Source organism: Oncorhynchus tshawytscha, linkage group LG33 (genome assembly GCF_018296145.1).
Source record: "Oncorhynchus tshawytscha isolate Ot180627B linkage group LG33, Otsh_v2.0, whole genome shotgun sequence".
Classification (NCBI taxonomy): Eukaryota; Metazoa; Chordata; class Actinopteri; order Salmoniformes; family Salmonidae; genus Oncorhynchus; species Oncorhynchus tshawytscha.
Genome location: NC_056461.1, coordinates 9,033,789 through 9,177,967, shown reverse-complemented (window position 1 = coordinate 9,177,967; position 144,179 = coordinate 9,033,789). Strand labels below are relative to the sequence as shown.

General features: G+C 43.1%; 2 protein-coding genes and 2 long non-coding RNA genes across 7 annotated transcripts; 3 read left to right on the top strand and 1 right to left on the bottom strand.

Moving 5' to 3' along the window:
- The first annotated feature begins 12,731 nt into the window (after window positions 1-12,731).
- Window positions 12,732-23,069, top strand: LOC112230851. 2 transcript variants are annotated; one of them, XR_002950380.2, is made up of 4 exons: window positions 12,732-13,165; window positions 18,903-18,997; window positions 19,396-19,486; window positions 20,860-23,069. It is a non-coding gene; the product is annotated as an uncharacterized LOC112230851 (long non-coding RNA). The 2 variants fall into 2 exon arrangements; XR_002950379.2 differs by lacking the exon at window positions 12,732-13,165 and adding an exon at window positions 15,911-16,710.
- A 557-nt stretch (window positions 23,070-23,626) lies between these two features.
- On the top strand, window positions 23,627-31,916 carry LOC121841627. The gene is made up of 3 exons (XR_006080643.1): window positions 23,627-25,773; window positions 30,147-30,272; window positions 31,875-31,916. It is a non-coding gene; the product is annotated as an uncharacterized LOC121841627 (long non-coding RNA).
- Window positions 31,917-54,945: 23,029 nt separating this feature from the next.
- On the top strand, window positions 54,946-98,743 carry LOC112230850 (multiple C2 and transmembrane domain-containing protein 1). 3 transcript variants are annotated; one of them, XM_042311166.1, is made up of 21 exons: window positions 54,946-55,653; window positions 82,715-82,829; window positions 83,046-83,188; window positions 83,270-83,349; window positions 84,869-84,995; window positions 87,787-87,825; window positions 89,982-90,146; window positions 90,215-90,345; window positions 91,425-91,611; window positions 91,921-92,014; window positions 92,127-92,229; window positions 94,361-94,463; window positions 94,664-94,765; window positions 94,873-94,947; window positions 95,029-95,148; window positions 95,233-95,343; window positions 96,926-96,979; window positions 97,126-97,235; window positions 97,338-97,447; window positions 97,634-97,731; window positions 98,141-98,743. In XM_042311166.1, exons 1-21 carry the CDS (start codon window positions 55,135-55,137, stop codon window positions 98,210-98,212), a joined length of 2,658 nt encoding a protein of 885 aa, XP_042167100.1. In that variant the 5' UTR covers window positions 54,946-55,134; the 3' UTR covers window positions 98,213-98,743. The 3 variants fall into 3 exon arrangements, with proteins under 3 accessions (XP_042167100.1, XP_024252956.2, XP_042167101.1); XM_042311167.1 differs by lacking the exon at window positions 54,946-55,653 and adding an exon at window positions 81,617-81,716; XM_024397188.2 differs by lacking the exon at window positions 87,787-87,825.
- A 10,028-nt stretch (window positions 98,744-108,771) lies between these two features.
- On the bottom strand, window positions 108,772-114,307 carry LOC112231491 (toll-like receptor 8). The gene is made up of 2 exons (XM_042311711.1): window positions 114,303-114,307; window positions 108,772-112,071 (listed from the first exon to the last, which is right to left on the bottom strand). The coding sequence occupies exons 1-2, from the start codon at window positions 114,305-114,307 to the stop codon at window positions 108,978-108,980; spliced, it is 3,099 nt and encodes a 1,032-aa protein (XP_042167645.1). The 3' UTR covers window positions 108,772-108,977.
- Between the last annotated feature and the right edge of the window lie 29,872 nt (window positions 114,308-144,179).

The window sequence follows — 144,179 nt, the reverse complement described above, 5'->3', positions numbered from 1 at the left end:
AGCAAAAACTAAAGTAGGAAGCACCAGTGACTCAGTCAATATAAAAGGCATTCAGTTGAAGCAGATGCTAAGCTACAGGACTGTTTTCGTAGCACAGACTGGAAAATGTTCCGGGATTCTTCCGATGGCATTGAGGAGTACACCACATCAGTCACTGGCTTCATCAATAAGTGCAACGATGACGTCGTCCCCAACCAGAAGCCATGGATTACAGGCAACAACCGCACTGAGCTAAAGGGTAGAGCTGCCGCTTTCAAGGAGCGGGACTCTAACCCAGAAGTTTACAAGAAATCCTGCTATGCCCTCTGATGAACCATCAAACAGGCAAAGCATCAAGACAGGACTAAGATTGAATTGTACTACACTGGCTCTGATGCTTGTCGGATGTGGCAGGGTTACAAACTATTACAGACTACAAAGGGAAGCACAGCAGCGAGCTGCCCAGTGACACAAGCCTACCAGATGAGCTAAATTACTTCTATGCTCACTTCGAGGCAAGTAACACTGAAACATGCATGAGAGCATCGGCTGTTCCGGACAACCGTGTGATCACGCTCTCTGTAACCGATGAGAGTAAGACCTTTAAAAAGGTCAACCAGGACATGTACTCCGAGCATGTGCTGACCAACTGGCAAGTGTCTTCACTGACATTTTCAACCTCTCCCTGTCTGAGTCTGTAATACCAACATGTTTCAAGCAGAACACCATAGTCCCTGTGCCCAAGAACACTAAGGTAACCTGCATAATTGACTACTGACCCATAGCACTCACGTCTGTAGCCATGAAATGCTTTGAAAGGCTGGTCATGGCTCACATCAACACCATTATCCCAGAATTCCTAGACCCACTCCAATTTGCATACCGCAGCAACAGATCCACAGATGATGCAATCTCTGTTGCACTCCACACTGCCCTTTCACAACTGGACAAAAGGAACACCTATGTGAGAATGCTATTCATTGACTACAGCTCAGCATTCAACACCAGAGTGCCCTCAAAGCTCATCACTAAGCTAAGGACTCTGGGACTAAAGGTAGGTAACATGGGTAGGTAACAACACATCCGTCACGCTGATCCTCAACACGGGGATCCTCAGGGGTGTATGCTCAGGCCCCTCCTGTACTCCCTGTTCACTCATGACTGCATGGTCAGGCACGACTCCAACACCATCATTAAGTTTGCTGATCACCGACAACGATGAGACAGCAAATAGGGAGGTCAGAGACCTGGCCGTGTGGTTCCAGGACAACAACCTCTCCCTCAACGTAATCAAGACAAAGGAGATGATTGTGGACGACAGGAATATGAGGACCGAGCAGGCCCCCATTCTCATCCATGTGGCTGTAGTCGAGCAGGTTGAGAGCTTCAAGTTCTTTGGTGTCCACATCACAAACACACTCGTGGTCCAAGCATATCAAGACAGTCGTGAAGAGGGCACGACAATACCCATTCCCCATCAGGAGACTGAAAAGATTTGGCATGGGTCCTCAGATCCTCAAAAGTTCTACAGCAGGAGAATGGTTGGTTGCATCACTGCCTGGTATGGCAACTGCTCGGCCTCTGACCACAAGGCACTACAGAAGGTAGTGCGAATGGCCCATCACTGGGGCCAAGCTTCCTTTCATCCAGGACCTCTATACCAGGCGATGTCAGAGGAAGGCCCTAAAAATTGTCAAAGACTCCAGTCACCCTAGTCATAAACTGTTCTCTCTGTTACCACATGGCAAGCGGTATCGGAGCACCAAGTCTAGGTCTGAAAGAATTCTCGACAGCTTCTACCCCCAAGCCATACAACTCTTGAATAGCTAATCAAATGGCAACCCAGGAAATGTTCATTGCCCACCCCCGTTTCACACTGCTGCTATACTCTGTTTATTATCTATGCATGGTCACTAACTCTACCGACATGTACACATTACTTCAATTACCTCAACTAATTGGTGCCCACGCACCTTGACTCTGTACTGGTAACCCCTGTTTATAGCTTCGCTATTGATATTTTTTAAATATTTGTATTCGGAGCATGTGACAAATTTGATTTGATTTGTACAAGGATTGGCAGCTATCCACCATTTCTTGAGTACCCGGTCTGAGACTGAGATGCCTCCCACAGAATTGATTGTTTCACTGACTAAATGGACATACATTTGCAAAAAAAAGTATGGGGAAACTCTAGGCTAATGACTTCTCCAAAAGCTAATTGGAGTCAGGAGTCAGCTAACCTGGAGTCCAATTAATGAGATGAGATTATGCACATGAAGCGTTGCCTGCTGTGAGCCTCAAACAAAAGAGATCTCAGAAGACCTAAGATTAAGAATTGTTGACTTGCATAAAGCTGGAAAGGTTTTCCAAAAACCCTCTAAAAGCCTTTATCTTCATCAGTCCACGGTAAGACAAACTGTTGCTACTTTCCCTAGGAGTGGCTGTCCTGCAAAGATGACTGCAAGAGCACAGCGCATAATGCTCAATGAGGTTAAGAAGAATCCTAGAGTGTCAGCTAAAGACTTACAAAAATCTCTGGATCATGCTAACATCTCTGACGAGTTTACGATACGTAAAACACTAAACAAGAATGGTGTTCATGGGAGGACACCACGGAAGAAGCACTGCTGTCCAAAATAAACATTGTTGCACGTCTGAAGTTCGCAAAAGAGCACCTGGATGTTCCACAGCGCTACTGGCAAAATATTCTGTGGACAGATGAAACTAAAGTTGTGTTGTTTGGAAGGAACACACAACACTATGTGTAGAAAAAAAAGGCACAGCACACCAACATCAAATTTTAGTGGTCACATACACATGGTTAGCATGGTTAGCAGTTAATGCGCGTGTAGCGAAATGCTTGTGCTTCTAGTTCCGACCATGCAGTGATATCTAACAAGTAATTGAACAATTTCACAACCACCTTATTTCTACACACAAGTGTAAAGGAATGAATAAGAATATGTTCATATGAATATATGGATGAGCGATGGCCGAACGCATAGGCAAGATGCAGCAGATGGTATAGAGTACAGTATATACATATGAGATGAGTAATGTATGGTATGCAAACATTATATAAAGTGGCATTGTTTAAAGTGACAAAGTGATACATTTCTTACATCCAATTTTTAATTGTTAAAGTGGCTAGAGATTTGAGTCAGTATGTTGGCAGCAGCCACTCAATGTTAGTGATGGCTGTTCAACAGTTCGATGGCCTTGAGATAGAAGCTGTTTTTCAGTCTCTCGGTCCCAGCATTGATGCACCTGTACTGACCTCGCCTTCTGGATGATTGTGGGGTGAACAGGCAGTGGCTCGGGTGGTTGTTGTCCTTGATAAACTTTTTGGCCTTCCTGTGACAACGGGTGGTGTAGGTGTCCTGGAGGTCAGGTAGTTTGCCCCCGGTGATGCGTTGTGCAGACATCACTACCCTCTGGAGAGCCGTGGGAGGAGCAGTTGCCGTACCAGGTGGTGATACAAGTTTGTGAGTGTTTTTGGTGACAAGCCAAATTTCTTCAGCCTTCTGAGGTTGAAGAGGCACTGTTGCGCCTTCTTCACTGCGCTGTCTGTGTGGGTGGACCATGTCAGTTTGTCCGTGATGTGTACGCCGAGGAACTTACAACTTTCCACCTTCTCCACTACTGTCCCATCGGTGTGGATAGGGGGGTGCTCCCTCTACTGTTTCCTGAAGTCCACAATCACATCCTTTGTTTTGTTGACATTGAGTGTGAGGTTATTTTCCTGACACCACACTCCGAGGGCCCTCACCTCCTCCCTGTAGGCCGTCTCGTCGTTGTTGGTAATCAAGCCTACCACTGAAGTGCCGTCTGCAAACTTGATGATTGAGTTGGAGGCGTGCGTGGCCACGCAGTCATGGGTGAACAGGGAGTACAGGAGAGGGCTGAGAACACACCCTTGTGGGGCCCAAGTGTTTAGGATCATGTTGTTTCCTACCATCACCACCAGGGTTGCGGTCCGTCAGAAAGTCCAGGACCCAGTTGCACAGGGCTGGGTCGAGACCCAGGGTCTCGAGCTTAATGATGAGTTTGGAGGGTACTATGGTGTTAAATGCTGAGCTGTAGTCGATGAACAGCATTCTTACATAGGTATTCCTCTTGTCCAGATGGGTTAGGGCAGTGTGATTGTGATTGTGTCGTCTGTGGACCTATTGGGGCGGTAAGCAAATTGGAGTGGGTCTAGGGTGTCAGGTAGGGTGGAGGTGATATGATCCTTGACTAGTCTCTCAAAGCACTTCATGATGACGGAAGTGAGTGCTATGGGGCGATAGTCATTTAGCTCAGTTACCGTAGCTTTCTTGGGGACAGGAACAACGGTGGCCCTCATGAAGCATGTGGGGCCAGCAGACTGAGATAGGGATTGATTGAATATGTTTGAGGATGCGGCTAGGGATGCCGTCTGGGCCGGAAGCCTTGCGAGACATCAATCAAAACCACATCCCAACTGTAAAAAATAGTGGATGGAGCATCATTGTTTGGGGCTGCTTTGCTGACTCAGGGCCTGGACAGCTTGCTATCAATGACAGAAAAATGAATTCCCATGTTTATCAAGACATTTTGCAGGAGAATATAAGGCTATCTGTCCACCAATTGAAGCTCAACAGAAGTTGGGTGATGCAACAGGACAACAACCCAAAACACAGAAGTAAATCAACAACAGAATGGCTTCAACAGAAGAAAATACGCCTTCTGGAGTGGCCCATTCAGATTCCTGACCTCAACCCGATTGAGATGCTGTGGCATGACCTCGAGAGCGGTTCACACCAGACATCCCAAGAATATTGCTGAACTGAAACAGTTTTGTAAAGAGGAATGGTCCAAAATTCCTCCTGACTGTTGTGCAGGTCTGATATGCAACTAAAGAAAACATTTGTTTGAGGTTATTGCTGCCAAAGGAGGGTCAACCAGTTATTAAATCCAAAGATTCACATACTTTTCCCACCCTGCACTGTGAATGTTTACACGGTGTGTTCAATGAACACATGAAAACGTATAATTGTTTGTGTGTTATTAGTTTTAGCAGACTGTGTTTGTCTATTGTTGTGACTATTTTTTGACCAATTTAGAAATCCATGTCATTCCAAAGGGTTCGCATACTTTTTCTTGCCACTGTCACGCTCGCTATCCTCAAACTCCCGGTCATACTTTGACCAAGGCGCAGCGTGCATGTAGTTCCACATCTTTTAATGAAAGTGAAACACACCACGAAAAAAAATGACCAAAAGCATGGCTACCTAAGTCAAAATCAAATCAAGGCAGAACAGTTGAAACTCAAAGTGCTGCAGCAGCAAACAGCAAGCAATGCAGGTGGACTGGGGACAGCAAAAAGGAAGTCATCATGTCAGGTAGTCCTGGGTCATGGTCCTAACAGGCTGGCCAGGTCCTCCGAGAGAAAGAGAGAATTAGAGAACGCACACTTAGATTCACACAGGACACCGAATAGGACAGGAGAGGTACTCCAGATATAACAAACTGACCCTAGCCCCCCGACACATTAACTACTGCAGCATAAATACTGGAGGCTGAGACGGGAGCGGTCAGGAGACACTGTGGCCCCTCCGAGAACACCCCCAGACAGGGCCAAACAGGAAGGATATAACCCCACCCACTTTGCCAAAGCACAGCCCCCACACCACTAGAGGGATATCTCCAACCACCAACTTACCATCCTGAGACAAGGCTGAGTATAGCCCACAAAGATCTCCGCCATGGCACAACCCAAGGGGGGGCGCCAACCCAGACAGGACGACCACATCAGTGAATCAACCCACTCAGGTGACGCACCCCTTCCAGGGACGGCATGAGAGAGCCCCAGTAAGCCAGTGACTCAGCCCCTGTAATAGGGTTAGAGGCAGAGAATCCCAGTGGGACGAGGGGAACCGGCCAGGCAGAGACAGCAAGGGCGGTTCGTTGCTCCAGAGCCTTTCCGTTCACCTTCCCACTCCTGAGCCAGACTACACTCAATCATATGACCCACTGAAGAGAGAAGTCTTCAGTAAGGACTTAAAGGTTGAGACCGAGTTTGCGTCTCTGACATGGGTAGGCAGACCGTTCCATAAAAATGGAGCTATAGGAGAAAGCCCTGCCTCCAGCTGTTTGCTTAGGAATTCTAGGGACAATTAGGAGGCCTGCGTCTTGTGACCGTAGCGTACGTGTAGGTATGTACGGCAGGACCAAATCAGAGAGATAGGTAGGAGCAAGCCCATGTAATGCTTTGTAGGTTAGCAGTAAAACCTTGAAATCAACCCTTGCCTTGACAGGAAGCCAGTGTAGGGAGGCTAGCACTGGAGTAATATGATCAAATTTTTTGGTTCTAGTCAGGATTCTAGCAGCCGTATTTAGCACCAACTGAAGTTTATTTAGTGCTTTATCCGGGTAGCCGGAAAGTAGAGCATTGCAGTAGTCTAACCTAGAAGTGACAAAAGCATGGATGAATTTTTCTGCATCATTTTTGGACAGAAAGTTTCTGATTTTTGCAATGTTACGTAGATGGAAAAAGATGTCCTTGAAATGGTCTTGATATGTTCTTCAAAAGAGAGATCAGGGTCCAGAGTAACGCCGAGGTCCTTCACAGTTTTATTTGAGACGACTGTACAACCATTAAGATTAATTGTCAGATTCAACAGAAGATCTCTTTGTTTCTTGGGACCTAGAACAAGCATCTCTGTTTTGTCCGAGTTTAAAAGTAGAAAGTTTGCAGCCATCCACTTCCTTATGTCTGAAACACATGCTTCTAGCAAGGGCAATTTTGGGGCTTCACCATATTTCATTGAAATGTACAGCTGTGTGTCATCCGCATAGCAGTGAAAGTTAACATTATGTTTTCGAATAACATCCCCAAGAGGTAAAATATATAGTGAAAACAATAGTGGTCCCAAAACGGAACCTTGAGGAACACCGAAATTTACAGTTGATTTGTCAGAGGACAAACCATTCACAGAGACAAACTGATATCTTTCCGACAGATAAGATCTAAACCAGGCCAGAACTTGTCCGTGTAGACCAATTTGGGTTTCTAATCTCTCCAAAAGAATGTGGTGATCAATGGTATCAAAAGCAGCACTAAGGTCTAGGAGCACGAGGACAGATGCAGAGCCTCGGTCCGATGCCATTAAAATGTCATTTACCACCTTCACAAGTGCCGTCTCAGTGCTATGATGGGGTCTAAAACCAGACTGAAGCATTTCGTATACATTGTTTGTCTTCAGGAAGGCAGTAAGTTGCTGCGCAACAGCCTTTTCTAAAATTTTTGAGAGGAATGGAAGATTCGATATAGGCCTATAGCTTTTTATATTTTCTGGGTCAAGGTTTGGCTTTTTCAAGAGAGGCTTTATTACTGCCACTTTTAGTGAGTTTGGTACACATCCGGTGGATAGAGAGCCGTTTATTATGTTCAACATAGGAGGGCCAAGCATAGGAAGCAGCTCTTTCAGTAGTTTAGTTGGAATAGGGTCCAGTATGCAGCTTGAAGGTTTAGAGGCCATGATTATTTTCATCATTGTGTCAAGAGATATAGTACTAAAACACTTGAAAACACGCGTCTCTCTTGATCCTAGGTCCTGGGAGAGTTGTGCAGACTCAGGACAACTGAGCTTTGAAGGAATACGCAGATTTAAAGAGGAGTCCGTAATTTGTTTTCTAATAATCATAATATTTTCCTCAAAGAAGTTCATGAATTTATCACTGCTAAAGTGAAATTCATCCTCTCTTTGGGAATGCTGCTTTTTAGTTAGCTTTGCGACAGTATCAAAAAGGAATTTCGGATGGTTCTCAATCAGTAAGTATGGTTCTCAATCAGAGACAACGACAGACAGCTGTCCCTGATTGAGTACCATACCCGGCCAAAAACAAAGAAATACAAAAACATAGAAAAAAGAACATAGAATGCCCACCCTAGTCACACCCTGGCCTAATCAAAATAGAGAATAAAAAGCCTCTCTGTGGCCAGGGCGTGACAGCCACTGTATCAGCCACTGTACAGGACAGCCACTGTACAGGACTGCGTTTTTAAACAAGTAAAAGAATGTGTCATGGGAGCTTGCTATAGCCCTTCATATGCTGGTTTGTACTTAGGTAAATGGGAAAATGACTTAATTTTGGATCCTTCTAAAAACAAGTTATTTGACCGGATTATATGGTGGGGACACTATAATGATGTTTTCCTGTTCTGGTCCGGCTCAGAAGATGAACTTATTTCCTTCCACCAATACCTTAACAGCATTAACCCTAACATCAATCTAACTATGGAGTACAGCAAGGATAACATTCATTTTTTTGGACCTTGACATCAATCTTTAGGAAGCCTACAGATGGGAATACCATTCTGAGGGCAGACAGCTTCCACCCCAAAAGGCTAAAAGAGAACATTCCAAATGGCAAATTCCAAAGAGTTTGTGATCAGGAAACAGACGACAGTGTCAAATCTGCTGAATTGGGGAATCACTTCTTGAATCGAGGTTACAGAGCTCAGGTCCTGAAAGATGCAGGTATAAGGGCCGGAAGACTTGTGATGCACCCAGAGAGAGTGTACATTGTTACAAAATACAACACTGGGCCTCCTGAGTGGCACAGCGGTCTAAGGTACTGCATTACAGTGCTAGAGGCATCAATACAGACCCGGGTTAGATCCCGGGCTGTATCACAACCGGACGTGATTGGGAGTCACATAGGGCGGCGTACAATTGGCCCAGCATCGTCAGGTTTGGGGGAGGGTTTGGCCGCGGGGGCTTACCTTGGCATATTGCGCTCTAGCGACTCCTGGGCGCCTGCAGGCTGACCCCGATCGTCAGGTATTGTATTTGTATTTATTATGGATCCCCATTAGCTGCCGCAAGACAGCAGCTACTCTTCCTGGGGTCCAACAAAATTAAGGCAGTTTATAACATTTACAATACATTCACAGATTTCCCAACACACTGTGTGCCCTCAGGCCCCTACTCCACCACTACCACATATCTACAGTACTAAATCCATGTGTGTATAGTGCGTATGTTATTGTGTGTGTGTGTATGCATGTGTCTGTGCCTGTTTGTGTTGCTTCACAGTCCCCACTGTTCCATAAGGTGTTTTGATCTGGGAGTTTTTAATCTAATTTTACTGATTGCATCAGTAACTTGATGTGGAATATAGTTCCACGTAGTCATGGCTCTATGTAGTACTGTGCACCTCCCATAGTCTGTTCTGAACTTAGGGACCGTGAAGAGACCTCTTGTGGCATGTCCTGGGTGTCCGAGCTGTGTGCCAGTTGTTTAGACAGGTAGCTCGGTGCATTCAACATGTCAATACCTGTCATAAATACAAGTAGTGATGAAGTCAATTTCTCTTACACTTTGAGCCAGGAGAGATTGACATGCATATGATTTAATATTCGCTCTCTGTGTACATCCAAGGGCCAGGCATGCGCCCTGTTCTGAGCCAATTCCAATTGCAAGTGTCCTTTTTTGTGGCACCTGACTACACGACTGAACAGCATTCAAGATGCGACAAAACTATCGCCTGTAGGATCTGCCTTGTTGATAGTGTTGTTAAGAAGGCAGAGCAGTGCTTTATATGGACTTCTCCCCGTCTTAGCTACTATTGTATCAAGATGAACAGAGTTTCCTGACACGTTGGTGCGGCTGGCTTCCGGGTGAAACAGGGGGATTAAGAAGTGCAGAAATGACTCGATCTTCACCTCCCGAGCCCGTTGGGGAGTTGCAGCGATGAGACAAGATCGAAATTGGGGGGGAAAAAGGCTGTAAAATACCCCAAAAATATTTTTAAAATGAATACAGCACTACATCCGGCGCAGACAGAGATGGCCGCCTCGCTTCGCGTTCTTAGGAAACTATGCAGTATTTCGTTTTTTTAAAATTTATTACTTCTTACACTGTTACTCCAGGAAATCTTAAGTCTTATTATATTCAGTCGGGAAGAACTATTGAATATAATATTATGACCAGGAATATGACTTTCCTGAAGCGGATCCTTCGTTGGGTCCACCACCCAGGACAATGGATCGGATCCCAGCAGGCGACCCAAAATGGTAACATGGCTCACTTGGGATACTTTATCAGAGTCGGTTTCTGGTTTCTCCACGCATCGCGTCGACAGAAACAAACATCTCTCTGATAAGAAGAAGGGCAGGGTGTATGCCTTATGATTAACGAGTCGTGGTGTGATCATATCATCATACAGGAACTCAAATCCTTTTGTTCACCTGACCTAGAATTCCTTACAATCAAATGCCGACCACATTATCTACCAAGAGAATTCTCTTCAATTATAATCACAGTTGTGTATATCTCCCCCAAGCAGACACCTCGACGGCCCTGAAAGAACTTGATTTGACTCTATGTAAACTGGAAACCACATATTCTGAAGCTGCATTTATTGTAGCTGGGGATTTTAACAAGGCTAATCTGAAAACAAGTCTCCCTAAATTTGATCAGCATATCGAATGCGCAACCCGGGCTGGCAAAATTCTGGATCATTGTTACTCTAACTTCCACGACGCATACAAAGCCCTCCCTCGCCCTCCTTTCGGCAAATCTGATTACGACTCCATTTTGTTGCTCCCAGGCTATAGACAGAAACTAAAACAGGAAGCGCCCGTGCTCAGGTCTGTTCAACGCTGGTCTGACCAATCTGATTCAACGCTTCAAGATTGCTTTGATCACGTGGACTGGCATATGTTCCAGATTGCGTCGGACAACAACATTGATGTATACACTGATTAGGTGAGCGAGTTTATTAGCAAGTGCATCGGTGATGTTGTACCCTTGGCAACTATTAAAACCTTCCCCAAACAGAAACTGTGGATTGATGGCTGCATTCGCGCGAAACTGAAAGCGCAAACCACTGCTTTTAATCAGGGCAAGGAGACCGGAAACATGACTGAATACAAACGGTGTAGCTATTCCCTCCGCAAGGCAATCAAACAAGCTAAGCGTCAGTATAGAGACAAAGTAGAGTCACAATTCAATGGCTCAGACATGAGAGGTATGTGTCAGGGTCTTACAGTCAATCACTACAAAAAAGAAAAATACAAAAAGAAAACCAGCCCCGTCGCGGACCCCGATGTCTTGCTCTCAGACAAACTAAACCATTTCTTTGCTTGCTTTGAGTACAATACAGTGCCACCCACTACCAAAACCTGAGGGTTCTCCTTCACCACAGCCAATGTGAGTAAAACATTTAAACGTGTTTACCCTCGCAAGGTTGCCGGCCCAGACTGCATCCCTAGCCGTGTCCTCAGAGCATGCGCAGACCAGCTGGCTGGTGTGTTTACGGACATATTCAATCCCTATCCCAGTCTGCTGTTCCCACATGCTTCAAGAGGGCCACCGTTGCTCCTGTTCCCAAGAAAGCTATGGTAACTGAGCTAAACGACTATCGCCCCATAGCACTCACTTCTGTCATCTTGAAGTGCTTTGAAAGACTAGTCAAGGATCATATCACCTCCACCCTACCTGACACCCTAGACCCACTCCAATTTGCTTACCGCCCCAATAGGTCCACAGATGACGCAATTGCAATCACACTGCCCTAACCCACCCCCACAAGGGTGTGTTCTCAGCCCTCTCCTGTACTCCCTGTTCACCCATGAGTGTGTGGCCATGCTCGCCTCCAACTCAATCATCAAGTTTGCAGATGACACTACAGTGGTAGGCTTGATTACCAACAACGATGAGGCGGCCTACAGGGAGGAGGTGAGGGCCCTCGGAGTGTGGTGTCAGGAAAATAACCTCTCACCCAATGTCAACAAAACAAAGGAGATGATTGTGGACTTCAGGAAACAGCAGAGGGAGCACCCCCCTATCCACATCAACAGGACAGTAGTGGAGACGGTGGAAAGTTTTAAGTTCCTCGGCGTACCATCACGGACAAACTGACATGGTCCCCCCACACAGACAACGTGGTGAAGAAGGCACCACAGCACCTCTTCAACCTCAGGAGGCTGAAGAAATTCGGCTTGTCACCAAAAACACTCACACTTTTACAGATGCACAATTGAGAGCATCCTGTCGGGCTGTATCACCGCCTGGTACCGCAACTGCTCCGCCCACAACCGTAAGGCTCTCCAGAGGGTAATGAGGTCTGCTCCGCCCACAACCGTAAGGCTCTCCAGAGGGTAGTGAGGTCTGCACAACGCATCACCGGGGGCAAGCTACCTGCCCTCCAGGACACCTACACCACCCGATGTCACAGGAAGGCCAACAAGTTTATCAAGGACAACAACCACCCGAGCCACTGCCTGTTTACCCCACAATCATCCAGAAGGCGAGGTCAGTACAGGTGCATCAATGCTGGGACCAAGAGACTGAAAAACAGCTTCTATCTCAAGGCCATCAGACTGTTAAACAGCCACCACTAACATTGAGTGGCTGAGGCCAACATACTGACTCAAATCTCTACCCACTTTAACAATTAAAAATGTGATGTAATAAATGTATCACTAGTCACTTTAAAACAATGCCACTTTATATCATGTTTACATACCCTACATTACTCATCTCATATGTATATACTGTACTCTATACCATCTACTGCATCTTGCCTATGCCGTTCGGCCATCGTTCATCCATATATTTATATGTACATATTCTTATTCATTCCTTTACACTTGTGTGTATAAGGTAGTTGTTGTGAAATTGTTCGATTCCTTGTTAGATATTACTGCATGGTCGGAATTAGAAGCGCAAGCATTTCGCTACACTTTTCGCTAAACCATGTGTATGTGACAAATAAAATTGTATTTGATTTGAAGAAGAGAACATTTGAAAAAACACTGAAAATATTTGGGGAATCATTCAATGTGATACGCTACTACGCCAAGTCTTTCCTGAGCCACCAGTCATAAGCTTTAAGAGATGTCCTACCCTAAATGACAAATTAGTCCACAGCTATCTTCCTGGTGACTCTAAAAAAAACTTGGCAAGACCACAAACCCAGGGGCTAGTTTAAATGCAACCAGAAATATTGCACAGAAAAAGTGTTTTGCTGAAACAGCTTCTCAAATGGTCAAGCATTTCAATAACTGCAAAACCACTCATGTCATCTACAGATTGGAATGTCCACAGTGTAAGACGTTCTACGTTGGATGGACAAAGAGACACCGTCATGACTGCTTAGCAGAACATAAGTACGCCACACAGACAGGAAATGAAGACTACCCCATGGCAAGGTACTACAAGTCCTTACACCATGGCGACCCTGCCTCCCTACAAGCTGTGGGTATCGATCATGTTCCGGGCCTCAATTAGAAAAGGGGATCATCTTAAAAAATATATTTAAACAGCTAAACCAAAGAGAACGTTTTTTGATTTACAAACTACAGGCCACTAAATACCCTGGTTTAAATGAAGATATGGATTTACAAACTACAGGCCACTAAATACCCTGGTTTAAATGAAGATATGGATTTACAAACTACAGGCCACTAAATACCCTGGTTTAAATGAAGATATGGATTTACAGACTACAGGCCACTAAATACCCTGGTTTAAATGAAGATATGGACTTCTCACCTTTCCTGTAGGGTCGTGAGAGGTCCCTTTGCTGTCATCTAGTGGACATTTTGCTCTATTGCCCTCAGCTATGTTTAGACTGTTGTGGTCCATGTTTGCTGTGTTCTCGTGTACTATAAAATAGATGGCTCTCCTATGCTTAACACTTTGCCCAGTCATATTCTAGATTAGAACTACCTATCAAGGGGTTCTGATGCTTCTAGTCAAGATTGGAATTTTTGATAATATATCTACAGTATTTCACTTTTCAATGTGTATAGTATTGCTTACTTGGTGTTGTCTAATTAATTCTGTAACCAATCCCTCATCAAATCAGGGTTGATTGGAAAAAGCTGTTCAAAAGAGGACATTGTATTATCGTACATTTGTACTTCCTGACGAAGGCCATTCAGCCGAAACACTACACACCTGATTCAAATGATCAAAGCTTGATGGTTAGTTGATTAATTTAATCGGCAGTGTAGTGACAGGGCAAAAACAAAAACGTGCACCCCTTGGGGTCCCGAGGACAGAGTTTGGGGAACCCTGGGTTTAGGGTTAGAATTAGGGTTAGAATAAGTATCAGGGTTTTGGGGTTAAGGTTCAGAGTTAGGTTTAGGTTCAGGGAAAATAGGATTTTGAATGGAAATCAATTATTTTGTCCCCACAAGAATAGTAAAACAAACGTGTGTGTGTGTGAGTGTGAGAGATGGAGAGACAGTGTGTCGGACTGTTAGAGAGAGTGAGAGAGACAGTGTGTCGGACTGTTAGAGAGAGTGAGAGAGACAGTGTGTCGGACTGTTAGAGAGAGACAGTGTGTCGGACTGTTAGAGAGAGTGAGAGAGACAGTGTGTCGGACTGTTAGAGAGAGTGAGAGAGACAGTGTGTCGGACTGTTAGAGAGAGTGACAGAGACTGAGTTCTATGTAGCTTATCGGTACAGTTCTAAGGCAAAGTCCCTTTGATGTTATTGTTGAAAACATTTATATCCGTTCCCAGGGGAGAGTACGGGCATTTCTGAGAGGCCAACTCTGAGTACCTGTCAAAACACTTCCTTTCTGTGTCACAACTAGAACAACAATAATGGCCTAACCTACATTCACTAGGTCTCAAAGAGCTTTTCATTGTAAGCACCATTGTGTCGCCACAAACACAGTGTGTTAAATGCTCTCTCTCTCTCTCTCTCAGCTCTCTCTCAGCTCTTCCATAGTAAAGATCTAAAGCCCCATCTACTGTAGCCTACCTGTCAAATAGTATCCAGAGCCATTCACCGTCTTGTTTAGGAGTGGTATTAGACTGCCAATCTTCGGCCGTAACCATTAACTACATACAGTTCTGAGAGATGAACCACTATACCACTTAGCTAATCTATGAATGGCGAGACTAATCAAGTCCAAAAAATGTTGGGTAGTGGGATACCATGACATAAATATACTGGCAAGTTCAATGTGTTAGTAGCCGACTAACGTTACAGTAGGTAGCTAACAGACCCGGTACACACTGTAATGATATGCTGTTCGTAAGGACAGTGTAGCTAACAGACCCGGTACACACTGTAATGATATGCTGTTCGTAAGGACAGTGTAGCTAACAGACCCGGTACACACTGTAATGATATGCTGTTCGTAAGGACAGTGTAGCTAACAGACCCAGTACACACTGTAATGATATGCTGTTCGTAAGGACAGTGTAGCTAACAGACCTGGTACACACTGTAATGATATGCTGTTCGTAAGGACAGTGTAGCTAACAGACCCAGTACACACTGTAATGATATGCTGTTCGTAAGGACAGTGTAGCTAACAGACCCGGTACACACTGTAATGATATGCTGTTCGTAAGGACAGTGTAGCTAACAGACCCAGTACACACTGTAATGATATGCTGTTCGTAAGGACAGTGTAGCTAACAGAGTACACACTGTAATGATATGCTGTTCGTAAGGACAGTGTAGCTAACAGACCCGGTACACACTGTAATGATATGCTGTTCTAAGGACAGTTAGCTACAGGACAGTGATATGCTAGGACAGTGTAGCTAGACCCGGTACACACTGTAATGATATGCTGTTCGTAAGGACAGTGTAGCTAACAGACCCAGTACACACTGTAATGATATGCTGTTGTAAGGACAGTGTAGCTAACAGACCCAGTACACACTGTAATGATATGCTGTTCGTAAGGACAGTGTAGCTAACAGACCCGGACACTAATGATATGCTGTTCGTAAGGACAGTGTAGCTAACAGACCCAGTACACACTGTAATGATATGCTGTTCGTAAGGACAGTGTAGCTAACAGACCCAGTACACACTGTAATGATATGCTGTTCGTAAGGACAGTGTAGCTAACAGACCCAGTACACACTGTAATGATATGCTGTTCGTAAGGACAGTGTAGCTAACAGACCCGGTATATGCTGTTCGTAAGGACAGTGTAGCTAACAGACCCAGTACACACTGTAATGATATGCTGTTCGTAAGGACAGTGTAGCTAACAGACCCGGTACACACTGTAATGATATGCTGTTCGTAAGGACAGTGTAGCTAACAGACCCAGTACACACTGTAATGATATGCTGTTCGTAAGGACAGTGTAGCTAACAAATTGTCAACCAACATAACGTGTAACATATTTGAAAAGTCATGACTTTATTACATTGCTCAACATTTGTTAACATTTGTCATAATTAGTTAAAGCGACGCATTTGTATCTGCTCTCGTCGGACTTCAGCTGCATATTTTCCACAATTTTATTCAAATCTGAAAACTTTGAAGCCACGCCCCTTTTCGGAAGAATTGCATTATGGGCCCTGAAAGCACGGAAATAGTGTCCACTGCATGCATACTTCGTATTTTGGCAAATGTAGTACGACATCCGGGAACTTTAAGCATCAGGGAAAATATTCCATTCCAATACTAACTATATCCATACTATGACTAATAAGCACACTACATACTCAATTTATGTCACAAATAGTACGGTTAGTGCGGTCAGTGTGAGTATTCGAACACCAGCTAGAGACTGTGAGATCTGGTAGGTTTCGGCAGCCAAGATAACAAGCAACACCAGGCACAAGAGCCGCGTGCTCAGATCAGGCACCACATTACTCGCCAATCAATCGAGAACTGAGCCCCGAGTGACCGCTATAACCGTTTTATAACGGGCCTGTCGCCCCCATATGACTGCGGCCTGTCTGTGTTACGAGAGAAGTGTTGTTGAAATGTAAGTATCTACTCGCATAAGTCATGTCTTCATCAGGCTACAATCGAAATGTGATTTCCACATCTGGAAAAATATATTCAATAAGCGTTCTCTTCAATATGGGAAAGAGAGGAATATTTCGTCCTCTATCGCATCTTTGAAGAAAGTGTTAGCTGTTATGGTTCGGCCCTGTTATGAATGATCACATTACGCCTGCATGGTGCCACTTATCCTTTCTGGTATCTTATCACAGCAGCAGGCGGAAGCAGCAGCCAATTGGGGCACTAAAGAAAAAAAGCAAAGGCCATTTCCCCCCCGTGACCCCAATTAGGACGCTGGGAACCACAGCATTGTCTTATTTTATCAGACACACACACACACAGAGCTGTGCATAGATCAGAGACAGGTGTATCTATAGGTGTCTCTATCTTCGTGTGGGTAGCTGTCTATTTACAAGCTGCTGTCTGTGAAGGTGCTCACTGCTCATTTTACAGCTCCCTCGTCTAGGGTTGGCCAACCTCCAAGCTCCCAGAGAAAGCTGGGTGTGCAGGATTTGAGGGCATTTTTTTACACGTCAAATTGGCCACGATAATTTTGAATGGTCGTTAGCTGTCGTCATAGCAACCCCCTGTTAATGTGATTGTCTTTCGGCACTGCCAGAGGAGATACAGCAGCTTGAAATGGCTGGGCTTTCGCTCTTCCAACCTCTCCCTTTCTATCCTTTCTTTTTCTCTCGGTCTCTCTTATTCTCTCACTATCCTCCCTCTCAGTTTCTCCTTATCCTCCCACTCTCTGTTCCCCATCCCCCCGCCCACCTCCGACTCTCCTCCAGGCCTAGCTCCCCCGCTGCTCTCCTAGGGAGTTGCTACTAATTCTAGACGCTTACCTACTGTTCAATACTGTAGACGTGGCGCAGCACTCACTCACACTCCTCCACTCTGTCTAAAATAACTCTCTCTCTCTCTGTCCCCCCCTCTCTCCTTTTTTTTCACACAACATTTTCACACAGGTTCTTTTAGCAGGATTACAGGAGGCCCCCTCCTATCTTCTCCTGCTTAGCTCTGTGTTGTTTGAATGCAGCCAAGCTATTTAGCTATTTATTATTACCCCTCGGCCACATGATGCAGGCACTAGCTGTTCTGGACGACTGTGTGATCTCGCTCTCCGTAGCCGATGCGAGGAAGACCTTTAAACGTCCACCTGGACAAAATGAATACCTATGTCAGAATGCTGTTCATTGACTACAGCTCAGCGTTCAACACCAGAGTGCCCTCCAAGCTCATCACTAAGCTAAGGACCCTTGGACTGAACACCTCCCTCTGCAACTGGATACTGGACTATCTGACGGACCACCCCCCAGGTGATGAGGGTAGGCAACAACACATCCACCATGCTGACCATCAACATAGGGGCCCCTCAAGCCACACAGTTGTGAAGAAGGCACGGCGATGCCTCATGCCCCTCAGGAGGCTGAAAGGATTTGGAATGGGCCCTCAAAGTTCTACAGCTGCACCATTGAGAACAGCTTGACTGGCTACATCATCGCTTCGTACGGCACCTGCAAGGCACCCGAGGAAGAGGAAGGCCCAAAAATTGGTAAACCACCCAAGCCATAGACTGTTCTCCCTGCTACCGCATGGCAAGCGGTACCGGTGCACCAAGTCTGGAACCAATAGGACCCTGAACAAAAGCCATAATAGTGTTCAAACAAGACGACTAAATCAAATGGCAACCCGGACTACCTGCATTGACCCTTTTCTGCCCTAACTCTCTATGCACACACACACACACACACTACTTTCCCCCACATACATAACATGCGCACACATGCATACTGACGCCACACACACACACATACACACACACACACACGCCATATAAGCTGCTGCTACTGTCTATTATCTATCCTGTTGCCTAGTCACTTTACCCCTACCTCTATATGCATAGCTACCTCAATTATCTGATGCCCCTGCACCTCGACTCAGTGCTGGTAATCCCTGTATGTAGCCATGTTATTTTTATTCCTCATTGTTATTAATTATTCACTGTGTATTTATTCCTCGTGTCACCATTTCAATTTTTATTTTATTTTTCATCTATTTGTTTTACTTTGCATTGTTGGAAGAGGATCCGTTAACAAGCATTTCACTATTAGTCTACACCTGTTTCAGAAGCGTGCGACAAATAAAATGAGATTTTATTTGATGACGCAGGCCTTTATGCAACTCAGGAGTCAGAAGTACAGATGGTTTCGCAGAGATCAATGTATGCTCCGATCTGGGGTCCTATTGTAGCGGAGAGCAGTCACGTACGTATGCACACACACACACACACATGCCCACACACAAGCAAGTACACACGTACACACGCACACCCACATACATGCACGCACACACAAACACAGACACAGCGAGAGCAGGGCATCTAGTCTTTGTTCTGGAAGATTCCACAGTAGATGAGCTAATGAAGCTGATTGCTGTATTTCCTACAGTCCTGACAGCAGGAATCACTAATTCCCTCCTTCAGCTCTCCTCCTCCCCTCCTCCCCCAGCTCAACCCTCCAGCACAGTGTCAGTGTTAGTAGGGCATACCCAGAATTCCTCTAATGTTTTATTAAATCAGAGCAGTGAGGGGAGAGAGACATGCCTTCAGGACTTGTAATGCAACAGGTTGACCTGCTTCTAACTATGTGTGTGTTTCCTCCAGGAGAAGGAGTATTTGGGTTTTGCCACCCTCCCCAACCAGGTCCACAGGAAGTCAGTGAAGAAGGGGTTTGACTTTACCCTCATGATGTTAGGTAAGAGATGCATAATCACACTTACGCAGTGTATGTGCTGATTGATGCTGCTGACTGATGCTTTTGTGTGTATGTGTGTGTTGTCTGGTTTGGGAAGTCTACTACAGCCTGTTCCACACAGACCTACACAAGTAAAGGAAACTAGTCAACGCTGAGGGTGAGGTGTTACTGTTCCTCTCAGAGCATATCACCAGCCAGGTCACCCATGATACAAGTCAGTATTCCACGTCCATCCATGTCTGAGGACGACGGGAGATGATGTGAAAACCGGCCACTAGGGGCAACAGTGAGCGCCGTTACCTTCAAGTAGGTTTCGGTTTTGCTAGGGCATGGTGGACAGGGATGGCAGACGGCAATACGCATCATCCTCTGATTCCAAAAGGTGTAAGTTCAAATCAAACAATAGAAAGTTGATTTAGATTTCTTAAATCAAGCCTATTCCAAACCTTCCCCCACATCTCAACCATATGGACTTCATTCCTAAACTTTCAACTTGAACATTAAACACATCTAAATTTGACATTTGGAACAACTTCGAAATGTGACATTTCAGAAGCATCGATGAACGAACTTCTAATTCTGAAGCGAGCCTGTGAGAGCTGGTAGCGTATCACACAGTGGAGATCACACAGTGGAGATCACACAGTGGAGATCACACAGTGGAGATCACACACTCTCGCTATCTCTCTCGTCTCTGTCTTTCCCTCATTCCAGAGTGTATCAGTCATTCCAGAGTGTATGAATTGTTAATTACAGTTAATGACATTCAAATGATAATTAAATGTATGTGCTAATTATATAATAGCAGGGTTGGGGAGTAACTGATTACATGTAATCTGATAGAAAACAAAAATGAACTGTACGTTACCAGCAAATCAGATTGTAATCAGAATACAGATACTTTTGAAAAAGTAGATGATTACTTCTGGGATTACTTAAAAATTCTGAAAGGATGTTGTGAAAAAATACATTGACATTCAATTCAGCATTAAAAAACAGGTGAAGCTGAAGTTTGTTCCACCTATCATTTGCCCCTGAGAAACATGTTTGATTGCCCCTCTGTCTTTTTGGAGTATATTTTAAAGGGAAAGCAATCTAAAAGTAACTGAAAGTAATCAGGTTCTGTTACTGAGTTTGGGTAATCCACAAACTTACATTATGGATGACAATTTTGTTCAGGTAACAAGTAACTGTAATAGATTACATTTAAAAAGTAACCTAACCAACCCTGTATGATAGTGGTTTGCATTGATATAATGCTATAGACTGATGCATACTGGACACACATACATTGTGTTGAAATAGTTTTTTCTTTCCTATTTCACTCTCAATCCCTCTCTCTCTTTCTTCCTTCCCTCTTTCTCTCTCTGTAGTTGAGGAGGATGCAGGAGATGCTTCAGAAGATGCAACATGAGCAGGTCCTGTGAGCGCTGATCCTTTACCTTTCACCCCAGAGCTTCTACCTCGCTCCTCTCACCTAATGATGTGTGGGAGGAGTATCACAGGGTCAATCACATGCTGGCCAATCACACACTGCCACCTGACCACTGCCTCTAAATCGTAAACATTCATTGGAGTTCTATACAGTACAGTTCTGTTTGAACTTTCTGTAATTGTTACTCCCTCTTCTGAATATGTTCATGTCTCCGATCACTAACAGAGAAACTGGACACGTGGTAAAACCAACACTAAACACTCTCCAAACCGTGGACATTATAGGTCGGCCACACCCTACATTGGAGTTTGACTTTTAAACAGGGTCAAGCATTTTGTCAATGTTTTGTTGGTGTTGTGAAAAACCAAGAAACGGCGTTCTGTTGGATACCGTTAGAAGCCAAGACTGGAGCCAAGCTTTGTAGCGCTGTAGTGGATTTGCACCTTAGATTGCAGTTGATGTCCGAGCCACTTTTTGTGTATTCAAGGGAAGTTATTTAGTACTTAATAAGGCTGTTTATGATTATGGTTGAATATGTATTTTGCATTCTACCTGATCACACAGAATGTTGGCCAGATGAATTTATTCTGTTTCTAACATTGTGTTCCATGTTATTCATTTTAATCGATGGCATCTTTGCATGAGTAAAAGTGAGCATGTGAAATTGTGAGTGTAAGTGTGTGTGTGTTTATAGTTGTGTGTGTGGGAGAAATAGAGAGATTTTGTCTCTGTCAGAAACATAGACCACAGTGCCATTTCCTGTCCGACAGAAGTTATGAAACGAACCAAAGTTTTAAGCGAGACTAAATATGCAATTTCCTTTTAGTCCATTGACAGACTGAGGCTTTCTAAAGCACCACTTCTGTCTATGAGGGCTCTCTTACGGAACCGGGGCAAAGTGTTACAGCACAATCAATACTCTGACAGTCTACTTTAGATTTACATTAGATGAAGAATCATTAGATCAAACTCAAATGAAAAACTATATAGGACCAGAACCCATCCACTTGACAAGATTGCATTACACCCTTTAAGTGTGTGTGTGTGTGTGTGTGTGTGTGTGTGTGCCTGTGTGTCAGTGGTGGTGAGGTTTAGCCTGTATGTTGGTCCATCCCATTGTTGTACGCTACATAGATGAGTAGATATGTCAGCATGATCAAGGTTGTGTCCACACAGACACAGTGATGTCTCACACTGGTGCTCGTCACAAAATAAAAGCCCACCGCTGTACCTTTGATGCTCACTAATATTACTGTGTGTTATTGGGTGTGTGGCTTAGCATCGGACAGTGTTTTACCCCTGATACATGGCTGTGCCGTGTGAAACCTCAACAAATAGTCTCATCGTAGGTTACTGTACACTGTGAAAATGCAGTCCAGTCTGTTTTGTTCAGTGCTGGTTAATCTACTACGTCATCATAACACATCGTTTGGGACCTGCCATCTATTCGTACGCAGTCCCTCTGGATGAACTTGCTCATAGACACTCATCTAAGGTCAGCTTTATGTTTCCCCCCTCTAATGGGGTTAGGATTTGGTGAAGGTAAACTGACTCTAGATCTGTGCCTAAGGACAACTGCTTTGCCTGTCTGTGAGGATGAGACGAGGCCTGTCGTCCCCTATCACAGGTAAAAACGTGATTCACGTATGGTTGATTATGAGCCAAAACAGTAGGGAGAAAGGCAACCTGTCTAGTTATTCTAGGGTTGGTATTCAGGGAGAAAATGTCCTTGTTCACTCTTCTGTTATAGGTCCTGTGTATGGAATCTATTTTTCCCACTGTTCTTTCAGGCTAACGCAGACCAAGACACTGGGACCTACACAGATTTACTGAAACCAAATCTTTTGGATTTTTATAACAAAACTCTGAGAAAAATGGAGGAAAAGTCTGAATCCAACTATGAAAGAGGTGAGTCCCTCAGTTACTTTCTCATTTAGCATACATGTACAACCGATTTAGTACACCAGTACAGCACCCTTACCCATTGAGATGTATATACAATAAGTTCTGCAATACATACATTTTGTATAAGTCCTGTTGCTACTGTAAGGTTCTGTATTTATTTTCTTAGTCAACCTTGTGTTCTGTTTCGTTGTGTTCTTGAACGTAGCCCTGCCTTTCATTTTTGTTAATTGATTTCACCTGTGTTCGTTTCTCACCTGGTCTCATCAGCTCCTTGTTTAGTTCAGTTCATTCTGTTTGTGCCTTTGTGAGGTATTGTTCGTTTTGACTCTACTAAGCCTGTTCCTAGCTCATTTGTGAGAACCAGTTATAGCTTCCAGTCCTAGTTTTGATTCACCTCCCTGTTTGCCTACCTGTGTTTGACCACTGCCTTTGACCACAATTCGAGATAAACACCTGCCGCGCACTGCGCATGAATCCAGACCTTTTTCTCTCTGAGTATTCATTACAGCTACAGGGCCGTTACTGTTTTACAATGTGTTAATCAGATTGAACTCCATGGAAGGCATTGGTTTTAAAGGAGAATACAATGTTTTGTCAGGTTCTGACCTTATACCAAAATAATTGTCTTTGTGTTAGTATGGTCAGGGCGTGAGTTTGGTGGGTAGTCTATGTTCGTTTTTCTATGTTGTGTTTTGAGTTTGGCCTGGTATGGTTCTCAATCAGAGGCAGGTGTCGTTAGTTGTCTCTGAGAATCATACTTAGGTAGCCCTTTTCTCACCTGTGTTTGGTGGGTGTTTATTTTCTGTTCTGTGTTTGTATTTCACCGTTCAGGACTGTTTACGTTTCGTTCTCGTGTTTTGTTGTTTTTGTTCGAGTCTTCGTTTCCATTAAAAGAGAATATGAATACTTACCACGCTGCACCTTGGGCCTCCTCTCTTTCTCCCAATGACGAACGTTACATGTTTTGAAGTTTGGTTGGTTGCCATGTTTACTAATGACATTAGAAAGTAATTGAAAACAACAACAAAAAAATGTTCTCCCTTGCATACACTTCTCCGCTCTCATTCCCTCATCATTTTCTCTCGCCCTTCATCCTCCTTCACCTTCTTTCTCCCCCTCTACCTCTCCATCACCCTCCCTCTCTTGTCTTTCTCTACCCTTTTCCTCCTCCACTCACTTTCTATCTCTCAGAGCTGAGAGTGCTGATTGTGTGGGGCCACAAATGTCTGTGAGGCACTCTGTTGGAAACACAATCCTGGGTAGAGAGGCCTTTCAAGCTGGGGGAATCACTGCCCAGTGTGAGAAGAGAGGTGGAGGAGTGAGAGGGAAGAAGCTCACTCTGGTCAAAGCTCCTGGCTGGTTGGAGGAAATATTGTTTAGGTGACAAACCAGATTTGGTTAATTGAGAGAACTTATAAGCAGTACATCTCTTTGCCACCCTGGACCCCATGCTTTCATACTTGTGGTTGAGGCTGAGTGTCGGTTAACAGAAGCAAGCAGGAAATCAGTAGAGGAACACCTGGAGCTTCTCAGTGAGAGAGTCTGGGGTTACACTATTGTGCTGTTCGCCTATGGGGAAGGTCTGGGAGACACAACAACCATTGAGCAGCACATTAAGAATGAAGGGAAGGCACTCCAGTGGCTCATTGAGAGATGTGGGAGCAGGTACTATGTCTTTGACAGTAAAGGTAAAGCCACTGGCACTGAGGTCACAGAGCTGCTGGAGAAGATAGAGGAGATGGTGGCAGGGAACAATGGGAGCCACTTTTGGAGTTGAGGGTGCAGTGTTGCTGAACATTGAGGAGAAGGGAAGGGGAGTGGTGGAGAGATCGGAAGAAAGACGTCTGAAAACGCAGAAGGAAAGGAAGAAACTAAATGCGCTTCTGAATGGTTGGTATATCTACTCAGGAGTGAATCACAAATGTTAATAAATAAATGGTCAGAAGAGACAACATGAACCACTTAAATATGATAAATATGCTCCAAGCAACAATTCCACCTGCATATACCCATTTATTATTCCTCCACAAAACTGGGGTGGGTCTTTGTTGGGAGAAGTGCTGCTGGAAATGCCATCTTGAACACTTAAGTTTTGAGGTTGGAAGGAGAAGTGTAAAATCTACACAACAGTCGGCTAAGGTTGGGGGGAGGCAAGTCACTGTCGTGGACACACCCGGATGGTGGAAATTCTTTCCGGCCGAGTTCACTTCTCCCTTGGTGAAATCAGAAATCCTGAAGGGTGTTTCTCTTTGTTGTCCGTTTCCCAATGCTGTCCTCCTGATGATTCCTGTAGACACAGCGTTTACTGAGGAACAGAGGAAGGTGACACAGGACAACATGAAGCTGCTAGGAGAGGGAGACTGGAGACACACTATAGTGGTCTTTACCTGGGGGGCATGTCTGGGAGACACAACTATTGAGCAGCACATTGAGAGTGAAGGGAAGGCCCTGCATTGGCTTATAGAGAAATGTGGGAACAGGTATCATGTCTTTGACAGTAAGGGTAAAGACTCAGACGCTCAGGTCAAAGAGCTGCTGGTGAAGATAGAGGAGATGGTGGCAGGGAAACATTTATTTTGCCTGAGCACTGAGATCCATAAACCAGTGGAGACAGGGATCATTCCACGGGCAGATGATGAAGCCACTGAGAAGATTTCACAACTTCTCAATCAGGAATGAGATCGGAGAAACTGGGAGATTTTGGAAATAGCAAAGACATCAACTCCACCAATTCTAAAGGGAAATAGGAGTATGCCTGAACCTTATGGAACTGACTGTGAGTAATCACTTTTCTCTCTCTCTTTACCCCAGCATGCTTTGTTCGAAGTTCTTCATTGTTATTGTTTTTCCTGAACAGTCAGTGGAGACAAGCCACCCCTGGAGAGCTCTGGACTGGGAGAGGGACAAATCCCAATGGAAGATCCGAGGGAGGATCAAGGTGTTAGCAGTAAGCAAACAGTCTTCTTATACCAGAATATACATCCTTTCCTCAATTCCACCCTCCTCGCACTGTCTCCATTCAATGTAACCTTGTGCTTCTGTACCATAGAGATAGATAGAGGACTCATCTTTGTATCTGTGCCATTATAATGTCTGTGACAGCATGGGCAGCTTCATTGAGGCTATATCCATTTTAAATTAGTCCATTTTCTTCTTCACGATTGCCCGATACCTACTGATGACCTGGTTGGGCTCGCTCCAATCGAGTCATCAGGAGGGATCTGTTACGGCTTTCTTCCGTCGAAGGAGAGTCGGACCAAAATGCAGCGTGGTTAGTTCGATACATGTTTAATGAAAGAATAAACACGATCAATACAAAACAACAAACGGAAAATGTGAAAACCTAATACAGCCTGTCTGGTGACAACTAACACAGAGACAGGAACAATCACCCACAAAACCCACAGTGAAACTCAGGCTACCTAAATATGGTTCCCAATCAGAGACAATGAGAATCACCTGACTCTGATTGAGAACAGCCTCAGGCAGCCATAGACTATGCTAGACACCCCTACTCGGCCACAATCCCAATACCTACTAAAACCCCAATAAAAAAACACAACACAAAATAAACCCATGTCACACCCTGGCCTGACCAAATAAATAGAAAACACGAAATACTAAGACCAGGGCGTGACAGAACCCCCCCCAAGGTGCGGACTCCCGGCCGCACACTAAAACCCATAGGGGAGGGTCCGGGTGGGCGTCTGTCCACGGTGGCGGCTCCGGCTCGGGACGTGGACCCCACTCCAACCAAGTCTTAGTCCCCCTGTAACGCCTCCTTTGATTGGTGACCCTCGCCGCCGACCTTGGCCTAATAACCCTCACCAAGGACCCCACTGGACTGAGGTGGAAGCTCGGGACTGAGGTGGAAGCTCGGGACTGAGGTGGAAGCTCGGGACTGAGGTGGAAGCTCGGGACTGAGGTGGAAGCTCGGGACTGAGGTGGAAGCTCGGGACTGAGGTGGAAGCTCGGGACTGAGGTGGAAGCTCGGGACTGAGAGGAAGCTCAGGCAGGTAGTTGGATCTGGCAGATCCTGGCTGACTGGCGGATCTGGAAGAGTCTGGTTGACTGGCAGGTCTGGAAGAGTCTGGCTGACTGGCAGATCCGGAAGAGTCTGGCTGACTGGCAGATCCGGAAGAGTCCGGCTGACTGGCAGATCCGGAAGAGTCGGCTGACTGGCAGATCCGGAAGAGTCTGGCTGACTGGCAGATCCCGGAAGAGTCCGGCTGACTGGCAGATCCGGAAGAGTCTGGCTGACTGGCAGATCCGGAAGAGTCTGGCTGACTGGCAGATCCGGAAGAGTCTGGCTGACTGGCAGATCCGGAAGAGTCTGGCTGACTGGCAGATCCGGAAGAGTCTGGCTGACTGGCAGATCCGGAAGAGTCTGGCTGACTGGCAGATCCGGAAGAGTCTGGCTGACTGGCAGATCCGGAAGAGTCTGGCTGACTGGCAGATCCGGAAGAGTCTGGCTGACTGGCAGATCCGGAAGAGTCTGGCTGACTGGCAGATCCGGAAGAGTCTGGCTGACTGGCAGATCCGGAAGAGTCTGGCTGACTGGCAGATCCTCCGGAAGAGTCTGGCTGACTGGCAGATCCGGAAGAGTCTGGCTGACTGGCAGATCCGGAAGAGTCTGGCTGACTGGCAGCTCCGGAAGAGTCTGGCTGACTGGCTGCTCCGGAAGAGTCTGGCTGACTGGCTGCTCCGGAAGAGTCTGGCTGACTGGCTGCTCCGGAAGAGTCTGGCTGACTGGCTGCTCCGGAAGAGTCTGGCTGACTGGCTGCTCCGGAAGAGTCTGGCTGACTGGCTGCTCCGGAAGAGTCTGGCTGACTGGCTGCTCCGGAAGAGTCTGGCTGACTGGCTGCTCCGGAAGAGTCTGGCTGACTGGCTGCTCCGGAAGAGTCTGGCTGACTGGCTGCTCCCGGAAGAGTCTGGCTGACTGGCTGCTCCGGAAGAGTCTGGCTGACTGGCTGCTCCGGAAGAGTCTGGCTGACTGGCTGATCCTCCGGAAGAGTCTGGCTGACTGGCTGCTCCGGAAGAGTCTGGCTGGCTGACTGGCTGCTCCGGAAGAGTCTGGCTGGCTGACTGGCTGCTCCGGAAGAGTCTGGCTGGCTGACTGGCTGCTCCGGAAGAGTCTGGCTGGCTGACTGGCTGCTCCGGAAGAGTCTGGCTGGCTGACTGGCTGCTCCGGAAGAGTCTGGCTGGCTGACTGGCTGCTCCCGGAAGAGTCTGGCTGGCTGACTGGCTGCTCCGGAAGAGTCTGGCTGGCTGACTGGCTGCTCCGGAAGAGTCTGGCTGACTGACTGGCTGCTCCGGAAGAGTCTGGCTGACTGACTGGCTGCACCGGAAGAGTCTGGCTGACTGACTGGCTGCTCCGGAAGAGTCTGGCTGACTGACTGGCTGCTCCGGAAGAGTCTGGCTGACTGACTGGCTGCTCCGGAAGAGTCTGGCTGACTGACTGGCTGCTCCGGAAGAGTCTGGCGGCTGACTGGCTGCTCCATGCAGGCTGGCAGCTCTGGCTGCTCCATGCAGGCTGGCAGCTCTGGCTGCTCCATGCAGGCTGGCAGCTCTGGCTGCGCTGAACAGGCAGGAGACTCCGGCTGCGCTGAACAGGCAGGAGACTCCGGCTGCGCTGAACAGGCAGGAGACTCCGGCAGCGCTGTAGAGGAGGAAGGCTCCGGCAGCGCTGAACATGCGGGAGACTCCGGCAGCGCAGGAGAGGAGGAAAGCTCTGGCTGCGCTGAACAGGCGGGAGGCTCTGGCAGCGCTGGAGAGGAGGAAGGCTCTGATAGCGCTAAACAGGCGGGAGACTCCGACAGCGCTGGAGAGGAGAAAGGCTCTGACAGTGCTAAACAGGCGAGGCGCACTGAAGGCCTGGTGCGTGGTGCTGTAACTGGTGGTACTGGACCGAGGACAAGCACAGGAAGCCTGGTGCGGGGAGCTGCCACCGGAGGACTGGTGTGTGAAGGTGGCACAGGATGGACCGGACCGTGAAGGTGTACTGGAGAGCCTGAGAGCAGGGCTGGCACAGGACGTGCAAGGCTAGGTAGGTACACAGGAGGCCTAGTGCGTGAGGCTGGCACAATTTTCACCAGCCGACTAACACGCACCTCAGGACGAGTATGGAGCGCTGACCCAGGTGCCATCAAATCCCCGACTCGCTCCGTCGGACGAATATCGTACCTAAAGCACCAAACTAGCAACTCCCTCATTCCTCTCTCCTCCAATTTCCCCATTAACTCCTTCACAGTCTCTGCTTCGCTCACCTCTAACACCGGCTCTGGTTCTGGTCTCCTCCTTGGCTCCTCACTATAAACAGGGAGAGTTGGCTCAGGTCTGACTCCTGACTCTGCCACTCTCTCCCTGAGCCCCCCAATAAATTTTGGGGCTGACTCTCGGTCTTCCGTCCGCGCCGCCATGCCTCCATTTTCCGATAACCTGCACTGCTCCAGCGAATCCCAGGTGGGCTCCGGCACTTTCTCTGGGTCGACAGCCCACCTGTCTATTTCCTCCCAAGTAGTGTAGTCCCGATATTGTTGCTCCTGCTGCCGCTGTTGCTTCTCCTCATACCAGCGCCTCTCAGCTCTCGCCGCCTCCAGTTCTTCTGGCGATATTCTCCAGGCTGATCCCAGGGTCCTTCTCCGAACAATTCATCCTCCCATGTCCATTCCTCTCTTTGTTGCTTCTGCTGTCGCTGCCTGTCACCACGCTGCTTGGTCCAGTTGCGGTGGGTGATTCTGTTACGGCTTTCTTCCATCGAAGGAGAGTCGGACCAAAATGCAGCGTGGTTAGTTCGATACATGTTTAATGAAAGAATAAACACGATCAATACAAAACAACAAATGGAAAATGTGAAAACCTAATACAGCCTGTCTGGTGACAACTAACACAGAGACAGGAACAATCACCCACAAAACCCATAGTGAAACCCAGGCTACCTAAATATGGTTCCCAATCAGAGACAATGAGAATCACCTGACTCTGATTGAGAACCGCCTCAGGCAGCCATAGACTATGCTAGACACCTCTACTCGGCCACAATCCCAATACCTACTAAAACCCCAATAAAAAAACACAACACAAAATAAACCCATGTCACACCCTGGCCTGACCAAATAAATAGAAAACACAAAATACTAAGACCAGGGCGTGACAGGATCAGCCAATGAAGTAGGAAGTCCCACCCAGTTGACTACCTTAAAATGGTGGAAGCCCTCAATGGTGCTTGGCATGCTGCCCATGTTAATACAGACTTTTGGCCACTAGAGGCCTCTATCTTTCTCTATGATCTGTTCTTAAGTCTTTTTTTGCTTTGCATAGCAGGCGGTCAACAATTAGAAAGATTGCAGTCGATAGATCTGGAGGTGAGAGCACAGTGGAAGGAACTGCTGGAGAAGGAGTGGAGTCGGAGAGAGATAGCCAGTCAGCTGAATCTGCCATCTCATGGTGAGTGACTGGTAACTTTGGATAATCTGCATCGGTTTTAAATTCACCGAAATGTTTCTGTCACAGAAATCTGTTCTCTAGCTACAGCCTCTCTATGGCTCTCTGATGCCTAAATAATAGCTTATGTATGCCGATACAGAGTAGAAGTATTCAATCAACGATTTACTGACATTTTGATATAAATGCATTTTTTATTGGGCAAAACAAATCTCAGACGCAATATTCGGACATGATCAGCAATGATTTCCCTGTTGGTGAAGATATATTGTGCCACAGATAACATCTCCGAGCCAGACGCTGAAGAGCTGAAGAGATCCCGTCACAAAGTCTTTGCGTGGCTGAAGAGCTCTGGATATGGCACTGCCTCTACCACAAGTATGGACAGTATACACAGCAGTAAAACAGAGGACTTCGTGACAGATGTGGGCAACTAGTTCAGACGAGAAGAGAGAAACATCAGGTTATAATCCATAATCTAGTTTAGGAGTAAATCTGACTGGTATCTGCAGTCAGATTTGCAGACGTAAACCAGGCAACAGAGGTGATGTTTCCGGTCATCTTGCCCTGGTAAAAAAGCAGTGGTTCGCGCTTTCAGTTTCACGGGAATGCTGCCATCAATCCACGGTTTCAGGTTTGGGAATGTTTTAATCGTTGCTATGGGAACGACATCTTCAATGCACTTTCTAATGAACTCGCTCACCGAATCAGCGTATTCGTCAATGTTGTTGTTTGATGCAATGCGGAACATATCCCAGTCCTGGTGATCGAAGCAGTCTTGGAGCGTGGAATCAGATTGGTCGGACCAGCGTTGAACAGACCTGAGCGCGGGAGCTTCTTGTTTTAGCTTCTGTCTGTAGGCAGGGAGCAACAAAATGGAGTCGTGGTCAGCTTTTTCCGAAAGGAGGGCGGGGGAGGGCCTTATATGCGTCGCGGAAGTTAGAATAGCAATGATCCAAGGTTTTACCAGCCCTGGTTGCGCAATCGATATGCTGATACAATTTAGGGAGTCTTGTTTTCAGATTAGCCTTGTTAAAATCCCCAGCTACAATGAATGCAGCCTCAGGATATGTGGTTTCCAGTTTACATAGAGTCAAATAAAGTTTGTTCAGAGCCATCAATGTGTCTGCTTGGGGGGGGATATATACAGCTGTGATTATAATCGAAGAGAATTCCCTTGGTAGATAATGCGGTCCACATTTGATTGTGAGGAATTCTAAATCAGGTGAACAGAAGGACATGAGTTCCTGTATGTTGTTGTGACCACACCACGTCTCGTTAACCATAAGGCATACGCCCCCGCCCCTCTTCTTACCAGAAAGTTGTTTGTTTCTGTCTGCGCGATGCGTGAAGAAACCAGCTGGCTGCACCGATTCCGTTAGCGTCTCTCGAGTGAGCTATGTTTCCGTGGAGTAAAGAACGTTACAGTCTCTGATGTCCCTCTGGAATGCTACCCTTGCTCGGATTTCATCAACCTTGTTGTCAAGAGACTGGACATTGGCGAGTAGTATGCTAGGGAGTGGTGCGCGATGTGCCCGTCTCCGGAGCCTGACCAGAAGACCGCTTCGTTTGCCTCTTTTACGACGTCTTTGTTTTGGGTCGCAGGCTGGGATCCATTCCGTTGTCCTGGGTGGAAGGCAGAACACAGGATCCGCTTCGGGAAAGTCATATTCCTGGTCGTACTGATGGTGAGTTGACGTTGCTCTTATATTCAGTAGTTCTTCCCAACTGTATGTAATGAAACCTAAGATGACCTGGGGTACCAATGTAAGAAATAACACGTAAAGAAACAAAAAACTGCATAGTTTTCTAGGAACGTGAAGCGAGGCGGCCATCTCTGTCGGCGCCGGAAGTTACAGTAGTTTATTTACAAACCGAGTACATATATTACCCATATTGCTGCCTTAAAACAATCTTTGATTATTGTCCTATGTATTACGTATTTTACCATGCACTACCATAACAGTTTATTGTAAAAAAATATATAATTTTAAAACGCCTTTTAAGTCAAAAATGTTTCTATATAATTGTTCAAAAAATTAATTTAGCTACTAAATAAGGATTTTGATTTAAACAATGGAGTCACTCAATATGTGAACGGTGTAGGCTACTGTAAGTCACTCTGGATAGTGTCTACTAGCAAACCACTAAATGTAGGTTTAAATATGAAATGTACAGCCTCTGCAGTCCCGGAGCACCGCAGTCCCGGAGCAGTCCCGGAGCACCGCAGTCCCGGAGCAGTTCCCGGAGCAGTCCCCGGAGCAGCAGTCCCGGAGCACCGCTGTCCCGGAGCAGTCCCGGAGCACCGCAGTCCCGGAGCACCGCCGTCCCAGAGTAGTCCCGGAGCAGTCCCGGAGCACCGCCGCAACTAGTTATATTTTACAGCAAAGACTGCAGCAGAAGCTAACTCCTAATGTCGGCGCACACGCCTTTGTGCGATTGGCTGGGGAAGATTGCGTGTGGGAGATTGTCTGGGAATCCTGCAGTCCTGGCTCACACACAAGCCTTCTGCCCATAGAGATCCACAGATCTGCAGGACAGCCTATATAGAGAAACATCAGAGACCTGTAAAAGGTTGTCAGGGGCAACGATTGGATATTAACTGGGCCCATTTATCCAGCTTGGTGTAAAATTGGCGAACACCAGTTGAGTTTGGTGGTAGGCTGCTCACATTATGCAGTATTTATTTGATCATTTATTATGGATAGGCCAATGGGTTCATAGCCTAGCCTACCTGATGGTGGACAGTAATGTACTGGCCTCCTGCTGGCTGTTGAATGGGCTGAGTATCATTCACTACACTGGAGCCTAGGTTCCTTTCAAGTAAAGCAATAGGCTATACTATAACTCACTCCAATGGTCTACAGAGAGTATCTAACCAATGTTATGGAGTCAGACTTGAAAGGAGAAACCGCTAAGGCACAACTAGCTGCTGGTCTCCAGAGCGCCTGGTCAGTCCTTCAGGCTGTGACGTGGCACATTTAGATTACACTGTTTACAATAAAAAATAGAATGTGTGTGTGCCTGTTTGCAGACATGTGGATATGTGTGTGTGCCTGTTTGCAGACATGTGGATATGTGTGTGTGCCTGTTTGCAGACATGTGGATATGTGTGTGTGCCTGTTTGCAGACATGTGGATATGTGTGTGTGCCTGTTTGCAGACATGTGGATATGTGTGTGTGCACGCTGCACCTGTTTGTCAATGGTGGTGATGTTTAGCCTGTATGTTGGTCCATCCCATTGTTGTACGCTACATAGATGAGTAGATATGTCAGCATGATCAAGGTTGTGTCCACACAGACACAGTGATGTCTCACACTGGTGCTCGTCACAAAATAAAAGCCCACCGCTGTACCTTTGATGCTCACTAATATTACTGTGTGTTATTGGGTGTGTGGCTTAGCATCGGACAGTGTTTCACCCCTGATACATGGCTGTGCCGTGTGAAACCTCAACAAATAGTCTCATCGTAGGTTACTGTACACTGTGAAAATGCAGTCCAGTCTGTTTTGTTCAGTGCTGGTTAATCTACTACGTCATCATAACACATCGTTTGCGACCTGCCATCTATTCATACACAGTCACATCCCCTCTGGATGAACTTTCTCATAGACACTCATCTAAGGTCAGCTTTATGTTTTCCCCCTCTAATGGGGTTAGGATTTGGTGAAGGTAAACTGACCCTAGATCTGTGCCTAAGGACAACTGCTTTGCCTGCCTGTGAGGAGGAGACAAGGCCTATGACAGGTAAAAACATGATTCACATATGGTTGATTATGAGCCAAAACGCTGGGAAAATGCAACCAGTCTAGTTATTCTAGGGTTTACTCCTGATACATGGCTGTGCCATGTGCAACCACAACAAATAGTCTCATCATAGGTTACTGTACACTGTGTGCTCTTAGAGTAAAAATGCAGTCCCAGACATGCTTTCTTACCTTATCAGGACCACAATGTTCTGACAAGTCACCAGAATGTCCTGACAAGGTAGGAAAACAAGAACAATTTGGACTTTTTTCTTGTCCCGAATTTGTTAAAACGTTATTTTAGACTTAGGTTTAGGGGATAAGGTTTAAAGGGAGACTTCAACGCTAGACACTATTTAAGGTGTTTTTTAGGAGCAAAACTGGAGAAGTGTTTTGATGATGATGATGATGATGAAGAGTAAAGGAATGACTTTGGCTTTATGACTTATATTAGTCTTTGAGTAACTCTACCTGTGTGTTGTAGCTAGCTAGCTAACATCTGTGAGATGTGTACTTTTCTGCATTGTGCTGCTACAGAAGGAATCCAAACAGCACACAACAATTGCCCGGGAAAGTTGAATATCATTTTTGTCATTCTCTTCAAGACAATATCGCTCAGTGGCCTACAGACTCTTTTTGGGTTTGTTTTTTTTTACGTGGGGAGAAGCTAGGCACAGGACACTGAATCCCCTTGCTTGCGTGTGTTGTTGGGGCCCTTCATGCAATTCATCCCTCACACGATGGACAGTATGCTGGATACAAATAAGTTGATGACTCAAGAGGAGATATGAAAGGTCCATAACAACAATCTCCACTTGTATCAAAGTGACTCCGAACACCTCGCTGCACCCGCCCAACACATATGAAAATGTTCCCTTTGTCGAACTGTAATATTTATTATTACTGTATTATTACTATATGTCATAAATTGCCATAACTGTTCCTGCATACTGCTGTGTAAACTCACCTCGGTCTCCAGACCAAATAAACGTTGTCTTGAAAACAAGCCAAGTCTACTTGTATGCTATATTTGACAGACTAATCTACTGTCAATCTACTTACTATTGACAGACTAATCTACTGTCAATCTACTTACTATTGACAGACTAATCTACTGTCAATCTACTTACTATTGACAGACTAATCTGCTGTCAATCTACTTACTATTGACAGACTAATCTACTTACTATTGACAGACTAATCTACTGTCAATCTACTTACTATTGACAGACTAATCTACTGTCAATCTACTTACTATTGACAGACTAATCTACTGTCAATCTACTTACTATTGACAGACTAATCTACTGTCAATCTACTTACTATTGACAGACTAATCTACTGTCAATCTACTTACTATTGACAGACTAATCTACTGTCAATCTACTTACTATTGACAGACTAATCTACTGTCAATCTACTTACTATTGACAGACTAATCTACTTACTATTGACAGACTAATCTACTTACTATTGACAGACTAATCTACTTACTATTGACAGACTAATCTACTGTCAATCTACTTACTATTGACAGACTAATCTACTGTCAATCTACTTACTATTGACAGACTAATCTACTGTCAATCTACTTACTATTGACAGACTAATCTACTGTCAATCTACTTACTATTGACAGACTAATCTACTGTCAATCTACTTACTATTGACAGACTAATCTACTGTCAATCTACTTACTATTGACAGACTAATCTACTGTCAATCTACTTACTATTGACAGACTAATCTACTTACTATTGACAGACTAATCTACTTACTATTGACAGACTAATCTACTGTCAATCTACTTACTATTGACAGACTAATCTACTGTCAATCTACTTACTATTGACAGACTAATCTACTGTCAATCTACTTACTATTGACAGACTAATCTACTTACTATTGACAGACTAATCTACTTACTATTGACAGACTAATCTACTTACTATTGACAGACTAATCTACTGTCAATCTACTTACTATTGACAGACTAATCTACTTACTATTGACAGACTAATCTACTTACTATTGACAGACTAATCTACTTACTATTGACAGACTAATCTACTTACTATTGACAGACTAATCTACTTACTATTGACAGACTAATCTACTGTTTTATTGAAACATGTTTACCTGCCAACAAATGAAAGTTGAAATGATACATCAACTCCCTGCATCATTTATTTTTAGCAGTAAGTTTGTAGCTAGATACATTTAATGTACTCGGCCTTAAATGGGATTTGAACTAATAACCCTTTGTTCGTTACAACCTGTAGTGTCTTGTTACAGTGCAGCTACAGCACCAGATCTGTAAGCATAAAAGAGATATGGCCACAGATTTATTGGCAAGAATGCATTTCTGCACTTTGCTAAAACCTACCCAGAATCAAGTAAATAATTGAACAATTATCACCACCAATGTTCAAGGACACTTGATGTAGAGCAAACGATAAGTATTTGGGGATTTGAAACGGCAACTTCTCGGTTGGGAGTGGATCAATGTTTCTGCAGTGCCACCAGGTTCATACCTTTTGTTTGGAACATATATTAACACACTCTCAAAAAATGATAGTATGGTTAGGGTACAGTGTTGATCCCCGGGGGACAAAAAGGTCAAAGGTACACTTCACAGGTGCACATATAAACTCACATGGTACAATTCGGTACCTTGTAGGTATGAGAGATTTTTCTACCAAATATTTTGAATATAAGGTACGATCATCACTCCATTTTAAAATATAGGTGTGAACTATGTACAGGTTAGAGCTCATTAGCATGTTTGGGGGAATGGTTAAATATATGTTTATTTGTGCCAAATATATGTTTTGGGGAATGGTTCACACTGCTCAAAAAAATAAAGGGAACACTTAAACAACACAATGTAACTCCAAGTCAATCACACTTCTGTGAAGTCAAACTGTCCACTTAGGAAGCAACACTGATTGACAATAAATTTCACATGCTGTTGTGCAAATGGAATAGACAACAGGTGGAAATTATAGGCAATTAGCAAGACACCCCCAATAAAGGAGTGGTTCTGCAGGTGGTGACCACAGACCACTTCTCAGTTCCTATGCTTCCTGGCTGATGTTTTGGTCACTTTTGAATGCTGGCGGTGCTTTCACTCTAGTGGTAGCATGAGATGGAGTCTACAACCCACACAAGTAGCTCAGGTAGTGCAGCTCATCCAGGATGGCACATCAATGTGAGCTGTGGCAAGAAGGTTTGCTGTGTCTGTCAGCGTAGTGTCCAGAGCATGGAGGCGCTACCAGGAGACAGGCCAGTACATCAGGAGACATGGAGGAGGCTATAGGAGGGCAACAACCCAGCAGCAGGACCGCTACCTCCGCCTTTGTGCAAGGAGGAGCAGGAGGAGCACTGCCAGAGCCCTTCAAAAAGACCTCCAGCAGGCCACAAATGTGCATGTTTCTGACGGTTTGAGCAGACACAGACTCCATCAGGGTGGTATGAGGGCCCAACATCCACAGGTGGGGGTTGTGCTTACAGCCCAACACCGTGCAGGACGTTTGGCATTTGCCAGAGAACACCAAGATTGGCAAATTCGCCACTGGCGCCCTGTGCTCTTCACAGATGAAAGCAGGTTCACACTGAGCATATGTGACAGACGTGACAGAGTCTGGAGATGCCGTGGAGAACGTTCTGCTACCTGCAATATCCTCCAGCATGACCGGTTTGGCGGTGGGTCAGTCATGGTGTGGGTTGGCATTTCTTTGGGGGGCCGCACAGCCCTCCATGTGCTCGCCAGAGGTAGCCTGACTGCCATTAGGTACCGAGATGAGATCCTCAGACCCCTTGTGAGACCATATGCTGGTGCGGTTGGCCCTGGGTTCCTCCTAATGCAAGACAATGCTAGAGCTCATGTGGCTGGAGTGTGTCAGTAGTTCCTGCAAGAGGAAGGGATTGATGCTATGGACTGGCTCGCCCGTTACCCAGACCTGAATCCAATTGAGCACATCTGGGACATCATGTCTCGCTCCATCCACCAACGCCACGTTGCACCAAAGACTGTCCAGGAGTTGGCGGATGCTTTAGTCCAGGTCTGGGAGGAGATCCCTCAGGAGACCATCCGCCACCTCATCAGGAGCATGCCCTGGCATTGTAGGGAAGTCATACAGGCACGTGGAGGCCACACACACTACTGAGCCTCATTTTGACTTGTTTTAAGGACATTACATCAAAGTTGGATCAGCCTGTAGTGTGGTTTTCCACTTTAATGTTGAGTGTGACTCCAAATCCAGACCTCCATGGGTTGATACATTTGATTTCCACTGATAATTTTTGTGTGATTTTGTTGTCAGCACATTCAACTATGTAAAGAAAAAAGTATTTAATAACAGTATTTCATTCATTCAGATCTAGGATGTGTTATTTTAGTGTTCCCTTTATTTTTTTGAGCAGTGTATATATTTATTTGTGCCAACCGTCAGAGAAAGTGTTGGAGCAGTTTAAGTCTTTGATGGTTATGCCAATATAAGTTGAGAAATTCCTTTAACACGGCTCTACAAATGTTGTAAGTGATGAGCTGCACTGAAAAGAGGTTATTGTGCAATTTCCAGTAACTTAATGGAAACTTGTTGCCGTGAGTTTGTCCATTTTTAACTCCACACGACTTATCTGTAAGTTATTGTAAAAGTCAAAACTACTTACTGGCAAAACATTGCCAGTAACTTACAAGACACTTGCTGCCACTAGCAATCCTTGCCGGTAGCCCACTTTGCATTCACTGACATTTCTGTTGACAATATGTGACCCGTTTCAGGAAACTAGGCGTATGTCACAACTTCACAGGAGATCCGTTTGAACGTAAAACAAAAACAAACAAAAAATGTTTTGGGGCAGAAATACCTTCTCGACATGTGAACTTTCATGTGCCTTAATAACAACTTTGTATGCCATCAGTAAATAAGAATAACATTGTTAAATTACGAGCCTTGTTGGTTAAGCCACAGAAAAAGTGAACAACCTTCTCACTAGCCATGATTGGCTGATATAATGAGTGTGCTGGATATGCCGAGAGAAAAGTTTGAATTGGTCTGCCATATTGAAGGCCTCCGTCTATTTGAGCTCGTCAGTCTGTGTTGGTAATCCTGTCGAACGCAGATTTAAAAAATATATATTGTGTAGTGGAGCTGCATAAGTGCTGCTCTCCATTTTCTGGAGGATCAAGTTTTTAAACCAGTGGAATTAGAGTATGGTAGCTAAAGAGATGGAGAAAACACCAGTCTCCGGGTTACATCTTCAAACTAATGGTAAACGTGGTATGGAATTCCTGACAGGAATGCATGTTGATGTGTTCAGGTAAGATAGTCTAGCATTAGCTAGCTACATTTTCAGATATTACACATTTCTAATTTTGACAAAGTTGCTTCATTTCAAGCTAAAGTGTACAGTTAGCTAACTAGTAACGTTAGCTGGCTGGGTCCCTAGCTGACGTTATTATTTGTTTCCCAGAGCCATTTGCTTTTCTAGTTAGAGCCTAATGTTAGCTAGCCACTTTGTTCACTGTTGTCTAACTAGCTAACGTTAGCTGACTGGCTCATTAGCTAACATTACGTGATATGTGTTATCATAAACACAGTTTACCTAGCTAGGTTCATTGTTTAGCTAGCTAGCTATATGTCTTAACTTCTTAGGGCTGAGATCCCGTTAATGGGATCAATATGGCAACAACCAGTGAAAGTGCAGGGCGCCAAATTCAAAACAGAAATCTCATAATTAAAACTACTCAAACATACAAGTATTTTCTACCATTTTAAAGGTAATCTTGTTGTTAATCCCACCACAGTCCGATTTCAAAAAGGCTTTACAGCGAAAGCACCACAAACGATTATGTTAGGTCACCACAAAGTCACAGAAACTCACTTTCCCGTTGTTCCTCAAATGCAGTGTATGATATACCATTTTGTACCTCTGAGTCTCTACTTTTATCCAGTGTAAAAAAAAAAACGCCATTTCACATTTTGCTACATAAGACCGAATCCAGTTGGTGAGTCACATATGCACGTCACTTGCAGCGTATTGTAGCAGCGGCAGCCTATCAGAAGATTGCAGGAGTGACTTACTTGTGGTGCGGCTTTCAGCAAGTTCTTTTTAGTAGTGATGGGGAAACAAACTTCCTGAAGCATTGATCATTTCCAGCCAATTAGGTCAAAAATAGGTTAATTGCTCGAGGCTTTAATCAACACATTGTACACTAGGGGCACCTGCTGGTCAGAAGAATTTAGAACAGCCAAATTATAAGAGACGACACCGCACACGGCGTGTCCTTTTTGTCTTCTACCAAACCAATAACAAACCAATCAGGTGGTTGTTCGACAAAATGAAGCTTCGGATGCCATTGATCACGTGCTTCTGATGCAAGCATCGGCACACTGCTTCGAAGTGAACTGCTTAGCGATTTTGACGCATGCCTCGGAGCTCCAGTATCAAACGTAACATCACTACTTTTTGGTCTCCCATGAGCGGGAATGTCATCCCAGTTAATATGCTCTGTTGAATTCTGTTCACAAACATTAACTGTGTATATTGTCAGTTAACAAGGCTGACATACTGTAAGTGCATGTGATGACAAAGAGCCATGCAATATTTAATTCAAATTTAGTCACCATGTTACTGTAATACTCACTGACCTACGTACCAGACCGTCGGGTCAGTGAGTGTGACAGATTAGCTACAGTAAATTACTGTGAATTTTATAATAAACTACTTGCAACTAGTTGATAGTAAATTATTAATTGTATTATATTTCAGTCTTCTGTGATGTATATGAAGGTTAACAGTGGGATGCACACTCAAAATTGAATACAATTCAACTCTATATCCAACATGGTACAGGCCTCTTCTTTTTTTTGAGCACATAACTATGTGAGTGAGGTGAAGACTTTTGCTTCAAAGTAGATTTGTTTAAGACTGCCAAGAGTCACTCTGTGTGACTCTGATTTAGCCCACTGTAATAAAAGGTTAACAGTGCCGCTCTTGAGTGTCACAAGTTCTTATAAAATTGCAAAACTGATAGTGTCAAAAGAGGCGCTCCACTTTCAACAACATAACGATAAATCAGTTAAACTGGTACAAAATGTCCACTGACGGTTGGCACAAATACAACATATTTTAGACAATGCCCCGAAATACGCAGCACATTGCCCCCACCTACATTTCAAAGTGCAGTAATGATTGCACCTAATCCTGTGTTCGTAACCAAGTGGGAAGTGGGAATTTACCTCATACGACTGGGAAAAATCAACTTGAACGGCCCTCCAAATGGTAAGTACTAGTAGAAAATGTGTCTATCATTCCTGAGCTCTGACTTCTCCCACTTGGTGATCACTGACATCCCATACTAAGGAAATTATCTCGATAACAGCATTTTTGGCAGTTACAAAGTATTCACATAGGTTACATTTTTCCACATTTTCTTGTGTTACAGCCTGAATTTAAAATATATTAAATTGAGATTATTGGTCATCTTACACACAATACCCTACAGTCTAAATATGTTTTAGAAATGTTTACAAATTAATACAAAATGAAAAGCTGAAATGTCTTAATTCAGTAAGTATTCAACCCCTTTGTTATTGTAAGCCTGAATACGTTCATGAGCAAATTTGTTTTTAACAAGTCGCATAATAAGTTGCATGGACCAACTCTGTGTGCAATAACTACCTCATATACATAACTACCTCATATACAATTATCTGTAAGGTCCCTTACTTAGTCAAGCAGTACATTTCAAACAGATTCTGCCACAAAGACCAGGGAGGTTTTCCAATGCCTCGCAAAAAAGGGCACCTATTGGTAAATGGGTAAAAACAATTAAAGCAGACCGGTATCCTTTTGAGCATAGTGAAGTTATTAATTACACTTTGGATGGTGTATCAATACACCCAGTCACTACAACGATACATGTGTCCTTTACTCAAAAATAAGTACGTGGAAAGGAATGGAAACCAGGTGTGTATGATCAAAACAAAACAGTTGCCATAGAGGAAGGAAACAGCTCAGGGATATCACCATAAGGCCAATGGTGACTGTAAAACAGTTAGAGTTAAATGGCTGTGATAGGAGAAAACTTAGGATGGATCAACAACATTGTAGTTACTGTTAAGATATTTTATCAAGGTTTAAGATAAATGATTAAATAATTCTACCCAGAAACTTAACCATTAGGATTAGAGGTTATATAGCATGGACGAGGGGTAATTGGAAATGATAACCATTGGGGAAGAGAGGAATGCATGTGTGTGTGTCTAAAGTAAGCAAAGAGGATCCTTAACCTATGTTTGAACCGACTCAGCTATAACTTGGTGGCGATAAAATAAGACAGCGAGAGCCCCTCCAGGTTTTCTGTATTTGGGGGCGGGGGTCTGGAACTGTCTGCTAAGTGGTAATAAACTATGGTGAGGCTTCAGGAGTTAATCCAGATATAGTGTGTCATACAGTGCGCTAGTGAGTTGGAATGAACTTTTGAAGCTGCTTTGTCCTGGTTGGTGAGGGGGAGGGACATTTTTAAACCTATAACGTCATATGTAATATATAAACTGATGTACATGGTACTATGAGCAGCGCTCTCGAGAATAAATGCTATTGGCTAATTTTGGTAGACTGTCTATTTTATGCAAATAAGGATCTTACAAATTCTTAGAAATGGACAGAGTGATTTTAATTGAATTGGTTAATGAACACATATAGGAATTGTTATATTCCTTTAACAGTTACTCAACAATACTAACCTAACTGACAGAGTGAAAAGATGGACACCTGTACAGAATAAAAAACATTCCAAATCATGTTTTAATAAAGTATTAAAATAGTAATGTTATAAAAAATGTGTCAAAGCAATTAGCCTTTTGTCCTGAATACAAAGTGTGATGTTTGGGGCAAATCCAATACAAAACATGAATGAGTACCCCTCTCCATGTATTAAAGCATAGTGGTGGCTGCATCATGTTATGGGTATGTTTGTAATCATTAAGGACTGGGGAGTTCTTCAGGATAAAAAAAATGGTGCTAAGCACAGGCAAAAGCCTAGCGGACAACCTGGTTCAGTCTGCTTTCCACCAGACACTGGGAGATCAATTCCCCTTTCAGCTGGACAACAACCTAAAACACAAGGCCAAATCTACTCTGAAGTTGCTAGCAAGAAGACAGTGAATTTTCCAGAGTGGCCGAGTTAAAGGGCTGACAAAAATGAGCTTGAAAATCTATTGCAAGACTTGAAAATGGTTGTCTAGCAATGATCACCAACCAATTTGACAGAGCTTGAATTATTTAAAAAAGAATAATGATAACTGCTCTTCTTGAGGATGTAACAATAGAAGTAGCCGATTATCTACGTGGATACTGAAAAGACTATACAAAAGAGGAATTGTAGCATGTATTTCAATAACTGGTGTGTGTGTGTGTGTGTGTGTGTGTGTGTGTGTGTGTGTGTGAGAACAATGGTGAATATGAATATGTGTAGGACAGTGGAGGAAAATGAGTACGTATATGTTGAATGAGAATGGATGAGTAAGTCGATGTATGGATAGGTGTAAATGTGTCTGAGAAAAAGGGATGGTGCATAGGAAAAGGTCTCTTGGTGGACCCACTCTCCCCAAGTAGAGCCCCATCAACCATTATACTTTATTTTAATTCACAAGGTATTACAAACTGACCACAGTATTTAAGAGGCATTCTTTCTCCAATGTGTTTACAATGACATCATCCACAGATTTCTGGCATGTTAGGAGAGGAGTTGGCGCTTTAAAGCCCTAAAAAGGAACAGCACCTCAAAGTACAAAGAAGTACCTGCTGTACGTTTTATGTTCCTACATGTTCACACCTTTTAAATACTCTATGTAATGTATGTAATACATTTGTATTCATACTCTGACTCCCATATCCATGAGATGTCCACAGCCTTCATTTGACATGACTGCTCAAATGTTTTATCTGGTTCTTCAATGACAGACGGAACAGACAAGGTTAACTTTGATTCTGTACAAGTAGACGCCAGCAACTTCAACTTATTACATGGAATGTGCACAGGTTCTTGAACATTTAAATAGATTGTCAGCAGATGGGGTTTTTTCTGCAAGTGTTACAATTTTTTTAAAGAATGAAAAATGCAATATTTAAAGACATGTTGGGTTGGAGAGATCTATGCTGCCACCTAACAGTGGTAACAGCAGAGGTGTAGGCATCCTGATGAATAAGAATACACACTTTTCCCTTATATCCGAGCATACGGACCAAGAAGGACGTTTTCAAATGTTTTATTGTATGTTACATGGGGAAAAATACACATTGATTTCATTGTGTATCCCCCCCAGGGGCAAACCTGGTGTTTTAGATATAATTCAAGCTATTTTAGATCAAACCCAGACAGGAATCATTATTTCAGCAAGTGACCTGAATCAATAATTCAACAAGTTAGACAGACATCGCAATAAAAAGGGGAAATTCAAGGAACCTTCAAAGAGGCTGAAAAAATAACTCTTTACAAATATTTTTCAGGACACCTGGAGATTATTATTTCCAACAACAAATGACTACTCAATTTTTTCTCAAAGTAAGAAAAGCTATTTAAGAATTGACTCCATTTTATTTCCATAAATGCACTCAACAATATACTGTACTGGGTTCTAAAATCCACGATGTAGTGATATCGGATCATTCTCCTGTATCATGTTTAACTACACCAACAGGAAATACACTTAGTGACAGAATATGGAGAATGAACAGAGATCATTTTCAACATCCGAAATGTATTAAAATATGAAAATGAAAAAATAAAGACCATTATCATTACAAATGTAGACACAGAGGACAGAGAAAAGCCAACCACTGAACATAATTTGGGATGCTTTAAAGGCATACATTATGGGAAGGATAATCTCATACTCTGAAAGAGTTAGACATTTTAATTAAATAAAAATACATCACTATTTTAGAAAAAGACCCCCCAAAAATATTTAGAAAGTAAAGAATAAAATACAATTTCTGAACTTAAGCAGGAATATGATGTTTTTTTCTTTTGAAGAGAACAACTACAGGTTAAACTTAAATAAAGCATACTATTTAATGGCAAATAAACCTGGTAAACAAATCGCAGCCCTCAAAAAACGAATACATGCAAACCAGTTCTAATTTTAAAAGATAAGGATACAAATGCTTTATTAGAAACAACACTATTAATAACAATTTTAAAAGCTTCTATGAAAATCTATATAAATCCAAATGAAATAAGAGTTGGATTGATCCTACAGCCTTCTTACACTCACTAACCCTGAAGCAGATAATCACTCAAAATGAAATCACTCAAAAAGATGGGAAATGCCACATGTGATGTGTTCCAAAAACACATGGTATCACATGATTTCACATCTGGAAATGCCACATGTGATGTGTTCCAAAAACACATGGTATCACATGATTTCACATCTGGAAATGCCACATGTGATGTGTTCCAAAAACACATGGTATCACATGATTTCACATCTGGAAATGTCACGTGATAAAAAGGGGAAGCTGGTGAAATCCTTAAACCAAACTGTTTTGCTGTGGAACTAAATATTAAATCAACTCTGCATTTACTGAAATATATGTTTGCTTAATGGAAAATAAAATACATTTTCAGCTTTTTTCCCACCATGCTCCCCCCTTGATAAAATAACTTGTATGATAACCTCAAAGGGGGGACACTCTTGACCCAAACTGTTACAGACCTATATCTATCCTACCATGCCTTTCTAAGGTCTTCGAAAGCCAAGTCAACAAACAGATTACCGACCATTTTGAATCTCACCATACCTTCTCTGCTATGCAATCTGGTTTCAGAGCTGGTCATGGGTGCACCTCAGCCACGCTCAAAGTCCTAAACGATATCTTAACCGCCATCGATAAGAAACATTACTGTGCAGCCATATTCATTGATCTGGCCAAGGCTTTCGACTCTGTCAATCACCACATCCTCATCGGCAGACTTGACAGCCTTGGTTTCTCAAATGATTGCCTCGCCTGGTTCACCAACTACTTCTCTGATAGAGTTCAGTGTGTCAAATCGGAGGGTCTGCTGTCCGGACCTCTGGCAGTCTCTATGGGGGTGCCACAGGGTTCAATTCTTGGACCGACTCTCTTCTCTGTATACATCAATGATGTCGCTCTTGCTGCTGGTGAGTCTCTGATCCACCTCTACGCAGACGACACCATTCTGTATACTTCTGGCCCTTCTTTGGACACTGTGTTAACAACCCTCCAGGCAAGCTTCAATGCCATACAACTCTCCTTCCGTGGCCTCCAATTGCTCTTAAATACAAGTAAAACTAAATGCATGCTCTTCAACCGATCGCTACCTGCACCTGCCCGCCTGTCCAACATCACTACTCTGGACGGCTCTGACTTAGAATACGTGGACAACTACAAATACTTAGGTGTCTGGTTAGACTGTAAACTCTCCTTCCAGACCCATATCAAACATCTCCAATCCAAAGTTACATCTAGAATTGGCTTCATTTTTCGCAACAAAGCATCCTTCACTCATGCTGCCAAACATACCCTTGTAAAACTGACCATCCTACCAATCCTCGACTTCGGCGATGTCATTTACAAAATAGCCTCCAATACCATACTCAACAAATTGGATGCAGTCTATCACAGTGCAATCCGTTTTGTCACCAAAGCCCCATATGCTACCCACCATTGCGATCTGTACGCTCTCGTTGGCTGGCCCTCGCTTCATACTCGTCGCCAAACCCACTGGCTCCATGTCATCTACAAGACCCTGCTAGGTAAAGTCCCCCCTTATCTCAGCTCGCTGGTCACCATAGCATCTCCCACCCGTAGCACACACTCCAGCAGGTATATCTCTCTAGTCACCCCCAAAACCAATTCTTTCTTTGGCTACCTCTCCAGCAGTTCTCTGCTGCCAATGATTGGAACGAACTACAAAAATCTCTGAAACTGGAAACACTTATCTCCCTCACTAGCTTTAGCTTTAAGCACCAACTGTCAGAGCAGCTCAAAGATTACTGCACCTGTACATAGCCCACCTATAATTTAGCCCAAACAACTATCTCTTTCCCTACTGTATTTAATTAATTAATTTATTTATTTTGCTCCTTTGCACCCCATTATTATTATTTCTATTTTGCACATTCTTCCACTGCAAATCTACCATTCCAGTGTTTTACTTGCTATTTTGTATTTATTTTGCCACCATGGCCTTTTTTGCCTTTACCTCCCTTATCTCACCTCATTTGCTCACATCGTATATAGACTTGTTTATACTGTATTATTGACTGTATGTTTGTTTTACTCCATGTGTAACTGTGTCGTTGTTTGTGTCGAACTGCTTTTCTTTATCTTGGCCAGGTCGCAATTGTAAATGAGAACTTGTTCTCAACTTGCCTACCTGGTTAAATAAAGGTGAAATAAAAAATAAATAAAAAAATATGGTTGGTATTGTTAGTATTTATCAGCTGGTAAATAAAGGTGGTATAATTTGTCTACTTAAGTGCTCGATGCTACATTAAAAAAATATATATTTATTGAGCAAACTACACTGTATCTCAGATGCAATATCCTGACATGGTCTGCTTGGAAGACTACCATGTTCTGCTGAAACGGCAACAGACGCTTACGTACAGCTCTGGACATTCAGAATATGGCACCAGCTCAGGTTTATTGAGCAGGAACTCAAAACACTTTGAGATAGTTATGGAGAACTAGCTCAGATGATGAGGAATGTTTATTTATATAAGAACTTTTTGAAATGTTAAAAATATTTGTAAAAAAGTTTTTACAGTAGATGATCATCTATTATCAGTTACACATGCTGTATGCTGCTTTACAAACCATATTTTATTCATGACCTATGCATTATGTAAACAATTCTAACATGTACTGTCCATAACAAACTGTTTATTATAAGATTATTAAGATTATAAGATTATTTATACAATAATTGAAAAAAGATTCTGACCCAACAGTGGAGTCACTCAGTGTGTGAACAGCGTAAACTACTGTAAGGCACTCTGGTTAGTGTTTACTACTACATTTCTAAATGTGGGACTATGTAAAAAGTATAGCTTTGTGCAGTCCTGGCTCACAAACATGTAAAATACACAGTCATAAAAAACAAACATATGCATCAGTAATAAGGTCCTCAATCAGCTTTCTGAATTGCCCTAGAGCAGGGTTGGGGGACGTCCGGCATCCGGGCCGTATACGGCCTACTAGATCGTTTGATCAGGCCCAAATTCATAAAAAATCTCTAGATGTCGTTTTTCCACAAAAATACAATTTAAAAAAATCTACCAGACAGCTCTTCATCATTGAGCACCTATACATCAGAAAAATGGCTACCGTAAAGAAAAGAAAAGTAGATGCGGAGTGTCGCGTTTTCCAAGACAAATGGACAAATTCATATTTTTTTGTCAAAGTGAAAGACAAACCTGTATGCCTAGTTTGTGGGGATGCACTTGCAGTAATGAAAAAGGCTTATTTGGAGAGTCATTACAGGTCGAAACTAAACTAAGCTAAACTGAATGAGTTGCGAGGACAACTTCGTGTGGATAAAGACATTGCTCTTCAGCGGGGTTTGGGTGCCCAACAAGCCGCCTTTACGAAACCTTGTTTGGATTGGGAAAATGTTATGCAAGCAAGTTTTGTGGTGAGGGAGCTTAATCGCAAAGAAACTGAAGCCTCAATCAGAAGGAGAATTTGTAAAAGAGTGTCTCCTTCCCACTGCAGATTTGCTAGCACCAGACAAAGTTAAATGGTTCCAAACTGTCAGTTTGTCTCGAAGAATCGTCACAGAGCGGATAACTGACATAAAACATAAGATATCGGAAAAACATTTATGGACTCTAGTCCTTAAACATTTAAGGAAATTTCTAGTTTTTCTCTTTGGCATGTGATGAAACAACTGACATAACAAATACTGCCCAATTTGCCATTTTGAGTTTGACACCAGGGAGGAATTGCTGTCTTTGGAAGCCATGCATGGCACCACCAGAGGGGAGGACTTGTTTGAGAGACTTGTCTCGGCTATGAGCAAATTTGAGCTACGGTTTGAAAATTTTAAGTGGCCTTACTACAGATGGAGCGCCAGCCATGGTTGGCTCGAAAAAGGGGTTAACCTCATTAGGGAAGAAATAAATGAGTTGTCTCAGTCTTGATCCAAGTGATTTAATTGTATGCAACTGCATCATACATCAAGAAAGTCTGTGTGCACAGTCCCTGAAGCCGAACAACGTAATGGCAACTGTAGTGTCGACCATCCATTTTATCAAAAGCAAATGGCCGAACAACCGCCAGTTTAAGGAGCGAGAGTGATCTTGAATCGGAGTATGGTGATCTGGTTTACCACTGTGAGGTGCGATGGTTGAGCCTTGGAAACATGCTCGCGCGGTTTTACGGACGATGTATAGTATGAGGATGAAGTTAAACAATTCATGGAGATGAAGGGGAAACCTGTCGTGGAACTGAGTGATGACAAGTGGATGTGTGATTTGGCCTCCATGGTGGACATAACCAAGTATCTGTCTAACTTGAACGTCAAGCTCCAAGGGCCGAACCAGCTTCTCAGCGATCTGCTGTCAAACGTGAAATCATTCGAAGCGAATTTAAAGCTGTGGCAAGTCCAACTAGAAAGGGGTTGGGGTCCTACTCTGCAAGGACAAGAGCCTGAGATTATGTCGGAATATACCGGTGAGTGTGGAAAGCTCACGAAGGCATTTTGGGAGTGGTTTAAGGATGTGAAAGTAAACAACTGGATTTGAACATATTTGCAACCCCGTTTAACGTGGAACCAGCGGATGTGACGGATGGCCTACAACACAAAGTCATTGAGCTGCAAAGCAATGATGAGCTCAACACCAGGTACAACAACCTCCCTCTCCTTGAGTTCTACAAAATGTACGTTAGCGCTGAGCATTTTCCTGTTCTGAGGAGACATGCACTTAAATTTGCATCTGAGTTCGGGACGACCTACTGCTGTGAGCAGTTCTTTTCCAAACGGACTCTTGCATTTATTTCAGTCTCTCGATGTGCAAAACTGATAGAGACATACCCCAAGCGACTTACAGCTGTAATCGCAGCAAAAGGTGGCGCTACAAAGTATTAACTTAAGGGGGCTGAATAATTTTGCACGCCCAATTTTTCAGTTTTTGATTTGTTAAAAAAGTTTGAAATATCCAATAAATGTCGTTCCACTTCATGATTGTGTCCCACTTGTTGTTGATTCTTCACAAAAAAATACAGTTTTATATCTTTATGTTTGAAGCCTGAAATGTGGCAAAAGGTCGCAGAGTTCAAGGGGGCCGAATACTTTCGCAAGGCACTGTAGACTGAATGATCTGCTTTCTACTATTTAACGAGAGGCATGGCCTATTTCTATACAAGAAACTAACTCATCAATATGCCTTTTAGAAGATAGCTTTTTGTCTATCCAGATGCCTTGATATTTGTAAGTCGGGAACACAATCAGTATGGGAAACATCCCAAGTACATTTGTGATTTTATGTGCTCTAGAGAACAATACATACTTAGTCTAACCTGCATTCAATACTCATTTCAGGTCAATAACGTGTTATCTGTAAAATAATGACGGGAGTCTGTAGTTGAGATAGAGCCTGGTCAACCGTGGGGGCAGTAGCATATACAACATCATCCTTGGCATTCAAGTCCAGGTCTTTTTTTGTTGTTGTCAATAATGTTCATGTAAACAGAAAAAAACTACAGGACCCAGAATTGTCCCCTGCGGGACACCTTTCGTTATGTCCATAAAACCTGATTTAATACCGTCAATAGATACATATTGAGTTCTATCTTTCAAGTGATTTCTAAACCAGTTACGTGCAGCCTGGTCTAGGCCAATACCTATCTCTGCTGCATCTCTAGTTATAAATGATGTGGTTAACTGTATGGATAAAAGACACCATTGTGCTGCCCTTTTCAAATCCCAGTCAAAGGCCTTTGATACTGTTGATCACTCACTGCCAATTCCTAAATTATTCCGGAAAGACTCTGAATTCGCAGTGAGCGATCAACAGTATCAAAGGCCTTTGACAGGTCAATGAAGAGGGCAGAACAGTGTTGCCTTCTCTCCATACAGTTAACCACATCATTTATAACTAGAGTTGCAGCGGGGATAAGAGGCTGGGAGAAGGAAACGCAGTCGACTGACTGACCAGGGTCAATTAAATAACTGTTTCTCGCAAATAAAGAAATCTGCCGAAATAAAATGTTGGTTAAAAGCGTCACTTCTCCCATTCTTCTCAGTAATGATTGTAAGGGTTGTCGTCGGGAGAAAGAGAGGAGGACCAAAGCACAGCGTGGTAAGTGTTCATGATGATTTTTAATTAAAACTCAGAACACCAAACAATAAATGACAACGTGAATTTACAAAACCGAAACAGTACCATGTGGCCCAAACACTCACACGGAAACAAACACCCACAAACCAAAAGTGAAACCCAGGCTACCTAAGTATGATTCTCAATTAGAGACAACAATTGACAGCTGCCTCTTATTGAGAACCATACTAAGCCGAACTCAAAAATTAACATAGAAAAACAAACATAGACTGCCCACCCCAACTCACACCCTGACCATACTAAAACAAAGACAAAAACAAAGGAACTAAGGTCAGAACGTGACAATAATGCCAGAGTCAGACAGAACTTGCCTTTTTTCTATTACAGCATATTGAATGTCTGTCATTCATATTCCATTCACCCAGCTTAATGTAACATTGAAATGTATTGGCTACTACATGATACAAGATACCCATCACGAGGTTGCTACAACCTAGCCTATGAATGAAAGTGTACAACATATGTGTATAGGTCGAAGGAAATTTGAGTATTCAAGGTGACAGTGACACATTCAATGGCATCTTGCACACTCTTACCTGCATCCAGCTGATCTAGGTTGTAATCATTAGTCCAACAGATGCAAACAAGAGTTTCTATTGGAGAAATGCAGTTATGTTTATCCCCATTTCATTCAGTTTGCTTCCATTTAAAAAATGTTTTTAAACAGAATTGGCAGAATGAATACACCCCTGATCACACACAAATACAGAACTTCAGAACTTCAGAACTTCAGTAGCAGCCACATATACATTACATGATCACTTTGCTCGTTGTATATATAATTATATATACAATATACAATATATAATTCCTTCTCTTCTTCATCTCCTCTCACCTTTTCCCTTCACTTGTGAACTTCAGTGCACAATACAACAGCTGCCTGTGACCAGGCGAAAAAACCTTTCCAGCCAAACTTTCATACCATAACCGCTAACCACTACATCGTTTCCCCCATATTTATGTCATAGTCAACATAGCTACTAGAACTAACGCATGAGTAAATCTGCTACAATCGTGCAGTACAGTGTACAGCAAGCAATTTAGCAGTTACACCAGTGGGACCAGGTGGCAATAAATTAATAAAACCAAAAGCTTACCTTGACTTCGAAGAGTTCCAGTGTAGGATAGCCATAGCCAGCTAGCAATTCCTGACATTTAATCCTAGTATAAAAAAATCCCCACTTTATTTTCAGAATGTGAAATGTCAGAATAATAGCAGAGAGAAGGATTTATTTAAGCTTTTATTTATTTCATCATATTCCCAGTGGGTCAGAAGTTTACAAACACTCAATTGGTATTTGGTAGCATTGCCTTTAAATTGTTTAACTTGGGTCAAACATTTCAGGTAGCCTTCCACAAGCTTCCCACAATAAGTTGGGTGATTTTTGGCCCATTCCTCCTGACAGAGAGGATGTAACTGAGTCAGGTTCGTAGGCCTCCTTGCTCGCACGCGCTATTTCAGTTCTGCCCACAAAGTTTCTATAGATTTGAGGTCAGGGCTTTGTGATGGCCACTCCAATACCTTGACTTTGATGTCCTTAAGCCATTTTTCCACAACTTTGGAAGTATGCTTGGGGTCAATGTCCATTTGGAAGACCCATTTGCGACCAAGCTTTAACTTCCTGACTGATGTCTTGAGATGTTGCTTCAATATGTACAGTGGGGCAAAAAAAGTATTTAGTCAGCCATCAATTGTGCAAGTTCTCCCACTTAAAAAGATGAGAGAGGCCTGTAATTTTCATCATAGGTACACCTCAACTATGACAGACAAAAGGAGAAACAAAAACAAGAAAATCACATTGTAGGATTTTTTATGAATTTATTTGCAAATTATGGTGGAAAATAAGTATTTGGTCACCTACAAACAAGCAAGGTTGTTGACACTCTCAGACCAGTGCACCTGGCACCTACTACCATACGCTGTTCAAAGGCACTTAAAAATGTTGTCTTGCCCATTCATAGTTTGAATGGCACACATACACAATCCATGTCTTAATTGTCTCAAGGCAAAAAAGTATTCCTTGTCTCATCCCCTTCACCTACACTAATTGAAGTGAATTTAAAAAGTGATATCATTAAGGGATCATAGCTTTCATCTGGATTCACCTGGTCAGTCTATGTCATGAAAGAGCAGGTGTTCCTAATGTTTTATACACTCAGTGTACATTATATGGAGGGACTTCAGATAAGGCCTATCTGTTAAAGGTGGTCAGGGGCAATGGTTGCATAAATCAGTGGCATAGCCAATAATTTGTTGGTGGGTGGGCCTGCAGAAACTTGGGAGGGGAAAGCGATTAGCTTCCAGTTTTTAACAGTTTTTTTCCGGGGGGCAAAGAGAAAAATGTGCCGTTTTATAGCTAATCTCATGCTATTTTTACACTTTTTGCCATGATGCTGAGAGAAAATGTTACGGTTTTAAAGCATATTTCCTGCAATTCTACACATTTTACCATGGGCAGAGAGATAAATGTGCAGTTTTAATGCTCATCGCATCCTTGTGCTTGTCTCCATTCCCCTCCAGGTGTCGCTCATCTACCCCATTATCCCCTGGGTACTTATACCTGTGTTCCCTGTTTGTCTGTTGCCAGTTCATCTTGTTTGTCAAGTCAACCAATGTTTTGTCTCAGATTCTGCTTTCCCCCAGTCTCTCGTTTTCTCACCCTCCTAGTTTTGACCCTTGCCTTGGACCCTTTTGACCCTTTGCCCCACTACTCTGGATTATCGACCTCTGCCTGTCTTGACCTGCCCCTGTTGCTGTGATAAACATTGTTACTTCAACACAGTCTGCATTTTGGTCTTTCCTGAAACGTGATAACTGAGAGAAAATTATGCATTTTTAATGTTAATTAAAGGTCAAATATAGGTGTGTTGACTGTGATAAAGGCACTGTACTATGAACTCTCTTATTTTCTAAATGAACAAAAGAAATAGGCAGAGGCATGGTGCAAATAGCCGCAGAAGCACAGTGACATATGCCTCAATGCAGTCATATTCATGGTTTATTGGGTGTGTGGCTTTCAGTTCATGATTTTTTGGCAAACCTTCCAGTGAGAGTGAATGTCATTCCATGTCATCTGTTCTGTTATATTTAGTAAAATCTGACTAACCGAGTGCACTGCTTGCAATGATTTATATCTGAGGGTTTTTGCATGTGTATGTAAAAAGACAAATAATGTCCCATTTGGAACACTGACATTTAATTAAAGAGCATTTTATTTTTGGTGGGTGGGCCTGGGCCCAACCAGCCCCACCCATGCCTACACCCCTGGATTAAATAGGTATATTTAACCAGCTTGGTATACATTAACAGCATGTCTAGTTTGATAGTAGGCTACTCACATTTTGTAATATTAATTTGATCATGTATTATGCACAGGCCTATTAGTTTGTAGTCTACCTGGTGTACAGACAGGAATCTTTTGGCACCCTGCGGGCTGTTGAATACGCTTGTTTTGAAACATCTGGGCAAAATGCAAACACCCCCTTTGCAGAGTAGCCTACCATTCACGGCAAATCAGCGTACTTCCGCGTAAAGCAATTAGGCTACTATCACTCACTCCATTGGTCTACCCTACAGAGTTCATCGAAGCAACGTTGCGATGTCTTCAAAGGAGAAACTGCGTAATGCGCAATAGCTGCTGGTCTCCAGTGCGCCTTGTCAGTCCATCATGCTGTGACACTTATCGTTTCGAAAGCAGCAGCGCACCACACAGAGAGAGAACGAGCAGGAGAGAATGGAGAGAAGTGAAGAGAACGACGATGAAGCCTCCTCGTCCTCGTCCCAGCAAAACACAATGTGGAAACAATTTCAAGCGAGAGCCAAACCCATCCTTAGCCCCAAACTCAGCGCCAGAAACCCAGATGAGAAAAAGGAGAAGGGATCATTGTGGATGTTTCGGAAGAAGAAAAAACACCCTGTTTTGGATCGGGTGATCTCCTCCTCACAGCCCGACCTATTCTCTGAACCGGTGGGTTTGGACTTGCAGGAGTCGCCCCTCTGCGGCAAAGTGGACCCGAGCACCAGCCACATCTCCAGACAGGCGGGCGAAGAGCCGATGCAGCCCGACACACAGAGAGTCGTTGGCGGCTCGGGAATCCCGAAGCCCACGCTAGTACAGCTGGTGCAATCCCACCACAAGAGCTCCTCGCTGGGGTCCTCGTGCCTGGAGAGGCTGGTTGCGGACCCTTCAGCGAGTGGTAGTGACAGCGATGTAGGAGAGAAGGAGGCACAGCTGGATAAAGCTGACCTGCAGGTAAGGATCAATGAAACAAAGATACCGCTATAGCCTATCTCTATTAGCCCTACATGAGTAATATCTTTGCAGCATGTACATGGAGCCTATAGATATAATGTGGGCTATAGTAGCAATATTGGAGCTACAGGCTATTCCGACGTGTACTGTACCACCCCGTTACAATATATTGTAGCTCTTTTGTAGCCTTTATTTAGGGTTCTAGGCTAACCATCATTTCCATTGAAGCTGCTAAAATAAACTACTATGCTGGTGTAAAACAGCACCCGCATCATCAAAGGAAGTTACCTTTAGCTAACAACCAAAGACAACAGTACCTTGGGATGCTCGACCAAACAAATGTGAACAGTTTAATTTGTTTAACAGGTCATTTGGGTAAGTAAACAACCATTGCATAACAATACCTGCAGGACAGGTTGATCTGATGGTCATATGGTTCACCTTTTAGTTGTGTGTGTGTGTGTGTGTGCGTGTGAGCGTGTGAGCGTGCATGCATGATGTGTGTTTTCCAGCTAAGACAGCAGCTGCAGCCTGACCAGACCTGTTGACTACAGGTTACAGTTGTGTGTCTTTACACAATGACAAGACAGATGATATTTCATCAAATAAGAAAAACACAATCCCAGGGTTTTGGGAAGGGAGGGGGTAATATAAGTGTATATATAGTTAGTTAAAGATCTCCTTTCCTCTGAGAGACAACAAATTGGTGCCCAAATGGGTCTGAGATAAGACAATGTAATACCATAGTGTTTCTGAAAAGAATAATGTGTGTGTGTTTGCTGTGTGGGGAGGGGAGGGGAGTAAGAGAAATGCATGATCTAAGAGTATGGAGCCAGATAGCTGCCAAAAGGTTGAACATGCTCATCGTTAGGATCGCAAGAACAGCCATGTGTAAACATGAAACGTAAATGTGAAATTTCATCTGTGAACATACAAACACCATGTTACGATTATGGTCCAAAAAAAATGTAGGCTTGAACTAATCTTGTGTTGCAATTCTGACGTACAATAATACCTTTCAGAGTTTTGTCCGTTTCATCTCACCAACAAAAACAACCTACACCAAACAGCCTGTGCGGAGTGCTACGCGAACAAGCATAGCACAGTATAAAAAAACGGAAGTCAGGGAAACCAGAAAGAGGTATCCTGCGCATTTTCAAGTTAAAAGTCTCCATTCTCTAATACTCAGTTGAGTTGACTTCACATTTAGGTAGCTAATGGAATGGATACAGCTGTACCACTAGCTGTATTATGCCTACAACAGTGAAGTTTCAGTCCAATAGGTATATCTCTACAGCATGGGCATATCTCTGGGTGACGTGGACATCCCCATGCATGCACCTTATCAAAATATGACTCATTCAATATTGCACCATCCCATTCTCTTGGCTCTGTCTGCAGTCATAACCAGTAGTATCTACCAGGAATAATTAATCATAACCAGTAGTACCTACCAGGAATAATGAATAATAACCAGTAGTATCTACCAGGAATAATGAATCATAACCAGTAGTATCTACCAGGAATAATGAATCATAAGCAGTAGTATCTACCAGGAATAATGAATCATAACCAGTAGTATCTACCAGGAATAATGAATCATAATGAGTAGTGTCTACCAGGAATAATGAATCATAACCAGTAGTATCTACCAGGAATAATGAATCATAACCAGTATCTACCAGGAATAATGAATCATAACCAGTAGTATCTACCAGGAATAATGAATCATAATGAGTAGTGTCTACCAGAATAATGAAACAGAATAATACTACATGTTTGGGGAATCTGAATTATGTAGGAACCCTCTTGGCCACTCAAAATGTTTTAATATAGAATATTTAGATATGTATTTCATCACTCAAAATCTTGCCGAAGCATATTTTGTAGGCAGGGTTAATATGATTAAAAAAATTCAGAACATATTAACTTTGAAACGAACGAGGTAGATGTTAAACGTAGGCTAAGTCTGACATTAGGTAGTCTCCATATAGGCTATTCCCTCCATCGCAACACTTTTTATTATAGGCCTCCAATTAAAGAGAGAACCTAGCTCACAGGCCTCTAAGTATAGCCTCTAAATACATTTTAAACAAAATAGTTGACGAAGCACATGCAGTGGCTGATAGGGAAAAACAGATCTGGTAATAAGTATAGGCTATAGATAGTCTTGACCATTTGGGACCCCTTGGCTATTTCCCTCAGGACAGGTTATAGCCAAGACTTAAATCAATATTTTGTTTTGTCTCATTCATTGATATGGATATAGCCTCTGCGTGATGGGGTTGTGCAACGCGAATGGCTATAACAAGCCTCCATACAGAGTGGAATTAGCAAATACAGCAGTCAAAATGCCTAATATAATACCTATATAAGACCAGTCCGTGCTCCCAAATCCTGGAAGGACTGTGATTCATTAGGTTACATGATCACCACAGTAGCCCCACGCGGCTATAAAATATATGGCCATTAAATAACACAACAGCATGGCATACTTAGATAGTGGAATAGGCCTAGCATAAATCACATTTACGTTCTATTTTTTCTGCTCAGGCGGTTATTCTAGACAAGGCTCTTCTGTGTCTTTATAGTATCATTCCCACACAATTAATTTGCTGAAGCCCCAAGCCTATACTACATAATCTACTGGTATCGAATGCAGTTATTGGTACGTCGAATGTCGTTATCGAATGCAGTTCTTAAACAGGCTCTAGACTTTATTTTGGAAATGAAACCGGAAGCTTCAAAGCAACTCTAACGTCTGGGCTAGAGTTGCTTGATTGACTAGCTAACTTCGACTAGCTATGTCCTTCAGCAGATGCCAAAGTTTGTACGTATAAAAAAAACCATCTGTAACTGAGTAAAGGGAGACATAAAGTAAGAATTCATTGAATTCATAATCCTAACATAGGGTTTGTTCATTTACAGATCTAATTTAACTGTTACGTTTCATGTTTCACACATGGCTTTTCTTATCAATCAATTTACATATTGATTTTCTTACGGTCCTAACGATATGTACGTTCAACCTTTTGAAAAACTCTGAAAACCTCTGAAAGAAAGTCTGCCAAGGTGATACAGTGAGAGTCAGACTATTTGACACTACCCACCGGGCACACCAGGTCATTTCAACGTGGATCATTTGGTTCATCATTAATATTTGGTTAAGACGTTGATCAACGAGATTACAACCTATATTCACCCACTCAAAAAGAGAGCCAAAAGTTAGTTGAATTTCCAATGTGTTATCTCTATGCTTGCAACCATGTAAAAGCACTACCAAATGGAAAAACAATGTCAGATTTTTGGTTTATTTATACGACATATTAATGTGTCGGCACCACTTCATCTAGTAGCAGAACCAAATGACTTAGATTGCAGTTAAGATTACATGTTACATTACAGTTGAGATGATTTTGTGGGACAGTGTAGCCTATATGAATACCCCCCGCTAATTAAAGAGCACTTACAACACTGTTTTGAAACGAGAGACCACATTTGCAGCTGTTTTAGGAAAATCGGGATTGAGTGAAGTATCAGCAAATATGTTGAATAAACAACCGAGCTGACAAGGTATCCCTTTCATGAACATGGAGAGCTTCACAAGCTTGACAAAATGACCTTATATCTTTCAGTCTAATACTGCTATTTACTGACTTGTATCGCTTTGTTAGAAGCATGCTTTATGTAAATAGGCCTAGTTCAAACTGTCCTCCAAGTTTAGCTGGAATTTAGCCTATAAGGATTTGACAAATGTGATGGGTTGACGATTTGACATTGGCCTACGTCTCGTCGTGCGCTGTGCAGAATGTCAGATCTCAACAACGACGGTTTAACATCACAGGCCACCACAGGCGTTCCCAAACGTTTTTGGCCAGCGACCCATTTTTGATATCAAACATTTTTTGCAACCCCACCAGGTAATCGTGTAATTAACTGCCAATGTTATCTTTTTTAAATTTGGGCTATGACATTCTATTGCAAATCAGTCTGACAGTGTTTTTGACAGTATTTAAATCTGAAGTCAGTATGGTTTGTAGTGACTGAAATGCATCAGAAAGGCATAGGGAAGTTCAGAAGATCATGAGGCAATCATTTTGTATGATACTTCTGTGTAGGAAAGAGCCATCATTGATGATCATATTTTCCCCCAGTCTGATTTAGTGCCTGGTCTTGTCCACCCATTGTCAACCCTGGCTTGTAGAGGGAAACAGTACATACAGTTGAAGTCGGAAGTTTACATACACCTTAGCCAAATACATTTCAACTCAGACATTTAATCCTAGTAAAAAGTCCCTGTCTTAGGTCAGTTAGGATCACCACTTTATTTTAAGAATGTGAAATGTCAGAATAATAGGAGAGAGAATGATTTATTTCAGCTTTTATTTCTTTCATCACATTCCCAATGGGTCAGAAGTTTACATACCCTCAGTTAGTATTTGGTAGCATTGCCTTTACATTGTTTAACTTGGGTCAAATGTTTTGGGTAGCCTTCCACAAGCTTCCCACAATAAGTTGGGTGAATTTTGGCCCATTCCTCCTGACAGAGCTGGTGTAACTGAGTCAGGTTTGTAGGCCTCCTTGCTCGCACACGTTTTTTCAGTTCTGCCCCCAAAAATTCTATAGGATTGAGGTCAGGGCTTTGTGATGGCCACTCCAGTACCTTGACTGTGTTGTCCTTAAGCCATTTTGCAACAACTTTGGAAGTACGCTTTGGGTCGCAACCAAGCTTTAACTTCCTGACTGATGTCTTGAGATGTTGTTTCAATATATCCACATAATTTTCCCTCCTCATAATGTCATCTATTTTGTGAAGTGCACCAGTCCCTCCTGCAGCAAAGCACCCCCACGACATAATGTTGCCACCCTCGGGCTTCATGGTTGGGATGATGTTCTTTGGCCTGCAAGCCGCCCCCTTTTTCCTCCAAACATAACGATGGTCATTATGGCCAAACAGTTCCATCTTTGTTTCATCAGACCAGAGGACATTTCTCCAAAAAGTAGGATCTTTGTCTCCATGTGCAGTTGCAAACCGTAGTCTGGCTTTTTTATGGCAGTTTTTGAGTGGCTTCTTCCTTGCTGAGCCTTTCAGATTATGTCGATATAGGACTTGTTTTACTGTGGATATAGATACTTTTGTACCTGTTTTCTCCAGCATCTTCACAAGGTCCTTTGCTGTTGTTCTAGGATTGATTTGCACTTTTCGCACCAAAGTACGTTCATCTCTAGGAGACAGAATGCGTCTCGTTCCTGAGCGGTATGATGGCTGCAAGGTCCCATGGTGTTTATACTTGCGTACTGTTGTTTGTACAGATGAACGTGGTACCTTCAGGCATTTGGAAATTGCTCCCAAGGATGAACCAGACTTGTGGAGGTCTACAATTTTTTTTCTGAGGTCTTGGCTGATTTATTTTCATTTTCCCATGATGTCAAGCAAAGAGGCACTGAGTTTGAAGGTAGGCCTTGAAATACATCTACAGGTACACCTCCAATTGACTCAAATGATGTCAATTAGCCTATCAGAAGCTTCTAAAGCCATTACTTCATTTTCGGGAATTTTCCAAGCTGTTTAAAGGCACAGTCAACTTAGTGTATGTAAACTTCTAACCCACTGGAATTGTGATACAGTGAATTATAAGTGAAATAATCTGTCGGTAAACAATTGTTGGAAGAATTACTTGTGTCATGCACGAAGTAGATGTCCTAAACAACTTGCCAAAACTTTATTAACAAGACATTTGAGGAGTGGTTGAAAAGCTAGTTTTATTGACTCCAACCTAAGTGTAAAGTTCCGACTTCAACTGTACGTGCGTGTTCTTGAGTCTTTCCTTTCAGTGATGGGTTCATTCTATTTAGGAGCCTAAACCATTCAAAAGGTAGGGCCACATTTGTAGGAAGATAACAGAAACCGCTCTGTTTATTACAACTGCATCTAGCGGCTATCGTTCTATGAACCAAGTGTACATTTTCTCTTGTGACCCCACTTTCACATGGGGTCGTGATATGATATGATAGCTTATATATATATATATATATATTTTCACAAATGCAACGTGAATGTAGAAGAGACAGGTTGGAATGTCAATTCTCATCAAATTAATGGGAAGTTTGACTGAAGTACGGGACACACTTTTTAAATGTGTCCCGTTGGGTTTTTGACAGAAATGTTTGGTGATCGACTAGGAATGCCTTGGAGATCGACCATTCGATCGCAAATGTGGTTGAAATAGTGACCACTGCTGTAGTTGGAAACGTGAATCCAAAACATAATTTGTCACCTTGTCGACAAGTTTATAAGCTATTTATTGTAATTTCTAAAGTGACATTGAATTGTGTTTGGTTGTCAACTCAAACACATATCAACATTTAAAGGAGATTTATTTTCTGCTTGGATGGTTCTATCTGTGCCACCGACTTAGTCTGGTTTTAATTACAGTATTCAGTTTGTCTTCAAATTAGTAATTGTTATGTTGGATTCACGTCTCCATCTCAACCAAAAATCGCATTTAAGAGAATAGGACTAAATCAAATCAAACATAAAATGCACTTTAAATAATGTCCTATTCTTTAACGTAGATTTTAGGTTGAGACAGAGGCGTAACATATAAATGATTCATTTTGTAGACAAACTGGAATTAAAGCCAGACTAAGTCAGTGGCACAGATGGAACTATCCAAGCAGATGATACATCTCCTTCAAATGTTGATATTTGGTTGCGTTGACAACCAAACACAATTCGTAAGCCCTAGGCCTACGTGTTGTCTTATTTGGTTGATTCCTGGGTTGAATTGAAATGATAGCTGTTGATTTGCAAATGCTATGTCGGCCTTAATAGCATCATTGATGATATATGAGCGGAATAACTTTGATAGCAACAGTGAATCTATTTAGTTTTTAAGTGGACTCCCAACAATCATTCTCACGATAGCACATTGGTAGTCAGTGACAAATATCATCGCTAAGCAGGGCGTGGTAAATAAAACCCTGGAACTGAAAGGGTAGCTGTAGATAGATCAATTCTCCAGTAGGAGGTGCTGCCCATCCTATATATTTTTATCCAGATAGTGGATATAACATTGAAGATCTGACATTGTTCTATGTGCAAATTCAAAATAATTATTTCAAGGTTTGTCTTTGAATAACTATGATGTCATAATCCTGTGGTTGGAATTTCACCCTCTAAACAACAGTTTATGTTGATAACTTTTTTTCAAATCCAATGTATTTTCCTCATAGATTTCACATCGCACAACGTTGACAAATGACCTTGAAACAACGTTGATTCAACCAGTTTGTGCCCAGTGGCTTTTTCCAATTTCCTTTGCCTTGTGCAGAACCACCAGCTTGATTTCCCAAGTGTGATTGTGTTTTAGTATCCATTACAGAAATGCACGACTGTTTGCCAGAATGTACTGCGATCGAAGGGAGAGACAGATAGCAGCAGGAGAAGGAGAGAGTTTATGGATAGAGGAACAGAATGAGAAAGGGAGAGAGAGAGAGAGAGAGAGAGTTAGGATAGAGAGAGAGAAAGAGAGAGTTAGGATAGAGAGAGAGAGAGAGAGAGATAGAAAGAGAGAGAGATAAAGTTTATGATGAGAGGGACAAAGGGAGTCTAATTTGACCAAATGTGTTTTTGCAGACTGAGCCATATCCATTACATCTGAACACTACAGGCTGTCGGAATTCCTGATCTAGATATATAATCCTAAATTTTTATTCTATTCTAGACACGTTTTGCATCGTAGCGGAGAGAGGGAGGGAAGGAGAGAGGGATTATGGAGAGAGACAGAGAGATCATGTAGAGAGAGACAGAACGAGTAATAGAGAGAGACGGGGAGTATTTATGGAGAAAAGGAGTGAGTAAGAGAGGTGTGTGTGTTTCGGAGTGAGGATGACAGAGAGCGTTAAAAATTCCTGTACCACAGGGACATTTTCCGGCAGATTACCTGTCTGAGCCTGCACAGGGGCCAACCTTTCACAATAGGATACCAATACCTTTCAAAGGGAAAATAGGGAAATAGGGGTGGATTCTTCGGCAGGTGTCATCACGTTACAACAGAGAGCCTTTGGCTGCCAATAGGGCTCTGGTCAAAAGTAGTGCCCTATGTAGGGAAATAGGGTGCCATTTTGGACAGAGACTCTGTGTTTATGTTCCAAACTCTTTCCTTGCAGTAGGAGGAACATGACCCAAGACACTGATCTGAGGTTAAGATTGCTTTTTACGTGCATGCGTGTGTGTGTGCGCGCGTGTGTCCCCTAGTGATGCGTGGGTTGACTCATAACCCGAGGTCCCTGCGGTTATAGCCGCGGAGCGGGTGGGTTTAGGGTGGATAAAACAGGGGTGGATAAATATGATTTATTTCTTTCAGCGTCTTGAGAGAATGGGAACGCGCAGTTACTGTCTGTAGAGGTGCTATCTTTATCAGAATCATAAACCTGATAGTTGAGGTTGGGTTCTTAGCAATTGCAGGCGGGTGCAGGTGAACAAGCAGCTAACCTGTGCTCCACACATATGTTTGTACATAGACTCAGCAAAAAAAGAAACATCCTCTCACTGTCAATTACGCTTATTTTATGCAAACTTAGTGTCAACATTTATATGAACATAAGATTCAACAACTGAGACATAAACTGAACAAGTTCCACAGACATGTGACTAACAGAAGTGGAATAATGTGTCCCTGAATAAATGGGGAGTCAAAATCAAAAGTAACAGTCAGTATCTGGTGTGGCCACCAGCTGCATTAAGTACTGCAGTGCATCTCCTCATGGACTGCACCAGATGTGCCAGTTCTTGCTGTGAGATGTTACCCCACTCTTGTCTTAAACATGGCTGCGTTTCGTAAATGTAGAAGAAAAAGTGTAATCTGCTTGACACGTTAAAGTTACTAATATTACAGATCACAGTCAGCTAATTTCCACTCCATTCATATGCAAATCGGGTTTGATTCATACACTGGCTTGTCTGGCTGTCATGTTTATATTTTCACCTGCCCTTCCCTTCTCTACACTGAAATAACATAATTTCAGTAGTCCTCTGTTATGATTTTAAAAAATAAAATAAAAAAGAAGCTCATTAGCACACCCTTGTGGTTGAGTATATATGTATCTATTGTAGGTCATAGGATACAACAATGATTAATGTGGAACAAATAAATACTATCAAAGGATACCTTACAAGTTACAATAATGAACACCTTGTGAAACAAATGTGAAAACCAACCTGGCAATATTTCAGAGTGGAATACATAAACGTTGATCGTTTTTGGAACAGTTGTGTCATTCATTTATTTTCACAGATTTTTTTGTGCACTCATAGACTAAAATACTGAATTCTGGTGTGTGGAATATAGAGGAGATGGTTGATGTGTGGGTGGGAGGTTCTGCCTGTCAATTGTTCTCAATAGCCAGCCTGTCTCAGAACGGGGACTTGAAGAGGGAGACTCCAAAGTCCAGGAACTGGTTGTTCTGTGTTTGCAGTGCTAGTGCTTTTACTTCATCTGTGTATTTCACATATGTGCCCAGTATGATAGAGCAAAAAACTTTCTTAGCAGATATTGACAACATGACAACAACAGTAGCTGTAGATGATGTAACATCTGGGTGTTGGGCAGAACCCCTAGGTCCTGGAGAACAGGAGCAGAGTTCAAGGGAACAGGGTAGGAGACAGAGATGTCAACAAGCCAACACAGGTTACACTTTACTGTGAGAAAAACTGATGGATTAGTGCAGTGTTATAAATGGTAGATATGTACTTTTCAACACTTTTGGAAGGTATAGGCTACCTCAAGCTGGCCCTCCTCTGACTCAGAGCACAGAGAATCAGACTGATCCGAACTCACTTGTTCTGGTGGATGGGATACCTCCTGGGGGGCTCGGACAGTCGATGGTCCTAAAGTCATTTGGAGAGGTAAATTGAAGAGGTACATTTTTATAAGCATAACTACAATTTCTTGCTTTCTTGCTTAAGGTTAACGTACTTTGTCTATTGGGCTTCACTGAAGTGTAGAGTGTCAGGGCTTTCAGTGGTCGACCGTCCAACTGCTCCAACTGTAGAAGATTGTTGGCTTCCACCGAGGTAACCCTAGATAGACAAAGAGAAGTGTAAGGGAAACTGAAACTAGCTTCAGGTTATTTTATTGTCTGAGATTTTTTAAATATTCACTTTAACAGATGGTGACCCCAGCTAGGAGCGAAATAACAGCGAGGTTTCCCAGGTCTCGCCTTCCTTACGTCCTTCTTCCAAACCAAGTCATTTGCCCAGATGTCATAGCACTTGGTCCAAGCACCCTTTTTAATGGGTTCATTTAGAGTTAAGCACGTACTCCTCCTTTACTGACCTTAATGGGTATTTCCTTGCCCTCCACCCACATGGGTAAAGTGATTGGTTGCCGTCAGACACCAGCTGTTGCCATCCCTGGATTCCGTGAAGGGTCTGATGAGGTCCACCCCTAAAATGTTAAGTGTTAGAGAGAAGATTTCTTTATTCTTACCCGTATCTGTGTCATACAGTATACAGATTTTAATATTTGTAAGGATTCTCACACACACACACACACACATTCTATAATATTGAACTCTGCTGTGGTCAAATAAAGCAACCATTACAAAACAACTTATCAGTGCAAAATTTGAATTGGGACACTTACCGATCACTTACCAGCATCACTACTCTGGACAGTTCTGACTTAGAATATGTGGACAACTACAAATACCTAGGTGTCTGGTTAGACTGTAAACTTCTCCTTCCAGACTCACATTAAACATCTCCAATCCAAAATTAAATCTAGAATCGGCTTCCTATTTCGCAACAAAGCCTCCTTCACTCATGCTGCCAAACACCCTCGTAAAATTGACCATCCTGCCGATCCTCGACTTCAGTGATGTCATTTACAAAATAGCCTCCAACACTCTACTCAACAAATTGGATGCAGTCTATCACAGTGCCATCCGTTTTGTCACCAAAGCCCCATATACTATCCACCACTGTGACCTGTACGCTCTCGTTGGTTGGCCCTCGCTTCATAGTCGACGCCAAACCCACTGGCTCCAGGTCATCTACAAGTCTCTGCTAGATAAAGCCCCGCCTTATCTCAGCTCACTGGTCACCATAGCAGCACACACCTGTAGGTATATCTCACTGGTCACCCCCAAAGCCAATTCTTTCTTTGGCCACCTTTCCTTCCAGTTCTCTGCTGCCAATGACTGGAACAAACCTCATCCCCATACTGTATTTATTTATTTATCTTGCTCCTTTGCACCCCAGTATCTCTACTTGCACATTCATCTTCTGCACATTCTACCATTCTCGTGTTTAATTGCTATATTGTAAATACTTTGCCACCATGGCCTATTTATTGCCTTACCTCTCTTATCCTACCTCATTTGCACTCACTGTATATAGACTTTTCTACTTTATTATTGACTGTATGTTTGTTTTACTCCATGTGTAACTCTGTGTTGTTGTATATGTCGAACTGCTTTGCTTTATCTTGGCCAGGTCGCAGTTGCAAATAAGAACTTGTTCTCAACTAGCATACCTGGTTAAATAAAGGTGAAATATGATTATTTTTTAAATCATGTGCCTTGATGAAACAACTTTGATGGGCTTCAACTCTGGTGCCACAGTCTTTGGCCTCTCAAACTTCTGGCTTGCTAGATAGGGTACTGAGCTGCAAAAAGTGACAAAATGGAAACTTGCGTGCTCCCTGATATGACACTCATTGAAATCATAAACATTTCAGATATAATAGAATGTGACTGATAACCAAAAGGTTATTTCACTTGCCCAGCTGTCCACCTCCTTGACAATTCCCTGTCAGAAGAAGCGTAGGTTGATTTTTGGCAATCATGCGCTTCACTGAAATGGCCTGCATGCATCTCGGTCAGCACGGCCTCCTTCTCCTTAGTAAAAATCACCCTCCTGCCTGGCTGGCCATCCTTCCCCCTTAGGTACACATGATTGTCTGGAATTACCATAATTGTTTACACCTATCAATTTGATTGATCAGGTTTAACTGATACTGTAGCTAGACACCTCAATATGACAGACATATAACTATATCAGTGGAGGCTGCTGAGGGGAGGACGGCTCATAATAATGTCTGGAATGGAGTCAATTGAATGGTAGTTATCAACCACATGGAAACCACCTGTTTGATACAATTCCATTTACTTCATTCCAGACATTATTATGAGCAGTCCTCTCTTCAGCAGCCTCCACTGAACTATATGTATAGCTAGCAACTAGCTAACGTTAGATGGAAAATGGTTGTTGAAAAATGGTTGTATGTAGCTAAATCCGTACAATTATCTAATATAAGTTAACTGCTCAATGTTATTGTGAATTTCTCTGAATGTTGCGCTTCTTTTCGAGATCAGTGGTGTTTTCATAGTACTTCGCCTGGTTGGAAAGATAAAAGAAAATCTCCTCGAGGTATGCCACTGAAGTGCAAGCCACATACAAACAGAAAGCCGCGTTAACAGTTACAGTAGCTTGCTAGCTAACGTTAGCTAAATACAACTGTCTGGCAGCTACTGTAGCTGGCTAGCTGACTAGGCAGGCTGAGGTAAATAAGTACAGTAGCTAGCAACGTCAATCTAAAAACAGCTTCAATTATTTATTCCTATTTAACAATATTTACTTATATAAAGACAAGTACAAGGTAAAGAAAGTGTTCTCTTTCCAGTCTTTTCGGGCCTCTGAAACAGCAGGTAGTCAGCAGGTTGTCACCGTCAAAAGCATCGTCCTTGGAGAGAAATTGTGAGGTCATAATTTTGCAGACTGAGCGAGCATTTATGCGGTGAACTAGAACTGCCCGCATCCTCTTTACTTCGCGACAGCTACGAGGTAAAATAGAGCCAAGCAACCAGCATAGCAACGAGCTCTTTGGTTCATTACATAATCCAGTCAAAATGTTACAAGTTCTAGCAACATCCCTAGCAACAGCCCTAGGAACAGCCCTAGCGACAGAAGCTAGAACTCATCGAATCCCATTGTGACGCAGAGGGGGACACTATTTGGCATGACAGGCCCTCGAACCAAACTACTCCCTATTGACGTGCGGAGTAAGCAAGTGAGGCTGGTACACGGACCAAAACAACTCACATGGCTGTTCCGTGTTCTGCTTTTAATGATTAAAACCCGCTAACTTGTAGAAGAAATCATGGCACGTGATTTGTGACCAAAATCAAACATTGTGTATCTGTATTGTTGTTCTACTACACACACATTAAATAAATTATATCTCCTCTGCCAAAGTACAATGCACTTGAAAATAATCAGACCCCTTTCCTTTCCCACGTTGATACGTTACATGTTTACTCTAAAATAGATTCAATTGCACATTTTCCTCATCAATCCACACACAATAGCCCATAATGACAAAGCGAAAACAAGTTTTATGTAATTTTAGCAAATTTATTAAAAAAAAAAAAAAAAAACCGAAATGCCAATTTTACATAAGTATTCAGACCCTTTGCTATGACAGTCAGGATTGTGTCGAGGCACATATTTGGGGAAGGGTAACACAAAATGTCTGCAGCATTGTACGTCCCCAAGAACACAATGGCCTCCATCATTCTTAAATGTAAGAAGTTTGGAACCACCAAGACTCTTTCTAGAGCTGGCCGCGGGCCAAACTGAGCAATCGGGGAGAAGAGCCATGGTCAGGGAGATGACCAAGAATCCGATGGTCACTCTGACAGAGCTCCAGAGTTCCTCTATGGAGATGGGAGAACCTTACAGAATGACAACCATCTCTGCAGCACTCCATCAATCAGGCCTTTATGTTAGAGTGGCCAGACAGAAGCCACTCCTCAGTAGAAGGCACATTGGAGCCTGCTTGGAGTTTGCCAAAAGGCACCAAAAGACTCTCACATCTGGAGGAAACCTGGCACCATCCTTACTGTGAAGCATGGTGGAGGCAGCATCAGAGTGTGGGGATGTTTTTCAGTGGCAGGGACTGGGAGACTAGTCAGGTTTGAGGGAAAGATGAATGGAGCAAAGTATAGAGAGATCCTTGATGAAAAACTGCTCCAGAGCACTCAGGACCTCAGACTGGGGTGAAGGTTCATTGGGACAATGACCCTAAAGCAAACAGCCAAGATAATGCAGGAGTGGCATCGGGACAAGTCTCTGAATGTCCTTGAATGGCCCAACCAGAGCCCGGACTTGAACCCGATCGAACATCTCTGGAGAGACCTGAAAATAGCTGTGCAGTGACCCTCCTTATCCAACATGACAGACCTTGACAGGATCTGCAGAGAAGAATGGGAGAAACTCCCCAAATACATGTGTGCCAAACTTGTAGTGTCATACCTAAGAAGACTCGAGGCTATAATCGCTGCCAAAGGTGCTTCAACAAATTGATTGTAGGCTAATTTTTAATTGTAGGCTAATTTTGCTGGGAGGCAATGAGGAGATTCGGGAACTTTCCCCCACGGGATTTCCATTGCATTTCCATAGTTTTAGTTGAGCTCGATTGGCCATTTTACCTCATTTATTAAAAATAAATAAAAAAAATGTTTTGTAAGCGTCCGGATTAGTGTCCCGCATGAAAGCGGGAGTTATAGCTCTTCATCGGATGAATCCTGGAACATGTTCCAGCCTGTGCTAGCGAAACCGTCTTTTAGCTTAGCATCCGCTTCAACAGACCACTTCTTTATTGAGCACGTCACTGGTACTTCCTGTTTGAGCGTTTGCTAGTAAGCAAAGCAGGTTTGAGGAGTTAGCGAGGTAACTTTGATCAACTCTGAGTTAAATTTGGAATACGAAAGTGGCTCACATTTAGCCAGCTAAATTTCTATAGCAACGAATTCTTCAGAACTAAACTGTTCCAGGTTGGCAAACTCACAACTAATTCCACTTAACTCCAGTTTCCCTGAATTATATGACTGAGGTACTAGGTGAGGACCAATGAAATCACATTCCCTGCCCTTCATTTGAGGAAGACAACTATTTTATTAATGAAACATTTTTTTGTGTGTAAAATAAATACCAATGTTAAAATACACTGAGTGTACAAAACATTAGGAACACCTTCCTAATATTGAGTTGCACACCTTTTTGCCCTCAGAACAGGTGTCGAAAGTGTTCCACAGGGATGCTGTCCCATGTTGACTCCTAAACTTCCCACAATTGTGTCAAGTTGGCTTGATGTCCTTTGGGTGGTGGACCATTCTTGATACACACGGGAAACTGTTGAGCATGAAAAACCCAGCAGCGTTGCAGTTCTTGACACACTCAAACTGGTGCACCTGGCACCTACTACCATACCCCGTTCAAAAGGCACTTAAATTTTGTCTTGCTCCTTCACCCTCTGAATGGCACACATATACAATCCATGTGTATAAAAATCCTTCACTTCATCTACATTGATTGAAGTGGATTTAACAAGTGACATCAATAAGGGACCATAGCTTTCACCTGGATTCACCTGGTCAGTTTATTTCATGAAAAAAAGCAGGTGTTCCTATTGTGTATATAACATTACACGTTTAGGAATGACGGAATGCATTTTAAACATCCCACAATACAAACACTTTTGTATGACTTAATGAACATCTATCGATATGAGTGGGTAAAACGCTGCTTGTGCATTGACAAGCAAAGCACACCGAAGACTGCATTACCGATAAGCATTCAAACAAAGACAAGACTTCTAAAAGCATATTTCACATCGTAGCGTGATGAATTTGCAAGATAACTTTTCTTTCATTTTTTATTTCTGCGCAAATTAAAATGTGCCACTGACTTGCCCATGGATTGACGGTCCAGCATTGTCTCAATGAAGAGGTCGACGTTCGACTAGCCTCTGGCATCACTTTGAAAGGGAACAATCTGAGTCTCTGCTTCATTCTGTTACCATGGAATTGCCCTAATGTCTTAATGTCACCTAACACAGTATAAAATCACTGAAGAAAACACTGCTGTCTAATCCTTTAAAACGGAGCCTGTTTGTTGAAGCGTAAATCCATCTTAGAGCTGTAGTTTAATTTATTGTAAATAATGTGAAGTAAATAATACTGTTTTGTATTCTGTAGAACCCTATTACCATCTTATTGATCTGTGTGAGACTTGTAGGTGTGTGTAAATGTGTGTGTGTGCGCGAGCTTGCGTGTGTGTGTGTTTTAAGCCCACAGTCTAATCAATGCTTATCTTGGAATTCAGATCGACATGCACAGTAAACAAGAGTGCACTTAAGAATGTCCACCAAAAGTGCAGTAGATGGAGAGGCAGCCTTTTCAAAGATGAAAACGGTTAGTATGTTGACCGAAGTGTGTGTGCTGGACAACACATTGGGTGTAAACGCTGACACAGTTACAGTCAGCACTTCCTGCTGTTGCTGTATGAGCTCAATCCATTTCCGTGTGTGTGTGTGTGTCGGTACAATTTGCATAATGAGTGTGGGCTACATGGTTTTCTGTGTAGGCAGTGGGTTGGAAGACAAATAGCATGGTTGTCTGTTTGTAGTTAGAAGGAGGGTTGGTAGACAAATAGCATGGTTGTCTGTTTGTAGTTAGAAGGAGGGTTGGGAGACAAATAGCATGGTTGTCTGTTAGAAGGAGGGTTGGTAGACAAATAACATGGTTGTCTGTTTGTAGTTAGAAGGAGGGTTGGTAGACAAATAGCATGGTTGTCTGTTTGTAGTTAGAAGGAGGGTTGGGAGACAAATAGCATGGTTGTCTGTTAGAAGGAGGGTTGGTAGACAAATAACATGGTTGTCTGTTTGTAGTTAGAAGGAGGGTTGGTAGACAAATAGCATGGTTGTCTGTTTGTAGGTAGTTGGTCGATAAAAATGTGCATAGTTTAGTGGAATTCAATTGGTGCGTGTGTACAGTATATTTGTTCTGTATCTTATGTATCACACGCGTACAGCATACAGATACAGAGCCTTTGAGTGGAAAATCTGTCAGACATCGCGGGAGCTGCGGCTACAGCATCTCAAACAGCAAATGCATATTCCGTGTCCGCGTACAAGTCGGAACTAGGAAACTCCTGACATTTTCGACTTGCTAACACCTACATAAGAGTGTCAAAACCCACAAAACCTACCACAGTAGTTATTATATTTAATGACACCTACATAAGAGTGTCAAACCCTACCACGGTAGTTATTTTATTTAATGACACCTACATAAGAGTGTCAAAACCCACAAAACCTACCACAGTAGTTATTATATTTAATGACACCTACATAAGAGTGTCAAAACCTACCACGGTAGTTATTATATTTAATGACACCTACATAAGAGTGTCAAAACCTACCACGGCAGTTATTTTATTTAATGACACCTACATAAGAGTGTCAAAACCTACCACGGTAGTTATTTTATTCATTGCCACCTACATAAGAGTGTCAAAACCTACCACACAAGGCAAAACATTCCGTAACACCCTAGCCTACCTGTCAAGAGTGCGTTTATGTTATATAACATTTTTATATAACATGGACCATGTTAAATTATCATTGTAATTGTGCACACATTGATCTCAGACATGCACCTACCCCAATGCTCTGTTGCTGATGACTGGGATGAATGCAGGAGCAGATTTCAGGAGCAGGACAAGACACCCTCTTTGTGACTGATGACTGACATAAGGGCATGTACGTGATCGACCTATCTGGCTGATATAATTCTGATGGTCATAATGCTTCATGACAGTGTCATAAAGTGTATTTGATCACGCTCTCCGCAGCCGATGTGAGTAAGACCTTTCAACAGGTCAACATTCACAAGGCCGCAGGGCCAGACGGATTATGTCTTCTGTTGTTGTTTGATTGGTTCCTGGCTTGACTCCTGTCATTGGTTGGTTCCAACTGCAGCGTACACAGACACATGACTGAACAACCGAGAGCTGTCGGAAAGCCTCAGCGGTTACATAACTGGCTTAGCACCTGTCAATCAAGAGGTATCCGCTCCAGGGATTATAGCCAGAAGCTAAGACTTCACTTCTCCTCTCCCTCCCACTCTTTCTCCTCCTTCTACTCCTACCTCTTTGTCATCCCTTCATTCAGCTTAGTATCTTTTCCCCTAGTCCTCTGAGCTCTCCCGTCTTTACTGTCATTAAATGCCTTTCTATCACTTTCTCCCTCTTGTTCTGTTTCTGCCTCTAACGCCCTCCATCTATCTTGGCTCTCTCTCAGAGGACACAGGCTATGCTGGTGCAGAGAGTGAGTCTGGCCCTGTCTGTCTGAGGGGGCAGTATGTGTGTGTGTCTCAGATGAGGTCAGGGACTGAGTGGATGTGAGGATGAATTTAGGAGAGGCGGTGGCTGTTTTCTGGATGAGTGGAGCTTGTCGTCCCTAAGTGGTGCCTTTGGCAGTCCCCTCTTTTTCTCTCTCTTTCCCTCTTTCCTCCTGTGCCAGTTTCTCCCACTCTCCCCTCCGTTCTCCTTTTATCTCTCATTCCCTCCCAGTCTCCACAACCATCTCTCTCTCTCTCCTCCTCTCTCTCTATCTCTCACTTCATGAATGAGGGTTTGGAATTGGCGTTTCAAGGGTTACGGGACGAGTCACATCATCTGACCTCAATATGCGGATGACTGCTATCGGTGAGCTTTAGCTGCTGCCTCCCTGCCTCCTACCCCCTGTTTCCCCATGCCACCTAACCCTTGCTTCCCCATGCAATGGTTTTCAAGGGTTTCGTTGTTTGAATGTGTTACTGTTGGTGGCTCTACTAAATTGTGGCTTACAGTATCTATCTTGCACGCAGTCCTTCTGCTGGCTGGATAGGTTCTCTAGTGGATACCTGTCTTGTCATCATGAGACCAGTGTGAAATGTTTTGTGTGTGTGTGTGTGTGTGTACCTCTGACAGGTTCCCCGACAAGTTTGAAAACATGTGGGAAATCCAGATGCTGTGTGTGTGTGTGTGTGACTCAGTGGTTGACTCACACTCTCAGGAGATGACTTGATCTGACAGCTGTCGAGGTCAGGGAGAAATCACAGTAACATCAAAGTGAATGAATCATGTTGGTACACATGTCTCCCTCGGTTCCCTAACTGGTTTCATCACACATGTCTGTGCTGGGATGAAGGAGATATGCAATTCTTCTCATGTTTGAGGATTATCGCTATGCAAGCATGGTTTCTGTGTCACTCGACACTCTAACATTTGTTTAATTGAAAGGTATACTGCACTTCAAAGTGATTATATTATTCTGTGACTGTGCTCTGTGACATATGCTGAATATGGTCATTTACATGATCAGTATATGCTTTTAATCAATGTACAGTAATATGTGGCCCGTACAGAAACCAAACCCTCAATTCTGAAGGTGGAAATTGCCAGCAACATGCTCCAACCAACCCGTCTGAACCAAATGTGTTTTACTGTAGTTTGTTTGAAGTGCAACACAACAACGCTAATCAAGAGGAACTCGCTAGAATTCATTCTTCCTTCAAGGCTGTGTTCTGTTGTTCCAAAAACGGGTTGCTATATGACCTAGTTATTGCTCAGAACTGCTATGTTGCTGTTTCCCATTTTAAATATTTGGGAGTCAATATATTTGCTTCCTTAGATAAAATCATTGCCGGAAACTTTAACGCTTTAACGCTCAAATTGTAAGATTGTAAGATGGCGCCGGAGGGGAGGGCCGCCGTCTTATCGGCTCTTAACCAACCATGCTATTTTGTTCGTTTTTTTGCATTATCCGTAACTTGTTTTGTACATTATGTTGCTTCTACCATCTCCTATGACTGAATAGAACTGCGAGCGCTCACCTCAGATTAGACAAGGAGTTTTTCTTCAATGAGTCGGACGGTAAGGAGATACTGCAGAAATCCAACCAGGCCCATCATTGGGCACCATAGTCCCTGTGTCCAAGAACACTAAGGTAACCTGCCTAAATGACCCGTAGCACTCACGTCTGTAGCCATGAAATGCTTTGAAAGGTTGGTCATGGCTCACCACAACATAGAAACTCTAGACCCACTCTAATTTGCATACCGCACCAACAAATCCACAGATGATGCAATCTCTATTGCACTCCACACTGCCCTTTCCCACCTGGACAAAAGGATCACCCATGTGAGAATGCTATTCATTGACTACAGCTCAGCATTCAACACCATAGTGCCCTCAAAGCTCATCCCTAAGCTCATTGCTAACACCTACATAAGAGTGTCAAAACCCACAAAACCTACCACAGTAGTTCTAAATGGAACACAACTTATGCACACCCTCAACACCATGGTTCTCTCCCTCATAACCAATTAGAACTGACGTAGTGAGAGGAGATGGAGAGAAGGCCTGGAGTCCATACCGGACTGTGCTAATGAGCTGAGGCAGTCCTCGGTTCTTTACTCTTGCAGTGATGGAGGAGTATGGACTAAACACTTCCCTCTGTAACTGGATTCTGGACTTCTTGACGGGCCGCCCCCATGTGGTAAGGGTAGGTAAATACACATCCGCCACTCTGATCCTCAAAACGGGTGCCCCTCAGGGATGCGTGCTCAGTCCCCTCCTGTACTCCCTGTTCACCCATGAAAGCATGGTCAGGCACGACTCCAACACCATTAAGTTTGCCGATGACACAACAGTGGTAGGCCTGATAACCGACAACGATGAAGACAGCCTATAGGGAGGATGTCAGAGACCTGACCGTGTGGTGGAAGGACAACAACCTCTCCCTCAATGTGATGAAGACAAAGGAGATGACTGTGGACAACAGGAAAAGGAGGACAGCGCGCTCCCTCATTCTCATCGACAGGGCTGTAGTCAAGGAGGTTGAGAGCTTCAAGTTCCTTGGTGTCCACATCACCAACAAACTAACATGGTCCAAGGACACCAAGACACAAGAGGGCACGACACAACCTATTCCCCCTCAGGAGACTGAAAAGATTTGGCATGGGTCATCAGATCCTCAAAAGGTTTTACAGCTGCACCATTGAGAGCATCCTGCCTGGTTGCATCACTGCCTGGTATGGCAACTGCTCGGCCTCCGATCGCAAGGCACTACAGACGGTAGTGCGTACGGCCCAGTACATCACCAAGGACAAGCTTCCTGCCGTCCAGGACCTCTATATCAAGGAACGCCCTAAAAATGGTCAGACTCCAGCCACCCTGGTCATAGACTGTTCTCTCTGCTACCGCACGGCAAGCGGTGCCGGAGCGTCAAGTCTAGGTCCAAGAGTTTTCTAAACAGATTCTACCCCAAGATATAAGACTCCTGAACATCTAATCAAATGGCCTCCTAGGCTATTTGCATACAAGGTAATATGTACATGAGTAGCTACATGTACATACTACCTCAATTACCTCGACACCGGTGCCCCCGCACATTGACTCTGTACCAGTACCCCCTGTATATAGCCCTGCTATTGTTATTTACCCTTTACTTATTTGTTGTTATCTCTTACTTTTTTTTAGGTTGTTTCTTAAAACTGCATTGTTGGTTAATTAAGGGCTTGTAAGTAAGCATTTCACTGTAATTTCACCTGTTGTATTCCACGCATGTGACAAATAAAATTTGATTTGATTTTAAATCAATTCAATCTGACCTCAGTAGATACAATAATATCCCAGTTGCTTTAACAGGCAGAATATCAATTGTCAAAATGACTATATCGCGGCGGCTGAATTTCTGTAGTTCAATGCTTCCCTTGTCTCCCCCTACTGGTTATTGGGATACGTTTCATAGTGTGGTTTCAAAATGTATATGGTATATGATCACGGATAAATGTACAACGAGGGAAAGATGTTGGACTATCCATACCAAACTTTTTAAATTGTATTTCCAGGCACTAGCATTCTTCTGTCCCCTAGCTGAGTATAGAGAGAAATATGGTGTCTCCTATTGCCTTGGAAGACGTGGTCTTCACTGATATGTCCCTTAAACAATGTCAACTACACTTTGGTAGTATTACTGCTCACACTATTTCTATTTGGTACAATTTTTTTTTACTATATAACTGGAAATGAAAATGGCATGCCCATGCTGCAGAATTTCACAATAATACCTTGCGATCTGGAGGGCGGCCTTTTGCATCCCACCAATGGGCCAAATGTGGAATCCGTACCCTTGCCGATAATCATGGACAGTAATGGTTTGAGAACATTCCAAGATTCTAAAAAATACATACACGTTATCAGGAAACTCCTTTCCCCCCCCTATAATTTACAATTTAGGTCAGCTACTCTGGCCTGTGGGGTCCCTTGGGAAACACAACTACCGAACCATCCAATGATGAAATGTAGAAAACAAATGATGTGGGTTCCTGAAGGGATTGATCTCTATAATACTGTATATTAACAACCTTTGGTAAATTCATATCCTGAGCTACCCATTAAAACATATGGTTCACAGATCTAATTGAATCTGAACAACCTTTTAACTGGAACAGAATTTGGCAAAAATATGACCTTGGCATCCTGTAATCTGAACCATCAATTTGTTTGAAGTTTGTTCACAGACTGTATTTAACACCAAGGAAACGTTTTACGATGCACCAAGGATGCGTTTTACTGTGCACTGTGTCGCCTAAATCAGACAGGCACATTCCTTCAAATTATGTGGGAGTACCCTACTGTTAAATTCAGGGGCAAAGTAAAACATTTTGAGGGGGGGGGTGCATGATTTTAAATATTCAATGCTTTGCATCTATTATGTTACTTAATGATGATGGTGCCCTTGAAACTCTCAATCAGTCAGAGAAGATTACTGCTGTGAAAACCTTTTTTAGAGAGAGAGAGAGAGAGAGAGAGAGAGAGAGAGAGAAAATTACTATGGTAATCACAGTCTAATTCTTTGATTGCTTTTGTACACTTTAAACCCCCCTCTGAATTTTTTTTCTCTCCATTTGGTCCCAAAGTTGAGCTCACAGTACATTTAGCCAGTTGAAACATGTCTGTTGTCATGTCATAGAGCTCACGGAGATCGCCTATACTGGCTGCTTGTCTCACTAAATAACCAACACACAGACACAGTCTCTCTTCTGAAATACCCTGTACTGCATGTATATCAGTGCCTGCTGATAGGATTGTACCTGATCAGTGTGTATTATAAGCCCAGCAGTGCTCATCTCCTGATTTAGTACCAAAGGCCTGTGGAGATCAGCTGCAGGCAGCTTGTTGTTCACACTCGCACAGCCTGGTTGTTTAGACATATGGCTTAGTCCAGAATCAAACTTTATCCATTCACTGTACATAATGCACTACCCAGGGCCACAGCCCCAGGAATCAAACCTTATCCATTCACTGTACATAATGCACTTCCCAGGGCCAGCCAGCCTGTCCAGAATCAAACCTTATCCATTCACTGGTTAGGGCCACACACCTACGGCTTAGTACAGAATCAAACCTTATCCATTCACTGTACATAATGCACTACTCAGGGCCACAGCCTGGTTAGACCTGTACAGAATCAAACCTTATCCATTCACTGACCTACAGGGCCACAGCCTGGTTGGTTAGACATACGGCTTAGTACAGAATCAAACCTTATCCATTCACTGTACATAATGCACTACTCAGGGCCACAGCCTGGTTGGTTAGACATACGGCTTAGTACAGAATCAAACCTTATCCATTCATTGTACATAATGCACTTCTCGGGGCCACATCCTAATAGGCAGGCATACAGACAGGCATACAGACGCATAATACAATTGGTTTTGACATTTGACCTTTTTCCATTGGCTCAATTGTACCAGGCCAGTCAAGTGTCTTGTCATTGTTTGGCCAATACCTCTCTCCTGTTTCGTAGTCTATCGACTACCCCCCCCTCCTCCCAGCCATAGCGAGACTAATCACATCACTCTGATTGATTGTTAGTACAGATCACTATTATTGATCACCTATTGATTGTGTGCACAGAGAGGTTGTGTCTCAGTGATGGTCTATTGTTGATATCATGAGATGGCAGATATCTGATGGAAAGACTCAAAACACCATGATTGTGTAATGAAACCATGAAAAGTAATGCACCCTAACCGGAGATCTGGTGTTTGGATGTAAACACCAATGTCAGTGTTATGAGACAAAGAACATTTTAGAACAGAATAGAAGTACTCTGGAGCGCCCAAAGTGGTTATTCAATCTGAATATTGTTTTTTAGGAGAACGTTGGGGGGTGGGGGGTCAATGCATGTAAAAGGCAGCATAAAAAAAAAAAAATGGGGGGGGGCAAATGCTCTCAAAAATCAAAAGTAATAAATGCAAATGAGTTATAGCCTAAATGTTGATTAATGATAACACCCTGTGGAGAATATTTTTGTGGAGTTCCACCTTTTTCAATGCTTTATTTAGACAGAATAGAAACAGGAGGAGACAGAGAAGGAGTGAAAGTGGGGCAGGCGGAAAGCGGAAATGGAACCCCTGGGGCAGTAAGATGGTGCATTTCTTTGGAATTGATTAGAATTTTCACACCCTCAAACACACAGCCACACTGTAAAACATTATTCTGGGGTGAATTTAAATTGACAACAACAAACAAAAATACAAATACTTCATAGAAAATGAATGCAAGTCGTTTCAATGATTTTACCCAAAAATGTAAGAATTAAATCCAACTTAAATATGTTGCTCAAAACGTAAGTAACTTTTATGAGGGCAACTAACCAAAGAGAGAACATTTTGTGATTGAACTGATTTGGTTTGAATCAAACATCTTGTCACGTGGCTCTTTTTTTTTGTTGTTGAGGATTATGGGTAATTCAAATGTTTTAGACTTTCTGATTATTTCACAGAATGTTGTGTGCACGTTTGAAGGACGAAAAGTTCTATATGAGTATTAAGCAGCTTGATGTGCCAGGAGGCGTAATGGATCATGATGAATGGATATCAAAACCATAAATCAAAAATGACGTTCAATGGTGAGACTAACAATGGTGAGACTAACCAATGACTCAATGGTGAGACTAACCAATGACTCAATGGTGAGACTAACCATTCCCACATTTCTACCTTTTGACGGAAGAGGCAAAGATAGTTGTAAAACCTTCAGTTACTGTTGGTGGGTTGAGCACTGTGCTCAACAAGCCTACTAAAACGGGCAAACGATCAGATACTGAACATAAATACATTTTTAACATACTGCAGAAGAGCTGTTCTAACGCTGAAACACCATGATAGTGTTTAGAAGATTTAGAGAAGATTTAGAGAGGGGAAACAACACCAAAAGAGAAGGTATCTACTTCTGCACTGAACCAAACTCGAAACGCCAAAATAGTGTTTTCAACCTCTTCCGGTAGGGCTCCCAGGCCCTGGGAAGGTGTTACTCAACCCTTGATTAAGTGGTGTTACAACACATCATGTCATCTTTCGAAAACATCTCAGAAGGATGTGTTTCAGTACTCCAGCAAAGTTCAGCTTTCGCCTCCTTCGCGTTGGTGCCAGCTCAGTTGCCACTCGTTTAGGTGTTACAGAGCACTTCATTTTAAGTTGCTGGGTTGCTGACCGCCATTGATTTAAGTGTGTCTGTGTGTTTGAGTGCGCCTGGAGGGAGAAAGAGAGAGAGAGAGAGAGAGAGAGCGGGAGAGAATTACTATGGTAACCACAGTGTAATTATGAGGTACAGCTATGTATTATCCACGGAACCAAACTCGGGAGACAAAGCCGGCACTGGCAGTGTGTGTACACTGTAATCACTATGTGATCAGGGATGCAATACTGTAGGGTTGGTGTTTATCCCTGGGCTTGGTCTATGTCCTGATCACCAGATTTGTTTTTTTGGTGTAAGTGGGGACAATATATCAGCTGACCCTCTCTTCACCAGAAGTATAATTCCTATAGAACCTGTAGCAGGAAATTGTTGAGTACAGTAGATGCACACCCTGACCGGCCTCGGTTAATGCATCGTGGTGACAGTGGACCTGGGCATGGAGATGGAGCAACACCGGAATGGATATGTATCGTAGATAAGAAGCTCACACTCAGCTCAGGAAGTCTTTCTCATGCAACATCCTGTTCGTGGTGTCCCTGTAGATGTGCTGTTTCATTGGTGTTCTCTTGGTACATGAGACCCACACTGATAGCCGTCTGCTCACTGGAAACGTGTGTGCCCTGCCTACACACACGTCCACAGCAGAGGAACGGGACTAAACTTTACGGTCGCTTTTATGGTGAACATTATGCTCTCGACTGTGTTTGCTGGTGAAAGCATTGACAGTGTTTTGACCAACATGTTTTTCAGGATGTCAGGTTTATTAAGCTTTGTGTTTCTCTCTCTCTCTCTCTCTCTCTCTCTCTCTCTCTCTCTCTCTCTGTGTGTGTGTATGCCTATGAAACTGTGTGTGTGTGCATGCATGTTTGTGTGTCTGTGTGTGTATGCCTATGACACTGTGTGTGTGTGCATGCATGTTTGTGTGTCTGTGTGTGTATGCCTATGACACTGTGTGTGTGTCTGTGTGTGTATGCCTATGACACTGTGTGTGTGTCTGTGTGTGTATGCCTATGACACTGTGTGTGTGTCTGTGTGTGTATGCCTATGACACTGTGTGTGTGTCTGTGTGTGTATGCCTATGACACTGTGTGTGTGTGCATGCATGTTTGTGTGTCTGTGTGTGTATGCCTATGACACTGTGTGTGTGTGCATGCATGTTTGTGTGTCTGTGTGTGTATGCCTATGTGTTGTGTGTCTGTGTGTGTATGCCTATGACACTGTGTGTGTGTGCATGCATGTTTGTGTGTCTGTGTGTGTATGCCTATGACACTGTGTGTGTGTGCATGCATGTTTGTGTGTCTGTGTGTGTATGCCTATGACACTGTGTGTGTGTCTGTGTGTGTATGCCTATGACACTGTGTGTGTGTGCATGCATGTTTGTGTGTCTGTGTGTGTATGCCTATGACACTGTGTGTGTGTGCATGCATGTTTGTGTGTCTGTGTGTGTATGCCTATGACACTGTGTGTGTGTCTGTGTGTGTATGCCTATGACACTGTGTGTGTGTGCATGCATGTTTGTGTGTCTGTGTGTGTATGCCTATGACACTGTGTGTGTGTGCATGCATGTTTGTGTGTCTGTGTGTGTATGCCTATGACACTGTGTGTGTGTGTGTTTGTGTGTCTGTGTGTGTTAGGTTGTGTGTTTACCGCTGTGTTTTTAAACATCTCTCTCCCCAGGTTGCCACTGGCGCCTCGGGGGTTAACTCGGACAGAGCTCTGCCCAGCTCAGAGATGTACCAGCTGGACATAGTGCTGAAGAGAGGACACAACCTGGCCATACGGGACAGAGGAGGTACCGAGTCATATACAGTATATCTGTCCATCTATCTTTAGGGGGTTGGGAGGTACAGGGTTGGACTGGAATAATGTGTTTGTAAAAAAAAAACTAAATTGTGAAAAGTCTGTCTCACTTTTTTCTCTCTCTCTCTCTCTCTCTCTCTCTCTCTCTCTCTCTCTCTCTCTCTCTCTCTCTCTCTCTCTCTCTCTCTCTCTCTCTCCACCCTCTTAGGTACCAGTGATCCATATGTGAAGTTTAAGCTGTGCGGGAAGGAGGTGTTTCGCAGTAAGACCATCCACAAGAACCTTAACCCTGTCTGGGACGAGGGGACTAAACTACTGGTGGACAGTCTGCAGGAACCTCTCTATGTCAAGGTAACGAAGATGCACGCGCGCACACACACACACACTCTTAAACACACACTCTAATACAGATGGTGTGTGTTTTCCCTGCAGGTGTTTGACTATGACTTCGGCCTTCAGGATGACTTCATGGGTTCAGCTTACCTCTACCTGGAGTCCCTGGAGCAACAGCGGTACTGTAGGCCTATGGCATCTGTATATTACCTGTTTGTGAACTGTTTTGCATATACTGTGCAAACAGTATGCAGATCACCTGTCTGACAGAAGCTTACTCCAAAGCGACTTACAGTACAGCGAGTGCATGCATTTTCAGTCTGTGTATATGACGATCCCTGCACAAATTGAACTCACAACCTTAAGCCACACGAAACCACATGACCGCATTACGTCATCATCTATTGTGGCTCCCGGTTTTTGCAACCTGTTTTCCTCTGATGTCCTCTGTTCTGTTCCTCCAGTCGAACCGGACCCTACCTGAGACCTGGTGTCACACAGACATCCACACACTCAGACTGTCACGCCCTGACCTGAGAGAGCTTTTTATTCTCTATTTTGGTTAGGCCAGGGTGTGACTAGGGTGGGCATTCTATGTTCATTTTTCTATGTTTTGCATTTCTTTGTTTTGGCTGGGTATGGTTCTCAATCAGGGACAGCTGTCTATCGTTGTCTCTGATTGGGAACCATACTTAGGCAGCCTTTTCCCCCTGTGTTTTGTGTTTTATTTTCTGTTTAGTGTTTTCTGCACCTGACGGAACTGTTCATTGTCGTTTCTCGCTTTGTTATTTTTGTTCTAGTGTTCAGTTTTAATAAAAATCATGAACACTTACTACGCTGCGCTTTGGTCCGATCCTTCTTCATGCAACGATGAGCGTTACAGAACCACCCACCACAAACGGACCAAGTAGTGTTGTATGGAGGAGCAGAGGGTTCAGGATTCGTGGACTTGGGAGGTAATCCTGGACGGGAGAGGACCCTGGGGGCAGGCTGGGGAATATCGCCGTTCGAAAGAGGAACTGGGGGCAGCTAAAGCTGAGAGGCGGCGATATGAGGCAAGTCAGCGAAGCAGGCACGAGAGGCAAAAGCCCCCCAAAAGCACACAGGGAGATTGGCGGAGTCAGGCTAAAGACCTGAGGGAAGGAATGTGATACTGGGCAGGCACCGTGTTATGCGGTAAAGTGCACGGTGTCTCCAGTGCGTGCTCATAGCCCAGTGCGCTATATGCCAGCCTTCCGCAAGTGCCATGGCAGATTGTGGCAGCTCAGCGCGCTTGGTCTCCGGTGCGCCGTTTCCGCCCAGGGTATCCTGCGCCGGCTCTGCGCACTGTGTCTCCGGTGCGCTATGACTGCTCAGTGCATCCTATGCCTGCACTCTGCCCATGTCGGACTAAAGTGGGCATTCAGCCAAGTGGAGAGGTGCAAGTGTCAAGCACTAGATCTCCAGTGCTCCCCCACAGCCCGGTTCGACCTGTGCCTGCACTCTGGAGGTGCCGGACTAAAGTGGGCATTCAACGGAGTGGGCACTTGGGTGGGGGGGGGGTACTGTCACACTGGTTTGGTCAGGGTATGACCAAAAAATCATGAACACTTACCACGCTGCGCTTTGGTCCGATCCTTCTTCATGCAACGACGAGTGTTACACAGACACACACACACTCAGCCACACACAAATTGAATGTGATCTATTCCTGTGCAGGGCAATACCAGTTAATCTAACACTGCAGGACCCTCACTACCCTGATGTAGACCTGGGAACACTGGAGCTGACCGTCACCTTAAGGCCTAAAGACGGCTCCATAGAGGAGCCGCACAGAGATGCCACTGTAAGTGTTACACCACCACTTACCCACTGACAACAGTTATCACTATAGGAGAGGGTTTTGCTCCAGCCTGGCACTAACACGTTTCATTTTTGACGAGATGCACGGTAAGGGAACCAGATCACTGCAGTCCCGGAAAAACTACAGGGCGGTGCAGGTTTCTGTTCCAGCCCAGCACTGAACACGTTTAGCTCTGAGGAAATGTAAGGCAGCCAGTAGCTATAGTGTATTGAGGGTCTAGTGGTGCTGAGTCTGTGAACTGTTTGCGTCCAACAGACAAATGAGGTGGTAAAGGAGCATCGTATGTGAACAAAGTGAGTCTATCGGTAGTTAGCCTCCTGTAGCATATTCCATACCTGCCAACTCCAATTAGTCTCTTTTAGCCTGATGTAGCCTGGCTTAATATTCCTGCATGCCCTCTCTCCATCTCCCTGACACTCTTTCACACAGATGTAATATCCATCATGGGAATTTATTGGGTTCTTACCCCTTGATTAGTTTTAATTAAAGCCTTAATTACAGCAGCATCTTAGACCGTATTTTTTTTTGCGTCTGTATCTGGAGCAGTGTGGAACTGGAAGTGTGAATTTGGAACACTCTGTCCTGTTCTGTTATTTTGTGTTCCACATCGGAGGGGGACGAGGCATCTGCGGTGCCAGGATGTAAAATGAATCCTGTCAATGTATTATGCATGATCTGCTGGGTTAGTTAGACATGGACCCGACGGCTACACTGACAACAAAGAAGAAGAAAACAAGTTGCTTCAACGAACAAGGCAACCAGCTGCAATAGGATTGTGATTTTTCTCAACAAAATGTTTGCGTGTGAAATTCCCGTTGAGCAAAATCACAATCCCTTAGCAACTGGTTGCCTCACAATTGTATGTGGAAACAACTTCTCTTTCTTTTTTTTCTTTTTTTTTACAGTGTACACAGGTTGGCCTTTCACGTATGACCCTCTTCCACTCTGGGAGACATTGTGGGGCAGGGAAAGAGAAAAAGGGGGTGGAGATAGAGAGAGGGGGTGGGGCTACTGATCAGAACCAGTGTGAAGTGTCTCTTATCAATACTTTGATACTCTACACACCCCATGCAGTCTTCACATGTTGCTACCTTGAAATAAAATCTAAAAGGGGTATTAAATCCGTTTTTTCCCCCACCAATCTACACCATCTACTGAAAGAAAAATCATAGAAGATTTTCCAAATGAATAAAAAATTTGGCTGTGAATCATTTTGACTAAGATTCTACCAAACTTGCACAACTTTTAGGGCAACACATATCCATTGATTTTGACAAAATTGCTCCAGCTCAGTAAAATAGTTTGGGAATCATTGATGGACAGCAATATTCAAACCTTGTCTCTGATTTTCAAGCAGATTTAAGTCAGGACTGAGACACCACCTCTTGGAAAGCCATTCTGGTGGGTCTTTGGCTATACAATTTGTGTATTTGTCCCGCTGAAAAATAAAACTCTTTCCCAGGGTTAGGTTTTCAGAAGACTACGGCAGGTTTTCCACAAACTTTTTACCTAGGCTTTGGCTCCTTTCATATTTATTTTGATGCTGACAAACTCCCCATTCCCTGCCAGTGACAAGCATTCCCATAACATGATGCTGCCACAACAATACTTGGAAATACAGAGGATCAACAACAACATCAACATCACTCCTCATTACTTGCCTGTTTGCCATAAGGCCATTATGTAATACTGCAATACAAAATGGCAAATATATCTTATTTGACCAGTTTCTCACAGCAGAAAAATAATCCTGCAGCAACAGGAACTGTGAATAATTATGTGGATTACATAATTGAGTTGATACATTTTTAGTTATGGTAAAATCAAGTCTGACATTTTAAAGTGGAAATTACCAACTTTAGAAGCCCTTCGAATACACTGCAATTTGCAATCAGGACATCTTTGTTTATCACAGGTTTTTAGACATTTGGAAGACATTTTTTCAAAAAATTTCACTTTGAAAATGTGGAATAGGTTGCATAAATTTGTTGGTTAAAAAAATCTAATTTAATTCCATTTTAGATGTAACATTAAGGCAGCAAAATGTGAAAACAGTGCAAGAGGTCTGTAGACTTAATGGTTTGGCCCTGTAGTTGATGGTTTGGCCCTGTAATTGATTGTTAGGCCCTGTAGTTGATGGTTTGGCCCTGTAGTTGATGGTTTGGCCCTGTAGTTGATTGTTAGGCCCTTTAGTTGATGGCTTGGCCCTGTAGTTGATGGTTTGGCCCTGTAGTTGATGGCTTGTCCCTGTAGTTGATGGCTTGGCCCTGTAGTTGATGGTTTGGCCCTGTAGTTGATGGCTTGGCCCTGTAGTTGATGGCTTGGCCCTGTAGTTGATGGTTTGGCCCTGTAGTTGATGGCTTGTCCCTGTAGTTGATGGGTTGGCCCTGTAGTTGATGGGATGCCCCTGTAGTTGATGGTTTGCGTATAAAGTATATCCACTTATTCCAACTACTCTACATACAGTGCCCTCAAAGTTGTTAGACCCCTTGACTTTTTCCACATTTTGTTACATTACATTACAGCCTTAACTCTTTGGCATTCAGGCCAAATAGTTCAATCTTGGTTTCATCAGACCAGATAATCTTGTTTCTCATGGTCTGATTCCTATAGGTGCCTTTTGGTAAACTCTAAGCTGGTTGATATGTGCCTTTTACTTAGGAGTGGCTTCTGTCTGGCCACTCTACCATAAAGGCCTGATTGGTGGAGTGCTGCGGAGATGGGAGTCTATGATGAATGGAGTGCTCTTTGAAATAATGTGTCTTATTTCTAGACCATGCTGCTCAAACGGACCTGGAGGCGATCCAGTAAGGTAAAACTATGACGAATAGCATCAGCTCCTATCCCTAGCCATACCCAGTGTGTGTGTGTGTGTGTGTGTGTGTGTGTGTGTGTGTGTGTGTGTGTGTGTGTGTGTGTGTGTGTGTGTGTGTGTAGCAGCCGCATCCATCCCAGTGCTGTGTTGTGTTGGTGTTGCTGTGTTCTATCCCCTCATCCCCCTCCACTGAACGGCATCATGAGGGGCCGCAGTGACTGGCAGGTCTGCGTACTCACATCCATACCCACATAATACTGTCAGATCTGGCCCTTAGCCTTATGGAATTTGTTGGCCCTCTACTCATTCAGCAATGTGGTGGAGTGAAAAATGTGCAGTTTTACAGCTAAGTCCCTGTAATTCTACACATTTTTGCCATAGGTTGAAGAGAAAAGTTTGCAGTTTTGAATATGATATCTGAGTGAGAGTGACTAACAAAATCAATGGGGGCCCCCTGGTCGGTAATCCGACCATGATTACTACAAGTGTGATAGCTGGCTAGACTAATTTATAAATCAAAAGATGGTAGCTGATATGAGCTAATTGAATGACTGTCAGTGACTGACATAGTAAGATAAAAAGAAAACTGCAGACGCTCGACCAAATTTCGAAATTGCACCTTGTGTATTTTACGATTATAACTCTTGACGGTAATTTGAGACGCCGTCTGAGCTCCAAAAAAAGACAAATATTTGCCCATCCCTGGTCTACAGTAGCTGGTCAAACAGGTCTGAACAGCATGGTCTAATTGGTTATGCAGTTAACCCACTGTTCCTAGACCAGTTAACCCACTGTTCCTAGACCAGTTAACCCACTGTTCCTAGACCAGTTAACCCACTGTTCCTAGACCAGTTAACCCACTGTTCCTAGACCAGTAAACCCACTGTTCCTAGACCAGTTAACCCACTGTTCCTAGACCAGTTAACCCACTGTTCCTAGACCAGTTAACCCACTGTTCCTAGACCAGTTAACTCACTGTTCCTAGACCAGTTAACCCTCTGTTCCTAGACCAGTTAACCCACTGTTCCTAGACCAGTTAACCCACTGTTCCTAGACCAGTTAACCCACTGTTCCTAGACCAGTTAACCCATTGTTCCTAGACCAGTTAACCCACTGTTCCTAGACCAGTTAACCCACTGTTCCTAGACCAGTTAACCCACTGTTCCTAGACCAGTTAACCCATTGTTCCTAGGCCATCAATTGAAAATAAGAATTTGTTCTCAACTAACTTGCCTTGTTAAATAAAGGTCCAATTAAAATCAATAAAAAATACCAGCATAAGATGGACACTAGCACACCAGCTAGTGTCCAAAAAGTGTCCAAAACACAACAAAGGCTGGCCACCAGCAAAACCAGCTCTAGTCACCAGCATTTGCTGGTCTATGCAGTTTATTTTTTTTCTCCAGCAGGGTCAATCTCACTGCCACACAAGAAAGAAAACTGTCCCATTTTAAACACAGAGATAAGCTCTGGATCTTCAAGATAATTAAAACCCTAATTCTAAACACCATAGTTCAGCAAGGAAACACCATGTCGAAATATGTTTCGCCATATATTAAAGAACGAATAATGCAAGTCTTGGCGATATGGGTTCTGCTCCTTCCGGGCAGCTCACTGCCCAAGCAAAGCAGCGATATATACAATGAACTGCAAGCAGTGAGCTCCACCAATCCCCCAGCAGGGAGGCAGAACAGGTGGAGGCTTGGGGTTGAGAGCAAAATAAGAACAGGCATACTAGAGAATCAGAGGCGCTCACCTTAAATGGACCGCCAAAGAAGTGAGGCGTGATTGTTACTCGCGTCTAATTGGTGCAATCCAAAGCTGATGCGTCAGCGGAGGCGGGCACTCGGGTTCCCCTTTCAGCACTGACTTTGCTTTATCAATGGTGTCACGTTGTGAGTTATAGTACAATCGATAATGTGTCTCTGAGTAGACAGTCTGTCGAACAGCTGGTGCAGGTGATACACTGTGGCGCTGTTTGTTGTGGTTGTCATCCTCTCCCATATTTTAGCACCGGGGTCGACATGATGTTGGTGCTCCTGCTTTTAGCACCAGAAGTGATTCAAAATGTAAAATCTATGTAACGGACTTTCTTTCTTCCTTTCCCTCTCTCCATCTCTCTTTCTCTGTCCCTCTGGGTTTTGTCTCTGCAGCAGCAGTCCGTGCGTCTGGCAGAGCTGCACCGTAAGCACCAGCTGTGGAGAGGCATCGTCAGCATCTCTCTGATCGAAGGTCGTGACCTTTGCCCCATGGACCCCAACGGTCTCAGTGACCCCTATGCGAAGTTCAGACTGGGAAACCAGAAGTACAGGAGCAAGGTACAGACGCGGCATACACACATGCACGCGCACGCACAGGTCATCAGCGTCTCTCTTTCTCCCCGTAGACCATGCCTAAGACGCTGTGTCCCCAGTGGAGAGAGCAGTTTGATCTGCACCTGTATGAAGAGACAGGAGGAGTGCTGGAAATTGCAGTCTGGGACAAAGATACAGGACGCAGGGATGACTTCATAGGACGGTGAGTCTGTTTGTGTGTGTGTGTGTCGGTGTATGTGTTTTCTAGCTACATGTCGTCCCCACTGAGTGTGTGTGCGTGTATTTAACTGTGTGTGTGTGTGTGTATTTAACTGTGTGTGTGTGTGTATTTAACTTTCTGTGTGTGTGTGACTGTGTGTGTGTATGTGTGTATTTAACTCTGTGTGTGTGTGTATTTAACTCTGTGTGTGTGTGTGTGTGTGTGTATGTGTGTGTGTGTGTATTTAACTCTGTGTGTGTGTGTGTGTGTGTGTGTGAATGTGTGTGTGTGTATTTAACTCTGTGTGTGTGTGTGTGTGTGTGTGTGTGTGTGTGTGTGTGTGTGTGTGTGTGTGTGTGTGTGTGTGTGCGCATTTCACTCTGTGTGTGTGTGTGTGTGTATAACTGTGTGTGTGTGTGTACAACTGTGTGTGTGTGAGTATATAACTCTGTGTGTGTGTATATATAACTGTGTGTGTGTATATATAACTATGTGTGTTTGTGTGTATTTAACTCTGTGTGTGTGTGTGTATTTAACTGTGTGTGTGTGTGTGTATATAACTATGTGTGTGTATATAACTGTGTGTGTGTGTGTGTGTGTATATACAACTGTGTGTGTGGGTATATAACTCTGTGTGTGTGTATTTAACTGTGTGTGTGTGTGTGTGTGTGTGTATATAACTATGTGTGTTTGTGTGTATTTAACTATGTGTGTGTGTGTGTGTGTGTGTGTGTGTGTGTATTTAACTCTGTGTGTGTGTGTGTGTGTGTGTTTGTGTGTGTGTGTATACAACTGTGTGTGTATATAACTCTGTGTGTGTGTATTTAACTCTGTGTGTGTGTGTGTGTGTGTGTGTGTGTGTGTGTGTGTGTGTGTGTGTATATATAACTATGTGTGTTTGTGTGTATTTAACTCTGTGTGTGTGTGTGTGTGTGTGTGTGTGTGTGTGTGTGTGTGTGTGTGTGTGTGTGTGTGTGTGTGTGTGTGTGTGTGTGTGTGTGTGTGTGTGTGTGTTTTCTAGCTGCATGTCGTCCCCACTGAGTATGTGTGTGTATGTAACTCTGTGTGTGTGACTCTTTCAGCTGTACATTAGACTTGTCCACCCTTGCTAAGGAACATACCCATCGGTTAGAGCTGGCGTTGGAGGAGTCCCGGGGCTCTGTGGTGCTGCTGCTCACTCTGACAGCCTCCTCACACGTCTCCATCGCCGACCTGTCACTCACCCCGCTCGACGACCCCATCGAACGCAGGGAGATCATGGGCCGATATGTGAGTAACATTGTAGTAAAAGGGACTTAGCCTATTCACCATTATGTTTGCCAACCTGAAAACTCAGGGAAGACATCCGTTGAAAAAAGAGGATTTGGTTAAGTTTACAGGTTGCTAAGGGATATGGTGGTGTAGTGGTTGTACGTCTCTTTCTCTGACCACTGGATCCGTGTAGTACCTCTTTTTGACCAGAGGGTAGAGCAGTAGGACAGATCTCACACACAATGCTCATACACTCACACCACTCTCTCTCCAAAACGCTGGTAGGAATTAATATTCTGTCTTTCGCTTTCTCTCCCTCTCTCCCAGGGCATGTTCCGGCCCCTGTCTAACCTGAAAGATGTGGGGATAGTTCAGGTCAAGGTGATGAGAGCTGAGGGCCTCATGGCTGCCGATGTCACAGGTAAGGTGTGTGTGTATATGTGTGTGTGTGTGTGCGCGTGGAAGTGCGTGTGTGGAAGTGGATGTGTGTGTGTGCATGTGGTTTTAGTATAACTGCCTGCGTCTCTGTGTAGGTAAGAGTGATCCTTTCTGTGTTTTGGAGCTGAATAACGACCGGTTACAAACACACACCATCTACAAGAACCTCAACCCGGAATGGAACAAAGTCTTTACCTTGTAAGTGTCGACTTCTTTCTATCCCTCTATCTCTCCCTTTTTCCTTCCATCTATTTACAGTATATCCATCTATCTCTCTCTTTTTCCTTCCATCTATTTACAGTATATCCATCTATCTCTCTCTTTTTCCTTCCATCTATTTACAGTATATCCATCTATCTCTCTCTTTTTCCTTCCATCTATTTACAGTATATCCATCTATCTCTCTCTTTTCCTTCCATCTATTTACAGTATATCCATCTCTCTCCCTTTTTCCTTCTATCTATTTACAGTATATCCATCTCTCTCCCTTTTCCCTTCCATCTATTTACAGTATATCCATCTATCTCTCCCTTTTTCCTTCCATCTGTTTACAGTATATCCATCTATCTCTCCCTTTTTCCTTCCATCTATTTACAGTATATCATCTCTCTCTCCCTTTTTCCTTCCATCTATTTACAGTATATCCATCTATCTCTCCCTTTTCCTTCCATCTATTTACAGTATATCCATCTCTCTCTCCCTTTTTCCTTCCATCTATTTACAGTATATCCATCTCTCTCCCTTTTTCCTTCTATCTATTTACAGTATATCCATCTATCTCTCCCTTTTCCTTCCATCTATTTACAGTATATCCATCTCTCTCCCTTTTTCCTTCCATCTATTTACAGTATATCCATCTCTCTCTCCCTTTTTCCTTCCATCTGTTTACAGTATATCCATCTATCTCTCCCTTTTCCTTCCATCTATTTACAGTATATCCATCTCTCTCTCCCTTTTTCCTTCCATCTATTTACAGTATATCCATCTATCTCTCCCTTTTCCTTCCATCTATTTACAGTATATCCATCTCTCTCCCTTTTCCTTCCATCTATTTACAGTATATCCATCTCTCTCTCCCTTTTTCCTTCCATCTATTTACAGTATATCCATCTATCTCTCCCTTTTCCTTCCATCTATTAACAGTATATCCATCTCTCTCCCTTTTTCCTTCCATCTATTTACAGTATATCCATCTCTCCCTTTTCCTTCCATCTATTTACAGTATATCCATCTCTCTCCCTTTTCCTTCCATCTATTTACAGTATATCCATCTCTCTCTCCCTTTTCCTTCCATCTATTTACAGTATATCCATCTCTCTCTCCCTTTTTCCTTCCATCTATTTACAGTATATCCATCTCTCTCTCCCTTTTTCCTTCCATCTATTTACAGTATATCCATCTATCTCTCCCTTTTCCTTCCATCTATTTACAGTATATCCATCTCTCTCCCTTTTCCTTCCATCTATTTACAGTATATCCATCTCTCTCTCCCTTTTTCCTTCCATCTATTTACAGTATATCCATCTCTCTCTCCCTTTTCCTTCCATCTATTTACAGTATATCCATCTCTCTCTCCCTTTTTCCTTCCATCTATTTACAGTATATCCATCTATCTCTCCCTTTTCCTTCCATCTATTTACAGTATATCCATCTCTCTCCCTTTTCCTTCCATCTATTTACAGTATATCCATCTATCTCTCCCTTTTCCTTCCATCTATTTACAGTATATCCATCTCTCTCCCTTTTTCCTTCTATCTATTTACAGTATATCCATCTATCTCTCCCTTTTCCTTCCATCTATTTACAGTATATCCATCTCTCTCTCCCTTTTTCCTTCCATCTGTTTACAGTATATCCATCTATCTCTCCCTTTTCCTTCCATCTATTTACAGTATATCCATCTCTCTCCCTTTTCCTTCCATCTAGTTACAGTATATCCATCTCTCTCTCCCTTTTTCCTTCCATCTATTTACAGTATATCCATCTCTCTCCCTTTTCCTTCCATCTATTTACAGTATATCCATCTCTCTCTCCCTTTTTCCTTCTATCTCTTCCTCTTTCTTTCCATCTTTAAATACCTGCCTCTCCTCTCTTTCATCGATATATCCACCCTCTTTTTATCCCTTTCTCTATTCCTTTCAACTTTGCCCGTCAGTCTCCAACCAAATACAGACCTTTATCAGTAACAGCCTCCTTTCTGTTTCCCTCCCTCCCTGCCTTCCTATCCCTCTCCTTCCCACTACTCTGCTCCCTCCTTCCCCCGTCCTCCTCTCCCTCTAATCCCCTCCTATTACTCCCCCCACCCCACTCCTCACCTCCTCCCTCTCAGTAATGTGAAGGACATCCACTCTGTGTTGGAGGTGACAGTGTTTGATGAAGACCGAGACAGGAGCGCTGACTTCTTGGGCAAAGTGGCCATCCCACTGTTACATGTGAGTGAGTGAGTGAGTGAGTGAGTGAGTGAGTGAGTGAGTGAGTGAGTGAGTGAGTGAGTGAGTGAGTGAGTGAGTGAGTGAGTGAGTGTGCACGTGTGCCGTGCAACTCCAGCACGCATCCTTCTTAGGAATGCAAAGAAAGACACATAGCCTGTTCTTACCCTCTTTCACACTCTCTCCCTTCCTCTCTCGCACAGATCCAGAATGGAGAACAGAAGGGTTATGTATTGAAGAATAAGGAGATGACCGGACCAACTAAAGGACTCATCTACCTAGAGTCTGACGTCATCTATAGCACTGTGAGTTTACTCTATTCACCTTCTCTTTCCTGAACCATCCTTTGCTTCCTCTCACCTGACATGTTCCTTCCACTCCTTTTGGGGGTTGTGATTCCTGTCATCCTCAGGTGAAGGCAGGCTTGAGGACGATAGTTCCACCAGAGCAGAAGTACATTGAGGAAGAACCCAAAGTGTCTAAACATGTAAGTGTGCGAGTGTGTGTTTTACGGCCGGTGATGATGATGATGATGATGATGACGAAGACCCTGTGTTTTTCGTTCTAGTTGCTCCAGCAGAACTTTAACCGAGTGAAGAGGTGCATCTTGTTCGTGATAAACATTGGAACCTTCATTAACAGCTGCTTTGAGTGGGAGTCACCTCAGAGGAGCATCAGTGCCTTCCTGGTAGGAAACACACACACACACTTTGATAATAAGGTCTACGGGCCTCGTCCAATTAAAGTAATAATCTCTCCCTTTCTCTCTCAGTTCTTTGTCGTAGTAGTGTGGAACTTTGAGCTCTATATGGTGCCTGGAGCTCTGCTGCTGCTGTTGACGTGGAATTACTTCATCACTGCAGGCAGGGAGTCGGGAGACACGGTGAGTGCTGTGGTTCTGTGTAGTGTGTTTCTATAATGTTATCGTTTCTCTCAACAGTGCCTTCAGAAAGTACTCAGACCCCTTGACTTTTTCCACATTTTGTTACGCTACAGCCTTTTTCTTAAATGGATTATATATATATATTTTTTTTTAAATCCTCGTCAATCTACACACAATATTCCACAATGACAAAGCGAAAACAGTTTTTTTTAGAAATGTTAGCAAATGTATTAAAAATAAAAAACAGAAATACCTTATTTACATAAGTTTTCAGACCCTTTGCTGTGAGACTCGAAATTGAGCTCAGGTGCATCCTGTTTCCATTGATCATCTTTGAGATGTTTCTACAACTTGATTGGAGTCCACCTGTGGTAAATTCAATTGTTTGGACATTATTTGGAAAGGCACACACCTGTCTATATAAGGTCCTACAGCTGACAGTGTATGTCAGAGCAAAAACCAAGCCATGTGGTCGAAGTAATTTCTGCAGCATTGAAGGTCCCCAAGAACACAGTGGCCTCCATCATTCTTAAATGGAGGAAGTTTAGAACCAGGGAGGTGACCAAGAACCCGATGGTCACTCTAACAGAGCTCCAGAGTTCCTCTGTGGAGATGGGAGAAACTTCTAGAAGGACAACCATCTCTGCCGCAATCCACGAATTAGGCCTTTATGGTAGAGTGGCCAGATGGAAGCCACTCCTCAGTAAAAGGCAAATGACAGCCCGCTTGGAGTTTGCCAAAAGGCACTTAAAGACTCACGGACCATGAGAAACAAAATTGTCTGATGAAACCAAGATTGAACCCTTTTGCCTGAATTCCAAGCGTCACGTCTGGAGGAAACCTGGCACCATCCCTACTGTGAAGCATGGTGGGGGCAGAATCAGGCTGTGGTGATGTTTTTCAGTGGCAGGGACTGGGAGACTAGTCAGGATCGAGAAAAAGATGAACAGAGCAAAGTACAGAGAGATCCTTGATGAAAACCTGCTCCTGAGCACCCAGGACCTCAGACTGGGGCGAAGGTTCACCTTCCAACAGGACAACAAACCTAAGCACACAGCCAAGACAACGTAGGTGTGGCTTTGGGACAAGTCTGTAATTGTCATTGAGTGTCGCAGCCAGAGCCCGGACTTAAACCCGAACTAACATCTCTGGAGAGACTTGAAAAAAAGCTGGGCAACAATGCTCCCAATCCAACGTGACAGACCTTGAAAGAATCTGCAAAGAAGAATTTGAGAAACTCCCCAAATACAGGTGTGCCAAGCTTGTAGCGTCATACCCAAGAAGACTCGATGACGTAATCGCTGACAAAGGTGCTTCAACAAAGTACTTAGTAAAGGGTCTGAATACTGTGATATGTTATTTATTTTTTATAAATTGAAAAAACATCTAATAATCTGTTTTTGCTTTGTCATTATGGGGTATTGTGTGTAGATTGATGAGAAAAAAAAATATTTAATCAAATTTAGAATAAGGCTGTAACGTAAGAAAATGTGGAAAAAGTCAAGGGGTCTGAATACTTTTCGAAGGCAATGTATGTATAATGTCTCTCTCCTCCCTGTCCTGGCAATGTGGCCTACAACAGGCAGGGGAAGCCAAGTTCGAGTGGGAGGAAGAGGAAGAGGAGAAAGATGACAAGGTAACATTTGACCTTCTCTTTAACCTTGTGTGCAACTGATGGAAAAACATTATTGTAAAAAATTAATTACATGATTTTGTATTTTGTTGTTAGGAGCAACCTTTTCTTTCCCTGTAACATTTGCATGCGTGTGCGTATCCTGGCAGGATTCGGAGCGTAAGGGCTTCATGGATAAGCTGTATGCCCTCCAGGACGTGTGTGTCAGTGTACAGAGTGCCTTGGATGACGTGGCCTCCTATGGAGAGAGGATAAAGAAGTGAGTGAGTCTGTGTGTGTGTGTGTGTTTGTGTATCGCCTTTCGACAGCTACAGTTTGTGTGTTTGTGTCTTCCCTAACATCTCTGTCTCTCTCTCTACAGTACATTTAACTGGACAGTGCCTTTCCTGAGTTGGCTGGCCATATCTATTCTGTGTGTGGCTACAGTCCTCCTCTACCTCATCCCTCTGCGATACCTCGTGCTCGCCTGGGGTGAGTCTGTGTGTATGTGTGTGTCTCTTGCTCCTTGTGTGTCTCCTGTCTACAGACCCCAAACTGAAGATGCAGGCTAGCCTCAAGGAGGGGTGTAGCTAGCCAGCTCCTGGGGTTCTGACCATTACATCCCTATCATCGTCTCTAACCTGTTCTGACCGGTTTCTTCCCCTCCACTCTTCTCAGGTGTGAATAAGTTTACTAAGAAGCTCAGGAATCCATACCTGATCGAAAACAATGAGGTGCTAGACTTCCTCTCTAGAGTCCCCTCAGACGTACAAGTGGTAGGTGCTGTGTGTGTGTGTGTGTGTGTGTGTGTGTGTGTGTGTGTGTGTGTGTGTGTGTGTGTGTGTGTGTGTGGACATGTTTAACTATACTTGTGGGGACCAGAAGTCCCCAAAAGCATAGTAAACAAGCAACAATTTGACTAACTAGGGACATTTTGTTTGTCCCCACAAGGTCATATACTATTTCTAGGGGGGTTAGGGTTAAGGTTATAATTAGTGTTAGGGCAAGAATTAGGGTTAGTTTTAAGGTTAGGGTTAGGAGCTAGGGTTAGAGTTAAGGTTATGTTTTAGGGTTAGGGAAAATACAATTTTGAATTGTGTATCCCCACAAGGTTAGTTGTACGTGTGTGTGTGTGTGTGTGTGTGTGTGCGCGTGCGTGTTTAACTCCGACTGTGTATTGGACAGATGCAGTATCGGGAGCTGAAGTTCGATCCAGGACAGAGCCCCAGCAAACGAAAGAAGACCAACCCTGGCTAGACACACACTGGACTCTGTCTCTGGGGGATTTTCAACTCCCCCATACTTTGTAAATAGAGTACGCAACTGTAAACATTGTAAAACAAATAGTATAGAATTTTTTTATATGATGAATATTTCATCATTACGATTAAGACTAGTGCTAGTTTTATTTTGTATGTTTTAGTTATTGTGGAAGTCACAGCACAAAGAGATGTTTTTTTTTACTCATTTTCTTTGTTTGGTCACAATATCATTTTATACAACGGGTCCAAACACTTGTGAATTTTTAAAATGGAAAGACTCCCTTCTGGAGACGTGTGCTTTCCTCCGACTAGATACCTGGACACCTGTACAAGATCAGCACAGGGACACACTAGCCTCCAGGACTATGTTGCCAGTTATAATAACAAGGTTTTTAATAAAGATTTCTACAGAGATATATACAAATATATGTATGTGTATAACGAAGAGTATGCATTTATATCAAAGAGCATATACGTATGTACTGTGTATGTTTGTCAAATCAAATCAAAAAAAATATTGATCACATACACATATTTAGCAGATATTTTTGCGAGTATCGAAATGCTTGTATAATAGAAAGAAATACTTCAAAGTTGCTATTGGCGCCATCTTGGCCCTAGTCTGAATTTCTGCAGGTTTGTTTTTAACGTACAGAGAACAGTGAGTCTTCTTGTAAAACTCTTCTGTTTCTTTGGTCCAGACACATTTTTTATATGAGCATCTGCCATTGAATACCCCGAAGAACATGGCTGACGTTTTACATTCTCCCAACCAATTGTGCTATTTTGTTATTTTTTTGTAACTTATTGTGTACATGTTACTGCTACCGTCTCTAATGACCGAAAATAACTTCTGGACATCAGAAAAGCGATTGCTCACCTCAGTCTGGAAGAAACTTTTTCCTTTAACAGGTCCGACGAGAAGGATATCCTGCTTTCACTGGAACAGGCCCAGATCCACGCCTTTTGCTTGAAAAAAAGACGCCAGAAAAGGGGCCGCAGATCGGGGATCCTTCTGAGAATCCTTCTGTGAACGAGTAAACTCCCACTGCCTTCCATTCTTCTCGCTAACGTGCAATCAATGGACAATAAAATTGCCGACCTACGATAAAGATTATCCTACCAACGGGACATTAAAAACTGTAACATCTTATGTTTCACAGAGATGTGGCTGAACGAAGATACAGACAATATAGAGCTAGCAGGATTTTCCATGCACCGGCAGAACATAGACGCTACCTCTGGTAAAACGAGGGGTGGGGGTGTGTGTCTTTTTGTCAATAACAGCTGGTGCGCGATGTCTAATATTAAAGAAGTCTTGAGGTATTGCTCGCCTGAGGTAGAGTACCTTATAATAAGCTGTAGACCACACTATCTACCAAGAGAGTTCTCATCTGTATTATTCGTTGCCGTCTATTTACCACCACAAAATGAACCTGGCACTAAGACCGCTCTCAACCAACTCTTTAAGGCCATAAGCAAAGAAGAAAATGCTCGCCCAGAAGCGGCGCTCCTAGTTGCCGGGGACTTTAATGCAGGCAAACTTAAATCAGTTTTACCCTATTTTTATCAGCATGTCACATGTGCAATCCTAGACCGCCTTTACTCCACACACAGAGATGCATACAAAGCTCTGCCCCGCCCTCCATTTGGCAAATCTGACCATAATTAAATCCTCCTGATTCATGCTTACAAACAAAAACTAAACCAGGAAGTACCAGTGACTCGCTCAATAGGGAAGTGGTCAGATGACGCAGATGCTACACTACAGGACTGTTTTGCTACCACAGACTGGAATATGTTCCAGGATTCATCCAATGCCATTGAGGAATACACCACCTCAGTCATCGGCTTCATCAATATGTGCATCGATGACGTCGTCCCCACAGTGACTGTACGTACATATCCCAACCAGTAGCCATGGATTACAGGCAACATCCGCATCGGGGCGGCAGCATAGCCTAGTGGTTAGAGCGTTGGACTAGTAACCGAAAGGTTGCAAGATCCAATCCCCAAGCTGACAAGATACAAATCTGTCTTTCTGCCCCAGAACAAGGCAGTTAACCCACTGTTCCTAGGCCGTTATTGAATATGAGAACTTTGTCTTAACTGACCTGCCTAGCTAAATAAAGGTTAAAAAAATAATTTAAATTTAAAAAATTGAGCTAAAGGCTAGAGCTGCCGCTTTCAAGGAGCGGGAGACTAATCCGGATACTTATAAGAAATCCTGCTATGCCCTCAAGACGAACCATCAAACAAGGAAAGCATCAATACAGGATTAAGATTGAATCCTACTACTACTCAGACGCTCGTCAGATGTGGCAGGGCTTGAAAACTATTACGGACGACAAAGGGAAACCCAGACGCGAGCTGCCCGGTGACGCGAGCCTACCAGATGAGCTAAATACCTTTTATGCCTCGAGAAAAGCAACACTGAAGCATGCACGAAGAGCACCAGCTGTTCAGTAGCCGATGTGAACAAAACCTTTAAACAGGTCAACATTCACAAATCCGCTGGGCCAGACGGATTACCAGGACGTGTACTCAAAGCATGCGCGGACCAACTGTCAAGTGTCTTCACTGACATTTTCAACCTCTCCTTGACCGAGTCTGTAATACCTACATGTTTCAAGCAGACCACCATAGTCCCTGTGCCCAAGGAAGCAAAGGTAACCTGCCTAAATGATTATCGCCCCGTGGCACGTCGGTAGCCATGAAGTGCTTTGAAAGGCTGGTCATAGCTCACATCAACAGCATCCTCCCGGACACCATAGACCCATAGTGCCCACGAAGCTCATCACTAAGCTAAGGACTCTAGGACTAAACACCTCTCTCTGCAACTGGATCCTGGACTTCCTGACAGGCCGCCCCCAGGTGGTAAGAGTAGGCAACAACACGTCTGCCACACTGATCTTTAACACTGGGGCCCCTCAGGGGTGTGTACTTAGTCCCCTCCTGTTTTCCCTGTTCTCCCACGACTGCATGGCCAAACACGACTCCAACACCATCATTAAGTTTGCTGACGGCACAACAGTGGTAGGTCTGATCACCGACAACGATGAGACAGCATATAGGGAGGAGGTCAGAGAACTGTCAGTGTGGTGCCAGGACAACAACGTCTCCCTCAATGTGAGCAAGACCAAGGAGCTGATCGTGGACTACAGGAAAAGGCGGGCCGAACAGGCCCACATTAACATCCACGGGGCTGTAGTGGAGCGGTTCGAGAGTTTCAAGTTCCTTGGTGTCCACATCACCAGCGAACTATCATGGTCCAACCATACCAAGACAGTTGTGAAAAGGGCACGACAAAACCTTTCCCACCCAGACTCCAGCCACCCAAGTTATAGACTCGTTTTCTCTGCTACTGCACGGCAAGCAGTACTTGAGCTTCAGCTTCTATCCCCAAGCCATAAGACTGCTGAACAATTCATAAAATCGCCACTGGAAAATTTACATTGACCACCCCCCTCCCTTTTGTACACACGCTGTTTGTTTGTTACCCATGCATAGCCACTTCGCCCCCACCTACATGTACAGATTACCTCAACTAGCCCCTGCACACTGACTCAGTACTGGTGCCCCCTGTATATACTCGTTTTTGTTATTGTGTTACTTTTATTATTACTTTTTACTTTAGTCTACTTGGTAAATATTTTTTCTTGAACTGCACTGTTGGTTAAGGGCTTGTAAGTAAGCATTTCACGGTAAAGTCTACACTTGTATTCGGCGCATGTGACAAATAAAATTTGATTTGATTTGACTGAACTTGGACTGCTAGCAGAATCATCTAGGGAGTCAATGCATTCTAACTTCGAATGCTAAAGGTTATTTTACAATGTCAGTGTCTCGCATGAATCTGAACCTGTGAGAAAGGGCATTTATGTATGTGATATGTGGAGTGCATAGTCATTGTGTGTGTTGCATGAGTGTGTGTCGCATCCCGAAGTCAGTACAAAGGCTTGTTGACAGTGTATTTGCATTTATCCCAAGAATAGTCTTTTTCTTTAACATCAGCTCCATCAAAGGTTTCGTCCTGGTTCTCATGTGATTTTACCTGATCAGGAGTTTAACCTGTGATGTGTGTGTTTATAAACATTCATTGGCAGATCATGGGTTGAATGTGAACTGACAGTGTGCTCTTATCGGAGAACACGTCCGTGAAAGGTTTACCATAGAGTGAGGTCACTGCACACGTTGGTGGTGTCCACAAAAAGTACCTGATGAAATGAAGAGGACAGAGACTCACACCTGGAACAGTATATGCTTTGTTTTAATAAAGATTCATTAGAGGAATAGCAGGTTTACAACATGAGCTCGGTCGGCTGAAGCCAAAATCATGAGATCATCCTCTGATAATGTTGGTGAATGTGAAATACATTTGTAATGTTTAATTTTCTGTCTCTGTCTGTATAGACCATGTTCATAAATCATTGTTGTGCCGCTGTGACTGTTAATGCCTGATGCTGAAGGAATTCTGTATGGTCTGCCTGAAACAGTATATAAAGACCATGAAACTGGAGCAAAAATCATTTGTATAGAGAGTCTTACTGTGGGTGTGCTCAGAGGCGGAAGGTTCGTGGGAAGATTTCCTGCTAATGGGGTGGCGCTACGTGCACAGAGCCATAATCTAAATATATGGCTCTGGGTGTGCTGTTCTCTCTGCTTCATAAACCACGTTTACATCTACAGTTTTTATGCGAGTAAAGTCATATCGTATTTTTAAAAAATCACAACAGCTGTGATGGAAACAGGTTGTTTCGGTACAATTTTATAAATGCAGAGAGATCATGTGTTCTTTCGACATGGTGGGATCTTTTTGTGTCGGTAAAGTTAATTATTGAAGAAATGGCGATGGAAACGCCTTTATGCGCAAATATTGCAAGATGGCAACCAATATTGCAAGATGGCAACTGGTCGCCTCGCTTCGAGTCCTTAGGAAACTGCAGCATTTAGTTTTTTATGTATTATTTCTTAGATTGTTAGCCCAGAAAATGTTAAGTGTTATTACATACAGCCAGAAGGAACTATTGGATATAAGAGCGACGTCAACTTACCAACATTACGACCATACAACTTTCCCGAAGCGGATCCTTTGTTCTGACCACCACCCAGGACATTGGATCTAATCCCAGAGGCCGACCCAAAAAACGTTGCCGCAGAAGAGGTAGACGGAGCGGCCTCCTGGTCAGGCTTCGAAGGTGTGCACACCACCCACCGCTTACGAGTATATTAATATTACTCGCCAATGTCCAGTCTCTAGACAACAAGGTGGACGAAATTAGGGCAAGGGTTGCCTTCCAGAGATACATCAGAGATTGTAACATTCTCTGTTTCATGGAAGTATGGCTCTCTCAGGATATGTTGTCAGAGTTGGTACAGCCACCAGGTTTCTTCATGCTTCACGCCGACATAAATAAACCTCTCTGGGAAGAAGAGGGATGGGGGTGTATGCTTCATGATTAACGACTCGTGGTGTAATCATAACAACATACAGAACTCAAGTCCTTCTGTTCACCTGACCTTGAATTCCTTACAATCAAATGCGGACCATATTTTCTCCCAAAATAATTCCTGTCAGTTTTTGTCACAGCTGTGTATATCCCCCCTCAAGCAGATACCACAACGGCCCTCAAGGAACTTCACTGGACTCTATGTAAACTGGAAACCATATATCCTGAGGCTTCATTTTTTGTAGCTGGGGATTTTAGCAAAGCAAATTTGAGAACAAGGCTACCTAAATTCTATCAGCATATTGATTGCAGCACTTGCGCAGGCAATACACTGGATCACAGCTACTCTAACTTCCGCGATGCATACAAGGCCCTTTCCTGCCCTCCCTTCGGCAAATCTCATCACGACTCCATTTTGCTCCTACCGTCCTACTCAAACGGGATGTACCCATGACTAGAACCATTCAACGCTGGTCTGACCAATCGGAATCTGCGCTTCAAGATTGTTTTGATCACGTGGACTGGGAAATGTTACGGCAGCCTCAGAGAATAACATTGATGTATACGCAAACTCGGTGAATGAGTTTATAAGAAAGTGCATTGGAGATGTTGTTCCCACTGTGACTATTAAAACCTACCCTAACCAGAAACTGTGGATAGATGGCGGCATTCGCGCAAAACTGAAAGCGCGAACCCCCGCATTTAACCATGGAAAGATGACTGGGAATATGGCCGAATATAAACAGTGTAGTTATTCCCTCCGCTAGGCAATCAAACAAGCAAAATGTCGGTATAGGGACAAAGTGGAGTCGCAATTCAACGGCTCAGACATAAGACCTATGTGGCAGGGTCAACAGGCAATTGCGGATTACAAAATAAAACCAGCCAAGTCACGGACACCGACGTCTTGCTTCCAGACAAACTAAACACCTTATTTGCCCGCTTTGAGGATAATACAGTGTCACTGATGTGGCCCGCTTCCAATGACTACGGGCCCCCCTCACTTTTTCCGTGGCCGACGTGAGTAACACATTTAAACGTGTTAACTCTCGCAAGGCTACTGGCCCAGACAGCATCCCTAGCTGCGTCCTCAGAGCATGTGCAGACCAGCTGGTGTGTTTACGGATATATTCATTCATTCATTCTCTATCCCAGTCTGTCGTCCCTACATGCTTCAAGATGGCCACCATTGTTCCTGTACCCAAGAAGGCAAAGATAACTGAACTAAATGACTATCTCCCCATATCAATCACTTCTGTCATCATGAAGTGCTTTGAGAGAAGGATCATATCACCTCCACCTTACCTGCCACCCTAGACCCACTTCAGTTTGCATACCGCCCCAACAGGTCCACAGACGATGCAATCTCCATTACACTGCCCTATTCTATCTGGACAAGAAGAATACCTATGTAAGAATGCTGTTCATTGACTACAGCTCAGCATTCAACACCATAGCACCCTCCAAGCTCATCATTAAGCTTGAGGCCCTGGGTCTCAACCCCGCCCTGTGCAACTGGGTCCTGGACTTCCTGATGGGCCGCCCCCAGGTGGTGAATGTAGGAAACAACATCTCCACGTCGCTGATCCTCAACACTGGGGCCCCACTGTACTCTCTGTTCACCCAACCTTCCAACTCAATCATTACGTTTTCAGAAGACACAACAGTAGTGTGCTTGATTACCAATAACGACGAGACGGCCTACAGTGAGGAGGTGAGAGCACTTGGAGTGTGGTGTCAGGAAAACAACCTCTCACCCAATGTCAACAAAACAAAGGAGATGATCGTGGACTGCAGGAAACAGTAGAGGGAGCACCCCCCTATCCACATCTACGGGACAGTAGTGGAGAAGGTGGAAAGTTTTAAGTTCCTTGTTCCATACACAACACAGAGAAACTGAAATAGTTCACCCACACAGACAGTGTAGTGAAGAAGGCGCAACAGCACCTCTTCAACCTCAGGAGGCTGAAGAAATGTGGCTTGTCACCTAAAACCCTGACAAACTTTTACAGATGCACAATTGAGAGCATCCTGTCGGGCTGTATCACTGCCTGGTACGGCAACTGCACCGCCCTCAAACGCAAGGCTCTCCCGAGGGTGGTGCGATCTGCACAACGCATCACCAGGGGCAAACTACCTGCCCTCCAGGACACCGACAGCACCCGATGTCACAGGAAGGACAAAAATATCATCAAAGACAACAACCACCCGAGCCACTGCCTGTTCACCCTGCTACCATCCAGAAGGTGAGGTCAGTACAGGTGCATCAATGCTGGGACAGAGAAACTGAAAAACAGCTTCTATCTCAAGGCCATCAGACTGTTAAACAGCAATCACTAACTCAGAGAGGCTGCTGCCAACACAAAGACTCAAATCATTGGCTACTTTAATAAATGGATCACTAGTCACTTTAAATAATGCCAATTATGTTGGCACAGCTGAAAACTGTTGTTCTTAAAAGCTATAAAACTGGTCACCTTTAGAAGAGTTGTGTATCTGGAGCAGCATTTGTGGGTTCGATTACAGGCTCAAAATGGCCAGAAACAGTCAGTCTTCTTTTCAGTCTTCTCTTGTTCTGAGAAATGAAGGCTATTCCATGCGAGAAATTGCCAAGAAACTGAAGATCTCGTGGCTTTTTTTATATTCACATGAAAATATGTTGCTAATTGAATGGAAACCTAGTTATACACACAACAAAATGTGTTCTAAATAGTACCAGATAGGGGTTCTTGGGTTGTAGCCACAGCGGAACCCGTTTTGGTGCTATATAGAACCCTTTTTTGAAGGTTCAATAAAGAACCATGGTCATAAGGTTCTAAATGGAACCTGTATGGTGCTATAAAGAAACCATTCCTACGGTTCCATTGTATAAAGAACCATTTAAAAAGGTTCTACACAGCACCAAAAAGGGTTCTGCTATGGTTACCTTTTTGGGGGTTATATAGTACCCTTTTTTTATGGTTCTTTATATAACCTTTACAGAGAATGGTTCTATAAAGAACATTTCTCAGGTTTACATTTTTTTTATTGTCAGTCATATTATATTGTTAAAATTCCACAGTGTTATTTTGTTGATTGGCAAATTGAATCAAGTGAATTACCTCTGGAACAGCTGGGGGTCCCTGAGGAGAGAATTGGGAACCACTGACTGATTTAGTCAACCATTCTAAATTGACACAAGGCACTGTCAGTGGCCATAGACCAATAGTAGGTGATGGTATAACATAACACAGTCTGGATTGTTAAAATAGAAAGATTCCCTTCTGGAGACGTGTGTTCTTTCCTCCGACTAGATACCTGGATACCTGGACACCTGTACAAGATCAGCACAGGGACACACACTAGCCTCCAGGACTATGTTGCCAGTTATAATAACAAGGTTTTTAAATAAAGATTTCTACAGAGATATATACAAATGTATGTGTATGTGTCTTCTGTATGTGTATAACGAAGAGTATGTATTTATATCAAAGATCATATACGTGTGTACTGTGTATGCTTGTCAAATCAAATCCCCAAAATATTGGTCGCATACACATATTTAGCAGATGTTATTGCGGGTGTAGCGAAATGCTTGTATAACACACACAAAAAATACAAACATTATTGCAAAGTTGCTTAGGAGTTAGAAGCAGAGCTACCATGTCTGTCGGCGCCATCTTGGCCTTAGTCTGCATTTCTGCAGGTTTGTTTTAACGTACAGAGAGCAGTGAGTCGTCTTGTAGAACTTCTGTTTCTTTGGTCCAGACACGTTTTTTTTTTAAATCCTTCATACAAGGAGTTGTTCAGAAAATGTTGTTGTGTTGTTTGATGCAAAAAACCACTTTACAAAATAAATGGTGTTATTATTCCCATGTCATTATCACAGAGAATCAGACACATGATGCTACCCTCTGCCTATTGGCTACTTAGCTTATTCAAGCCTGTCTTTAAGACAAAAAAAGCCCTTCTTTTAGCTATTTTACTGGCTTTTTAAAGATGTCTAGACATGTACACGTTTTGTGATCTTGTAGGAAATAATCCCTCCCCCTGCTGACAACAAATGATCTATAACTGGTTTAATAACTCACTAACTAGCAAAGGATATGAAGACATGAGCACCCGTGGTTACATACAGCTCTCAAAACAAGTGGATCTACTCAGTACCGCGATTGTAAACACAGTCCAGTTCAAAGTGAATGGCACAGGTCTTTTCTTTTGGTGATAATAAATCATCCTGATATTGATACACTTTCTAAAGTATGACTCGCTCAAGCCTGCACACCCTGTGGGTCTCTAGGACCAGGGATGGAGAACACTGCCTTCCAGAGTCGGGTGATACTGTAGGAGAAGCCACTGATATGGAACTAGTGGTGTGTACATCATGCCAGTCCTGAACACATGAATCAGGAGTTACTCTGCCACCCAGTGGTTGAGATCTGTAAAATTGTCCTCCCATAGGAAACCATTGTAACTAAGTTTATGAACGTATCGGTAGACTGGTTTACACCTGTCAAAAACATCTGAATGTAGCCAAAATAGGATCATAATACTGTTTTCTTACCAGGTATAGATGAGGTCACGTACATCAACAGTAAACAGAGTCACATGATTTACTATATTGTACTGTGGATGAGGCAGGCATTTTCACAGAGAAGCTAATGTGACCATTGATAATATAATCCTTCACAGGAAAAACAGAAATCAAGGCCTAATATTCTATTATGGATTGTACAGAAAACCATGCAGCCGCTACAATAGGCTATATGTGTGTGTGTGTGTGTGTGTGTGTGTGTGTGTGTGTGTGTGTGTGTGTGTGTGTGTGTGTGTGTGTGTGTGCGTGTGTGTGTGCGCGTGTCTGTGTGTGTGTGTGTGTGTGTGTGTGTGTGCGTGTGTGTGTGCGCGTGTCTGTGTGTGTGTGTATGTGTGTGTGTGTGTGTGTGTGCGTGTCTGTGTGTGTGTGTGTGTGTGTGTGTGTGTGTGTGTGTGTGTGTGTGTGTGTGTGTGTGTGTGTGCGTGTGTGTGTGCGCGTGCGTGTCTGTGTGTGTGTGTGTGTATGTGTGTGTGTGTGTGTGTGTGTGTGTGTGTATGTGTGTGTGTGTGTGTGTGTGTGTGTGTGTGTGTGTGTGTGTGTGTGTGTGCGTGTGTGCGCGTGCATGGCTGTGTCTGTGTGCGTGTGCGTGAAGGGGAACTACACCGTCATGTCTCTAGGAACTGATTCTAGAACACTGCAGAGTAGGAATTGGAGACCTTTAAGCTGAGGGTAAGTAAACTCAGCCATGTTTTTGATCGGTTTCCTGTTTTTGGTCAGTTCCTTTCATGTCCTTGAGTTCACCGCCCAGTGAAGTATGTGCCGTGTAATGATGCGTGTGTGGCTCGCTGATCTTTCCGTATGGCTCTCTTCAGGTTGTGCCAGAACCAGCGCTGGGCAGCCGGACAGGCAGTTGCTGGCCACTCCAGAACACTGCGCCTGCAGAGCCGTCTGCGCAGGTGGAGGATGCGTGACCGCCGTAGAACCTGGGGCTGCAGCAGCAGCAACACCATGGCATCCACACCCTCCTCCACCAGCCGCTGCTGCACCAGCAGGGCGGCCATTTTAACCACACCACGCGACAGGAAGCCCTCTGTCAGCACAAACACCGTTTTCCTGCTCTGTCGCACACTATTGGAAAGGTTATCCATAATAGGCACCCCTGGCATCCAATCACGCTCCTCCAGGCAGAGTGGGCGAACCCTCTCTCCGCGCTCCTCTAGTTCCACCCTAAGGTGGTTCAACACCCAATCAGAGGCCAGCGGGTCTGTGGTGTCATACATGACGAAGGCATCGTAGACACAGGCTGTGTGCTGTAAGAGACATTGGTGCTTCAGCTTGGCCCCACAGTAGTCAAGAATATAGGACAGGTCCCAGTAAAAGAGGTGTGCTGTGAGAGATACCAACAGAACGTGAACGACGAGTAACAACGTGAGGATGCAGAAGGCCATTGCGTTGTCATCCTTCACGCATTCCTCTATGTCGTAACTCAGCACAGACCTGCCCTTCCTCTCCATGGGCATGTCGCACATCACCCCGCTGGCCAGCAGAGGGATCTCCACCTCATTGCTCCTCATCCACAGTTGGAACTCCAGCAAGTCACAGGTGCAGTGGATCGGGTTCCCCTGTAGTGACAGCTGCTGGAGGTGATTCTCAGCTCCAGTTTCAAACGTTGTCTGGTTGATGAGCTCCAGCAGGTTGAAGCTGAGGTTCAGCACATACAGGCTCCTGGCGCCGCTGAGGAAACCAGGCGCTAGCTGGGAAATCCTGTTATGGCTCAGGTCCAGCAGCCTCAGTGAACTGTTAAGAGTGGAGACAGTTAAGGCCACCTGCTCCAGGTGGTTCTTACTCAAGTCCAGCTCCTCCAGATGTGGCAGTTGTGTGAGCATTGTCCAGTTAAAGTCCTCAAGTCCATTTTTACTCAGAGTCAAGTGTCTCAGGGCCTTGGGGAAGTTGTCGTATACCTCAGATGGGATGTGGCGGAGCTGGTTGTATGACAGATCCAGGGACGTCAGGTTATTAAGTTCTCTGAAAAGATGATTAAAGTCCAGACCCTCGTTCAACATGATGTCCAGGCGGTTGCCCTGGAAGTTCAATTCTTGCAGGGAGCTGCTTGACATGGTTTTATCAGTGAGGGTGCTGATCTCATTCCAGCTCAAGTTCAGAACCTTCAGAGAATCCAGGTGTTCTAGGAACGCTAAACTGTGGTTTAGCCCTGCCACCAGAAAGTAATGTTTATTATAACTCAAGTCCAACACCTCCAGTGCTGTCAGTTCACTGAATGCATGCTCATAGCGCAGGTAGACTTTATTCTGGGATAGATCCAAGTACTTCAGCTTGGAGAAATGTACAAACTCACTGCCGTTGAACATGTCTCCAATGAAGTTAGATGACAGGTTGAGACAAGCTGTGTTGTTCAGGCCCTGCAGCATATCAGGGTTTATGTGGAAGATGTTGTTTTTGCTGAGGTCAAGCACTGGACCGTACGCAAGACACTCTGGTTTAATGTTAGGCAAATGGCGACGGTAGAATTGATCCTTGTGTATGAAAGGCCCGTACCTGTCTATATCTGGCTCATAGCCCCAGCCATACCCATTCACAGACAAGGCATCTACCCTCTTGGACAGGAAAGTCAGACTGTTCTCTGAGAGGCCAACACTGGATAAATTGTGGAACTTTTCGAAAAGTGAAAGTTCTGTCCAATAGATGAAGTTGGTTCCCAAATTGAGGACAGACAGATTAGCTAAACTGTAAAGTGGTTCCAAGTGATTTTTGTGAAGAGCTGAAAAAACATAGTTTTCTAGGTGTAATGTCTTCAGAGATGCCAGTTTGGAAAAATTCTTTGAGAGGGTCAAGTTGTGGGAATTTTGTCCAGCATTATTGTAAGACAAGTCCATCACTTCTACGAAAGGTAGCACAGAGAGGAAGTCCCCATTGGCTATCTCCCCAACCAGACGATTAAATGAGAGGTACAGGTAGTGTAAGTTGGTGAGGTTCTCAAACCAGGATCTTTGTAGGTGCTCTAGGGAGTTTCCTGATAGGCTCAGCTCCTGCAGCTGGGAGAGGCTCCTGAAGGCATCTGGGTGGATCTGTAGTGCCCCGTTGGGTGTATTACAGGGAAAGCAGAGGAACGGGGTGTTAGAACACACAGGACAGTTACCCGAAAGATCTAGAGCGCTCAGATTAGTGAGTGCACTCAGGTCATGCTGTTGAATGTGGGAGATTAGGTTCCGTTCGAGTTTGAGCAGCTGGAGGGATGTGGGGAGAAAATTAGGGATTACTTTCAGTCTGTTAAAAGACAGTGTCAGGTTTGTCAGGTTAGTGAGGCTGGAAAAAGTGTGGTTTGCAATATCCAGGGTGCCACTACAGACACTCCCTTGGCAGTTGTCACTTAAACGGATCACTTTAATTCGTAGAATATCCCTGAAGTCTTCCGGTGTTACAGTCCTGATGTCATTGTACCTCAGAAACAAAATCTGCAACCCAGACGGAAGGCCCCTCGGCACTGTGCAAAGGCCATTACCGTCAAGGAGCAGTGCCTCCAGCTGATCCAGCATGGAGAATGTTTGGTCCTCTATCTTCAATGGATGTCCCTGGGGGTTGAAGTTATAGCTAAGGTCTAGCAGAGTCAGATTCTGGAGGTTCCAGAACGAGGAGCTGGAGAGTGTCTTGATTTGGTTGGAGGACAGGTCGAGCTCTGTGGCATTCCAGCTGATATCGTGGGGTACCTGGAGTAGCTTCCTGCACGAGCAGTCGTAGGCCAGTGAATGGTTGAGAGAGATGACATCACAGGGTAGTTTCCTCTGAGCCCAGGTCCTCCCAGAGCAGGAGGGGGAGAGACACAGCAACACTAGGAGTAACAGCAGCCTCTGAAAGGAAGTGTAAAGGGGACACCTGTGGGAACAGGATATGAGTATTTCATGGGCTGAAAACAATCTCAGTTCCCTGAAAGAAGGGACCGGCATAACACACAGCTACAGACTACTTTAAGATACAGTATTATGCATTTCAAAGACGGTTGAGAATGTGAAAGAATCCAAACCCCCAAAAAAAGAGTGCAGACGGCCTCGCACTTTTTCTATTTTAAAAACTGAAAATCTGTCTTGACTTAATTTACTGTGTGGTACATTCAATACAATGCTGGGCATTCCTGAGCTACAACAAATCCTACAATCCTGCTTCCCTAACTCTTTCTAAACACTTTTAAGTTACCAAAAGTGTTATGAAATTTAGTAGGCATACTGTAGTACTTTGGTTGCCAGAAAATTCACCAGTTCACATTTTTCCAAGACTGAACTGTTCCTATGCATCACATCCAAAATCACACTGTAGGCAAATAAAACACCATTCAGATTAAGTTTAAGCAGACCACTCATGAACCTGCCATTGACCTGTCAAGGGTTCGTCGTGGTGCAGTCAGGGCCCAGAATCCACAAAGCATTGACCAATGAGTCAATCTAAGTAACATAGTTAAAATATCCCCTTCAAAATCTGTCAGTTTAAACTATCTTTTTAAAATATTTTTTACATTGGCTGTATCTCAATTCACCACATCCGCCTATGTCGACCTTCCACATCTATTTGTCCCGATCACTTTGCCAACTCTTAATTATTGCCTAATATGTTGGCATGTAAACGTTCTTTTCTTTTTTCTACCAATTCTGATTGTTGTTACAAGCAGAATGTTGACAATTAGCATTATATCAACACACTTGTCACTCCCATTTAACAACTCGAAATGTCACTTGCAAATAATGTTGCATGCAACATTTGAAAGGTCTATAATATTCATCAAACATAATCAAAGTGAACATAAGCCCTACACTCAAACAATTAGGGGTTCAACAAGGGTTCTTCTAAGATCCTCAGAGTTCTTTCTAGAACCTTAGGGTTCTTGGTGCTGGAGGTGGAGGAACCTCCTCAGTTGGTGGGGGTTCTTGCAGGAACCTAACTGCCCAACTGAAACATTTGAATTTGAAAGGACAGCAGGTGCAGGCGCTTAAATTAAAAATGTAAAGATCTCCTCAATTTAAGGTATGTATGATCTAAATCGATGTTAATGTTATATTTTAATATTTGTGCAAATCTTTCTAAAACAGAAAATGGACACAATTCAATGGATATGAATCAACAAAGAGGTAAGAATATGTAGGCTATAAGAATATGTAGGCTATAAGAACATGTAGGCTATAAGAATATGTAGGCTATAAGAACATGTAGGCTATAAGAATATGTAGGATATAAGAATATGTAGGCTATAAGAATATGTAGGCTATAAGAATATGTAGGCTATAAGAATATGTAGGCTATAATAATATGTAGGCTATAAGAATATGTAGGCTATAAGAATATGTAGGATATAAGAACATGTAGGCTATAAGAATATGTAGGCTATAAGAACATGTAGGCTATAAGAATATGTAGGCTATAAGAATATGTAGGCTATAAGAATATGTAGGCTATAAGAACATGTAGGCTATAAGAATATGTAGGCTATAAGAATATGTAGGCTATAAGAATATGTAGGCTATAAGAATATGTAGGATATAAGAATATGTAGGCTATAAGAACATGTAGGCTATAAGAACATGTAGGCTATAAGAATATGTTGAAGGCTGGCTGTATTGGACGCAGATAACTGAACTGCTCACTTTTGTGTCTGTGTCTGTAGGTATACAGAAGAGGAGGCATGCGAAGGTATGTCTATTGGTATGTTATGCAGATCGCATGTACCATCCTGCTCCCTTGACTCTTCAATGAAAATCCAATAGGCCTCTACAATACGGACAAGGTATGTGTATGAAAACCATCATCAACTGTTTTTTTTTCATTCGCATTTACCACAAAAACCAAGGTATGAAAACTGTCATGTGCGTGTTTTGTTAAACATCTGTATAATTACTATTTTTTGGGATACACAGACTTTACCCTCCCTACACCTCTGATGAATATAACAGGAAACCTGTTCGATCACCATGCACTGGAAGATCATTCTGACTATGGATACGGAGAACGTCAACACATTAACATCAACACGCCAGAGGACAGGGGGATACCTAGTCAGTGGTACAACTGAATGCCTTCAGGATATACCCATTGGACTTGGGGCTCTGCTGGGAGTTTACCTCATATTTGAATGTTCCTATTCTGCTTTGCCACTAAAAAGTATAATAAACACTCAAATATTGTATTATTGATGTTATTGTTATTAATATTAATAATAGGGGGGTAGTTCAAAAAATGTATAGGGGTTCCTCCACAGTTTCAGTTTGAAGAACCCTTTTAAAAGGTTCTTTTGAAAATGTATAGGGGTTCCTCCACAGTTTCAGTTTGAAGAACCCTTAAAGGCCACTCCAGGAACCTTTTATTTTTAGTGTAGATGCCATGAACTGCCCAATTTAGGCTTGGTCAATTTAGACATATATTTTAACGACATGATGTTGCGCTCCAAATGGATAACTTGAGTTAATATAAATAAAGTAAGTAATTAAATAATTAAAAAAATGTGTTTATTAGCCTAGTGGTTATAAGTATTTAGGCATATCATGTAAAATAGACCTCATGTGTTAGTCAGGGCAAAGCCCCACTTTTTTTGTGTGTGTGGGGGGGTGCTTTCCTGTTTTGCATGCTATTTTGGCATTAATACATATCCCACATCAGTTTGCAAACAATGTGGAAAAAAAGAACAGCCCATGTTCTGAATTCTGTTGCTGTACATTTCAAAAGTGCTGAAAAAATAGTTATATTGACTATGTCCGTCCGAGCTCGCTCATTAATGTCGAAATGGAAATTACGGATTGCCGCTCGTCGTCCCCTTATGCCGTAGTTTGTACATCTCAATTGTCAGTAGAAAGCACATTTGTTTAAACAAGTCAGCCATATCAGCTCTGTTTTTAAAAGGCAGTAAATGAGGCTGAATGAACTGTTTCGCTGCCAGACAAGACTCCGCTGAAAACCAGGTGTAGCAGTGGTAAGGTGTTGAGACTGCTGCTGGCACAGCTTTATGTCGGCCCTAACAATTTGTGGGCACCGTTTGTCACCGTTACAGTGCAATTAATGTAATGTTTAATATTGTTGTGTAGTGGCTTTGCTGGCATGCATCCCACATTTTTTTTGTTTTTTTGCTCCACCAAGATTTACAGGCTAAAATCGCCACTGCAAATGATATACTTAACCGTGATGTACGATTGTCAACCCACAAGACGGTTAGCACATCAGTTACACGAGGAGTGATAAACAAGCACGCGCGCCACACAGACAGACAGGGTCAAAAATAGCTGGAAATGAATTGGCAGATATGTTGTGTTACTGGCTAACCAGGGATGGGATAATGTGAGTGTTGTGTTGATTAAATAGTAGCTGTCTGATAGGCTACTGGGTGAGATTTGTTCATGACAGTTTGCGGTGAGAATTGCGTGTACTTTCAGAATTGTTTGGCGAGCTACTCATTGGTGGGCTGCGAGCGACTGGTAACTCGTGATCGACCTGACATCGAACAATAGCCTACTGTGGTCATTGTTCAAGTCAGAGAGCATAAATTGTCATCGAAATGCCATTGAACTCATGAATCACATGTAGGCCTATTTTAACGCATACAGATTTTAAGTGTAAGGCATAAGGAATACACACATTCAGAGATAACCTGTCTAAACATAAGTATGTAGACACCCCTTCAAATGAGTGAATTTGGCTATTTCAGCCACACCCATTGTTGACAGCTGTAAAAATCGAGCACACAGCCATGCAATCTAAATAGACAGACATTGGCAGTAGAATGACCCGTACTGAAGAGCTCAGTTACTTTCAACATGGCACTCCCATAGGATGCCAACATTCCAACAAGTCAGTTTGTCTAATTTCTGCCCTGCTAGAGCTGCTCCGGTCAAATGTAAGTGCTGTTATTGTGAGGTGGAAACATCTAGGAGCAACAATAGCAAAGTGGTAGGCCACACAAGCTCACAGAATGGAACCGCCTAGTGCTGAAACTAAAAATCAAACTACCTCTGGAAGTAACGTCAGCACAATAACTGTTCGTCGGGAGCTTCCTGAAGTGGATTTCCATAGCCGAGCAGCCGCACACAAGCTTATGATCACAATGTGTAATGCCAAGCATTAGCTGGAGTGGTGTAAAGCTCACCGCAGTGGAAATGCGTTCTCTGGAGTGATGAATCACGCCTCACCATCTGGCAGTCTGTCTGGGGCTGTTTTTCATGGTTCTGGCTAGGCCCCTGAGTTCCAGTGAAGGGAAATCTTAACGTTATAGCCTACAATGACATTCTACAAGATTCTGTGCTTCCAACTTTGTGGGCCTTGTGGAAGGCCTGTTTCAGTGTTTCAGCCTGCTTCCTGTTTCAGTATGACAATGCCCCTGTGCACAAAGCGAGGTCCATACAGAAATGGTTTGTCGAGATCGGTGTGGAAGAACTAGACTGGCCTGCACAGAGCCCTGACCTCAACTCCATCAAGCACCTTTGGGATGAATTGGAACGTCGCCCAATATGAGTGCCCAACTTCACTAATGCTCTTGTGGCTTTATGGAAGCAAGTCCTCGCAGAAATGTTCCAACATTTAGTGGAAAGCCTTCCCTGAAGAGTAGAGGCTATTAAAGTAGCAAAGGGGGATCAACTCCATATTAATGCCCCTGATTTTGTAATGAGATGTTCGATGAGCAGGTGTCCACATACCTCTGGTGTTGTTGGGTATCTATTTTAATGTCTGATTCTTTTATCTAAGTGTCATTGTCAAGTGTTGTTCTTTAATAATGCTGTCAGAGAGTCGTCAGAGAGAAGTAGTGGTCGGAGGGGCCTCTGCTAGGTAATAGGCCTATAGCACAGTAAGAGGAAGTTGTCTAACATCCTGTGATGAACTTCCACATTCAGACAAAATACTTTCTATCTGTCTTTTTAAAATGCTATTGTACTGAATCATACACGTTTGGTTGTTAAAAGCTTTTGGTTACCCTTATCAACACTCCATCAATCCCATTCAACAACTGTCTAAATCTCTTTTGGCACAGTAGGCCTAGGCATCAAGTCACTTGCCGATAACGTTGCATAAAACGACTGAAAGGTCTATCATTAACCATCGAACACTTAGGCCCCAGAGGCTTTCAATTGCCCTACTTGTACCTTTACTTGTAGGCATGCCCAATTTATGCATACTTTTTAACGACATGATGTTGTGCTCCAAAGGGATAACTTGAAAGAACATGATGTAGGTCAATGGTGAAATCAAAAGAAGCATTAGTGATTATTTATTAGCCCACTGGTGATAAGTGTTTAGGTAAATTCAGAAAAAAAAAGAAACGTCCCTTTTTTCAGGACCCTGTCTTCAAAGATCATTTGAAAAACCCAAATACCTTCACAGAAAAGAGGTTGAACACTGTTTCCCATGCTTGTACAATGAACCATAAACAATTAATGAACATGCACCTGTGGAACGGCCGTTAAGAGGCAAACAGCTTACAGACGGTAGGCAATTAAGGTCACAGTTATGAAAACTTAGGACACTAAAGAGGCCTTTCTACTGACTCTGAAAAACACCAAAATTAAAGATGCCCAGGGTCCCTGCTCATCTGCGTGAACGTGCCGAAGGCATGCTGCAAGGAGGCATGAGGACTGCAGATGTGGCCAGGGCAATAAACTTCTATGTCCGAGACTCCTAAGACAGCGCTACATGGAGACAGGACAGACAGCTGATCGTCCTCGCAGTGGCAGACCGCGTGTAACAACACCTGCACCGGATCGGTACATCGAACATCACACCTGCGGGACAGGTACAGGATGGCAACAACACCTGCCCGAGTTACACCAGGAACGCACAATCCCTCCATCAGGGCTCAGACTGTCCGCAACATGCTGAAAGAGGCTGGACTGAGGGTTTGTAGGCCTGATGTAAGGCAGGTCCTCACCAGACATCACCAGAAACAACGTCGACTATGGGCACAAACCCGTCGTCGCTGGACCAGACAGAACTGGCAAAAAGTGCTCTTCACTGACAAGTCGTGGTTTTGTCTCACCAGGGGTGATGGTCGGATTCGCGTTTATCGTCGAAGGAATGAGCGTTACACCGAGGCCTGTACTCTGGAGCAGGATCGATTTGGAGGTGGAGGATCCGTCAAGGCCTGGGGCGGTGTTTCACAGCATCATTGGACTGAGCTTGTTGTCATTACAGGCAATCTCAATTCTGTGCATTACAGGGAAGACATCCTCCTCCCTCATGTGGTACACTTCCTGCAGGCTCATCCTGACATGACCCTCTAGCATGACAATGCCACCAGCCATACTGCTCGTTCTGTGTGTGATTCCCTGCAAGACAAGAATGTCAGTGTTCTGCCATGGCCAGGGAAGAGCCCGGATCTCAATCCCATTGAGCACGTCTGGGACCTGTCGGATCGGAGGGTGAGGGCTAGGGCCATTCCCCCCAGAAATGTCCGGGAACTTGCAGGTGCCTTGTTGGTGGAAGAGTGGGGTAACATCTCACAGCAAGAACTGGCAAATCTGGTGCAGTCCATGAGGAGGAGATGCACTGCAGTACTTAATGCAGCTGGTGGCCACACCAGATACTGACTGTTACTTTTGTTTTTGACCCCCCCTTGTTCATGGACACATTATTCAATTTCTGTTAGTCACATGTCTGTGGAACTTGTTCAGTTTATGTCTCAGCTGTTGAATCTTGTTATGTTCATACAAATACTTACACATGTTAAGTTTGCCGAAAATAAACGAGGTTGACAGTGAGAGGACGTTTCTTTTTTTGCTGAGTATATATCATGTGAATTAGGTCTCATGTAAAATCATTGTAAAAAAATATATTATTTATGGGTTGATTATGTAGCAATATCAAAACATTATTTCAACCCCAAAGAAATTGCTTATCTATGTCACAGGAACCACTGACTTGCTGCCTTTTTATAATCAAGACACCTGCTGGTAACTCTTAACTGGTTAGGACAGCTCATGAGGTCTTTTAAATATCTGTCAACTAGGTGATGGCTTTGTCTAGACTGATCCGTGGAGAACGGACACCAAATTAGATTTGATTAATGTTGGTCCATGGTCCATGCGCATGTTGCTCTTTTCTAATTGGTTCATTTATCCGTCCGCCCGTCAAAAATTCAACTCATCTGGGACCTTATTTATAACGGTTGTGTAAATTGCACATTTAATATCTGCGTTCGCCATTTCTGAAAAGACTGCACATGTACAAAAATATTGAGATGTATAACTTGGCGCACACCATACATACGCTTGTTTCCCGTTATGAATTAGACCTATCCTGAAAATGTCTACATTCTCAGTAATTTTCTAGTCTGAGATGTTTTGTGGATATGGCCCCAGTTCTCAATATACAATAGCCTACCGTGGTCATTGTTCAAGTCAGAGAGCATAAATTGTCATTGAAATGCCATTCAACTCATGAATTAAAAGTGTTTTAAGGCATACAGATGTTAAGTGTAAAGCATAAGAAATACACACATTCAGAAATATATATTTTCATGTCTGATTCTTTTGTGTAATTTTCCTTACCAGTGTTGTTCCTTCATAATGCTGTCAAAGAGATGTCAGAGACTAGCAATGGATAGATGATCCTCCTCTGTTTAATATAGCACAGTAAGAGGAAGCTGTCTAACTGTGATGAACTTCCACATTGAGAAAATTCTTTGTCTGTCTTGGAATTTATTTCTTATGTGGAATGTCAAAAATACTAAACACTACAAATTGTTCCCCTGTTCGGGGCAACTAAAACCAGGAAAAACTCTTCACCCTATTAGAAGACCTGACCATGACAATCTCCGGTTTACAGTATAATAGATTATATCAGGGGTCGCCAACCTTTCGTAGCATGAGAGCGACTTAAATAAAACAATGAAACCCAGGTCCTTTAGTGTACAAGACGAAGCAGTGCACTATGTTTTCTGTATACCTGGTAAAATAATGGTTTTACAAACAACTCTAAGGGGGCCCGATACAATCTTTGACCCCTTCCCAATTTTTTAGAAATGTTGTATATTTCCCAAAATTATGTTCTCAGTTTTATTTTTCACAATTGTTCATAGAGTAATGCTTAAATCACAGAATGCTTTTTTGGGGGGTCTGGAAGAAAACTAAGAAATGTAGATTTTGGAGTGTATTTGCGCATCTGACACTTTTAATTTGGCATCTAGCTAGTGAGGAGTGTGCCTTCTAATGTGCCGGTGTAGCAATGGTTCTGTACTGCTACTGCTCATTTCATGGCAAAGTTTGCAAATAACATATAATAGAAATACGTATATACTCCTGCCACATAGGCCTACTTTGCAGTTAACATTAAACGGAGAAGGATTTGGGGAATGTATGTCTGTCAACCCACGAGATGGTTATGACATCGCAAAGTAATAAACAAATGTGCGCACCACACATACAGACAGGGACAATATTGCTGGAAATGAATTGGCAGATATTTTGTGTTAGGTTTGTCTTTTTAAGCCAACAGTGGCTAACCAGTGGTGGGATAATGTAAATGTTGGGTTGATTAGATAGTAGCTGGGAGCTTGCGGTGTCTGATACATGTGAGATTTGCTTATGAGTTTGCGGTGGAACATATGAAAACATCAGAATTGTTTGGCGAGCTACTCATAGGTGGGCTGTCACGAATGACCTGTTAGAGACCCCTGGTTTATATCATATCCTTTGACCAGTTCACATACCAACTATTGAGTCTAAGATGAAATGTTGTTGGCAGGATGTTCTTCTTTTCACAAGCAGATGGCACTAAGGGACCATGGTGTCGTCATATTCGGTTGGAAGGTTCATGTAGCCAGCAGGCCTTTTATCAAAACCAATTTTTGGACCAAATGTTAATAACTTCTTATGGCTGGAGGGCAGTATTGAGTAGCTTGGATGAATAAGTTGCCCAAACTAAACGGCCTGCTCCTCAGTCTCAGTTGCTAATATATGCATATTATTATTAGTATTGGATAGAAAACACTCTAAACACTTTTCCAAAACTGTCAAAATATTGTCTGTGAGTATAACAGAACTGATATTGCAGGCGAAACGCTGAGGAAAATCAAACCAGGAAGTGGCTTCTATTTTGAAAACTCCATGTTCCATAGCCTGCCTTTGCGCCATTTAAAGGGATATCAACCAAATTCAATTCCCTATCGCTTCCTCAAGGTGTCAACAATCTTTAGACTTAGTTTCAGGCTTTTATTTTGAAAAATGAGCGAGAAAGATAACATCGCGTCATTGTATGGCCGGGTGCCAGTTGTGTTTTGAATGCGCAACAGAGTTTGGGCAGCCATTGCCTTTCCCTCGCCTACTGAAAAAGACAGTTGCGGTTGATATATTATCGATTATATATTTTAAAAACAACCTGAGGATTGATGATAAAAAACGTTTGACATGTTTCTGTGGACATTACGGATACTATTTGGAATTTGTCTGCATTGTCGTGACCACTCTTTCCTGTGGATTTCTGAACATAACGCGCCAAACATATAAAAATAATCTTTATGGAACAAAAGGAACATTTATTGTGTAACTGGGAGTCTCATGAGTAAAAACATCCGAAGATCATCAAAGGTAAACAATTAATTTGATTGCTTTTCTGATTTATGTGACCAAGCTACTTGATGCTAGGTGTTCATAATGTTTTGTCGAGCCATCGGTAAACTTACACAAACGCTTGGATTGCTTTCGCTGTAAAGCATATTTTCAAAATCTGACACAACAGGTGGATTAACAAAAGGCTAAGCTGTGTTTTGCTATATTACACTTGTGATTTCATGAATATAAATATTTTTAGTAATATTATTTGAATGTGGCGCTATGCAATTCAGCTGTTGTTGATGAAAATTATCCCGTTAATGGGATGGCAGCCATAAGAAGTTTTAAGGATAATGTGCAACAGCAGTCATTATGGTATGAACACAGCAGGGGACCAGGGTTAGCTTGGATGGTAGCCTGGTCCTAGATCTGTTTGTAACGAGTGCGATGAGAGTCAGGAAGCCAGTACAGGGAGTGGGTGTTTTAATAATAAATCATATATATATATATATATATATATATATATATATATATATTTATTTAAAACCACGAAACACAAACAACACACCGATATGAAAAACAGTCAATTACACTTGAAGAAAGAACCAAGGGGAGTGACAGATATAGGGAAGGTAATCAAGGAGGTGATGGTGTCCAGGTGAGTGTCATGAGGCGCAGGTGCGCAAGACGATGGTGACAGGTGTGTGGGATAATCAGCAGCCTGATGACCTAGAGGCCGGAGAGGGAGTATACCTGACACTGTTTGTGTTGTTGCCTAGTTCATTGTCATTTTCAATGTTTGGCATTCCATAAGGAGTATTTGGTTGAGATGTTGATTAATGACATTGCAACCTATATTCACTCACTGAGAAAGCCAAAAGTTTGTTGAATTTCCAATTGTGTTATCACTATGCTTTCAACCATCTACAATGTCTGATTTTGGTTTAGTTGTCACCCAAATGTCTATCACTGTGCCTTCAACCATTTAAAAGCACAGCAAAGTTCAAATGGGAGTACAATTACAGATATTTTGTTTACTTAATCTAATAGCAGAACCAAATGACCTGTATTGTCTTAGATTACATTAAATAGACAAGTACAAGTGATCAATACCGTTTGAGATGTTGCACAGATAATTACAGCAATTGTGAAGATCTTCACAGACCTGTGACAACCTACACATGCTACCTTGAACATGTGTAACGGATGTGAAACGGCTAGCTTAGTTAGCGGTGCGCGCTAAAATGCGTTTCGATCGGTGACGTCACTTGCTCTGAGACCTTGACGTAGTGGTTCCCTTTGCTCTGCAAGAGCCGCTGCGTTTGTGGAGCGATGGGTAACGATGCTTCGAGGGTGACTGTTGATGTGTGCAGAGAGTCCCTGGTTCGTGCCCGGGTATGGGCGAGGGGATGGTTTAAAATTATACTGTTACATTGATGCTGTTGACCGGGATCACTGGTTGCTGCGAAAAAAGGGGGGTGAGTGTAACGGATGTGAAACGGCTAGCTTAGTTAGCGGTGCGCGCTAAATAGCGTTTCAATCGGGACGGACGTAAAGTCTATACTGTTACACATGCACACTTTATATGATTACATAAGACATTTATAGTTACAGTAATCTCAAAATGTGGCCATGGATGTTTTACACATTTTAAGGTTGAATTAGTTTGTAAGATAGCCCTTTGTCTATTTATTGTATTACAAAAGCGACATTGAATTGACCTCGGACAGCATTTTACCTGGGAAGCCCAATTCCACATTCAAACTGTTTCTAAATACACAATTAAATTAAAACACAGACTACCCCTTGCTAATCAGACACTCTTGGGAATGTTGTGGTGTCAACATAATCGATTCACGGGAACCTGGCAAAATTATGTTTGTAGTGTAGCTAGCCACTGAATGGCTCTGAATTCAATGTCAGCATGCAGTCAAAGCTATAACCACTTTTTGCAGCTAACTAGTGCCCTCAAATCGTATCCTGACAGCAGATAGGACTTGTATTCATAATATTAATATTGTAACTTAGTTGGCGAACACATATTTTGAGAAAATAAGTTATATTAAGTGGCTAGCTAGCTAGCATTAGCAACGTTTTGTTGTCAAGACTGAGACCAAGCTAACCAGCTGAGCTAGCTAACAATGTAACAAAGTATAATTTCAAAAAATACTCCATTAATTAAAAAAAAAAAAACTCTATCAACAAGCTCTGCATTTCAGGAATCACAGTAACAAGTACTCCATTCGAACTTTTAAATTATTTAGCCATTTGAAAATATATATTTTAAGAAAACTTCTTTTTGCCATAGCCCTCACTGGCTTTCATGCGATTTAACTGTGAGCATGTTTGCGGTTAAAGACACGACAGTTGCTATCCATTGGAGTGCTGCGATTGGTTGCCCAAAATTCGGGGTCGGGGTTTAGCGAAGGATTAATTGCATTTGGTTGACAGCAAATAAATATCAACATTTGAAGGAGATATATCTGGAAAATTAATTAAATTAGTTAAAAATAAAATTGTAAGGTCTTTATACCTTCATTCGAGTGTTGTGTATATTAAAACAAGTTTAATTCACCAAGAATGTCATTCATGCATTTTAATTATGAATCATTATTGCATCACAATTAATATCACAACTTTTGTATTTGCTACTGACATGGGTTAATTTGTTATCACCCAAAGCGTCACGATGAAAAGTGAAAAAGCAGGAAAATGTTTTTAAAAATGCTGTAAAGGAGTTAAGATTATTGTTGTATCCTCATGACTGTGACATTGTTACACCGAATGACATACTGTGAGATTCCACATTGAATGATCATAAAAGATTATCTCAGCAACAAAGATGTACTTTAAACGCAACTGAAGGCAATAAGCAACTTGTCTGATAGAAAACGGCCCATGTGGCATCAATATTAGTAAGAAACTTTATTATTCTAGTGTCAAAATTGACAACAAAGAGTAAATAGGATAATTTTGGTCATTAAGTCAGTCTCGTCCAAAACAGAGTTTTGTAAATGAGTTTGTCATGACTTACTAGAGGATTGGGGCTCCCGAGTGGCGCAGCGGTCTAAGGCACTGCATCTCACTGAAGTGTCACTACAAACCCTGGTTCAATTCCAGACTGTGTCGCAACAAGCTGTGATTGGGAGTGCCGTAGGGTAGCGTACAATTGGCCTAGTGTTTTCTGGCTGGGGTAGGCCGTCATTGTAAATAAAAATGTGTTCTTAACTGGCTTGCCTAGTTAAAAATAAATATATTGGGTTTTGATTGTGACAATGCTCACTTACCCACTAACACAGGATACACAGCCTTTGGTGATCTATCCAATCCTACTGCAGAACACACAAACAGTGAGACAAACCTACCCGGCACTGCAGCAGATCGGACTTTGTTTACATAAGACACATTTTTTTTAACTTGGAAAAAAAACTGCACCAAATGCATTAGCTAGATGCAAAATTGCAGGACTAAAATGTCCTCTGGAAAAGTGTCAACATTGATGGCAGATTTATTGAGTTCTCAGATTCATTCTGATTATTTAGAGGAAGTGACACTTGCATCATGTGATGCAAACTCATCATACTGGCTGCATTTCTGCCTGCTTGAAAGGTGAATAGGTCAGATACACATAAAAACATGAATAACTTAATAACATTCAAAATGGGTGAATCTTTCCTTTAACTGCTCTATCCTTTAATACCTTGCTCTCCTGCTTGCAAGCCACTCTTCCCTAGAGGTTCTGCATTCTACTGTGCCCTGAACCATGCAGCCCTCTCTTTGTTGGATAGAGGCATCTAGGACAGAATTTCCCTTAAAACATCAAAACTGTACTTATAAATCCTTGATTAAATCCTTATGATTTGAGTTGATAACCTCAAAAACAAAATAATAATGACCATATTGCTATCTCTTTTGTTAATTAACAACATAAATAAAGACAACACATGCCTTACATTGTCATTAATAAAACATAACAATATCAAGTCCAGGTCCTAAAAGCTTTTGAATAGTGACAAACAATAAAGATATACATGTGTCATTCGGAGTAACACACTACATTGTGGTATAACAGTTATGCCGAATGACAGAATTGTTAGTCCAAATTACAAAAAAAACTGTTTGAACTCATTCAACAGGCAATTGCTTGGTCACCTATGGAAAACTACATCCTTGACCTACAGCTTTTTAATGTCATATTTCACATCAAATGTGATATCAAATAAAATAATAAAACAACATTATAAATGCTTTTAAGCATTCTACTGCATGACACAAGATTTTATATCATAGTGCAACAGTGACCGAATACCCTAACCAAAAAAAACTGGCTTCTGGCAAACAGTTCTGGCAAACCTTTGAGAAATTTGCATCAAGTTGTGTGGCAAATTGCTGAGGTAAAATTGCGGCAACTTGTGAACTTCTGGCAAACTTGTAGCGAACATTCTGTTTGCTGCAAACTCAGTATGAATATGCAAATTATATCAGGTTTTTGGTTACTGTGTGTTAAACATTGAAATGTATTCACATAAACAAAATCACAACTTTAACTTAACTTACTTCACAGAGAAAAAAACTAAACATGCTAAATGTATTAAATATACTAAACATCTTTAACAGTTCAAAATAAGTCCAATACAACTTCAAATAAATCAGCATGCTAATGAAGAAAAGGGAAGATATTTCCCAAATAAATGGTTTATTTAATATTTTTATGGATCTACAACATTTATATGAGAGAAATGGGAACACTATGGGGATGATGACCTTAGGATGTTTAAAGGGACAACTACATAATTATTTACATGAGTCAAGTGATAGCTGAGCAATAGTTTTCAACCAATGGAAGTTAAAAAGATAATTAAAAGTGTTTTATTAATTAAAACAACAAAAAATAAATCAAACACAGTTCAGAACTATTGCCCTTTTGAGTGAACTTTGGAGGTGATGGCCTTGTAGAAGTCCTTCTTCCAAAGCTTGTTGAATGCATGCACTGAAACAATCAGAAAACAAAACAAAATTAGGACACTGAAAACAATTCATGAACTCATGTTGCATTTAAAAAGGTAGAAATTGAGGTATGCCTAAAATTACAAATCATATTATTTTTTCCAAATAAATAATTTTTACTCGAAAAAAAAGTTAAAAATGATCACATTTTGGTAGTTTTGACAAACCAGCGCTTGGTCAATATTGAACAAACACAGCATTGGGTTAATGCAAACCAGCAGGTTTGGGTTGTGCTTCTAACCTATTGCCTTGGGTTGAGTGCTTGACCTAACTGCTGGGTAAATTAGACTACAGGACATTCAGAAAGTACTCAGACCCCTTCACTTTATCCACATTTTATTATTTTACAGCCTTATTCTAAAATGGATTAAATCGTTTTCCCCACTCATCAATCTACAAACAATACCCCATAATGAAAAAGCAAAAACAGGTTTTTGAAATCTTTGCAAATGTATAAAATAAACTGTAATATCCCATTTACATAAGTAGTCAGACCCTTTACTCAGTACTTTGTTGAAGCACTTTTGGCAGCGATTACAGCCTAGACTTCTTGGGTATGACACTACAAGCTGTATTTGTGGGGTTTCTCTCGTTCTTTTCTGCAGATCCTCTCAAGCTCTGTCAGGTTGGATGGGGAGCATCACTGCACAGCTATTTTCAGGTATCTCCAGAGATGCTCGTTTAGGTTCAAGTCTGGCCTCTGGCTGGGTCACTCAAGGACATTCAAAGTCTCGAAGCCACTCCTGCGCTGCCTTGGCTGTGTGCTTAGGGTTGTTGCCTTGTTGGAAGGTGAACATTCGCCCAAGTTTTAGGTCCTGAGCATTCTGGAGCAGGTTTACATCAAGGATCTCTCTGTACTTCACACAGATAATCTTTCCCTCGATCCTGACTGGGCTTCCAGTCCCTGCCGCTGAAAAACATCCCCACAGCATGATGCTGCCACCACCATGCTTCACCGCAGGGATGGTATTGGCCAGGTGATGAGCGGTGCCTGGTTTCCTCCAGACGTAACTTTTGGCATTCAGGCCAAAGAGTTCAATCTTGGTTTCATCAGACCAGAGAATCTTGTTTCTCATGGCCAGAGTCCTTTAGGTGCCTTTTAGCAAACTCCAAGCGGGCTATCATGTGTCTTTTACTGAGGAGTGGCTTCCGTCTGGCCACTCTACCATAAAGGCCTGACTGTCCTTCTGGAAGGTTCTCCCATCTCCACAGAGGAACTCTGTCAGAGTGACCATTGGTTTCTTGGTCACCTCCCTGACCAAGACCCTTCTCCCCCAATTGCTCAGTTTGGCCAGGCAGCCAGTTCTAGGAAGAGTCTTGGTGGTTCCAAACTTCTATTTAAGATTGATGGAGGACACTGTTCTTTGGGACCTTCTATGCTGCAGACATTTTTTGGTACCCTTCCCCAGATCGGTGCCTCCACACAACCCTGTCTCTCAGCTCTACGTACAATTCCTTTGACCTCATGGCTTGGTTTTTGCTCTGACGGCGCCGTAGAAGATGACTGACGTTTTACGTGCGCCTAACCGATTGTGTTTTTCTGTTCGCTTTTTTTTGCGTTGTTTGTAACTTATTTTTTAAACATAATGTTGCTGCTACCATCTCTTATGACCGAAATATCTTCTGGACATCAGAACAGCGATTACTCTGGCAGATGCTTTTTTTCTTCCTTTAACGAGTCTGACGAGCCTAATGTGAACGACATACTGCTTTCCCGGGAACAGGCCCAAATCACCGTCATCTGTGTGAAGAGACGACGGACAAAAAGAGGACAGAGGTCGGGCTGCCTTCTGAGAATTTGTAGGCGATCGAATAAACCCCCCTTGCCTTCCGTTCTTTTAGCTAACGTACAATCTTTGGAAAATAAAAAAATTGACGACCTACGAGGAAGATTAAACCATCAACGGGACATTAAAAACTAATATATTATGCTTCACGGAGTCGTGGCTGAACGACGACATTTTCAGCTGGCTGGCTATACGCTGTATTGGCAGGATAGAACAGCGTCTGGTAAGACAAGGGGTGGTGGACTTTGCATATATGTAAACAACAGCTGGTGTATGACATCTAAGGAAGTCTCGAGGTTTTGCTCACCTGAGGTAGAGTACCTCATGATAAGCTGTAGACCACACTATCTACCTAGAGAGTTTTCATCTGTATTTTTCGTTGCTGTCCACATACCACCACAGACCAATGCTGGCACTAAGACTGCACTCAATGAGCTGTATTCCGCCATAAGCAAACAGGAAAACGCTCATCCAGAGGCGGCGCTCCTAGTGGCCGGGGACTTTAATGCAGGGAAACTTAAATATGCTTTACCTAATTTCTATCAGCATGTTAAATGTGCAACCAGAGGGGAAAAAAACTCTGGAACATCTTTACTCCACACACCTACAAAGCTCTCCCTCGCCTTCCATTTGGCAAATCTGACCATAGTTCTATCCTCCCGATTCCTGCTTACAAGCAAAAATTAAAGCAGGAAGCACCAGTGACTCGGTCAATAAAAAAAAGTGGTCAGATGAAGCAGATGCTAAACTACAGGACTGTTTTGCTAGCACAGACTGAAATATGTTCCGGGGTTCTTCCGATGTCATTGAGGAGTACACCACATCAGTCACTGGCTTTATCAACAAGTGCATCGAGGACGCCGTCTCCACAGTGACTGTACGTACATACCCCAACCAGAAGCCATGGATTACAGGCAACATTCGCACTAAGCTAAAGGGTAGAGCTGTCGCTTTCAAGGTGCGGAACTCTAACCCGGAAGCAAGAAATCCCGCTATGCCCTGCGACGAACCATCAAACATTCAAAGCGTCAATACAGGGCTAAGATTGAATCATACTACACCGGCTCCGACACTCGTCAGATGTGGCAGGGTTTGCAAACCATTACAGACTACAAAGGGAAGCACAGCCGAGAGCTGCCCAGTGACACGACCCTACCAGACGAGCTAAACTACTTCTATGCTCGCTTCGGGGCAAATAACACTTAAACATGCATGAGAGCACCAGCTGTTCAGGATGACTGTGTGATCACACTTAGGGTTGCAAAGGGTCAGAAACTTTCCGGCAAATTTCTGGAATTTTTCCATGGTAAGTTATTAAGCCCAGGAATGTTGCTTAAATTCATCAAAAACGTTGGATTATAACAGTGAATATTTTTTGTGGGATACACATAAGGCAATTCTAGGTCTTGTGGCATATATTGGTTAAACTACCCCGATTCAATGGAATTGCAACCCTCTGCATGCACAGTGTATTCTTCCAGCACATGTGCAGTGTCCTCTTACATCACATGTACAGCTGATTCTCAAGATCTTTCACACTAAAGAGATGCTATTGAGCCCACAGGACTACATGTTTTCTGGTAGGTTTTGATTACAATACTGGGTGGGGAGAATATATTTTATACGACATACATGATTTTTTGTTAACTAGTAAATAGTAGCCTACAGCAAAGTGTGTTTAAATCATTTCTAACTTGTTAATGAACATGTTCTGCTAGTTAGTTTTTGCTACCATGTGGGTTTTAGCTTGTTGAGCCTGCTAACTGAGGAGTGCTAAGTCACCTGTTTCCATACATGTTTCATTTTAAAATATATATCTTACAAAGGAGTTGTTTAATCTAACTGCTTAACTATTTATATTGTTTGTTACTCATTTTTAAAAATCTTTACAGGAAAATGGCACGGAAATGATCTGATGTGCAGAGACATTTCACTGCAGCTAATGTAGATGGAAAAGCTGTGTACATTTGCAAATACAGTTCCAAATCATATGTGAAGAATGCAACAAAGATGCAAATCATAGAGAAAGCAGACTGTATTGCAATCATCTCTGATGGGTGGTCGAATGTTTGTGGGAATAATTAACGATATCATCTCTACCCCTCAATCAGTATTCTACAAGAGCACAGACACAAGGAACAACAGACACACCAGTCTCTACATTGCAGATGAGCTGAAGGCAGTCATCAATGACTTCGGACCACAGAAGGTATTTACACTGGTGACAGACAATGCTGCAAACATGAAGGATGATTGGTCTAAAGTGGAGGAGTCCTACCCTCACACTATTACACCCATTGGTTGAAATACATAAAAAAGCGTGAAGACGTCTGCCTGAAGCCCATACATGCTTCAGCATACATGTTGGACCCCAAGTATGCTGGCAAGAGCATCCTGTCTGGTGCAGAGATCAACAAGGCCTATGGTGTCATCACTATCGTGTCTTGCCACCTTGGCCTGAATGAGAGCAAGATTCTTGGCAGTCTGGCGAAGTACACTACCAAGCAAGGGCTTTGGGATGGAGATGCAATATGGCAGTCGTGCCAACATATCTCATCAGACACCTGGTGGAAGGGACTTTGCGGATCTGAGGGTCTTTCCCCTGTTGCCTCCATCATCCTCCAAATCCCACCAACATCAGCTGGCTCAGAGCGCACCTTGTTTGGGAACACACACACCAAAGCACGCAACAGCCTGACCAAGGGTTGAAAAATTGGTGGCCATCTGGGCAAATTTGAGGCTTTTTGAGCCTGACAACGAGCCATCTTCAACAAGATTGGAAAGTGACAGTGAAGATGAGGCCTCAGAGTCTGAGGTTCAATAGGTGGACATTGAGGAAGTCCAGGGAGAAGACATGGAAGCATGAGAGGAAGACAACCAAAGCTTAAGATTTTAGACTATCATTTTACAGATGTATATTGAAAATGTTTTTGGGAGATGCGATGGATCGTTCAATATTCCCTTTCTTTTGTTGTTCAGTGAAATCATCCCTTGTGAAGAGTCAACTCAACTAAAGTTCAATTTGTAACTAAATTGTTTTTAAATTTCTATTGGAAGGATTTGATAATTTGCAATTATGTATACAATTATGTATACGTAAAAGGTTTATGTTTCTGTCTCCATATTATATGGTACAAATATCCAATGCAAAAAACATCTACATTTAAATGGTATTAATATTAATTCCCATATATTCCCGTTAATTCCCAGGGAAAGTTTCCACCTCTGAATCTTCCCCAAAATGTGCAACCCTAATCATGCTCTCCTCAGCCAATGTGAGTAAGACCTTTAAACAGGTCAACATTCACAAGGCCGCAGGGCCAGACGGATTACCAGGACGTGTACTTCGAGCATGGGCTGACCAACTGGCAAGTGTCTTCATTGACATTTTCAACCTGTCCCTGTCAGAGTCTGTAATACCAACATGTTTCAAGCAGACCACCATAGTCCCTGTGCCCAAGAACACTAAGGTAACCTGCCTAAATGACTACCAACCCGTAGCACTCACATCTGTAGCCATGAAGTGCTTAGAAAGGCTGGTCATGGCTCACATCAACACAATTATCCCAGAAACCCTAGACCCACTTCAATTTGCATACCGCCCTAACAGATCCACAGATGATGCAATCTCTATTGTGCTCAACACTGCCCTTTCCCACCTGGACAAAAGGAACACCTATGTGAGAATGCTATTCATTGACTACAGCTCAGCGTTCAACACCATTAGCGCCCTCAAAGCTCATTACTAAGCTAAGGACCCTGGGACTAAACACCTCCCTCTGCAACTGGATCCTGGACTTCCTAACGGGCCGCCCCCAGGTGGTAAGGGTAGGTAACAACACATCCGCCACGCTGATCCTCAACACAGGGGCACCTCAGGGGTGTGTGCCCAGTCCCCTCCTGTACTCCCTGTTCACTCATGACTGCACGGCAAGGCACGACTCCAACACCATAATTAAGTTTGCCAATGACACAACAGTGATCTGATCACCGACAACGTCGAGACAGCCTATTAGGAGGTCAGAGACCTGGCCATGTGGTGCCAGGACAACAACCTTTCCCTCAACGTGATCAAGACAAAGGAGATGATTGTGGACTACAGGAAAAGGAGGACTGAGTACGCCCCCATTCTCATCGACGGGGCTGTAGTGGAGCAGGTTGAGAGCTGCAAGATCCTTGGTGTCCACATCACCAACAAACTAACATGGTCCAAGCACACCAAGACAGTCGTGAAGATGGCACAACAAAACATATTCCCCCTCAGGAGACTGAAAATAATTGGCATGGGTCCTCAGATCCTCAAAAGATTCTACAGCTGCACCATCGAGAGCATCCTGACTGGTTGCATCACTGCCTGGTATGGCAACTGCTCGGCCTCCGACCGCAAGGCACTACAGAGGGCAGTGTGTACTGCCCAGTACATCACTGGGGCCAAGCTTCCTGCCATCCAGGACCTCTATACCAGGCGGTGTCAGAGGAAGAGCCTAAAAATTGTCAAAGACTCCAGCCACTCTAGTCATAGACTGTTCTCTCTGCTACCACATGGAAAGTGGTACCGGAGCGCCAAGTCTTGGTCCAAGAGGCTTATAAACAGCTTCTACCCCCAAGCCATAAGTCTCCTGAACATCTAAACAAATGGCTACCCAGACTATTTGCATTGCACCCCCCCCTCTTTTACACCGCTGCTACTCTGTTATAATCTATGCAGAGTCACATGTACAAATGACCTCAATTACTTTGACTAACTGGTGTTCCCGCACATTGACTCTGTACCTGTCCCCTGTATATAGTCTCGCTATTGTTATTTTGCTGCTGCGCTTTAACTACTTGTTACTTTTATTTCTTATTCTTATTCATATTTTTTAAACTGCAATGTTGGTTAAACTGCACCGAACACTGTTGTATCGGAGCATGTGACTAATCAAATTTGATTTGATATGTGGGACCTTATATAGACAGGTGTGTACCTTTTCAAATCATGTCCAATAGACTCCAACCAAGTTGTAAAAACACATGCAAGGATGATCAATGGAATCAGGATGAACCAGACGTCAATTTTGAGTCTCATATAAAAAGTGTCTGAATACTTATGTAAATAAGGTATTTCAGCTTTTATTTGTAAATCATTTGCAAAAATATCTAAAAACCTGTTTTCACTTGGTCATTATGTGGTATTGTGTGTAGATTGATAAGGGGATTTAAAAAAAATGCATTTACGAATAAGGCTGTAACAAAATGTGTAAATAGTGAAGGGGTTCGAATACTTTCCGAAAGGGGCAGAACGACAGGTATATTGCTGGATTAAAACAACCCAGTGTGTTGGGTTGTGACATAAATCCAGCATATTGGGTTGAGGGCTTGACCCAACAGCTGGGTAATATATGTAATCCTTGGGTTATTTTCAGTCATCCTAATTTCAATTTTGCTAGCATATTTTTGCCTTCTATACCATCCCTTTCCGACATGCACAATCAAGATATTTTATTTATTTATTTCACCTTTATTTAACCAGGTAGGCTAGTTGAGAACAAGTTCTCATTTGCAACTGCGACCTGGCCAAGATAAAGCATAGCAGTGTGAGCAGACAACACAGAGTTACACATGGAATAAACAATTAGCAAGTCAATAACACAGTAGAAAACAAAGGGGGGAGTCTATATACAATGTGTGCAAAAGGCATGAGGAGGTAGGCGAATAATTACAATTTTGCAGATTAACACTGGAGTGATAAATGATCAGATGGTCATGTACAGGTAGAGATATTGGTGTGCAAAAGAGCAGAAAAGTAAATAAATAAAAACAGTATGGGGATGAGGTAGGTGAAAATGGGTGGGCTATTTACCAATAGACTATGTACAGCTGCAGCGATCGGTTAGCTGCTCAGATAGCTGATGTTTGAAGTTGGTGAGGGAGATAAAAGTCTCCAACTTCAGCGATTTTTGCAATTCGTTCCAGTCACAGGCAGCAGAGTACTGGAACGAAAGGCGGCCAAATGAGGTGTTGGCTTTAGGGATGATCAGTGAGATACACCTGCTGGAGCGCGTGCTACGGATGGGTGTTGCCATCGTGACCAGTGAACTGAGATAAGGCGGAGCTTTACCTAGCATGGACTTGTAGATGACCTGGAGCCAGTGGGTCTGGCAACGAATATGTAACGAGGGTTAGCCGACTAGAGCATACAAGTCGCAGTGGTGGGTGGTATAAGGTGCTTTAGTGACAAAACGGATGGCACTGTGATAGACTGCATCCAGTTTGCTGAGTAGAGTGTTGGAAGCCATTTTGTAGATGACATCGCCGAAGTCGAGGATCGGTAGGATAGTCAGTTTTACTAGGGTAAGCTTGGCGGCGTGAGTGAAGGAGGCTTTGTTGCGGAATAGAAAGCCGACTCTTGATTTGATTTTCGATTGGAGATGTTTGATATGAGTCTGGAAGGAGAGTTTGCAATCTAGTCAGACACCTAGGTACTTATAGATGTCCACATATTCAAGGTCGGAACCATCCAGGGTGGTGATGCTAGTCGGGCATGCGGGTGCAGGCAGCGATCAGTTGAAAAGCATGCATTTGGTTTTACTAGCGTTTAAGAGCAGTTGGAGGCCACGGAAGGAGTGTTGTATGGCATTGAAGCTTGTTTGGAGGTTAGATAGCACAGTGTCCAATGACGGGCCGAAAGTATATAGAATGGTGTCGTCTGCGTAGAGGTGGATCAGGGAATCGCCCGCAGCAAGAGCAACATCATTGATATATACAGAGAAAAGAGTCGGCCCGAGAATTGAACCCTGTGGCACCCCATAGAGACTGCCAGAGGACCGGACAGCATGCCCTCCGATTTGACACACTGAACTCTGTCTGCAAAGTAATTGGTGAACCAGGCAAGGCAGTCATCCGAAAAACCGAGGCTACTGAGTCTGCCGATAAGAATATGGTGATTGACAGAGTCGAAAGCCTTGGCAAGGTCAATGAAGACGGCTGCACAGTACTGTCTTTTATCGATGGCGGTTATGATATCGTTTAGTACCTTGAGTGTGGCTGAGGTGCACCCGTGACCGGCTCGGGAACCAGATTGCACAGCGGAGAAGGTATGGTGGGATTCGAGATGGTCAGTGACCTGTTTGTTGACTTGGCTTTCGAAGACCTTAGATAGGCAGGGCAGGATGGATATAGGTCTGTAACAGTTTGGGTCCAGGGTGTCTCCCCCTTTGAAGAGGGGGATGACTGCGGCAGCTTTCCAATCCTTGGGGATCTCAGACGATATGAATGAGAGGTTGAACAGGCTGGTAATAGGGGTTGCGACAATGGCGTCAGATAGTTTCAGAAATAGGGGGTCCAGATTGTCAAGGCCAGCTGATTTGTACGGGTCCAGATTTTGCAGCTCATTCAGAACATCTGCTATCTGGATTTGGGTAAAGGAGAACCTGGAGAGGCTTGGGCGAGGAGCTGCCGGGGGGGCGGAGCTGTTGGCCGAGGTTGGAGTAGCCAGGCGGAAGGCATGGCCAGCCGTTGAGAAATGCTTATTGAAGTTTTCGATAATCATGGATTTATCGGTGGTGACCGTGTTACCTAGCCTCAGTGCAGTGGGCAGCTGGGAGGAGGTGCTCTTGTGCTCCATGGACTTCACAGTGTCCCAGAACTTTTTGGAGTTGGAGCTACAGGATGCAAACTTCTGCCTGAAGAAGCTGGCCTTAGCTTTCCTGACTGACTGCGTGTATTGGTTCCGGACTTCCCTGAACAGTTGCATATCACGGGGACTATTCGATGCTATTACAATGAAGATTTTCAAATAATTAATTTCTATTGCATGCATTTTAGAACATACTGTACATCACGTCAGAGAATGTACAAGAATATATACAAATGTTAAATAGCACATTGAAACAAAGCCATATTATCTAAATATGTATTTCACAATATTTCATAAAATAGGATTGATTATTAGAATTGATTTATATTATTTAATGAACCAAACAGTCCAAACATCAGACTAAAGCCTTAGCTGAACTTGATGTGTTTATTTTGCTCCTTTGCACCCCCATTATCTCTACTTTGCACATTCTTCCACTGCAAATCTACCATTCCAGTGCTTTACTTGCTATATTGTATTTACTTTGCCACCATGGCCTTTTTTTTTGCCTTTACCTCCCTTATCTCACCTCATTTGCTCACATTGTACTGTATATAGACTTATTTTTCTACTGTATTATTTATTGACTGTATGTTTCTTTTACTAAAAATGTGCACACTCAGATTGCAATGGGAGAGAAACAACGCCTGAGTGCGTGTGACACAGTCTGTCTTGAGTAGTTATTAACGCAGATCTGTCTATCAGACAGTGCTAGAGCTATTCAATAGATTTTCACATTCACGGAGACACTTCGGCTATCTTAGGTGACAGCACACACACACACACAAAATTCTGTTTTGTCATATAATAATGGTCTCCATTTGGGTCGAGTTAAAGCACTGTTACACAGACCAAGTGTAAAATATTACATTTGAAGGTCTCTTTACTAATGACTCGTTGCTTAATAACTGTATCATTCACCAAGCACTTTTCACAATCCCCAAAAATGTCATATTTGAATTTAAAATAAAATGTGATAAAATGAAAGCGTACCAGAATGCGCTTCAGTAGTTGAACTAAAACAAATGAGCCACATACCGTTACTGTAGGCACAGAGCAGCCACGAATTAATAAAAAAACGAACTAAAAGTACATTTAACAGAGCTATAAGTAGTGCCTTAAGAGCATATTAGCATTGGAATGAGACACTCATGGCTCAGCCATCCATTGATCTATTCATTCACAGGAACACGGAGGGCTGTGCTTCCTGCTGTCCCTTCTCACACTACATACAAGACTAGATACTTATCCACTATTGTTCAGTGGAAAAAATTTATTTTCGCAACAATCTAACTGCGGGGGATTCTGTTCCTTGCTGCTGATCCACAGTGGTCTATAGGAATTCCCATGCTGGGGCACAGTGGGAAAGTTGATATGAAACACAGGGCGGCAGGCTAGCCTAGTGGTTAGAGCATTGGACTGTTAACCGGAAGGTTGCAAGTTCAAACCCCCGAGCTGACAAGATACAAATCTGTTGTTCTGCCCCTGAACAGGCAGTTAACCCACTGTTCCTAAAATAAGAATTTGTTCTTAGCTGACTTGCCTAGTAAAAAAAATAATACAAAAATAAAAAGAGGACTTGAAGCCCACATCCAATGCCCCAAGCAGTGTACTTTGCTCCAATGCCGGTCCACTAATGACTGTAAACCCCTGTGAGCAGTCCCCAAGAGCCAACACAAATGGGTAGGGTCTGGTCACCTCTGCCTGGTGGAGATGCTCAACCATGTTGGACCCAACCTGTTAAGAGAAATCTTTAGATTTTAGAATATGAGAACTTGTGCAAAGCATGGAGGCACACTGAGAATACCATCACGCACTGTATGTTGTATATTTTATAGTCATTTACATCAATCAACACTTACATCTTCCATTAATTTTTTGGCTGGGGCTCATAGGTTAATTTACACAACACTAACCACATTTCCATCCAACCATTTCATGCGGATGAATAACCTGACTCATGGAAAAAGTCACGACCTGGCTGACCGGGCTGATGGGAACATGAAGTGCTGGAACAATTTTATAAATGCCTACAGACAATTTGTTTGTTCGACATGTTGGGATCATTTTGTGTTAAAATGAATTGTGAGAAATGGCGGTGGAAACTCCTTTATAACCATCAAATCGAAGTAAACTTGGAGTCACGCGATGATATGGTGTGCGGTCCTCCCGCTAAAACACAGGAAAGCAAGCAGTTTATTAAGCTACAGATTAAATAAATGACAAACTTCACAGGGTGGTGAATGTGCAAGGTGAAGAGCTTGATGCTCCTTTCCAATAAATGTTGAGGGTCTTATTCTGGTGACATGATGATAAATGCTTGGCTCCTGTTTGACAAATGAAAAATAATATTGCTGTTATCCATAAGAATCTCATAATGTAGGTAGCCTACCCCCACTGTGTGTGCAAGCTGTTGGCTAGAGGGCATATGCCAAGACCAGAGTGGGCACATTTGGTATATTTATTCATTTATTTCATCTTTATTTAACCAGGTAGGCTAGTTGAGAACAAGTTCTCATTTACAACTGTGACTTGGCCATGATAAAGCAAAGCAGTTCAACACATACAATACAGAGTTACACATGGAATAAACAAACATACAGTCAATAATACAGTAGAAAAAGTCTATATAAAGTGTGTGCAAATGAGGTAGGATAAGAGAGATAAGGCAATAAATAGGCCGTGGTGGTGAAGTAATTACAATATAGCAATTAAACACTGGAATGATAGATGTGCAGAAGATGAATGTGCAAGTAGAGATACTGGGGTGCAAAGGAGCAAAATAAATAAATACAGTATGGGGATGGGGTAGTTGGATGGGCTATTTACAGATGGGCTATGTACAGGTGCAGTGATCTGTGAGCTGCTCTGACAGCTGGGGCTTAAAGCTAGTGAGGGAGATAGTCTCCAGCTTTAATGATTTTTACAGTTTGTTCCAGTCATTGGCAGCAAAGAACAGGAAGGAAAGGCAGCCAAATGTGTTAAGGCAGGGTAGGATAGATATAGGTCTGTAGCAGTTTGGGTCTAGAGTGTCTCCCCCTTTGAAGAGGGGGATGACCGCAGCAGCTTTCCAATCTTTGGGAATCTCAGACGATACGAAAGAGAGGTTGAATAGGCTAGTAATAGGGGTTGCAACAATTTCAGATGATCATTTTAGAAAGAGAGGGTCCAGATTGTGTAGCCCGGCTGATTTGTAGGGATCCAGATTTTGCCGCTCTTTCAGAACATCAGCTATCTGGATTTGGGTGAAGGAGAAATGGGGGAGGGTTGGGCAAGTTGCTGTGGGGGGTGCAGGGCTGTTGCCCGGGGTAGGGGTAGCCAGGTGGAAAGCATGGCCAGCCGTAGAAAAATGCTTATTGAAATTCTCAATTATAGTGGATTTATTGGTGGTGACAGTGTTTCCTAGCCTCACTGCAGTGGGCAGCTGGGAGGAGGTGCTCTTATTCTCCATGGACTTTACAGTGTCCCAGAACTATTTTGAGTTTGAGCTATAGGATGCAAATTTCTGCTTGAAAAAGCTAGCCTTAGCTTTCCCTAACTGCCTGTGTATATTTGTTCCTAACTTCCCTTACAAGTTGCATTTCACGGGGGCTATTCAATACTAATGCAGAACACCACAGGATGTTTTTGTGCTGGTGAAGGGCAGTCAGGTATGGAGAGAACCAAGGGCTAGATCTTTTCCTGGTTCTAAATTTTTTGAATGGGGCATGCATATTTAAGATGGTGAGGAAGGCACTTTTAAAGAATAACCAGGCATCCTCTACTGACAGGATGAGGTCAATATCCATCCAGGATACCTGGGCCACGTCGATTAGAAAGGCCTGCTCGCTGAAGTGTTTTAGGAAGCGTTTGACAGTGATGAGGGGTGGTCGTTTGACTGCAGGCAATGAGGCAGTGATCGCTGAGATCTTGGTTGAAAACAGCAGAGGTGTATTTGGAGGGCAAGTTAATTAGATGATATCTATGAGGGTGCCCATGTTTACAGATTTGGGGTTGTACCTGGTGGGTTCCTTGATCATTTGTGTGAGATTGAGGGCATCTATCTTAGATTGTAGGATGGCCGGGGTGTTAAGCATGTCCCAGTTTACGTCACCTAGCAGTACGAGCACTGAAGATAGATGGGGGGGCAATCATTTCACATATGGCGTCCAGGGCACAGCTGGGGGCAGAGGGTGGTCTATAGCAAGCGGAAACGGTGAGAGACTTGTTTCTGGAAAGGTGGATTTTTAAAAGTAGAAGCTTGAATTGTTTGGGTACAGCCCTGGATAGTAAGGCTATATCTGCAGTAGATTGCAATCCCCGCCCCCTTTGGCAGTTCTATCTTGACGAAAAATATTATAGTTAGGGATGGAAATTTCAGGAGTTGTACGCAACAGTTTGTCACAAAACCAATCAGTACAGTTGAAAATGCGATGGAAATCCATTTCACTTGCATCTTTTAATTCGGTACATTTAACGGCAAAAGTAATTTACGTGCACTGTCATCACACACAGCTTTTTATCCACAAAAAGTCCAGTGTTTGCTGGAAACATCTCCGGTGAGAAAATGTGCATATTGTTTAATGCAGATTTGAGAATATTCGCATGAAAATCTGTCACAAATGTGATGGAAACCTTCCTAATGTCTTGGAGTATGCAGTTATGCGTTACAGAGTTTGGAGTGGTGTTCCTTTCATTAAATGTTTACAAAATGCCATCATCTAATTTACTCGTCAATCTCCCTTTGCCTATGCACTATTTAAAAACTTTCTTTCTGGTCTCATTGAAGCTGGGTCGGAATGTCTTCCTGCCTATCTTGTAAACTGATGTTGGGAGGAGCACTGGCAGTCTTAGTGACGTCTTCAAGTGACATCACCTTGTGTATCTGGAGAGATGAATGTTTAGTGAATAACTTGATTAGAAATTAGCATCTCAAATCAAATCAAATTTTATTTGTCACATACACATGGTTAGCAGATGTTAATGCGAGTGTAGCGAAATGCTTGTGCTTCTAGTTCCGACAATGCAGTAATAACGAACAAGTAATCTAACTAACAATTCCAAAAAAACTACTGTCTTATACACAGTGTAAGGGGATAAAGAATATGTACATAAGGATATATGAATGAGTGATGATACAGAGCAGCATAGGCAAGATACAGTAGATGATATCAAGTACAGTATATACATATGAGATAAGTATGTAAACCAAGTGGCATGGTTAAAGTGGCTAGTGATACATGTATTACATAAGGATGCAGTCGATGATATAGAGTACAGTATCAACGTATGCATATGAGATGAATAATGTAGGGTAAGTAACATTATATAAGGTAGCATTGTTTAAAGTGGCTAGTGATATATTTACATCATTTCCCATCAATTCCCATGATTAAAGTGGCTGGAGTAGAGTCAGTGTCATTGACAGTGTGTTGGCAGTAGCCACTCAATGTTAGTGGTGGCTGTTTAACAGTCTGATGGCCTTGAGATAGAAGCTGTTTTTCAGTCTCTCGGTCCCAGCTTTGATGCACCTGTACTGACCTCGCCTTCTGGATGACAGCGGGGTGAACAGGCAGTGGCTCGGGTGGTTGATGTCCTTGATGATCTTTATGGCCTTCCTGTAGCATCGGGTGGTGTAGGTGTCCTGGAGGGCAGGTAGTTTGCCCCGGTGATGCGTTGTGCAGACCTCACTACCCTCTGGAGAGCCTTACGGTTGAGGGCGGTGCAGTTGCCATACCAGGCGGTGATACAGCCCGCCAGGATGCTCTCGATTGTGCATCTGTAGAAGTTTGTGAGTGCTTTTGGTGACAAGCCGAATTTCTTCAGCCTCCTGAGGTGAAGAGGCGCTGCTGCGACGATGCTGTCTGTGTGAGTGGACCTCAGTTTGTCTGTGATGTGTATGCCGAGGAACTTAAAACTTGCTACCCTCTCCACTACTGTTCCATCGATGTGGATTGGGGGTGTTCCCTCTGCTGCTGAAGTCCACAATCATCTCTGACGTTGAGTGTGAGGTTATTTTCCTGACACCACACTCCGAGGGCCCTCACCTCCTCCCTGTAGGCCGTCTCGTCGTTGTTGGTAATCAAGCCTACCACTGTTGTGTCGTCCGCAAACTTGATGATTGAGTTGGAGGCGTGCATGGCCACGCAGTCGTGGGTGAACAGGGAGTACAGGCACCAACAGCAGGGTCATTTCAAACAATACTTGCACTTTGAGAGTATCATTGGCCTGCTTCTCTCTGGACTGGCGAAGCAAAGTTTTTTTGCCCTTGAAGACTGATCCAGTGATCAGTGAGTTTCCCCAAGCAGTCCAGGTTTAAAATGTAGAAGTCCTGAGCAATCTGTAATAAAGCAAACAATACAATTTTTGTACTATTTGATTTTACTTCATTTTTTTACAAACAAAAACACATTGCCAAAAACAATAGACAACTTTACATTTACATACTGTATATATCCACAAACATTAATGACATCACACTTGCTCAGATCCACATGTTCCCATCGTATTCACACCCACTGCTGTTTCTAATGCTTGTGAGACTCTGCACCATATCACTTAAAATTGTGTTATTTTGTTGACAAACAATTACTTTTCCATTGCAGTCAACCACTAGTCAATCACTAGTCTGACTAACACCTAACTCTTGGAAGTCCTCCTGATTTCAGAGTCTGGAATGGCTCGCCGACTGTCTTGGCTCCATTCTGTCTGGTCCACTGAGCCCTCTGGATCCCGGTCTCCTTCATGTTCCTGGTTTGCAGGCCAGATTTTTTTCAGTCACTTGGTCATCTGGGCTGCCCTCTCACATTTGACTCTGTTGTGAGCAGAAAGAATTCAATGAATTATAAGTTCCTTTTAACAATCAGTTTTCAAAATAGACAAATCTTTCAGCACCTGGGGAGCAGTTGTTGTTGGGGGTAAACTGCCTTGCTCAAGGGTAGAATGGCAGATTGTTCCACCTTGCTGCCTCTGGGAATCAGCGACCTATCAGTTATTGGCCCAACACTCCTAACCACTAGGCTTAACTGCTAGGGTGGAGATTTTAAGGGACAGTTTTACCAACATTTCTAAATTAAATACTTTGAGGGAAGCCAGGCCAAATGGTTGAACAAAGGCAATGGAGTGAGGAAGGAGCTAAATGTATAGGAGCAGCAGTAGTTTCGAGCTTAGAAAGGCAGGCCAGTATTCAAATCCCCGAGCTGCCTGCAGGGAAATCTGCGGGGAGCGATCTGCCAGCCAGAGGGTTACCAGTACAATATCGCTGTATACTACCTACTGCTGTTGTTCCCTTGAGCAAGGCACTTTACCCAGCCTGTGATGTGTGTGTTGTGTGTCAGGTTGGTCACTGTGACAGAATATCTGTACAAATGACCATTAAAGCAAGCATGGTTAAATGAAGGCCAGACTATCTATGGTAGCTGTGCATGTAATGTGTCTAGTCACAAGGTTCTAAGAGGCTCTGGTGAAGTTAAGTCTTTCAAGTCTCTATCAACGTTGCACTATTGGCTATCGATGACAATGTTGAAGAAGTAGATGCTGTTTTTCACAAGGTCAATGAAAATCAGTGTTTGAAAATGAGATCTGTCCCTATTCTCAAAAATGGATTTCTCAGTTTTACTTATCCTCAAAAGTTTGGAATCAAAGAGGTCAGGTTCCATTTATCCAGTGTATCTTTACAAAGCTGTCCATTCATTGGCCTTAACCTCTGCATTTAAGTACACTGCTCAAAAAAATAAAGGGAACACTTAAAACCTCTTGCTCCTACTTGAGACGCAGACGTCCCAACTAGAGCTCTGGAAATGCAAATGCGCTACGCTAAACGCTAATAGTATTAGTTAAAACGCAAACGTTCATTAAAATACACATGCAGGGTATTGAATTAAAGCTACACTCGTTGTGAATCCAGGCACCAAGTCAGATTTTTAAAATGCTTTTCGGCGAAAGCATGAGAAGCTATTATCTGATAGCATGTAACACCCCAAAAGACCCGTAGGGGATGTAAACAAAATAATTAGCATAGTCGGCGCTACACAAACCGCACAATAAAATATAAAACATTCATTACCTTTGACCATCTTCTTT

What these genes read in the sequence shown, in the direction of transcription:
- LOC112230850 (XM_042311166.1), top strand. Translation starts at nt 55,135, where the DNA reads ATGGAGAGAAGTGAAGAGAACGACGATGAAGCCTCCTCGTCCTCGTCC. An exon ending in AGGGATGACTTCATAGGACG is followed by an intron (nt 90,346 to 91,424) that starts GTGAGTCTGTTT and finishes TGACTCTTTCAG; the next exon opens with CTGTACATTAGACTTGTCCA. An exon ending in GGGAGATCATGGGCCGATAT is followed by an intron (nt 91,612 to 91,920) that starts GTGAGTAACATT and finishes CCTCTCTCCCAG; the next exon opens with GGCATGTTCCGGCCCCTGTC.